Here is a 144179-nt window from a genome sequence, read left to right as displayed (position 1 = left end):
ATTTTTTATTGTAACTAATACTTGAAAAGTATCTTAGCAAGAAACAGCCAATGATAATAAAAAAATCCTTCTCAAGATATTACACTGAAGAAGTTTTAGTAACTGCACTGAACAGTCTGGGAAAAATCTGCGGAAAGCAGATATGTGCAGCAAGCTTTCTAGGCCTGTACTTCATTATCGGAAAATGGCATTTAATAGGTAGGCAGTCTCTAAGACGATTTTGTTTGGCCTTGGCAAGATGCCTGTACTTATCACACTGAGCAATAATGGCTAATTTTTCACTCATCTTAACCATCTCTACCCATTTTTTCCTTTTTAAAAATTATAAATTCTTTGGGGAAATGGCTATCTTTTATATTTTTTTTATTCTGGTTATGATTAGACAGGGGCACTGGTATTAATGGACTTTTTTTTGTTTACATGCTTAATTGCAAAATTAGCTTGCTTCCTGTCAAAGATATCATTGCTATGGTCCTTCTGCACTTCTTTAGACAACTTTTCAGAGTGTACCAGTACTTGTAAATTTGCTATATGGAACTATTCTGTACTTTAATTGATAATGCTGCTTATAAAGTAGCTATTATGGTTTTATAATTGTCATATGCTCTTCTGGCCTGTCATCTGAAAGGCCTTATAATTAATAATACATATAATAGGTCATACTATGGAATCACTGTTGTGCTTTCATGACCTTTGTGGTACATGATCAAAAACTGTACAGTGTTGTTTTAAGTTGGTGAAGAATTGATGAGGCTGGTTGAAAAAAATCAAGAGGTGGGCCCCTTGCTTATCTTACACCTGGCTCGAGCAGGGCCTCACAACTGAAAGATGTCTGGAGTGGAGACCTCACAGCCCAATGCTATTTCAGTGAGGCACAGAAGAGTACCCACATCTCTTTATCAGCCAATAGCCACACTCCCTTCACCATGGAAAACAAGCCTTGTTATAAATTTGGTTTGTTAAGGAGATAAGGATGCACACAGAGATTATCTGGCAAAGGTCAGACAGATTTTACTGTTGCCTCAGTACATGGAAGAGGACCCAAGTGTTTATTCTACCTTTTTTGTCAACTATAAATTCTGACTGAATGTAACCGAGAACCTCATTAAGACCTATTTGCATATTAACTTGCACACCCCTTTGGATGAAAATGAGGGACAATATGGTTCATGTAATGCATGTATGACCAAAGTCACCATACCCCATCTATAAAGCGAGATTGTTCCATCATATTTGGATGGGCCAAAATTAATAGTATAAAAGGGGGGCTTACGGGCAGAAAGGGCTGGAGGGGAAAAACACCTCTCCCTGCTTAGTATCAGGTGGTGGACTGTCTCATCTCCTCCCCTAAAGGGATGCTTTTAAGTGAACTTTGCACTTCCAGCTGCATTGGAGTAGACCCAAGAATATTCATATATATATATATATATATATATATATATATAAGATCTCTATTACTGTACTTTCTGTCGTGAGTCATATTAACAATCTAGTTAGTGCATTTATCATTGGCAATCCTGAATCTGATTTCCCGTGCTTCAATAAATCGTACTATTTACGAATCTGGATTGTGCAAATCCTTATTGAATATGATCATATTTATAGTATTGGATTGGTAAACTGCACTATTTCTGTATCTGTGCTCATGCAAGTTCTTCCTTTGAACTCAACCAGACTTATAGTGCTGCATTGGCTATTATCAGAAATTAAGCCCAGCCCACACCTGTAGCTGTGGGTTAGGGATTTAACCCTTTTGGAGTGGCGGAAATAAGACACACAGCTACATGGTCCCTCTCAAGACAGGAAAGATATATTTTATTGAGAGCACGATTCATACTTATAGGATGTTCTGCAGAGCTAAGACAAGACAGTAGCTCATTGGATAATTGAGAAAATGCCTCTGGGACAGCACTTCAGAATGAGTCCCACAGTCGGCACCAGGTGTTAATCTAATGTTATTAATTCCATTCTATTTTGACCAAATTATCATCCTGGGAGAAAGTCTCCCTACCAGAGCTGAACAAGCTATCAGCCTGGGAATGGATCTGTGAGAGAACCAGGAGAAACTCCAGCCTGGGAATGATTTTCCTGGCTGTAATTTTCCTAGGTCTCTAACAGTGTCTCCTCATACACCCAGCCCCTCTGATCTCTGAGGACCAAATGGAATGCAAGGGAATTTATTTTCCACTAAATTCCTCTACCCTTAGCACAACCACCTGGCACAAATTGAAGGAAAGGAGGAGAAATCTTAATGACAGTATCTATAAGGGCATTTGTCGTGCAGCATATTTCCCACTCTCTATGTGTTTGCAGGTATCCCTTCATGCTATAGTTTTGATAATGGCCTTGCAGAGATCAGGAGCTATATCAGATGTCTTGGAAGTAGGCATATAGAAATGAATACTTCTTAAGAAATAAATATTTATGGAGAGAAGTGGAGGCCTGATGTGATAGAAAAAATCTAGCAAATAAGTGAGTTTTGCAAATGGAACACCATGAGAATAAAATAATCAACTGAAATTAACATACAAGACTCTGGTTAGATCCTACTAATCAATTAATGATGTCCTCTTACTGCAACTCTGAGATTAGTTATGCTATTCCTGTAAAGCAAATAAAATCTTTATTTTCTTTTCTCCTTCTCCCTCCACTCCCCCCATCCACAGCAAAGATGATGCTTCTGAGGTTAAAAGTATAAAAAAGCACTTATATCTTAGTTATTCAATATCAAGCTATTCTGTCGATAAATAGTAGACTCCAGTTTTCCAAGATTCCCAGCCCTTCCTGCTCCCTCAAGGTCTAGTACAAAGCCTCCTGCTTCAGGCACATAGATTCTGATTCATTTATGTAGGGTGTTAAAAGAAAAAGAGTTTGTTTCCTTGTGAACACAGAAGGTTGCATAAACCTGCAAAGTGATTTGCTATTTATTCCTTGCATGTCGAGTTAAATGGTTGTAGAATTATGATTGCAATTATATGACTTGTAGATGCTGGTGTTGATACCACTATGCATACTACTGATACAAAGCCAGCTTGGTTCTGCAAAAGGGATCATGAAAAAATAAGCTTTGGTGGAGAATAGCCACAGCTACCTAATTAATGGTGAGCAGGACATTAGAGAACCTTACTAGTTGGCACAGTCCAAAGATCACCTTTGTTTAGGATGAAGAACATTCACCTGCCTACTGGACAGTAAATGTTTGTGGCTTGACACCACTGTCACAACCATAGCCAAAGACAGCTCAAAACTGTTCAGTGATGTAATATGAGGAAAGGTTGGAAAACTCATAGGCAGAATTGTCCTGGGAGATGGAAATTATTTAGATGTGAATGACAATTGAGCGTTACACACACTATTCTGATTAAAATCATTCACGGAATCATAGAATATTTTATGTTAGAAAGTACCTCTGGAGGCCATGCTGTCGAGCCCTGTGCTCAGAGCAGTGCAGTTAGATAAGGCTGCTCATGGCCATGTTCAACTAAGCTTTGACTAGCTCCATGGAGGGAGATGCTAGTACCTTTCTGGGAAATCTGTTCCAGTATTCACTCATTCTCATAGTAAAAGAAAGTATATTAAAAAATACCCCTGTATATATAATCAAAATTTCCTATGTTCCAGTTTGTGTCCACTGCCTCCTATCCTATCACTCATGTACAACTAACTGAAACAAAACACCATATACATATGTGTTGGATGACATCTGTATGTGCAGAATACTGTGGTCATGCAATGTTTCTTCTCTGGGGAAGTCACAAATAAGGTATACTTCTCTTGGGAGCATAGCAGTATGTGGCTGTGGTGCAGCTATGTGAGGACTTAGATGCACTATTTGACGGTATCTAGCATAGTCGGATCAGTTGTTGCACTGGCAAAGGATGGAGAGCTAGGTGATGGATGTTCTCTATGTAGGTCTTGTTTACATAGCACGTCACACAGCCCAACGTACTGGTGTTTGTGGACCACTTGTTGTAGGGTGATGAGAGCAGGAAATGGTAGCACAAGCTGTGCAACCTGGTACCAGATATAGGGGTTTACTATTCCACACATTCTAACAGATCTGTTACAAGGAGTGCTGTAGTGGTTTTGATTCTCTAATTTGAATTTTTTGGTTAATGCACTAATTATTGTCATGGGTTTAGTGTTGGCTAAATTGCTAGTGCACTTACTAGAATTATTTGCTCATTTCTTGTTGTGAGATAGGATTAGGAGGAAGACAAATTAAGCTCAAACTTTAAAGGGTACAAAGAAAAATTTTATTACTAGAAATTATAAGAAAAAATAATAATAATCAGAATAAAACTGTCAGAAAACTTCTCCTCCCCCCACAACTTTTCTTTCTCACTGACAACATGTTGGGGGTTGAATGCTTCCCTTTTCTTTCTGTGGAATTTCTCCCATTGTTATGCTAAGTAGTTGTGGCTACACCTTAAAAAGACAGATAATGTTCTCTCGTAGGGGGGTGGGTGGAGGGGGAGGGGGGGGAACCGGAAAAGGAAAGGTGGGACGGGGGTCTGGAGCGGGGGACTCTCTCTCTCGCTTGGCTTGTGGAGTGGGAGGACAGCCCGGGCTCCGATCTGGCATCTCCCCCTGCCATCCCAGCACTGAGATCCATGCTCCCTGCCGTTGGACATCGCTCTGCTGCTCTCCCATCTCACCCTACTATCTCCGGACACTCTGCAGAGCACCACGACCGACACCGTGAGGGGGGAGTCACTTTCCTATCCCTCTCACCCCTGGGCCGCCGCCATCACCCAGCCCACTTCAACTGCGCGGGACCTGCCCTGCCCCCACAGCACCGGTAACAGCACAGGGAGACGGCCTGCGGCCAGAAGGGACTGGAGCGGAGCTAGACTGTTTCTGTTGCCAATTTTTATAGCTGTTGTTGTTTTTCTGCTTTGTTAGATACCAGTAAAGAACTGTTATTCTTATCCCCATATCTCCTGCCTGAAGGTGTCTGAATTGGACCTAAAATAATTAAAAGGGAGGGGGGTTGCACTCTGCATCCCAGAAAAGGGGCTCCTGCCTTTCCTTAGACCATACTTGTCTTTCAAACCAAGACACTGCATGATTTAAAGGGAATTAACAAAGGATATACACCCAGTTGTAGCAAACCCCTACACTCTTTTGACCACACTGACAAACAAATTAGGGTGGTTTACCATGTTAGACCTTAACAATGCCTTTTTCTGCATTCCTGTGCATAGGAGCAGTCAAGAACTTTTTGCTTTTTAGTGGGCGAATTCTGAAACAGGGAGAAGAAACCAACTTATCTGGACAGTTCTACCCCACAGTTTCCAGAACAGTCCAACAATATTCAGAAACCAGCTAGCACGAGGAATTGTAGGACTGGAGAAGATAAGAACCAGTGAGGGTTGTTCTTCAATATGCAGATGGTATCCTGATGGCAACCGAAATCCAAAATAACTGCATCCATCTCACTGTCTGTTGAAATTTTTGGGACTAAGTGGGTACAGAGTCTCAAAAGAAAAGACGCAGGTTGCCAGGGAAGAAATAGTCTATTTGGGGCTTGAGATTTTCCATAGACATCAAAAATTCAGCAGAGATCAAAAAGACACCGTCTGTCATCTCCCAGAGCCCCACACTACAAGAGATGCAAGCCTTCCTGGGAATGGTAGGTTGCTGTTGCTCATGGATACCAAAATATGGAGTACTGGTAAAACCTCTGTACGGAGCCCTTAAAGCAGCTGAAAAGGGAACCATCATGTGGACAGAGAGTACAAGGGCTGCATTTAAACAGGTGAAACATTCCTTGATGTCAGCTCCAGCATTGGGACTGCCAGACATAACTAAGTATTTTGAACTCTTTACATATGAGCAACTGAATGTTGCTCTGGGGGTACTGGTGCAGCACCTTGGAGACCAGTGAAGGGCTGTGGCCTACTTTTCAAAACAGCTAGACAATGTTAGCCAAGGGTGGCCTGGGTGTTTGAAAGCTCTGGTGGCTACTGTCGCCCTGATACAGTTGGCCAGTAAATTCACCTTTGGGCACCACATTGCCTTGTATGTTCCTCATGCAGATCTAATTGTACTTGAAGAAAAGGGGGAACATTGGCTGTCCCTTAGCAGAATGCTTAAATATCAGTCTGTATTGTTGAAACAGGATGATGTTACCCTAAAAAACACGTCATAAGCCCTGAAATGTTTTTTCATCCACATTAATTGACAATGTGCCTGAATGTGAATGTTTACAGAAAATAGAAGAGGCCTATTCCAGCAGACCAGATCTGAAGGACATGCCTCTAGAGAATCCAGATTGGGAACTGTATACAGATGGATGCAGCTTCATCAGAGATGGTAAGTGAATGACAGGTTAAGTAGTGACAACCACAGATAAGGTAATCAAAGTGAAGGCCTTGTGATCAGATGTATCATCACAAAAAGCTCAACTGATTGTATTGAAAAGAGCTCCAGAAGTGAGAGAAGGAAAGAAGGTAAATATATGGACTGACTCTAAATATGCCTTTAGCGTTGTCCATGTCCATGGAGTCATCTGGAAGGAGAGAGACCTACTAACCGTTCAAGATAATGAAATCAAACATGTGGAACAGATCCTCGCACTCCTACAGAGTATTTGGAAGCCTATAGAGGTAGCTATTTTGCATTGCAGAGGTCATAAAAAAGGGAAAACATCTCTCGAACTGGGAAATTGCTTTGCTGACAAAACAGCAAAAGGGGTTGCAGGAAAAGGCATTCTTGCAGTGGAAACACAGAAAGAAATAGATTTGTCAGGGTTTACACCAAAATATGATCAGAGAGACCACAAGTTAATTAAGTTCCTTAAGGCTGAAGTCCAACAAAACAGGTGGGATGTCACCCCAGGGGGATAGGTTGTAGTCTCGCCCCTGCTCCTTCAGGAAATAGCTCAGTGAGAGCATGAGAGTACCCCCTGGGGAAGAGAAAATCTTTTGAAACACCTGAGGAAGGTAGTAATAGAAAGCGAAATGACTGATGTTGTACAATCTATAATAAGCAAATGTGAAATCTGCTGTAGAAAAAAACCCAACATGAGCAAAAGAGTTGTGTTAGGAATAACAAAGGCAGCTCTCCCTGAAGATTATAGGCAAATAGATTTTCCTGAGTTACCATGCAAAGAAGGATACAGGTATGTATTGTTGGTTGACACCTTCAGGAGATGGTCTGAAGCTTATCCCTGTTGCACTAACACAAAAAAGGAAGTGGTAGAAGTTTTGCTCAATCATGTAATTCCAAGGTTTGGGGTTCCTTTGGAGTTGTCATCAGATAAGGGGATCACACTTTGTTGCAGCTCTAGTGGAGGAAGTTAGTCACATTTTGGTCATTGTTTGGGATCTGTAAATTCCCTACATATCCCAGACGTGTCATAAGGCTGAACGTGTGAATGGAACCCTTAAAAACCAGAGTAGTAAAATTTTTCAAGAAACATCCATGACATGGGTTCAGGCCTTGCCTATAGCCTTTCTGAGAATCCACATACAACCACGGCAGAGAGACAACATAAGTCCTTATGAAATATTGCATGGCAGGCCATATCAAATTGTGTATATTACAGGATAAATTCGTATATGAGGGGGGAAATTGACTTAAAGAGGTATTTAATGGCTTTAAGTTCCACTTTGAAGGAGCTCCAAAGATTCATCATGTTATCCAGACCAATAGGACTGGACAATCCTGCCCATCTGTTCCAGCATGGAGACTGGATCTATGTTTGTTGGGGGTTAGGATTTCTCACATATATGTTGCTAGGAGACAATAACCACTGGATGCTTAAGAGAGACAAAAGAAGTGGCCACTGCTCAGGGGAGGGCAGCTGGCTACCCTCTCTTTATACCTGGAGGTTTCTCTGGGAAGGGCAGAGATACCGCTAGAATTGGGCTGGGGAAAAGGGGTTCGGTGCAGCTCTTACCTCTCTCTCTCAGCTTCTGAGGACAGTTGACCTTGTTATAAACGAGAGACAAAAGTCTCGATATTCAGTAAAATTTTGGATTGCTTTATTTGATATAGAAAGAGCAAGCAGCGCGCTGGGGAACGCGAGGGGTCACCGCCCACTCCACACTCCACCGAACCTTGGTTTGCAGCCTCTTCTTATACTGTGGGTTCTCAATACTTTTGGGGTTTTTTTTCTTTTTGCTGTCATAATTTTGCTAGGTAAGCAGTGGTGGTTGAATAAACATCCTTACACAAATTCACAAAGCCTTTGGGTGATAATCAGTCACAGATAGCCATCTGGTCCTTGTAGATGACCACCAGAGAAGTCCTGGAAGTCTGGTCCTTGAGATAGGCAGCATTGATCAGACAAAGGCAGGAAGGGTTTTTTTTTTTGGAAGTTCGATTTTGCAAGCTGGCAGCCGATACAACTTGTTTAAAAAAACATAACATAATGTAATGTAACATAATACAACATAATATAACATAACAAGGTGATTTTAAACAGAATTATTTAATCATATAATTTCCTTTATCTAGTGTCCATGCTTCACTTTAGAGCTTAGTATTCTGGTTTATGCAAATCCCAATGCTATTGTGATTAACACGAATCTTTTATCAATTGTCACAACCTGCTCCTTGGGGGGAGGCAGGGGGAATTCGTTGCCACCACGGAGTCCAACCTGGTCCTGCTTCTTCTGCTATGGGGTGAGCTTTAGCTTGTGAGAGCAGCCACTGAACTGGGACCTTATTAACACCCTACCTCACTAAAAAAGGACTTTCACCATCTGATCGGGTGCCTCAGGGGAAAACCCCAGGATCCTCAAGCCCCCTCCCCATCCAAGGGAGTGCCTCTCTCTCTCAGCCATGTTCAGGAGCCGAGTCACGATTGCCCAGCCCCCGCTGTTTTCTCTGCCACTGCTCCGAGGTTTCTTTTCTACCCTGTAACTCGCACCCCTTGCCTGCCCGGATGCCCCACAATTCCAGCTACAGCTGCTGAGTTTCTGGTACATCTCATCTACCACTCTGGGACTTTGCTCATCCCTGCCTTCCCAGCTTGCTACTCCGAGGTCCCTGCTAAAGGTCCTTTTGCTATCCAAAGCAGGATCGGCTGCCCTGGTGGTCCGTAAAGGAAGTCCCTTCTCCATCTCTTTTTGTCGGCTGCATCCGCCATTGTCCATGTGGAGAAAAGATGGCCGGACTCACTCCACAGTGCCCTCTGCATCTGAGGGGGAGTCATTGCACCTGCCCTGCCTACCAGGAGCTTGCCAGCACCCCTGCCGGCTGCAACTCTAACTACACCAAAGGAGAAAGGGAGTAAAGAGTGGGAAGAGACTGATTGTGTTTTCTGATCTTGTTTGTTGTTGTTATCGTTGTTGTTGTTTGTTTGCCTTGTTATACATACACTAGTAAAGAACTGTTAGTCTTTTTTCTCATATCTTTGACTGAAAGCCCCTTGACTTCAAAGTCATAATAATTTGGAGGGAAGGGGGACATATTCTCCATTCCAAGGGAGGCTTCTGCTTTCCTTAGCAGACACCTGTCTTTCAAACCAAGACAATGTTAAATGGTGGGACAGTGACCTCTTGTAAGCTAAGTGGAGAGGACCGTTCCAAGTCCTGCTGACTACCTTCACCAAAGTCAATGTCCCTGGCAAGGGACCATGGATTCACTATGCCAGAGTTAAAAAGGTTTCTGCTCCTGAAACCACTGGGAAAACAGACACTGATACAAATCAGGCTGATGAGATTTAAATTGTTATTTTCTGCCTGTTATCTGCATAGTTGGTAACCATCACTCAGGTTTGGTCCCAAAATTTGCATGTGACCTTAGTCCAAAATGTATACAAAGCTCTTAATAAGAAGAACTGTTGGATTTGTACTCAGTTGTCAACCATGGATGGCAATGGTAACTGGCCACTGATTGGTGTTTTAATGAAAGCAAACCATTCTGAAAAGTGGGAACGAGTCAATAAGGCCTATCTTTCCAGAATCCTGAGTGGCTAAATTGATCTGGAAAATTATATGGTTCACTGCAGAACAGTAAATTTCACAGTGTCCCAGTTTGAAAGACAGGTATGTGCTAGGGAAAAGCAGGGCCCACCCTTGAAATAGAGAAAGTAAAATCCTCTCCCTCTGAATTAGTATATTTTTGAAATTAAGGGGGCTCTCAGACAAAGATATAGGGATAGGAATACCAGTTTCTTACTAGTATGTATAACAAGGCAAACAAAACAACCACTATGGAATTAATAACAAAAAGAACAGGAACCCAGTAACAGTCCTCTCAGCCACAGGAACTTTCCCCTTTGGTGCAGTTAGTCACAGCTGACAGAGAGTGCTGGCAGGCTTCTGGTGGACAGGGCAGATGCGACAATTCCTGTGCAGCTGCAGGGGCTCTGGGGTGATGGCGACTGTGTCCAAGATGGGAAGGGATGGAAAAGAGAGGTTTTGTTTATGAACTCTGGAGCAGTGTCGGTTCCGGTGCTCCAGCAGGATATTTGGAAACAGTAAGTTGAAGCCAGAAGGTACCCTAACAGGGCAGGGATGCAGGGTTCAGCAACAGAAGAAGAGGCAGTTTCCAGCATTGGGATGGCGGTGGTAGCAGTGACCTTCCTTCTCTGAAGTCAAGAGTGAGAAAGCTAGAAACTGCCTCCCTTACTCTCCTTCTACTTGCTTCTAATCTCGTGGTATCCCCTCTCTCTGAGAGAAAACTGCCAAAAACCCCTTCCGCCCATCTCAAGGACCTAGCCATCAGTGCTTCTTAGCATGTCAATGAGAAAAAATTCCATAGGCAAAGAGGAAAGGTAAAACCAACCCCCAACATTATCCACCTCGATTTTTTTCACATAACAACGTTACATCAAATTTAAACTTTTAAATTATATGCATACATGCATTAATTTAATTATGTACATATATACATGCAGATACGATACAGACACAGTGTCATGGATAGTTGTTGGAGGTTGAATTAAGCCCTTTTCTTTCAGTGGAATTTTCTCCCATTGTTATGCTAAGTAATTGTGGCTACACCTTAAAACGACAGATAATGTTCTCTCGTAGGGGGGTAGCTGGAGGGGGAGGGGGGGGGAACCGGAAAAGGAAAGGTGGGACGGGGGGGGGGTCTGGAGCTGGGCTCTCTCTCTCTCGCTTGGCTCGTGGAGTGGGAAGACAACCTGGGCTCTGCTCTGGCATCTTCCCCTGCCATCCCAGCACTGAGATCCACGCTCCCTGCCTTTGGACATCGCTCTGCTGCTCTCCTAGCTCACCCTACTACCTCTGGACACTCTGCTGAGCACCACGACCGACACCGTGAGGGGGGAGTAACTTTTCCCATCCCCTCTCACCCCTGGGCCGCGGCCGCCATCACTCCAGCCCTCTTCAACTGCGCGGGACCTGCCCTGCCCCCACAGCACCGGTAACAGCACAGGGAGACGGCCTGCGGCCAGAAGGGACTGGAGCGGAGCTAGACTGTTTCTGTTGCCAATTTTTATAGCTGTTGTTGTTTTTCTGCTTTGTTAGATACCAGTAAAGAACTGTTATTCTTATCCCCATATCTCCTGCCTGAAGGTGTCTGAATTGGACCTAAAATAATTAAAAGGGAGGGGGGTTGCACTCTGCATCCCAGAAAAGGGGCTCCTGCCTTTCCTTAGACCATACCTGTCTTTCAAACCAAGACAATAGTTTACTCTAAAACAAGGTTTCCTTGAGGTATGCATCGGGTTTCTCCTTTTGCATCACCCATCAGGTGCAACCTGGTTTCTGAGCGAAGACAACCCCATGGATGGGATTGTCTTTGCTGGAGGCAGAACTAACCCAGTTTTTTTTCTAGCATACTTTTCCTGTGTACTACTGGAACCTTATTTCCATCTGCTGTTTCGAAGGGCTCAGATTGGGCAGGGCCTGCTCAGTTAGTGGAACCTCCTGTGTTCACTAACCATGTGGCCTTTGGTAAATTAGTTTCCCAGTTCTTGAAAGTCCCCCTACCCAGTGCCTTCAAGGTTGTTTTAGGCAGGCTATTGCACTGTTTAATTTTCACTGCCACTGGTGTATGGTAAGGAATATGGCACACCTACACAATGCCATGTTTTCTAGCCTAGGTGTTTATAAGGCTGTTCTTGAAATGAGTCCCATTGTCTGACTCAATTCTCTCAAGGTGTAAGGGTTGGTCAGAAGTTACCCTCGATTTTGCCTCCTGACTGTCGCAACGAGACCTCGAGGACGCCTACACAGGCTGACTCTGAACAATGGTTTCCTGGCCTGGCCAAGATGGATGCTTGCCGAGTGACTGTGTGCCGGTGTATTGTGTTCACTGGACTGTGTTGTTGTGGCACCAACCAGAGGTTGTGTTGTGCCAACTGGAGGTTGTGTCGTACCAACTGAGGACTGCTTGATGGCACCTGTCTCCTGCAGCACCACACAATGGCCCATAAATCTTCCCACCTCTTTGCGGGAGGCCACTCACTTTGGAGAAGGACTATAAAAGAGCGACCCTCTGGAGAAGACCCCTGAGATCTCCGCACAGACGAAGACTCGTCTATCGGATGACCCGTGAGGACGCCCGTCTCGTCTGTTGGTAGCTATTTTCCCATCCCCTTCTTTTCTTCCTCTCTCTCTATACTTTGTTTCCTATACCTCTCCCCTCTATCGTAACTGAATTGTTGGCATTTGATGAAATGCATTGCTGTTGTTGAATAAACTGGTTTTCTGCTGTTGAATAAACTGATTTTGTCCCCTGCATTTTGCCTGTTTGCACCTTTGAGATCTAAAGAACCATCACGACCCCCGCTCTGCATTAATAGCGGATAGTGACATTAAATTGGCGTCACGGCCAGGATATTTTGGCAGAGAGAAGGGATGCAAGGTTGTGTGTAGTCTGTATCAGGGGAAGGAAGTCTTACTCCAGCCACACCTAGCTGGCCACCTTGAAGGGGTGAGCCTGTCTAGAAAGCAAGGGGGGTTTTTCAGAATTCCCACAGACTGCAGACACCTTGGTGTGGAGCATCCCCAGACTCGCTTGAGGGCTCTGTCATCAGAATTTCACAAAAGATCTACTGGTGCTAAAGGTGGGACACTGTTGTTGTTGTTGTTTTATGATGTTTGACTACTTGTTGTAGTGAAGAGACAACCTGGTGTTTTGTAACTAAGGAGTACCTCCCAAGTAGTTTGGTCTCTTCACCCGCACAGAGAAGCGAAGGGGGACACACAGCGAAAGCTGTTTCGTTGTGTGTGGTAACTTAAGCAATAGACCTCCCTGTTGTGGTTTTTACTTATCCCTTCACAAAATGACTGAGAATTCCACTGCAACAGATAAAGCTGCATTTTATGCTCCATTAGCTAAGTATAGCTCCAGACCGTCCCAAGGTGGGGAGGAATGGGCGAAAAATAATTGGTTTAATTTAGAAAATGTGATGGATAGAATATGTTCTTTGCAACATGAATCAAAGTTCAAACTGGGCAAAAATAAAACCATACTCTGATCAGTTTTGGGAGCTTGTCTTGTAGCTGCCATAGAAACTCACTCTAAGCGAGGAAGTGAGGAAAGTACAACTATAGATTCTTTACAAAATCTTGTTCAAATTTTGTAAAAACAATTAGATCAAGAAAGGAATGAGAACCGTTTGTTGCGAGATGAAAATCATTTGTTACAGGCTGCCCTAAGAGAAGAACGTGCCAAAAATTGAAAGCAGAATGAAACACCCACAGAAACAGAGGAGAAGGAAATTGTTCACATTCATCAAATTTATCCCCAAAAGGAGTTAACTATAATGAAAGATCTTGGGGAACAGTGCTGCCAGAAATTGAGACCTGTGGTTAAAACACAATATACTTATCTTGGTCCTGATGATTTTGAACCAAACATATCTACAAAAGAAATCCCATATTCTGCTACTGAATTGGCAAAACTGAAAAAGTAATATGGGCGACTCCCTCATGAGACAGAGACTGAATATGTATTTCGAGTGTCTCTTACTAGGGGAGATCAAATTAAATTATCAGAAAGAGAAACTGGTGGGTATTGGGGACATGGATATCGCCGCGGCGGCACCAGTGGGAAGGAGCAGGTGAGCGCTGGTGCCGCAACCTTCCAGAGAAGCGACTTTAGAGAGATGTCCTGGTGGTTACAGGCATGTTCCCGCTCTTGGAAGGAGAGTGATTTCAGTTCTCTTGTGTGAGCCCGGCTTCTGCCAACAGTGGAGAGAGGGACGGGAGCCATGTGTGGTGATCCAAGGCGGAGTTTATTCCTTCTCAAAGGGTCCAGGGACGAAATGGCTCAAAGGGGCAGAGGGAGCGGGGTTGATATAGGAGAGCCAGGGTTCGGGGTAGAACAACTAATGAATCATCTGAGGGCACAGAGGCTAGGGGGAAGGGGGAAGGACCAATAGGCTACAAACATTTTACCTGAAACAGGCATGCTAGGGGAAACATTATAACCATTATGAGAAGGGAGTGCATAAGGGCATTCCCTCCATGGGAGAGAGGCAGGCTCTTTCTCTGTGGGGCTTTCAGCCTCCACACATGGGGTTTTCTTAACAACCGGAAATAGGAGCTACCCATGGTCCTTGACCCAATGTGCAGCTTTTTGGGCCGGGGGGCTTAACCCCTTGGAAAGGGGAGACCCTGTCACTTTAGCCGGTACTCCCAACCAACTTTTGGAAAACATTTACAAAGCTGCTTGCCTGCAAATGATACATGAGAGAAAACTGACTACTACTTATGAATCACCTATGCAATTACCTGTAATGCCTGAAATCATGACCCCTTTAATTCGTGGTCTCTCAGAAACACTCAAATCTACCGCAATTCTTCTTCAAAAAACTATCGCATCCATGACACCTGTAGAAAGATTAGATGGAGTTCTTGGGAACTCACGTGAGCGATCTGGTTCCGTGGACTCTTTCTCTCCCTATGAAACCCCTTCTAGACGGACTCCAGAGTCTCCTGCTAATAACCGTAAAATTTGGACATCGAGTGAAGTTCCAGAAGAGCTGCTGAATTACAGCAGGAAATATGGACCTATAAAAGTTCCAGAGGAAAAATTGGAGAAAACTAAAGGTATTAGACACATTGTTTCTCCTAGTGATAAGCCAGAAAAGGGGAAACAGAACACTCCCCATCAATATTGGTGGTCGTTAGGGTAAAATAAACAAATTCCTAAAGATGTTATGGATGATTTACCACTTGACAAATTGATAAAGATTGTTTTAAATTGGCACTGCCCTAAGTTCATTACATCAAACTCCCCTACTGTCCAGCCTAGTGCACCCCCTCCTCCACCGGTTGTGGCCAGTGAGACAAACTTAACCCCTCCACAGGTTCTGGGCAGTGAGCCAAATCAATCTCCTCCACAGGTTCTGAGAGCTGAGTCAAAGTTTTCTCCTTCTCAGCTTTTGGGAGTGGAGATGAAACAGCTTCAGAAGCAGGGAAACTAGAAACTCCATCTCTCGTGGGTGAGCAGAGGGATGGGGGGGGGGATTGGTTATTCATTAGAGCACTCACCAAAAATCCTAATACTGGGGACCTCCTGATAACACCAATAGTTGGTCCTAAAAGGGCACCTGTCACCTTTGTGGTAGACACTGGAGCCCAAATTTCTGCATTAACAAGAAAAGCTGCCCAGAAATGTGGAATTGTTCCAACAAGGAGACAATGCTTTGTTCTCAATGCCTTAGGAACCACAAAAGCTATGGATATAGCTTTGATAAAAATCTTACTACCTGGAGAGGAGAATTTGTTACTTATTAAAATTGTAATTGGAGATATTCCAAATGATTTATTAGGAATGGATGTCCTTGCCAGGAGACAGTGGGAAGACGAAGAGGGTCATCTCTGGTCTTTTGGCACACCACGTTTTAATATTAATCTGCTCCAAACTGCACCCTCCTTACCTTTTAGTAAAATTACTAATGTGAAACAATACCCACTTCCCACTGGTGCCAAAGAAGGAATCAAGCCAGTTATTCAGGACTTGAGAGATCAGGGAGTAATAATTGACACATTCTCCTTTTAACTCTCCAGTGTGGCCAGTCCGTAAACCTAACGGAAAGTGGAGGCTGACAGTAGATTTTCGCAGACTAAATGCAAACACAGATCCTCTCACAGCAGCTGTCCCAAATTTAGCTGAACTGATAACTTCAATTCAGGAGAAGGCTCATACAATCATGGCAACTATAGATGTCAAAGATATGTTCTTTATGATACCTATATAGCCAGAGGGCATGGACCGTTTTGCCTTCACATTGTGTCTTGGTTTAATTTAATTTCTTCAAAAAATGTCTCGATTTAATTTTGTTTCCTGGCCAATGCACCAAATAATGTCTTAGTTTTGATTTGCCAATTTAAATATACTCATTTTTCTGTTGTGAGACAGAACCAGGAGCAAAAAAGCAAGGCAGGCCTAAAACTTAAGAGAGTATGAAAAAGGAAATTTATTAACTACACAAACAAAGGGGGGGGAACAAATTCAGAATAAGATTTTTTCAGACCACTCCTTCCTTCCCTCTCCCAACTTTCATAACAACAAAACAAACATACAACAACTACTTCAGTCAGTTCCCAACTTAGTCTTTTTCAGTTCACTTCTGGAGAGAGAAGCCTCCTCTTCTTGAAGCTGTAGAGATTTTTCTCACAAGAAGGAAGAAAACAGTCCTCTCGTGGTTTTATTTTCATGATTTGCATCCGCCCGGACCTTGCAGTTGTGACACTCCTCCCAACTCCACAGCCTTTCCAAAGCTGTAGATGTGGGCCATGTCGAATTCATGGGGTATTACTTTTAAGAATGAAATGTTCCACAGCAAAGGTTCTCTTCATTTCTTTTCTCTCTGTTCATGCTTCATCTTCAGAAAACCGAGATCCCCTTCTTTCCTCGGGGCAAAAGATTCTCAACACAGGTGCTTTTTGGTCAAATCATCTATCAAATGAAACATCTCCAACCCCCCCCATGTCTTTCTCCATGGTTTATAGGAATATTCAGTACATCAGTTCATCCCTACAGTCTTACAAAAGGATTTTCAGCCATCTTGACAGCATCTCCTCATTCTCCTTCCATTTAAAAAACTTGGCTCTTGCTTCACTGACTTCAGAAATCTTCTTATTCCCTTTCATATTCAAAGGAAAGTTGGAGGTTTTGCAAATCTTATCTGAGCACTAAAGAATTAAAGTTTAACACAACTACAAGAGTTGGGCCAGGCTCAGGCCGTGCTGGGTGGCTGGGGGCTGCTGAGGTGTCAATCAGCCTTTCTGGGGCTTGCTGCAGTCCCACATTGGCCATGGCCACTCCTGCTTCCAGACAGGGCCCGGCTGCCTCCCCCAGGCCGCTTGGGGGCTGGGCAGGCCTGGCCCTTCTGACAGCAACGGGAACCGGCACACACACACCCCCCCCCCCCCCCCCGCAAGAGCCGCAGGCCCATGGAGGAGAAAGCTGTGGAGGTCTTATCAAGAAGCCTCTCCTCCTCTCGGCCATCGGGTCTCCCAGTTTTCAAACGAGGCCCAAGTGGCCTCCTGAGCCTCCCCCCCGCATAGGGGAGGAAGCTCAGGTTTGTGTTACCTGCTCAGCCACCGGAAAGACAAAGAGACTCAGTTCCGGATTACCTCCTTTGAAATGTGTCTTCACGGAGCGAACTAACTTTCTTCCATTGGCTGTTGAAGTTGTCCCAACCTCCACAGAGGAAGCTCCCTTAGAGAGAACTTCTCTCTGAGTTTCTTCTTCCCAAGTCAACCCATCACACATGGGAAGGACAGCAATACACCTTCACTAGGTTTCCTCAAGGGTATAAACATTCGCCCACTTCGGCCCACCATGCTTTAGCACAGAAATTAGAAAAGATACCCAAACCTGACAATGTAGCTGTCTATTAATACACTGATGATATTCTGGTGGGAGGGGATGAAATAGAAGTAGTGGGGGATACCCAACAGAAAATAATCTCTCATCTGGAAAGCCTTGACTTACAAATTCCCCCAGAGAAAATTCAAAAACCTTCTCAGGACGTGAAGTTTTTGGGAATTTGGTGGAAAGGAGGTATGAAATGTATTCCACCTGATACTCTAACCTCCTTGGATCAAATTAAAATGCCTGGATCCAGGAAAGAGCTTCAACAAGCTCTGGGATTATTAGTGTTTTGGAGAAAACACATCCCTGATTTTTCCATTATTGCTAGACCTCTTTATGACTTGCTGAGGAAAGGGGTAAAATGGGATTGGACTCCTTCTCAGGAGGAAGGACTACAATTGCTGATTTTTGAAGCAACTGCACATCAAGCTCTAAGCCCTATTCATCCCACAGATCCTTTCCAGGTAGAATGGGGATTTGCAACCTCGGGGTTGTCAGTGAACATATGGAAACGTGGCCCAGAAGGCCCTACAAGGCCTGTTGGTTTCTATTCCCATGGTTTTAAAGATGCTGAAAAACTGAGAACTTGGCTAGCAGCCATGACAAACCTGCCTCAGTAATTAAAGTGGCCCCTCCTTTCTCCCCGAACAATCAGCAAATTCTTTGTTTACTGATGCCTCTCCTAAATGAGAGGGAAAGGTGTGGAGATACAGGACAGTAGCTCTTCATACTTCATCTGGTGAACGAATTATTACTGAGGGAGAAGGCAGTGCTCAGGTTGATGAGCTGATAGCTATTTGGAGTGTTTTCCAGCGTGGGGCACAGAATACCTCTCTTGTTTGTATTTACACTGACTCCTATGCTGTGTTTAAAGGATGTACAGACTGGCTTCCTTTCTGGCAGCAAAATTATTGGGAAGTCAACAGAATCCCAGTATGGCAAAAGGAAAAATGGCAAGAAATTCTAAATATAGCAAGTCAAGGGAATTTTGCCGTGAGGTGGATGGCTTCTCATCAGACAGATGTAAATTTAGCTGGTGAGTGGAACAATGCAGCTGATGAGTTAGCAAGACTAAGTTCCCTGAAAAAGGAACAAATTACAGAGGACTGGGAGCACATGTTAGAATGGCTGCATATAAAAAGAGAAAACACAGGTGTGAAAGATTTGTACAAAGAAGCCCTTGCTCATTGCAGGCCTGTCACCAGAGAAATGTGTAAAACCTTGTTGGGGGAAGAATTGTTCCCTTTTCTTTCTGTGGAATTTCTCCCATTGTTATGCTAAGTAGTTGTGGCAACACCTTAGTAGCTATAGTGTTCTCTCGCAGGGGGGTGGGGGGAGGGGGGAGACCAGAAAAGGAAAAGGTGGGAGAGGGGTCTGGGGGGGTTCTAGCTCTCGCTTGGCTCACAGAGTGAAAGGACGATGGCCAGTGCTCAGATCCAGCATCTCCACTGCCATCCCAGCGCCGAGATCCATGCTCCCTGCCACAGGACATCGCTCTGCTGCTTTCCCACATCATCCTACTAGTTCCGGACACTTTGCCAAGCACCATGACCGACACAGTGAGGGGGGAGTCGCTCCCCCATCCCTCTCACCCCTGGGCCACTGCCTCCATCACCCAGCCTTCTTCAACCACGTGGGACCTGCCCTGCCCACAGCACCAGTAACTGAGCACAGGGAGAGGGAGCCTGTGGCCAAAAGGGACTGGAACTGAGCTATAGTGTTCTGTTTTGTTGTCAATTTTTATAGCTGTTGTTGATTCTGCTATTTTGCCTTGTTATACTACAGTAAAGAACTGTTATTCCTATCCCCATATCACCTGCCTGACAGACTCTGATTTGAAACTAAAATAATTAGAAGGGGGGGGGAGGGGGGTTGCACTCTGCATCTCAGGAAAGGGTTTCTCGCCTTTCCTTAGAAAAATACCTGTCTTTCAAACCAAGACAGATTTTGGCACCCAGGACGTGGGGCATTGCCTGAGGGCATTGAGAGAGGGGTAGAAAAGGGAATAACAGTTATTGAATTACCCAAGCTTGTGGCAGGTGACACTATGCTGTCCAGCTTACCCTGGATTGGCCTCCATGTGGTCACTGCTATATCTCTCCCATTTGCAAGCCCTTTTTTAAACATGAGTTTCATAACCAAGGTTACTGTGGCTATTATCCGGTTCATTTTGTGGGTTGATCAATTGAGGAATTCATGGATTTTTAATTTTCTCTGGAAGATGGCCACATGGATTCAGAGCTATCACACTCTAAGTGTGTGTTTCTGGGGCTACTTCAATAATGGCACTTACTGTGAGGAAGTGGCAGCAAGTGAAATCTTCTCCCAACCCATCACATGGTTTTTGAAGTTCACCCCACCAGTCTTCAAGGGGTTCAAATTCGCTCTAAATGCTAATGACATTATACTGTGGCTAGTGTTGCTTATATCCTTGTTAAACCTGTTCTATCTAACATTCAAAGATAAGGGGAGATTGACTTGGATAACAACCCTGATACCTACCCCAGGAAATAGTGATGCTGCCTCAAAGCCTGATCCTGTCCAAGAGACTGGGAATGTCAACCCAGAGCCTGACCCTGTTCCAGAGACTAGGGATATTACACCAGAGTTTGACCCTGCCCCACAGCCCACCTCGGAAAGGAAACACCCAGAATGGGTGGGGGTGCTAGCAAAGGAGATACGTGAGATGGGCCAGATGCTGAAGGAGTACCTCTCCCCAGCTGGTGAGAAACCCTCCCCCTGCCTTAAAGAGGGAGACTCTGATGGTGCAGCAGTGGGACCCACAGACATTACATCTGTCCAGGTTCCAGCTGAACTGCAAGGGCACTCAGCAGCAGCAGTTGCCCCTGTGGAAACTAGGAAGTCTAAGATGAAAACAAGGCACCTAGATAATAAGGGTCAGGAAAGGAGCCCCTCACAACCAGCAGGGGAGCCAGAAGTTGAGATCATCACTGAGTCCCTGTCATACGAGAGTCTCCGTAACCTGTGAAAATAAATTGTACGACGGGGCCGTCAGCCTTTTACAACCTGGTTACTGCGGGTGTGGGACCTTATGGGTGCAGGTGTGCAACTGAATGGTACTGAGGCAAGGAATTTGGGAGCCTTGACCCAGGACTCAGGTGTGGACCAGGTATTTGTAAGGGAGACAGGTCTTCTTTCCCTCTGGGAGCGACTTTTAATGAGTGTGAGAGAGAGGTTTGCCCACAGGGAGAGAATGCAGGAGCACCACCATAGAATGCGTTGGAATACCCTTGAGGAAGGGATCTGACATCTGAGAGAAGTGGCAATACTGGAGGTGCTCTTTAGGAGGGATGGAGAGCATGACAATGACCCTGACAAGGTCAGGTGCACAGGGCAGATGTTGTGGAATCTGGCAAACCTGGGCCCATCTCAATATACCCCCTATATTGCAATGATTAATGCTGATACCAACCAAGTGACAGTGGGTTCTGTTGCCAACAGGCTCAGGAATTTTCAGAGTATGATGGCTGGCCCAATGCAGGCTCATGTCTCTGCTGTGGTTAAGGACCTCGAAGAGGAAATGAAGGAGATAAGGGAAGAGGTGAGGAAGATCAGTGCAGCACCAGTGCGAGTCATGGACCCCAAAAGTAGAGCCCAACGCCCCCCAGCTAGGGAGAGACGGTATACCCCATGTGCTGACCTGTACTTTTTTCTACGTGAGCACGAGGAAGACATGAGAAGGTGGGATGGGAAACCCACTTCTGTACTGGCAGCATGCGTGTGCCATCTCAGGGAAGAAAACACTAACAGAGGGAACACCACTAAAGTGAAATTAGCCTCAACCTCCCATGACCAAGGTGCAGGGTATTACAGAAGGGAGGATGATCTGTCAGATCCCCTTGAAGGAACCTCCAGTATGCATGCCCAGGAGAGAAATAATAACCAGGGCTAGAGGGGCCCTGCCTCTAGCCAGGGAGAGGCAAAGGAAAACCGGGTCTTTTGGACGGTGTGGATCCGATGGCCTGGCACATCAGAGCCACAGGAACACAGAGCATTGGTTGACACTGGTTCACAGTGTACATTAATACCATCGGAACACGTCGGGGAAGAAGCTATTTCAATTGCCGGGGTTATGGGGGGATCTCAGGAATTGACTTTGCTGGAGGCTGAGGTGAGCCTGACTGGGAAAGAGTGGCAGAAACATCCAATTGCGACTGGCCCAGAGGCACCATGTATTCCAGGCATAGACTTCCTCAGGAACGACTATTACAAAGTCCCAAAGGGACTCAGGTGGGCTTTTGGAATAGCTGCTGTGGTGGCAGAGGGCATTAAGCAGTTGAACACCCTGCCTGGGCTGTCAGAAAACCCATCTGCAGTGGGACTCCTCAGAGTGAAAGGGCAACAGGTGCCAATTGCTACCTCGACAGTGCACCGCCGGCAGTACCGGACAAATCGAGATGCCGTGATCTGCATCCACAAGATGATCCGTGAGCTGGAGAGCCAAGGGGTGGTCAGCAAAACCCACTCGCCCTTCAACAGCCCCATCTGGCCTGTGGGTAAATCTGAACGAGAATAGAGATTGACCATGGACTATCGTGCATTGAATGAAATGACTCCACCACTGAGCTCTGCTGTGCCGGACATGCTGGAACTCCAGAACGAAGTGGAGTCCAAGGCAGCCAAGTGGTATGCCACCATTGACATCGCCAATGCATTTTTCTCCATTCCTCTGGCAGTAGAGTGCAGGCCTCAGTTTGCTTTCACATGGAGGGGTGTGCAGTACACCTGGAACCGACTGCCCCAGAGGTGGAAACACAGTCCCACCATCTGTGATGGACTGATCCAGGCTACACTGGAGAAGGGTGTATCTCCAGAACATCTGCAGTACATTGAAGACATCATTGTGTGGGGGCACACGGCAATGGAGGTATTTCAGAAAGGAGAAAAGATCATTCAGATTCTGCTGGGAGCTGGCTTCACCATTAAAAAGAGCAAAGTCAAAGGGCCTGCCCAAGAGATCCAGTACCTGGGAGTAAAGTGGCAAGATGGACGGTGCCAGATTCCCAGTGGGGTCATCAATAAGATCACTGCAATGTCTCCACCAACCAGCAACAAGGAAACACAAGATTTCCTAGGTGCCATAGGCTTTTGGAGGATGCACATTCCTGAGTACAGCCAGATTGTGATCCCTCTTTACCTGGTCACCCACAAGAAGAACGATTTCCACTGGGGCCCTGAGCAGCAGCAAGCCTTTGCCCAGATCAAGCAGGAGATTGCTCTTGCGATAGCCCTTGGCCCAGTCAGGATGGGACCAGATGTGAAGAACGTGCTCTACTCTACAGCCGGGAACCATGGTCTGTCCTGGAGTCTTTGGCAGAAGGTGCCTGGTGAGATGCAAGGCCGACCACTGGGACTCTGGAGTCGAAGCTATAGAGGGTCTGAGGCCAACTATACTCCAACGGAGAGGGAGATCTTGGCCACCTATGAACGGGTTCAAGCTGCCTCAGAAGTGGTTGGCATGGAAACACAACTCCTCCTGGCACCCCGACTGCCAGTGCTGGGGTGGATGTTTAAAAGAAAGGTTCCCTCAACCCACCATGCCACTGACGCCACATGGAGCAAGTGGATTGCCCTCATCACACAGTATGCCCATGTTGGAAACCCGAATTGCCCTGGAATTTTGGAGATAATTACCAACTGGCCAGAAGGGGAAGACTTTGGTCTTGCCGACAAAGAGGAACAGGAACAAGTGACCCGGGCCGAAGAAGCCCCACCGTATAACCAACTGCCAGCAGATGAAACATGCTATGCTCTTTTCACTGATGGTACCTGTTGCATCGTGGGGATGAACCAGAAGTGGAAAGCAGCCGTATGGAGCCACCCAAGACAGGTTGCACAAGCTACCGAAGGAGAAGGTGGATTGAGTCAACTTGCTGAACTCAAAGCTTTTCAGCTGGCCCTGGACATTGCTGAAAAAGAGTAGTGGCCAAAACTCTACCTTTACACTAATTCATAGATGGTAGCCAATGCTCTGTGGAGTTGGCTGGAAAAGTGGAATAAGGCTAACTGGCAACATAGGGGTATACTAATCTGGGCTGCCCATGAATGGAAAGACATTGCCACCGGGGTAGAGAAGCTGCCTATGAAAGTCCGTCACATAGATGCCCATGTCCCCAAGAGTCGGGCTAATGAGGAACACCGACACAATGAGCAGGTAGATCAGGCGGCACAGATAGAAATGTCGAAGATAGATTTAGATTGGCAGCACAAAGAATAGTTTTTCCTGGCTCGATGGGCCCATGATGCCTTAGGCCACCAGGGCAGAGATGCTGCCTATAAGTGGGCACAAGACCGAGGGGTGGATCTAACCATGGACAGTATCTCTCAAGTTATCCATGAATGTGAGACGTGCGCTGCCATCAAACAGGCCAAACGGGTGAAACCCCTCTGGTATGAGGGACGATAGTCCAAATATAGGTATGGAGAGGCCTGGCAGATTGACTACATCACACTGCCTCAAACCCGCCAGGGCAAGCACTATGTACTGACTATGGTGGAAGCCACCACTGGATGGTTGGAAACCTACCCTGTGCCTCATGCCACTGCTCAAAACACCATCCTGGGCCTGGAAAAACAAGTTCTTTGGAGGCATGGTACCCCTGAGAGAATTGAGTCAGACAACGGGACTCATTTCAAGAACAGCCTTATAAACACCTGGGCTAGAGAACATGGCATTGAGTGGGTGTACCATATCCCCTACCATGCACCAGCTGCAGGGAAAGTTGAACGGTGCAATGGCCTGCTTAAAACCACCTTGAAGGCACTGGGTGGTGGAACTTTCAAGAACTGGGAGATTAATCTACCAAAGGCCACATGGTTAGTGAACACCTGAGGTTCCACTAACCGAGCAGGCCCTGCCCAATCTGAGCCCTTGGGAATATCAGATGGAGATAAGGTTCCAGTGGTACACATGAGAGGTATGCTAGGAAAAACTGTTTGGGTGAATTCTGCCTCCAGCAAAGACAATCCCATCCATGGGGTTGTATTCGCTCAGGGACTGGGTTGTACCTGGTGGGTGATGCAAAAGGATAGAGAGACCAGATGCATACCCCAAGGAGACCTTGTTTTTGGGTGAAATACCTACAGTACTGTGCCTATATCTCTAACTGCATGTATGTATATTATGTAATGGTTTAATTTAATATAGCATATTATTATGGAAAAAATTCAGGGGTGGATAATGTTGAGAGTTGAATTGTTCCCTTTTCTTTCTGTGGAATTTCTCCCATTGTTATGCTAAGTATTTGTGGCAACACCTTCTTAGCTATAGTGTTCTCTTGAAGGGAGGTGAGGGGATGGGGGGAGACTGGAAAAGGAAAAGGTGGGAGACGGGTCTGGGAGGGGGGGCTCTCGCTCTCACTTGGCTAGTGGAGTGAAAAGAAAACGGCCAGTGCTTGGATCCAGCATGTCCCCTGCCATCCCACCGCTGAGATCCACACTCCCTGCCATTGGACATCGCTCTGCTTCTTTCCCACGTCATCCTACTACCTCTGGACACTCTGCCGAGCACCACCACCGACAGTGAGGGGGGAGTCGCTCCTCCATCCCTCTCACCCCTGGGCCGCTGCCGCCATCACTCCAGCACTCTTCGACTGCGCAGGACCTGCCCTGCCCACAGCACCGGTAACTGAGCACAGGGAAAAGGAGCTTGTGTCCAAAAAGGACTGGGACTGAGCTATACTGTTCTGTTTTGCTGTCAATTTTTATAGCTGTTGTTTGTTTCTGCTATTTTGCCTTGTTAGATATCAGTACAAAATTGTTATTCCTATCCCCATATCTCCTGCCTGACAGCCTCTGATTTAAAACTAAAATAATTAGAAGGGAGGAGGTTGCACTCTGCATCTCAAGAAAAGGGTTCTTGCCTTTCCTTAGAAAAATACCTGTCTTTCAAACCAAGACAAACATGCATATCAGCTTGTGAGCAATGCCACAGATGACTAGAAAGGCATCCTTTGGAAGATGACCCTTTGCACTTAAGGAAAGGTAAAGGCTTATGGGAAGCATGGCAGGTCGATTATATTCGTCCCTTTAAGAAGTCTGGCGGTAAACATTTTGTGCTGGTAGGAGTGGAAATAATATCAGGGTTCGTTCAAGCTGAAGCCTTTAATAGAGCTACAGGAAAAAACACTGTTAAGGCATTGCAAAAATGATTTGGAACTTTCCCAAAACCACAGGAGATTCAATTTGATAATGGGTCTCACTTTACTGCTAAAGTAGTACAGGAATGGGCAAGGGAGGACGGAATAAAGTGGACATTTCACACCCCCTATTACCCCCAAGCCAACGGGATTGTAGAAAGGACTAATGGTCTCCTAAAGTGAGTCCTAAAACCACATGAGGCAAGTTGGGATCTTTGATTATGGCAAGCTGTAAAAGGTATAAATGACAGATGGGGGGGGGGGGGGGGGGTAAATGGGTGTCCGAAAATAACTGCTTTTTGTCCAAAAGTCCCAAGCATCATTCCTGCACTACGGGGACCTAATGATCCTAAAAATCCATCCCATTACCCTGGGCAACCTGTTTTAGTAAACGTCCCTACTGTAGGAGAAGTACCACTAGTGCTAAAAACCCCTTTGAATAAATATGCATGGGTAGCCACCAATGCTCTGGGAAAGGAGCATCGGATAAGTAACCATTGGATTGTTCCATCATTTTGACCTCCTGCCTCTTGTGTTTGCTTTTCACAGAAGAATAACGAGGGGCATGAGAAATGGATAAACCATGATAACCTTTTTGATACTTCTCTGTATCCTACCACAACACCATGGCCAAAACTCAGCTGAGTGGCGGTGGTCTGAGGCTTCCATCAGGTACACCAGTGCTCTAGGGCCCTACCCCAGGGATCGTCGCCCAAACCTTGTGACCGTAGTACCATTCAAGTGACTGGGGTTGGGACAAAAAGGACTGAGCTAGGGTACTAACGGGAACAATTGGTGAAGAAATTAAGGTAGGATGCAGAAAAGTGGAAAAATCCCTTCATGAGAAAGCTACTACCATTGCAATCACCGGGAATTTCTTAAAATCAGATATAACTAGTAGCTTGCACCCTAACATCACGGCGAGCGTCTGCCCCACAACAGTATGGACATGTAAAAAACAAGTCCCCCAAATACTGTGTTGTCGCCAGAGAAAGGTTGGTAACTATGCCTTGGACCCTGATGCCAACAACATCGAAGTTACAAAGCTTTGCGTGGATGAATTTACTGACTGTTGGCATAACTTTACTTTAACCAGACCAACCTATGTAACATGTTCCTGGCAGAATGACACAGCAGATGAGTCCAGCTTGAAAGGCCTAACCTATAGGTTCAAAATAAATGCTGTAGAAAAACCAACACTGACTGCAGTAATTATATACCATGGTGTAAGCACCCCCCTAGTGTTGGATGACAAAAACAATGTTTTTCCTCCTTTTGTGGTGACACAAGTTGATGATGTCGCAATAACTTGTAAATTAGTGGCTGGATCCCTCATCGAACCTGCATACAGTTATGGCATAGGACCTCATGGCCGTACCTCATATTGTAGAATCCAAAATCAAGATTGTTGGTTAAACTTAACTGCTGTACTGAATCATTAAAAAAAAACCAAACGGTATAATCACGGACAAAAACCCTCTAACTAATTAAAGTTACAAAGCGGTATGTTTATTCACTGGCGGGTGGCACGGGAGTCACCTCCGAAAGGCGTGACCACCCCGAACAAGGTTCTTTGCCCTCTATTTATTCCCCAAGATCTTACATACAATACATATGCATAACCCCAGCACCTCCCATCCCCATCCCATATTAAAATGAGCCCATTAGTCCTTCACGCGTGCACAGCTCTTCTCTTGAATTGGGTCAGTGGTCTTGAAATGGGTCAGTGGTCTCGAAGGATGAAGTCAGGAGAGTCTTCATCAGGTCTCAGTGACCCTCTGGTACGATCCAAGGCCCCGTGCTTCATGGTTAGCAGTTTACTTATTTTACGTTCTTCTGTACGTAAATTTATAATAGCAGATAATTATACCAATTAGCTCTAGCCTAAGCATCTAGTAATTATTAACCTACCATTTACCTACCTAACTTACATCTTGGTCATGGAAACTATTTCTACTCTTAGCAAAAATCTTAACTTTTTAAAACCATGATTCAGTACAATTTTCCTATAAAATCATGTGTGGCAAAAAAAATACAAAATAATGGGGGGAACATGATGTTAATATTGTAACACCTACCGCCCAACCACCGGTTGTGTTGAGTCCTACGATTTTTCAAATTGGACCATATGTAATTAGAAAAACTGGCTAACAACAAATATTGTTTAACCCAGCATGGTCTCTTAAACAGATCAAATTGTTGATGCAAAATAATGTCTCCGAAGTTCAGCCAGCTTGTTCACCTTTTTTGCAGACTTCTTTTGAGGGGTGGGCAACCTGGTTGCCAAAACAGAATCCTTCTAAGAAACGAATGGCAAGAGACATAACTGGTGTTGTGGGAACAGAATTGGGAATTTTGAATAGCATCAATTCAGAAGTACTAATGAATAAATTGTCTATCACAGCTGGAGACGTAACCAAATTACAACAGCCCCTGCAATCATCCTTAACATCTTTGGGAACCCAACAATGGTTGTTATCAAACATATTGCCAAATTGGGAAAAGGTAAATGTAAATGACCACAAATTGATAATCGATGCACTTGGTGCTACTCAAAATAACATTTCTCTGGCTCTCAGCTGTATCCAGGCCCAGTTGTGGATGCAGTCGGTTGCTGCTTCAATTATAAGAGAAGGTGAAGAAGGCACTTTTCCCACTGAAATTCGAAAAATAATCTGGGACAGTGCCACCGATTTTGAAAGAATTCCAGTCCTGGTGGAACTTAGTAACTTTTACCTATGACCCCAGCACAAACACAGCCACAGCCTTTGTACTGACTATACGTAATGCTTCAGTGCATTCAATATTCCCCATCATTGCATTAGGGTTGAACCATGATGGAGCTTTTCTCTGTCCTTTCGAGCATAGGGAATGGGCCCGTCAAATTGGTGAGAAATGGCAAACTGTCAATTTGGAAACTTGCATTGTCCAGGAACAACAAGGGTTTATCTGTGAAAGTAATGCAATTAGAGCTCAAGACATGTGTTTGGACACAGAACAGAATGTTTGTAATTTTGAAATTCATCCAAACGAAATTGCTGAAACAGTACTCGTATATGTAGGCAATGGATGTGCATGCTTTAGAACTGCTTGTGATAGTGTCTGTATAGAAAATTTGGTAGTGGATACTAAAAATCATTCTAATCTTTGTGTTTGTAATTTTACCAGAATTGCAGGGTGTGATTTTTGCTATGTAGCTCCAGTTACTTCTTACCATCTTTTGCAGTCAAATTACACACTGATCCACCATCTATTGCCCACTCCAATTGGAATGAACCTCTCTCTGGTGAAGGAATTGTTGCTCCACCAATATCTGATAGAAATTTTGGAGAGGATCAAGAAAAACGGACAAAAAACCTTAATAGCTGTTCATCACAATGTGGAAACAATACATGGTGTTTTGGAAAGAGTAAAGACAGATGCCGAACACAGGTGGAGGGATACCCTATTTGGGTGGTCACCTACTGCTACAGATGTCCTGAAAAAATTGTGTCATCCCATCATTGTTCTCTTGATTTTGGTTTTAATTGGTTTTGTTTTATCAGCAATCCTATACATTATGAATTGGAGAATGATGAAACAGTTAACACAATTGGCATCTGTGATAGATATACCCAAATCGGTCACTGTTGACATCCCTAAAGTTATTGACACAAGACGAACTACACAGGTATTTAAAAATAAGATAAACTGTGATATTGACTGAAATGGCTTTTTTTTTTTTTTTTGATTGTGTGGTATTTTTCGGAATCAAAATCAGTTACTTATTCTTTTGTAACTGAAAAATTGAAAAATGTGCTTATTTCTTTGTAATCAAAATCGAATGTATATTTTAATTGAGAATTGATTATTCATTTTGTTTTGTTTTATCTCTTTCTCTCTCCTTTTCTTTTTCCTCTCCCTTATTCTTTTCTACTTTGTCTGACTCTCTCTGTTTTCCTGGATATGCTACCAACTTGGACGAGTCCTGAAGACCTCGCAACATGTCTACAAAGGAGCGCTCTTGACGACGATCATGAGTCAGGGGGTGGTATAAGGGTCGGTCCAAAGTTTCCCTCATTTTTTGCCTCTTGACAGTCACAAGGAGACCTCGTGGACCCCCACCCAGGTTGACTCCGAACAATGATTTCCTGGCCTGGCCAAGATGGATGCTTGTCAAATGACTGTGTGCTGGTGTATTGTGTTCACTGGACTGTGCTGTTGTGGCACCAACCGGAAATTGTGCTGTACCAACGGGAGACTGCATGTACTGCACAACCGCACCTATCTCCCGCAGCACCACACAATGGTCCATAAATCTTCCCACTTTTTGGCCACAGGCCACTCGCTTTGGAGAAGGACTATAAAAGAGCGACCCTCTGGAAAAGACCCTTGAGTAGTCCCCATGGATGAAGACCCATCTATTGACTGGCCCATGATGACTTCTGTCTCGTCTCGTTGGTAGCTATTTTCCCATCCCCTTCTTTTTCTCTCTCTATACTTTGTTTCCTATATCTCTCCCCACTATTGCAACTGAGTTGTTGTCATTTGTCCTAGGGTGACATTATGGTGTTTGTATCTCCAATCGTGTATTCTGTTTATGCTTGGTATTATATCCTGTGCTTTCAGGACTGACTCTGAAAGTGAAGGTTTGTTTTGTCTTGTTATCAGCCGGCTCACCTCCCCCATGGTCTGTGTTTAGGAGAGGCTGGCTGGTTTTGCTGGCTTGCTTGCTTGCTTGCTTGCATGCCTGCTTGCTTGCTCACTCGCTTCTGCCTCTTTTGCTTTGCTTTGCTTTGCTTTGCCCTTGCTTTTGCTTATTAGTTAGTTCAGCTAGGCAGTCCAACTTTTTCCCTGGACTGTTTTCTTTCCACCCCCTCTCCCTTTCCTGGATACCATCTGAACCTGTTCCGGACAGGTACCTGGGAAACACCAAGAAACACCGGGAGTCTGCATTCTGTGATCTGCAGCAGTCATTCCCCAGCTCCGGAGACTGATAACTGGGCGACCACTCGCCGGAGAGACTCTCTGAGTTTGTCATCCCTTCAGAACAATGAGAGGTTTTTTGTCAGCTGGTGGTGGTTTTTTTTGTGCTGGGGAGTGTTTTGCTTGTTAAATAAACAGGTTTTTTTCCACTCTTCTCAGAGGAAATTCTTCCCGAACCCGGTGGTGGGGGGGAGGAGTCGTGGGGGTTTTCTGTCTGGGGGCTCCTTCCAGAGGTTTTCCCCCAAAATTTGCCCTAAACCAGGACAGCATTTAATAAAAATGCATTGCTGTTGTTGAATAAACTGATTTTGTCCCCTACATTTTGCCTGTTTGCACCTCTGAGATCAAACGAACAATCACGACCCCCGCTCTGTATTAACAGTGGATCGTGGCACCTTCCCAGACAGAGGGTCTGGCAAAGGACTGTCTTCTAAGGGGGTCTTTTGGCAGGTCTCCTAGTGTAGCCTTGGAAAGGGGTTTTAACCCTTTAAGTGTGGTGGAAATAAGATGCACAGTTACATGGTTGTTTTTCATGATAGAAAGAAAGAGACAAGTTTATTCAGAAACACACTTGGTTTTATAGCATGACTCGCAATTCCAAGAGTAGAGAAAAGATGATTTGTTCAGAAAGAAGACACCCCATTCCCAGGGCCTGGTTATGCACCACAACAGGTGGTCATAATGTCCTAGGGTGACATTATGGTGTTTGTATCTCCAATCGTGTATTCTGTTTATGCTTGGTATTATGTCCTGTGCTTTCAGGACTGACTCTGAAAGTGAAGGTTTGTTTTGTCTTGTTATCAGCCGGCTCACCTCCCCCATGGTCTGTGTTTAGGAGAGGCTGGCTGGTTTGGCTTGCCTGCTTGCTTGCTTGCTTGCCTGCTTGCTTGCCTGCTTGCTCGCTTCTGCCTCTTTTTCTTTCCTTCGCTTTGCCCTTGCTTTTTGCTTATTAGTTAGTTCAGCTAGGCAGTCCAACTTTTTCCCTGGACTGTTTTCTCTTCCACCCCGTTCCCTCCCTCTCCTGGATACAACCTGAACCTGTTCCAGACGGGGACCTGGGAAACACCAAGAAACACCGGGAGTCTGCATTCTGTGACCTGCAGCAGTCATTCCCCAGCGCCAGAGACTGATAACTGGGCAACCACTCACTGGAGAGACTTTCTGAGTTTGTCATCCCTTCAGAATGGTGAAAGAGTTTTTTTGTCAGCTGGTGGTGGGTTTTTTTTGTGCTGGGGAGTGGTTTCGCTTGTTAAATAAACAGGTTTTTTTCCACTCTTCTCAGAGGAATTTTTTCCCGAACCCGGTGGTGGGGGGGAGGAGTTGTGGGGTTTGCTTTCTGGGGGCTCCTTCCAGAAGCTTTCCCCCAAAATCTGCCCTAAACCAGGACATCTATCTTTGTTATTAATTCCTTTTTATTTTGACCAAATTAGCACCCTGGGAGAAATTCTCCCTAGCCTTGAGCTGGACCAGCTTATTTGCTGGGAACAGAGCTGAATAGTTCCAGCCTGGAATATTTTTCAGGCTGCAATTTTCTTACTTTCTCAATATGTGTCCCTATATCCTAGCTGCCGGATACACCTCAGCAAGCCGTGGCCGTGGCTACAAGTGATCAGCTCTCAGTGATTTCAGATCAGTGATTTCAGCTCTGCTTGCAAGGTTACCCCAGTCCGACTCAGGGACAGAGACAGGAGCGTCGTATGGAGTTTCCACAGATTCCTTTATTATCCAGCAGCTCTGTGAAGGGAGTCGGGGCGACAGCTCCCTAAAGAACTGGGGGAAAAACTGGGGTTTTTATGGGGGAAAGCAAGGGTGGTACCAAGGGGGAAAGACCAATGGGTTACAAAGGATTAACATGGGTACTAGGGCATGGTGGGATCACTGAAGCCTTTGGGGGATAGCTCACCATGGTAAGAAAAGATGTGCCAACCTAAGGAGCATCCTTCCAGGAGGGTATAGATAAGCTAATCACAGGGACATTCCACTCAAAGACATTCCTCCAGGGCAAGGCTGAGGGCAAAGCCGTGGTATGCCCATGGGCCTCCACAACTCCTCCTTCTAAATTTACTAAAAAGGCCTCCCCAACAGCTCTTTTGAAGCAATGAAAAAGGCATGAAAACAAAAGTAACACAATCAGAATTACAATAAAAATCCACAAAACACCCTTAATCAAAGATGAAACCCATCCCATTAATCCCCAATTTCTGAAAAGTTCATGAACCCAGTCTGGGTAGTATTCCACTTTTATGTCCTTTACTTGTTCCTTCAGTTTCTGCATGTTTGCATGGATGGATTTTACGTGCAGAAAGGTTGAAGCAGCACATTCCTTTAAAGTCCTAGCAACCATGTCAGTGGGAAAGCAGAAGGAAGTCTATTGCTCCTCGATTTTTGTAGGAATGCATGTCTGTTAGTCTCCTCATCCCTTTTCATGGCCTGTCTTGGTATTTAATAGGAACTCTGGGAAAAAGGATTGGTAGCTGTGTAGTAAAGGTAGGGAGAAGCATGGCTGCTAGAGGAAGATCATGGAGGGGAAAGGGAGGTAGGAATTTGAGGGAACATAAAGGGGTAATAGGATCTGGGGAGATCCCAAAAGGAATTTGACTTATTTAATGGATGGAAAATGGGGAAAGTGGGAGGGAGGCAGGGAGGCAATAAGGGTTGGAGGAAGGCACCTGAAGGAGTGTGACATCCATTTGAGAGGTCCTGCAAATACAGGAGGGGGCTTCTGGTTGCAGGACGGCTGGCCAGTGTTTTGTACTGTCCCTGCTTTCAGGCTGCCACTGAGGCTTGATGGCTGTTGGCTTTGGGCTCCATCTCTCTAGTAGTTGTGTGGAGAATCTCTAGGACGTGGGTAGTAGTTGCGGTTTGGTGCATGTTTGCTACCTTGCACTGGAACTCCACCAGGTCCTGTGACGTTAACTGCTTGGGGGCCGTTTTTTCCTGTACTATATCAAATTCCACAGTGTCTCCAGCTCCTACACTGCAGAGATATTTCTTGGGGTTATTCTTCTTTATAGCAGTCTGATGGACAAACACATCTTCCTTGATATCATTTTGGGTGATGAAACCCTATCTATTTTTCACATTGAACCATTTCACTGTCCCCAGAATTTTCATGGCAATGACCTTTTTACTTTTGCCAGTGAGTTTGTGTACATGGCTGTGCTGGCAAGGTTGGATGTGTTGGTGGTGGTAAGATTGTTGCTGGCTGTGGTGCTGCTGCTGCTGTTGCAGGCAGGAGGCGGAGGGCAAAATGGCTTTTGATTTGCTGTCTGAGCCCGGGGCTTCACCACCCTCCACTAGGAGTTTCCCAAGCACTGCTGGTACCGCTGCTGTCTCTGGGGCCTTTGGTAGCTGGTGCGAGGGTCCTGGGTAGGTGATTTTTCTGGACAGTCCTTTATAAAGTGTCCAAATTCCCCATAGTTGAAACAGCAGGCATTATCTTTGGCAGCCACCACTGCAAATGCACTGGAGACTCCTTCTGCAATGCCCTTAGCAACTACTTGAGCAACAGTGTTTTCAGTGGAGGAATAGTGTGTACAACTTTCCACCATCTGTTCTATGGTGGGTTCTCTGTCCAGGGGTAAAGCCCTTAGGATAGTCTTACATTGTTCATTAGCATTTGCCATAGCAAGTTTACCCAAAAGTTCCTTTCGTCCCCCTGGACTCTCTATTTGTTTTTCCAGGGCACCCTTTAATTTGTCCACAAATTTAATAAAACTCTCATCTACCCCTTGTTTGATAGTGGCAAAATGCTGTGTAGGAACAGAGTCATCAGGGGTAAGAAGCAGTGATGTTTTTGCTGCAATAGCTATGTCTTGTAATGCAGCTTCAGGTAAAGTGTTGGCCTGGTCTAGGGGTTGTTGAAGCTGACCTACTCCAGCTAATTTCTCTGTGAGGTTAGTCTTCCGGGTGCTCTCAGCACCTGATTGTTGGGTTGTTTTCTTCAATGAGCCAAGAAGCTAATAGTTGCTATAAGGTTGTTTATTGTAGAAGCACATTAGTCTTAAAGGCAAAAGCAAAGTAAAGCAAATAGCAAAAGCAAAAGGCAATGGCAAAAAACAATGGCAAAATGCAGTGGCAAAATGGACATGGCGTAAAGCCATGGCATAGAGCACCAGCTCTCCCTGATGCATGTTCTTTTATAGAAACTTCCCAACAAGCTAAGACACAAACTCAGACCACCACTTTTTAACATATTAGAATTCTATTTTTTTAGCACACCAGGCTACATATAAACTATGTACATGGCTTATCTTGTTCTAACTGAAAAATGTAAGCAATATTCTTAACTATAACTTTATTATGTCTAAGACTATGTTCTTGGAGCCTCCACTGAACCCCTAGTATTTAAGACTATGTTTTTCAACCTTCACTAGAACTCGAACTTCTACACTGGTATCTAAGACCTTTTACTTACTAAAAGCACTTAAAACCTATTCTACTTACTTACTTACTTACTTGCTTACTTATACTAAAATCTAAACTTTCACCTCTGCCTTATGTGTGAGTGGCTTAACATACTTTAATCCATTCAAAGGTTTTAATTCAATTCCTGCACTCTGATTTCTCTCTGAAGAATTCAGAGAGACTCCTGACTTGCTGAGTCCAGCATCTCTCCCTCTTCTTAAAACTATAAAGATTTCCTTAACAGACTTATTAATTATTTGTCAAAAGCATCAGAGAAAACAGGGTACCATGATTAGCACCACTACTATAATAACTAAAATGTACAAACCTATTTTAAAAAGTTTTTTTGCCCATGATGTTAAATCCAATCCATCAAACAAACCATCCAACCTCAATCATTTTGTGACTTATATCATCTGCGGGCTACTTGGTCTATTTTCTCTTTTTGGATGGCTTTCTGGTAGCAGAGAAGGCTATCCTTCTCATCAAGGTTTGGCATGGCATGTGTCCCCACGGCTCAACACCTACTGGGTTGCATCTAGCAGCGGAGCGAAACATTTTCTTGGTGGCAAACACAGAAGCTAACCCAGTCTTGCCCTTGATTATTTCAGGAGGGTCTTGGCCAGCCCTGCTCCTTCCACCGGGTTATTAAAGCAAAACTTCACTTATTGCATTCAGTAGCAAGTGGCTATCGTGGCAAAGCACACACAAATTTGCATTAACAATATAACTAACAATACAAATAACAATAGAAATCACAAATAACATTAACAATATAACTACAGGGATAGCTAAACAAATGAAAAATAGTTTTTTCTGGGGTTGTGTCAGACAGACATATGACATTTAAACTTAATACATTAACTAAAGTTACTTAAGCATTTTTAAGTTGGCTAATTGGCAAATCTGTACTAATAATAGTAAACAAAGCAAAGAAGTAAAAGCATAACATAAAATCAAAACCCATATTTCCCTTAAACTATTACATAACAAAATTCTACAATGCTGCTGATTCCCCCTCTTTAAAAAAAAAAAAAAAAACAACCCAAAGTTCACAATTTTCTACAGGTAAAACAGGAGATGTCAGGTGCAAGTAGAAATCTTTGGTAGTTCACATCTGTGTGCCCACTTCTTTACTGAGGAGTGGTCAGCACTTTCTTGCACTCGATAAGGTTTCACGTTCTTTGCTGGAATCTACCTGTAAGAATACAAACAAACTCTTCGCTCCAAATTATTAGAAGAAATGGACTTTCAACAATATACATAGTAAAACTTGAAACAATCAGGGATAATTTAGATATAACAACCAACAATATTTTAAATATTTTAATATAGACATTCATTTATAAAATTAGATAATCATCAATTTTTCAAACACTATGTCATCACCCTAGAGTCTGCAAACAGCTGACAAGCCTTGATTCAATGAGGAATTCGATGATCAGCTCTGATAATGAGTATTAAATTCACTCTAAAATTAGCTTCAGCTGTTATATTGATAGGGTCAAATTGCCAAGTCAAAACGACTGGAGTATTATTTTGATGCAGAAAACACATGGGTTTACACTGTTTCCCTTCCAGGTAGAATTAAGGCCTGGCCACTGCCAAAATTCTAATTGGAAGAGAACTCCCTAACATCTTTTTTCAAAAAATAAGACTCTTAAGAACAAAGGTTACAATGAAACAATTCAGGGTGAAAGACAAACTAAACCCCTTCAGCAGCTTGTTCTCTCCAAAGTTTTCACTCAGGATAGAGATGTTTAGAACAAGGCAGGCTGTTGGAATACTACTGTAATAACAACTGGAGAAAACCATAAGACTAGAAGTTCAGAAGAGACTTCCAATGAGTTTTGCTTGGATCTCCACAGATACAGGACCCAATTGGATTCCAGCAAAGAACGTGAAACCTTATCGAGTGCAAGAAAGCGCTGATCACTCCTCAGTAAAGAAGTGGGCACACAGATGTGAACTACCAGAGATTTCTACTTTCACCTGACGTCTCGTGTTTTACCTGTAGAAAATTGTGAACTTTGGGTTCATTCAACTGGGAACATTCAAGAGAGCAACACAATCTGGGAAAGGAGAAGGGAACGTGAAGGACATGTTTCTATCCTAAAATATTTTTCTGTGCGAGACATCTCTCCGTGGCTCTAGTCCTTGCGAGGCTGTAATTTGTGCCGTGGTACTTCAAGCTTAAAAGCGGTGTGCAACGAGCACGGCGATTTGGTGGCTCTTTGCAGGTGACAAGAGAAGGAGCACTGTCCCTTGAATGCGGTACAAACACAAGTTTCAGAGAGAAGCTTAATGTGTAGGCGCAGTTCTCTTATGCGAGATGTAGCCGAGAAGCTGTTCCGTCTCAATTTAGACAACAAGAAAGGCAGAATGGCATGGTATAGAGGGTTTAGGAGAAAAGTGCACATCCCGGACATGTTTCAGCAGAAGCAAAACCTAGGAGCAGACTGTTCTGTGCTAGATGTAGACAACGGTTCGCCTCCGGGAGAATGGAAGGGCAGCTGGACACAAACGGAGGGGAAGGCAGCCGCAGAGCACTGTGTTCGTCTTTGCAGCATACTGGATGTGAGTGGCAAGTCGTAAGGGGGCAGTCGAACGAGAGCTACCTTTGCTGTTAGCTATTCCTCTTGCAGCCTCCCTGGAAAATATTGCACTTGTTGTTAGGCTCCGAGATGAGGGGAAGACATTGGTAGCTGCAGTGGACAAAGAAAGGATGCAGTGACTGGGTGAGCTTGATGCGATTTATGAGGGCAAAGCAGAAGGTGCTGCCCTGCACTGAGTTTTACTTCCAGAGAGTCTTGCTAGGACAGCAGCTGTCGAAAGGTAGCAACTCAACTGTGAGAGTACATAATGGTGACGGCACGCTGTGGAGGCTGAAAGCCCAGCAGAGAAAGAGCCTGCCTCTCTCCCATGGAGGGAATGCCCTTATGCACTCCCTCCTCATAATGGTTATAATGTTTCCCCTAGAATGCCTGTTTCATGAAAAATGTTTGTAACCTATTGGTCCTTCCCCCTTTTTACTGCCCCTGTGCCCTCAGATGATTCATTAGTTGTTCTACCCCGAACCCTGGCTCTCCCATATCAACCCTGCTCCCTCTGCCCCTTCGAGCCATTTCGTCCCTGGACCCTTCGAGAAGGAATAAACTCTGCCTTGGATCACCACACGTGGCTCCCATCCCTCTCTCCACCGTCGGCAGAAGTGGAGCTCACACAAGAGAGCTGAAATCACTCTCCTCCTGAGAGCAGGAACGTGCCTGTAACCACCAGGACGTCTTTCTATGGAAGGTCGCGGCACCAGCGTGTGCCCCGCGCCCACCGGCACTTTCCCGCTGGTGCCACGCCGCTCCGCCACTCAGCCACCACGATAACTGGCGCCCGAAGACAGGGACCTCTGTGAAAGAGTTCCTGGAGAAGCATCTCCTGCAGCATCAGCTGCAGGACACAAGCTGCTTTTCGGGATGGCCAGCTCCCCGAGGATAGCTCTCCACGTTCTAGTGGAAGCCGTCTGAGGGGCGACTGGGACCTTCTACGGAACATCTCTGGAGACCAGTCGACAGCCCGACGACCTCCCCAGCAGCTTTTCTGTTAACCCAGTGGGCTTTGGTTAGCCCGAAGAAAAGAGTGAGTTAAGAAATACCGAGGTCTTCTTCCTTTAGTTTTTTCTTTTACTGCTGGATGGGAGATTGGAGTTTTGAGGATGGGCAATTTGATCAGTCGTGCTAAGCTCAGCCCTCCTCAAAAGGACATTTATTACCAAGTTGTGAACACCCTTTTTCTTAAGTTATCAAAAGGGGAACTTAAAAGATTTTTTCTTTGGGTCTTCAAACATTTTCCTAATCTGGTCATTTGGGTCCTTTTTGGGCTTTCAGTTGCAAAGTTCTTTCCTTTGTCTCGTATATCAGGCACTTTGGGTCCCTCGTTAAAAACCCCCTCTCCTCTTTCCTCCCCCTACGCTCCCAAACCCCTTTCCCTGTCTGAGGGATGATCAGCAGGTGGTTGTAGCAATGATGCACAGGGCTGCTTCTGACTCCCTGACACCTCCCGATCCTCTCTCTCCCCCTGCTAGGGCAGCACTGGCCATGCCGCTCTGGATTTTCCCCCCAACCTCCGACCTGTGCCCTTGTACCCAGTTTCATCCCTTGTTTCACAAAATGGTGCAGGTAATGCAGCCAGCCCGGCCATTTTGCCTCCCTCATACCCCAGTTTTCCCGCCGTACCACCTCAGAACGGCTGCTTTCCCATGCCCTCCATCGCGCCCGGCTCCTCCCCCTCCCCTGCGTCGATGGGTGTAACTGCGTCGGGACTCTCCCCCTCCATCGGGAATCCTGTCCCTACCGCGAACCCCACCCACTCCCCCTCCGGTTCCCATAACACCGGGACCAGAAGTGGCCCTGCCGGGGACCAGAAGGAGGCCATCTTGGCTTCCACTGCTACTCACCATCTAGCATCTCCGGCTCGCCCAAAAAAGCCTCGCCATGCAATCAGGTGTTCTGCATCCTCTTCAGAGGATGAGAGCAGCGACTCCTCAGACTCGGATTCCCACTTCCAGTCCAAGGATCTCTGGGCAAAAATCCATAGGGAGGCTACACGGGATGGACACTGGGATTTGGCAAATAAAATCACAGTCTTCCCAATTATCTACAAGTGGGGGAGGAGGGCAACATCACCTCCACTATGGGAGCCCCTCCCCTATGGGGAGCTTAAAGAACTGTGTAAGGCTTCCAAGGAGCATGGCCGGGCCTCACATTACTTTAAAAATCTTTTGGAAGCCACCTTCTCTGCCCATGTTTTGGCTCCCCATGACATCAGAAATATTATAAACTGCCTCCTTTCCCCAGCTGAATTCATGCTGTGGGAAAGACAATGGAAGAGGCATTTAAAAACCTTATCAAACACCTATTCAAAGGATGTAAACAAACCAAATTTGTCAATGAAACAATTGGCTAGAGAAGGGGACTTCCGAAAGCCCACTAACCAAGCCAAATTACTACCTGAAACGACACTACAAGATATTGCCACTGCAGCAAAAACAGCCTTACTCCTCACCCCTAACAATTCCCTCCCTACACAAAACTTTGCCAGTATTTAGCAGGAGGCAAAAAAGTCTTTAATGGAATTTGTTAATAAATTGAAAATTGCACTCGAAAAACAAATTAAAAGTTCTGAGAGACAAAAAGAAGTGTTAAAAACAATTGCCATGGCAAATGCCAACCCCAAGTACAGAGCAATCATAAAGTCTCTACCTCTAGACTCTGAGCCCACCATTGAACAGATGATTGAAGCCTGCACAAAACATGCCTCCACTGAAAACACCGTGGTGCAGGCAATAGCAAAGGGAATTGCAGATGGGGTGGCAGAAGCTTTTGCAGTGATTGCCGCAAAAGACAATCAAAAATGCTTTTACTACAAGAAACTTGGTCACCTTTTAAAAACTGACCTGAGAAGGAAACAATTCAGGACCGCCGTCCGTGGCCCCCAGAACAAGCGTGCTGCCAGCCACAAGCCACGCCACCGGCAGCAGTGTGATCTGTGCTGCCATTGCCAGTACACTGCCTCACCTGCATGCCAGCTATGCTGCCCTCACACCTGTGCTGCTGAAGGGAAAAGCAAAAAAAGGCACCCGCTGCAGAGCCCTGGGCACTCAACCCCACCGGTGCACACTGCACCATGGGCATGGTACCACCCGTCCTGCTCAGGCTCCAATCCTGCCACTTCCTGCCCACAACAATGCCACAACCAACAACAACCTTACCAACACCAGCACGTCCAACAAAACAGCCATAAATGCAAACTCACTGACAAAAGTAAAGTCATTGCCACAAAAGTTTTGGGAACTGTTAAATGGTTCAATGTAAAAAATAAATACTGATTCATCACCTGAAATGATACCAAGGAAGACGTGTTTATCCATCAAACTGCAATTAAGAAAAATAACTCCAAGAAATACCTCCGCAGTCTAGGAAATGGAAAGACTGTTGAATTTGATATAATGCAAAGAAAAAAAGGCCCCCAAGCAGCCAATATTAGAAGACCCAGTGAAGTCCCAGTGCAAAGCAGCAAACATGCGCCGAACTACCCACACCCTAGAAAATGCTGTCCCCCACACAGCAACCAAAAAAATGAAACCCAAAGCCAACAGCCATCAAGCCGCAACAGCAACCCAAAAGGAAAAACAACACAAAACACCAACCAACCCTCCTGCAAGCAAAAGCCCTTTCTTGTAATTCCAAAACCTCCCAAATTAATAAGTCACACCCCTTTAAATGCCTTCTCTCAATCCGTATTGCCTCCCTACCTCCCTTCCAATTTCCCCTTTTTCCACCCACAAAATAAGTCAAAGTCCTTTCAAAATTTCCCCAAATCCTATTATCCTTTCTTTGTATTCCCCCAAATTCCTACCTCCCTTTCCTTTCCATAGTCTCCCTTCCACAGCCATTCTTCTCCCTACCTTTGCTACCCAGCTACCAATCCCTTTTCCCAAAATTTCTTAATACAAAAGGGGGGGATGATACAACGGGAGAAAGAGAAGAAAGTCTTCTAAGGGTTAGAACAACCTTTTTCTTCAAAATGAACGATTTTTACTTGGAGTTCCAGCAGGTACACCACCCCCACTCTGCCTTGTGCAGATCATTCACAGCCGACCCCACTGCTGACAGCCACCAGAGTACCGGTCTGTGCTGAGGTGTCCTTCTCCTGGCTCAGTTTCCTGATGGGCCATGCCAGGAAGGCTTCGCCTCCTTTCTACCAGCTCCAGGATGCTCCAGAAAGACCTGTTTGGACAATGGGGACATAAAGGATGGGGGTTTTCTATAGTTAGAAGCATTCTATGGACTTTTGTTATCCTTGTGTTACTTATGTTCTCCTGCTTCACGCGTTACCTCAACAGGGCAGTCGGAGAGGCCTTTTTAATAAATAAAGAGAGGGGAGCTGTGGAGGCTGAAATCCACGCAGAGAAAGAGCCTGCCTCTCTCCCATGGAGGGAATGCCCTTATGCACTCCCTCCTTATAATGGTTATAATGTTTCCCCTAGCATGCCTGTTTCATGTGAAATATTTGTAACCTATTGGTCCTTCCCCCTTTGTACCGCCCCTGTGCCCTCAGATGATTCGTTAGTTGCAGGAGGCAAAAGAAAGAGGAGCGCCCTCTCAAATGTGGTGCAAACACAAGTTTCAGAGCCAAGCTCTGGGCAAGCTTGATGTGTAGGTGCAGTTCTGTTATGCGAGATGTAGCCGAGAAGCTGTTCCGTCTCACTTCCAATGACAAGAGAGGCACAATGGCATGGTACACAGGGTTGAGAAGAAAAGTGCACGTCCTGGGAGTGTTTGGGCAGAAGCAATGCTTTAGGAGAGCTTCGCTGCCAGCACAATGCTCTGTATGTGAAGTAGATGACAATTTGCCTCGGGGAAAATGACAGCATGATGGGACACAAAATGCAAAGAACAAAGCCTGCTTTTGGACATCGCTCTGCTGCTCTCCCATCTCACCCTACTATCTCCGGACACTCTGCTGAGCACCACGACCGACACCGTGAAGGGGGGAGTCACTTTCCCATCCCTCTCACCCCCTGGGCCTCCGCCGCCATCACTCCAGCCCTCTTCAACTGCGCAGGACCTGCCCTGCCCCCACAGCACCGGTAACTGAGCGCAGGGAGACGGCCTGCGGCCAGAAGGGACTGGAGCGAAGCTAGACTGTTCTGTTCTGTTGCCAATTTTTATACCTGTTGTTTTCTGCCTTGTTAGATACCAGTAAAGAACTGTTATTCTTATCCCCATATCTCCTGCCTGAAGGCGTCTGAATTGGACCTAAAATAATTAAAAGGGAGGGGGGGTTGCACTCTGCATCGCAGAAAAGGGGCTCCTGCCTTTCCTTAGACCATACTTGTCTTTCAAACCGAGACAGGTGCCTAAGAAAGCTTGGGTCTCCTTCTTGTTGGTTGGTGGGGACATAGCTGTGATTTTGTTGATGACATCAGTAGGAATCTGACACTGTCCATCTTGCCACTTCACTCCCAGGAACTGGATCTCTCAGGCAGGTCCCTTAACTTTACTCTTCTTGATGGCAAAGCCAGCTTCCAGGAGGATTTGGATGATTTTCTGTCCATTCTCAAACACTTCTGCTGCTGTGTTCCCCCACACAATGATATCATCAATATATTGCAAATGTTCTGGAGCCTCACCTTTTTCTAGTGTAGTCTGGATCAGTCCATGGTAGATGGTAGGACTGTGCTTCCACCCCTGGGGCAGTCGGTTCCGGTGTACGGCACTCCCCTCCATGTAAAGGCGAACTGAGGCCTGCATTCTGCTGCCAGAGGAATGGAGAAAAATGCATTGGTGATATCGATAGTGGCGTACCGCTTGGCTGCCTTGGACTCCAGCTCATACTGCAGTTCCAGCATGTCTGGCACAGCAGCACTCAGTGGTGGAGTCACTTCATTCAATACACAGTAGTCCACTGTCAATCTCCATTCTCCTTCAGATTTACGCACAGGCCAGATGGGGCTGTTGAAGGGTGAGTGGGTTTTGCTGACCACCCCTTGGCTCTCCAGCTCTCAGATCATCTTATGGATGGGAACCACAGCATCTCGAGTTGTTCTGTATTGTCAGCGATGCACTGTTGAAGTGGCAATTGGTACCTTTTCTCTTCTCCCTTCAGAAGTCCTACTCTAGTTGGATTCTCGGACAGTCCAGGCAAGGTGTTCAATTGTGGATGCCCTCTGTCACCACAGCTGCTATCCCAAATACCCTCCTGAATCCTTTTGGGTCTTTAAAATACCCCCTTCGGAGGTAATCTATGCCCAAAATGCATGGGGCTTCTGGGCCAGTCACAATAGGATGTTTTTTCCATTCATGTCCAGTCAAGCTCACATCAGCTTCCACCAAGGTAAAGTCCTGTGATCCACCTGTCACGCCAGCGATAGAGACAGATTCTGCCCCCACATATCTTGCTGGGACTAATGTGCATTGTGCACCAGTATCAACCAAAGCTTTATACTTTTTTGGTTCCCATGTGCCAGGGCAACGAATCCACACAGTCCAGAAAACACAATTTTCCCTCGCCTCTTCCTGGCTAGAGGCAGGGCCCCTCTAGGCCTGTTTATCCTTCTTTCCTTGAGCATATGTCTTAGAGGTTCCTTCAAGGGGATCAGACATATCATCATCATCATCATCATCATACTTGGCAGCTTCCTCTTTGAGTCTTGCCTTCCTTCAATTCACGCACCCGTTGTGCCAGACAAGCAGTAGATTTTCCATCCCATCTCCTCATGTTTTCTCCGCAATCACGTAGGAAGAACCACAGCTCAGCTCCTCTCCCCATCAGGGGAACGTCTGCGTTGGATACCAGGGCCTCTAATTTGTACTGCTGAGATTTGGAGAAGGTCCTCTTTAATCTCCTCCCTGAGTCTCTTAGGATTCTCCTCTATCTTGTCTTCTAATTTCTGCAGACATGTTTCCACATCTGCAATTCTGGCATGTGTTGGGCCATGCACGGCATCTGCATATGCTCAGAGCTTCTTCGCCATATCGAGCACGGTCTCCTCCCTGTCATCCCTCTTCATTATTGCTAAAGCAGAAGCATATTCATGGGGCCCAAGCCGCATAAGTTTTCGCCACATCACAGATGTACATGGTACCCAGTCTGGATTCCTAGTTGTTATGTCATGTGAGAATATAATCTCTGCCACTGCCATTTCTCTCAGGCGTTGGATCCCTTGTTCTATCGTCTTCCAGTGGGTCTGCTGCATATAAAGATCGTCTGCACACAGGTATCTTTGTGCGACACTGTGCAGGACCTGTGCCCAGAGGCTGTGAGGGTTAGGCCCCCTCATCATTCCTTGGTCAATGGCAGGATCATGTGACAGGGATCCCAAATGCCTGGCTTCAGTGCCGTCCAGAATTGTAGCCTCGCCTGCAGCATCCCAAAGACGGACCAACCAACTAATTATAGACTCATCAGGTCGTCGGGTGTAATCCTTTCTTAGGCCACGGAGGTCCTTTAGGGAAAAGGACTCAATATTGGCCTCTGATCTTGTACCAGTTGCTTTGACTCCTGGTTTTATGTCAGGAGGTGTTGAGGGTCCTTCTCCTGCATCATCGTCATCATCGTCATCCACTGGTCAATCGGTCTTGTCTGTGCATTTTCCGCTTCTCGTGCTAGTAGCAACAGCCACTGGTTGAGACTTACTGACTGGTTTAGCTGCTGGCTTAGGCTCACTGTCTGGTGTAGTTGCTGGCCTCGAGCCTGGGGTGTTGGCTGCAGCCTGAGTGACTGGGACAGTGGCTGATTTATCTGCCTGTTCCCCTTCCTCTGTCTGCTGCCCTACAGTATCTAGCAGGGTACGATAAGCATATGCCAGGGCCCAGCTCACTGCAATGATCTTTTTCTCCTTAGAATTATCATGGCACTTCTCTTTCAGGTACTTTGCCACCTCAGCTGGGTTCTGAATTTCTTCACATGGAAAATCCCAGGATGTAGGGTCAGAAAATTCCTTTTAGATTTGGCCCATATCCTCACATTTCCCACACCACTCAGGATTTCTCACGCCTGGCTCTACTCTGGGGTCAGGGGTCTCATCAGTCTCTCTAGAAATCTCAGCTCTCATTCTAGAGAAACTGCAGACTGTATAGAGAAAGCTTACCAGATTAAACACCAGAAAGATGGTCTCTTTAACATTCAGGGGAAACTGAACATTCTCTAATAAGGATGTAACAAATTCAGAGGAGAAGAAGGAAAAAAAAGGCTGGAAAGCCTTATCCCCTGCTTCTCCTCTAACAAACTGGGTGCACAACCATAACCATGAACCATACATTCCTGGAACAGACTCCAGCACCTTTATAAACCTCCTGCAGGCCACCTCTAAGTTTAAGTTTTCTGTTCTGTTCTGCTTGGATGTGCTTTTCCGTTCTGCTTGGGTGATGAAGACAAAACAGTCCGATTCTACCTAGGGACTCAAGGACATTATCTTTAAACTTCAAGCCCTAAGCATAAACAACGTGAAAAGAGGAGGGCGGACACACAAGCAAGCAGGAGGATGAAACTTCCCTATTTGAGACTATTAATTGGACAGTTGACTCCTGCATGCAAATGGACTGAAACCTATAAAGGTGTGAGAACTCGTGACCAACCCCTCCTTTCCTTCCATCTTGGAGCCATCCGGGCAAGGGGCCACGACTGTGGCACTTGTATTGCTGGGGTGTGGCTTTTGTAGGCCTTTCGTGGGCCTCACAATAAATACCCATTTGCTCCCCTTAACTCTGTGTGCAACCTCTGTTCCAGCTCCTCAAGGCATCACAACCAAGCCCAGCCCGATGGATATTCTGGTCAGTGCCACTCTGCTGCAGAAACTACGTATTAGGGACAATACCAGAGCTATTTCTGGATAAGAAAATAAACCTAGGGACCAGAGAGGTATTAAGACCTCAAAAAACCCTAGGGACCAGAAACACATGCAGGCCTCCACCCCAAAAGACATGAATTCAAACAACATAGCCAATAATTACTCTATACCAACACAAAGTAATTTGAACCAAATTATTATTAGAACAGGGTTTTTTTCCACTTTCTCAAGCCCCACGTTGGGCGCCAAATTATTTGTCCTGGTTTAGGGCAAATTTGGGGGAAAACCTCCGGAAGGAGCCCCCAGAGAGCAAACCCCCACGATTCCTCCCCCCCCTCCCTTTCCTAGATACCATCGGAACCTGTTCCAGACGGGGATCTGGGAAACGCCAGAAGTCTGCATTCTGTGACCTGCTGCAGTCATTCCCCAGTGCTGGAGACTGATAACTGGGCGACCACTCCCTGGAGAGACTTTGAGTTTGTCATCCCTTCAGAACGGTGAACGAGTTTTTTTGTCAGCTGGTGTTGGTTTTTTTGTGCTGGGGAGTGTTTTGCTTGTTAAATAAACAGGTTTTTTCCACTCCTCTATGAGGAAATTCTTCCCAAACCGGGTGGTGGGGGGGGGGAGGAGTCATAGGGGTTTGCTGTCTGGGGGCTTCTTCCCGAGGTTTTCCCCCAAATTTGCCCTAAACCAGGACAGTCTTCCATTTAGAGTCTCAGCATGTATCATGGTTACAGAGGTGAGAAATGGCATACAAAAGCACTGGTCTGCAAATTTACTTCTTAAAACAAGATATTCCATGGTCCATCTCAGGCTGCATTGTGTTGCTGTGTTGGCCATGTTAGTCACGTGATATTACTTTCAGCCAAATAGTTTTTATCAGCTAATTAAAATCCTGAGCTACTTATTATGGGAAGAGAATGATAGTATGTTTATTTGGGTTTGGTTTTTTCCCATGAGTAATTCAAGACAGAAAAGTAAAAATAAAAATTCACAAAAGCATTTGTTGGGAGGATGATGGGGTGGTACAACCGTGACATGAATATTTTTAAGGTTAAATGCATTGATAAATTTCCTTGCTGCCTTGTCAATTTCAAAATACTAAACATTTCTTTAGCAGTAACAATTCATGCATTTGCAGTAAATTTTAATAATTTAAATGTCCTACTGACACAAGACCTTGACTTTGCAGGATCAAGATTAGTCTCTCTTATCATCCCTGATATCCTTGTATATCTTGTTATTAAAGAAGATTGTTTATTAATATCCAGATTCTGTTTTGGTCTTTGCTTTTAAAACTAAAAAAAGAAAAAAGAAAAAAAAAGAAGTCATGTACAGAAACTGTTATTTTATCTCTCATTTATTCAATAATAATTTTGAAGGACTGACAGACAAATTGACTTTAGGGAAGAGTTTTCAGAAATCTAGAGACTATTAAGTTCATTTTAATAATGTCATAGCAAACAGTGTATATGTTGTTGCCTGTTAATGGATGTAAAACTTTTTCCACTGACAAAAATTCATGGATAAGGCTTTAAAGCTTTCATTTTTTTAAGAAAAGTTAGGTCAAAGTATTGATGTTCTAAACACTGTGGGTTTCAGTCTGAAATTAACAACTTGTTTCTGTCTTTTTAAATAGAGGCAATCAAATTCTAAGCTAATTAGATATGGGAAAACCATAAATTACATCACAGGTTAGGGGGAATAATTGGCTAGGAAGGAAATGGAATTCAGAATTTGCAAAAAACCCAAAGTAAGCTGATGTCACATGCAGAGATTCCTTTGGGTTCCAAATCCTTTCATTTGTGTTTTTGTGGGCTTTTTTGAAGGCGGTGTACAGTTGAAGCCATGATTTACCTGCGGTGAGACCTGCTCTGCTGTAAAAGCATTATTTTCTCAGTGAGCATGGACAGCTGTTACAGTGTCGTCTTTTAAGATTCCCTACACTCCACTTATGGTGGCAAAAGCAGTGCCTTGGCTGTAATCATAAAACTGTAATATTTCATTGCTTTGACATCATGTAGGATGCTTTGTCCATCTGCTGTGGTCAGCATTAAGTAACAGATTCTAGGAAGAGTCTAGCAAACAATCACCTTGCTCCTTCTCTTGCATTTATTCATCACTGCTAGGCTTCTATACAGACAGTCTGTTTATGATTCAACAATTCAATGGGACATCAAGTAAATAGCAAAGCAAAACTAACTAACAAAAGCACTAAAGGGCTAGAGATTAGCTTGGATCAAAACAGGTATTCTCCTAGCATTGTTTCCAAAAAAGTCAGCATGTGAAACAGAAGGCACAATGTAGTTTGTGCCTTATTTTGGGCATGCCTGGAATAAGGAAATTCTGATTTCACATATGGCAAAAGAAATGTTGACGTTTGAATGAGATTGTTCATACCCCAGAAAAGGTTGCTTTGAAAGGTTGTGGAACTCCTGTTAGGAAACATGGCTTTACAAGTCCTTTCCACCAGGAGACAACAACTGCAGAACATCTGGGTGTGCCAGTATTGAGAGTACCAGCAAAAATCAAACTGGAGAAATTAGTGAACAATGGCAGTGGCCGGGGGGAGAACAAGTGGGGTGCTGGCTGTGGGACCAGGGGAGTCCTGACTGATTTAGGAGGAGTGTGATGGTCTGTGCCAGCAAGCGGAGTAGTGCTGTGGCCTTGGGACACTGTGAATACTGGAATTCAGTGGGGTCAATGGGCAGGCTGAGTGTCTGAGCTGCTGGAGGGACCCAGGTTGCCCACATGTAAACATCCAGTCTCACTCTTCCCAGCCACAGAAAGGAGCAGGATGTGGCTGCTGGCGATGCCTGTCACGTATATGTAGTGTATATGTGTGCTGTCCCAGCCTGCTGGGAACACTTCTTCTTTGTGACTGCTTGGGCTGAGGGAGAGAAAGCAGTGGTAGTTTCTCAGGTTTCGAGTTTGCTTGAGTTTTCTCAGGCTGTTTCTGGAGCCACCCAGAATTCTCTTCCTTTAAGCATTTCAATTCCTGGTAATTTTCAAAATTCAAACAGACACAGCCCTAAGCAAGTTGATCTGACTTCAGAGCTATTCTTACGCTGAGCTGATGGATGATCTGATCTCCTGAGATGTCTTCCATCTCAGTTTATTACCTGGTTCTTGTGAAAATAAGGATCTTTTGGCCTGGAGAAGAGAGGTTTCTGGAGAGACAGTATTGTGGCCTTTGAATATGTAAAGAGGGTATAAGACAAATGCAGAAAGACTTTTTATGAAGGTTTGCAGAGACAGGACAAGGGGCCATGCTTTCAAACTGAGACTAGGTTTAGATTGGCTAAAAGGAAAAATTTTTCTACAATGAAGCTGGTGGGACACTCAAACGGGTGTTACAGAGAAGTTGTGGATGCCCCATCATTCAAAGTGCTTGTAGCTTCCCCCGAGACTTCACCCTCGTTCCGACTAGCTCACATGTTAGGAAGAAGCCTCTGGGATCTGCTACATGGACGTGAATAAAAGATAACAAAAGAGGCTCTTTCCTCCCTGGGGGGAATCTGAGGTTTATTTCTTGTGGTCTTCCAGGAGCGAAAAGAGGGCGAGGTCAGGGGACATAGGTCTTTTCTAGGGTCTGTAAGGGGGCAGGAAGAAATTGGATCTTGGCCAACTAGGCATGGACAGAGGGGAGAGGGACCAGACCACAGGACAGTACAGGGGTCATGGAATCTACCATTTTCAATACATCTAGTCAGTTACAACAGGTGGATAAGGAGTCTGCTGGATGGTCGCACTCAGAGTTGCAGTCAACAGTTCAGTGTTCAAGTAGGAGAGCAATAACAAGTGGTGTTCCTCAGGGGTCAGTACTGGAACCGGGGACTGTTCAACATCTTTGTTGGTGACATGGATAGTGGGACCGAGAGTATCCCTTGCAAGTTTGCCGATAACGCTGAGCTGTGTGGCTCGGTGGACACACAGGAGGGAAGGGATGGCATTCAGTGGGACCTGGACAGGCTTGAGAGATGGCCCTATGTGAACCTCATGAAGTTCAACAAGGCCAAGTGCAAGGTCCTGCACCTGGGTCAGGGCAATCCCAAGCCACAAGTACAGGCTGGGTGGAGAATGGATAGAATGCAGCTCTGGGGAGAAATACTTTGGGGTGTTGGTGAACAAGAAGCTCAACATGTCTCAGTAATGTGCACTTGCAGCCCAGAAAGCCAACAGTGTTCTGGGCTGTATTGAAAGCAGATCACAGGAGATGATTGTTCCCCTCTAAGCTACTCTGGTGAGGCCCCATCTGGAGTGCTGTGTACAGTTTCTGGGGCCCCCAACATAAGAAAGACATGGACCTATTGGAACGAGTCCAGAGGAAGCCACTAAGTTGATCACAGGGCTGGAACACCTCTGCTATGAAGACAGGCTGAGAGAGTTGGGGCTTCTCAGCCTGGAGAAGGCTCCAAGGAAACCTTATTGCAGCCTTCCAGTATCTAAAGGGGGCCTACAGGAAGGCTGGAGAGGGACTTTTTTGGTAAGGATATGCAGTGATAGGACAAGGGGAATGGCTTTAATCTCAAAGAGAATACATTTAGACTGCATATTAGGAAGGAATTCTTTACTGTAAGAGGGGTGAGGCACTGGAACTGGTTGCCTAGAAGTTGTGATTTCCCCATCCCTGCAAGTGTTCAAAGCAAGGTTGGATGGGGCTCTGAGCGACCTGGTCTAGTGAAAGGTGTCCCTGCCCATGGAGCTAGATGATCTTTAAGGTCCCTTCCAACAAAGGTGTTGAGGGTTGGGTCTCTCAGTGGAATTTTCCCCTTTGTAATGTTGAGAGGTTTGCGGGCTACACCCTGGCAGGGGTGGCTGGTGATGAGGGCGGGGGGGGCGGGCGAAACTGGAGGAACACCGAGAGATCGGGGGGAGTCAGCTGCGCTCTCTCGCTCGTCTGGCTCGGAGAAGGACGGTCGCTAGAAACTACTCTCTGCCATCCCGACGCGGAGGAGCTGCCTTCCTTGGCTGTGAGATCCCGCAACCTCCCTGCTCGGATGCTCTCTCTCTCCCGCATCTCCTGCCGACTTCAGACGTCTTTTTGGAGCATCGGGATCCTTGAGCAGCATCTCCCCTCTGCCCTTCCCATCTGGGACACAGACGCCATTCACCACAGCGCCTCTCCAGCCACGTGGGATCACCGCATGTCCTCACTGCTCACCGAGAGCTGGCAGGCAGCGCCAGAACAGTAACTGCACCACAGAGGAAAGTGTCCACACCCGAGAGAACTGTTTACTGGGTTTTCTGCTCTGTTGTTGTTTATCTCGCAGTTATTGTTGTGTTTTGTTTCCTTTGTTATATATATATATATATATCAGTAAAGAACTGTTATTCCTACCCCCAATATCTCCGCCTGAGAGCCCTTTAATTTCAAAATCAGAGTAAAGTGAAGGGAGGAGGGTTTATACTCTCTTTTTTCAAAAAGAGGTCCCTGTCTCTTTTAGCAAATACCTGTCTTTCAAACCAAGACAGTAGGCCATTCTATGATTGTATGATTCTATGATTAATATTAGTAAATAAATACAGAATATCCTATTTTTAACAATTGTCTTGAATGTACAGGAATTGCTATTGAAGAAATAAGATTATATTAGTATTTATCACACACAAAGAAATTTTTTTGTATGTTCTTTAAGGCTTAAAGATAAAATAATCATTAATTTAGTATTTCATTGCTTTAATATATGTACAGTACATCAATGGATGGTTGTAGTACAGGTATTGGTTCTTATCTATGAAGCATGGACTGCCAATCTACTGACAGGGAGGAGATATGCTCTAGATAATGAGTGTATTCCATATACTGAATGCATTCCATGAGCTAATATAGTACATGGGGTAAATAAATTAATGCACAATTATAGATAGAATGTTGGGAGGCGATAAATGTGCTTTATGTGTTCATGTGGTTGAGACAATGACAGTTTTTCAGACCATAGGCATTGGAGAAAAGCCAAGTAGGAACTAGTATGACTTACATTGTACTTTTTTAGCATTGTGTTTTTGTTTTAGAGGAGCTGAAAGTAGTTTCTGATCTGTCTCGGTATTATGCAGTGGTTGGTTTGGTACTACTGTCTTTTATGGGGTGTGGATGGTGGTTGAGTTTTTTGTCTTTGATGTTCTTGATGGTTTATTTAGGTGGGATGTTAGCAGTCTTTTTTTATTCTGTGTATCTGGCAGCTGAGCCTTCTCCTGAGGCTTGAGGGGATTGAACTGTAGATTGACATGGTGTAGGGTTTATCTTGGTGTTTCTTGTAGGCATAGTTGTTGGGTGTTTTTTTGAGTTTTGAAAGTTTGAGTGGTTACTGGTAGATAGTGATTAAATGTTTTCTTTTGAGTTGGATTTTAGTGGTGTTGTCATGTTTTATTCTTATTGGGTGGAAATGTTTTTGATAGCCAGGTGGAGGTTGTTACTGACTTTGTTGTGTTAGAACTTGTATTGGTTGTCCCTTAGGGCAAATAAGGCAGTTGTTTTCTGTGGACTACAATGATCTTTTTCTATAGTATTTCTGTTTCTCATTCATCATTCATGGGACCAGGAGCCAGACGTCCATGTGTTTGTGGTGCAAATAACTGGAACTACTGTGGTATGTGAGTGAGTATGTGAGTATTTGCAAAGATCAAGCCAGACTAGCCTGTGAGTATGTGAAGTGGTCTGAGAGTAGGCAGGGGGAAAGTGTGTCTAAAAGTATGACCATGGGAGGGGATGAATATTAGGACCAGGGAGTTCCAGACAGATGCTAGGGGGATAGGGGTGGGGGTTAGTTTGTGTGTCTCTATCAATGAAACCTGCTGGGAGGAAGGGGCTATGTCTAAGGGCAAGACCATGAGGGGCTTGACTACCAGGGAATCAGGGGAGCCCCAGACAGGTCTGTGTGTATGTGCATGTGTATGCATGCAAGATGGTCTGTACCAACAACTGGAGTAGGACTGTAGCCTCTGGGGCTCATATACCCAGGTGGCAGCAACTGAGGACAATGAGTTCCAGAGGGAGCTTAACTCAAAGTTTCACAGCAATTATAATGACCAAAAGCTGTTAAAGACATTAGCTTTATGTCTCACATTGTCAGGAAAATTAATCCACAAACACCAGAGGTTTATGTCCAAAAAGGAGACAGAGGAGTCCTTTTTGCTTTATTCGAATAAAGGGAGAGGCCATGGGACATTCCCCTGGGATCTCCCAAATTTTTGGAGGACGCAGCCTCCTTTTTATCCTATTTTCCCGGCCGCATTTCCCTCTCTCTTTCCCCATTGGCTTAGGTACTTGAGAGGCACAGACTTCCCAGAACGCCTGATACCTGAAATTCCCCTCTAATGTATAACCCTCCCTTTAAATTTTTAATTCTTATAGAATTCATACTTTTTCCCCGTTGCTTCTTTCATCTTTAGATATCCAATTTCATTTATCAGCAGCCCTACAGTTTGTTTGTAAAGGCAAATATCTTTTTCCATTCATCAATCAGTGGAATCCATCCCGTTGTTTCTTTTATCTCTCTGTGCTAGTCTTATCTACAAGCAGATCCACAGCTCATTTGTAAAGACAAATTCGACATTCCTCTCAACATGAAAGACATTGTTTAAAGCAGTAGAACTGATAGGCTATAGAGACCACCCTTACGGTTTATTATACATATTTGCTATCTTCCTTATCACCAGAACACTTTACTACCACTGCAAGACATTCTAGATTCAAACTACCCCTCTTGGCTTTGTGGGATATGACAAAATCTCAGGATTTAAAAATGGGCTGTTATAATATTTCAACAAAAGATTGAAGTAAATTGCTATCTTCATGTTTATTTTTGCAGTACCTTGAAGGAAAACAAATTTAGTTCCTCCTTGTTTGAGGAGCAACTGAGTAGGGGGTCTGGCAGCCACCCAAGGTCAACCCACCACATTTCCACATTGTACATATATGCATATATATATATATACACTCACTAATAGAACTCCATCCTGAAGAAGTTATAGGAGGAAGTCAGCAGGCTGCACAGCATCAGAGAGGATGAGAGACAGACAGACAGACAGTATCTTCTCAGAGATACAACAGCTTCCAGAGGCCCAGTCTCCAGGTGGAATGGACACACAAGCACTTTATCCCTAGCAGAATGGTAAGCCCAACCTCTGGGAAAGGCAGAGAAGGGAAGCTGGTGACTTCTAGTAGAAGGATTCTGCTCCATCTAAGGGCTTACAACTACAAAATAGGTTAACTGTCCTCAAAGCTGAGGAGGAGCTGGATGTACTTTTAAGCAAAGCACCTGGACCAACTGACCCTGAACCATGCAAGACCACCAGGAGGAAGTGGTGAAAGATAGTAATGGGCAACTCCCTGCCATAGATGACAGAGGTGTTGGAAGTCATATCACTTTCCTAATTATTTTTTTCTAATTAATAATTTAAATTATTTTTAATTAATTGTTTTAATCATATGTAGTGTATTAATCATAAGCAGTTAAGCGGTATAATTTTCCACTTTAGCCAACATGCAGCTGTTTTTTTTTTCAGACTGTTATTGTTAGAGTTTATTAGGTCATTGAAACTTAAAGTTTTGCTAAACTAACCCTGATAAGCTTAAATGAACAAAGCCAGAGGGAGTTAAAGGCTGTGTTTACTGTTAGATATGTACTGTTATTAGATACTTATCCATTGTTAGATATTTATTTACGATTAGATATTTATCTGTAGTTGGTTACTTACTATTGTTAGATATTTATCTGTTATTAAATACCTATTATTAGTAGATAGTTAGAATAGAGACTTGACAAGGTAAAGGCCTTGTCAAGCCCCAAAAGGGGGAAATGATGCCTTGGGTTTTAGCTTTTATATTTTTCAGATTCTCTGCTGCTTGATGTGTAACTCTGAAACTTCATATTAGGAGTTAGTAAGTTCTCTTCACAGGGTAGTTAGACAAAGCAATCCATTCCCAGCTAGAGAATCAAGGACAACCAGTACCCAAAAAGCATAAACAACAGTGAAGGAAAGGGGGCAAGCCAGGGGGTTGAGACTTCATAACCTGGGGCTTTGGTCGGACAATTAACCCCAATATGTAGATGAACTAAAACTTATAAAAGTGTAAAAACTCGTGACCGGGATCCATCTTGGATTTAATTTGGGTGTAGCCCCAGCCAGGCTCTTGTACTGCCCAAGGTGTATCCTTTCAATAAATACCTATTTTATTCCTTTTGCTCTGCTTAGTCTCTGTTCCTGGTCAGCCTTTCCAGGCATCAGTTTGACTCCTGGAATCCAGAATTTATAGCCCTCCAAAGACATGTTGGAGTAACCAGGAGATAAAGAGACTAACAAAGAGATTTCAGCCTGAGTGCTGGAAAAACCCTGTCTGGGAAAAAGATGATAAAAAGACTGAAAAATGTGAACTAGAAGCACGAGAAGCAATAAATTAGTAACCAATAGAGAATAGAATAGTAATTAACGAGGAGAAGTATGTAATTTAGAACCAATTAACATTAATTTATTTGTTTAAAATGTATAAATAACTGACAAGTTTTGAAAGTGATGTGCGTGGCTGGAGCTATCCTCTATGCACCCTGGCTGGAAATAAAGTAATGCCTACTCCCTAATACTAAAAAAATAGCATTAAAGAGTTTCATTTATCCTAATGTTTTCAGCAACAGAGGCTCTGATCTGCTGACCTGACCTATTGTCTAAAGAAGTTTCTTGCTTGTTGAGAGCCTGGATCTAGGTTGTTGTGGAGACAATTATTTATTCTCTACTTCCCATCAGCAGGTGATGTCCAGCTGCTTCCTGGGAAGTAGGGCCTTTGTACCTGTAGCACTTACTCCAGAAGACAAATGCCTTAACAACAAATGCCTCCCTCCCCACCTCCTTTTTATTTTTTTTGTTGCTGAGCAGACATCATATGGTATGGTATATCTATTTAGGCAGCTGGGGTCCGCTGTCCTGGCTATGTCCCCTCCTTGTGGGTTTTTACTCTGGTGCTCTGGGCATAATTTGTTGGGTTGTGGTTATTTTCTTTAAAGAGTTGAGTAGCTAATAGTTGCTATAAAGTTGTTTATTGCAAAGGCACATCAGTCTTAAAAAGGCAAAGAGTCACAAGCGTTAAAGTCCATGCTACAGTTTTGGTATAGAGTCCTAAATAGAAGTAAAGTCCTAATTAGAAGTAGAAGCTGCTCCTGCCAAGGTCCCGGGAAGCTGACGTTGCTGCCGCAGCTCCTATCTTCTTCTTGGGTGATGATAATGGCGGTGAGGAGAGAAGCGAGAAAGCAGGAACAAAAGCAAAAGGCAGAGCGAAGCGAATCTCTCCCCCCTATGCATAGATTCTTATATACAAACTTCCTAACAAGCTAAAGACACGAACTTGAACTACTTCTTCTTAACCTATTAGAATTCTAGTTTCTTAGCATGCCAGGTTACGTATAAACTATGCATATGGTTTATCTTGTTCTATCTAAAAATGTAAGCAATATTCTTACTATAGCTTTATTATGTCTAAAACTATGTTCCTGGAGCCTCCACGGAAACACTACTGTCTAGGACTATGTTTTTCAGCCTTCACTGGAACTTGCTGATTTCTCTCTGAGTTCTTCAGAGAGACCTCTGTTTTTTCAGACTCCAACATCTCCCCCTCCTCTTTTGAGTCATATAGATTTTCTTAATAACTTTATTAATCATTTGTCAAATGTATTGGAGGAAACAAAGCACTATGATTAGCACTATTATTATGATGACTAAAATATATAAACCTATTTTTAAAAAACTTTTTTACTCATGATGTTAAATTTCATTTATTAAACAAACTATTTAACTTTATTTTGTGACTCATATTACTTGCAGGCTACTTGGCCTATTTTTTTCTTTTGGATGGCCCTCTTGTAGCAGAGAAGGCTATTCTTTTTATTAAGGTTTGGCATGGCATGTGTTTCTACTGTTCAATGTCTACTGGGTTGTATCCAGCAGCGGAGCTAAAAATCTTCTTGGTGACAAACACAGAGGCTAACTTAGTTTTGTCCTTAATTATTTCAGGAGGGTCTTGGCTAGCCTTGGTTTTTTTACTTGGTTATTAAAGCAAAATTGCACTTAGTTCATTTAGTAACAAGTGGCTATTATGGCAAAGTACACACAGTTTTGTATTAACAATATAACTACAAGGATAGCTAAACAAGTGAAAAAAAATTTTCTGGGGTTGTGTTAGACAGACATGGTATTTAAACTTAATACATTAACTAAAGTTACTTAAGCATTTACTTTAAGTTGGTTAATTGGCAAATCGGTACTACTGAAAGCAAACAAAGCAAAAGCGTAACACATAATTGAACCTCATATTTTTCTTAAGCTATTATCTAACAAAAAATTCTACAATACTAATGATTTTTACACTTAAAACCTAAAGTTTACCATTTTCTGCAGGTAAAACATAAGATGTCAGATACAAGTTGGAGTTTTTGCGCAATTCACTTTTGTGTGTCTGCCTTTTACTTATAGAATGATTAGTGTTTTCTTACATTAGGGTTACATGTTTTTTGCTGGAATTCACCTGCAAAAATACAAATCAACTCTTCACTCTAAATTATTAGAGGAAATGGACCTTTAACAATATACGTAGTAAAACTAGAAACTTACAATCAGGGATAATTTAGATACAACAATTAACAATATTTTAAATGATAAACATACATTTATAAAATTAGATAATTATTAATCTTTAAAATACTATGTCATTACTCTAGAGTCTGCAAACAGCTGACCAGCCTTGATTTAATGAGGAATTAGATGACGATTGCTAGAAGACTAGCAATTCAGAAGAGACTTTCAATGACTTTAAAACTGTTTTAAAATTAAATATGGAAAGTAAATTTGAGCTCCTGAGAGAGACCTCTGTTTTTTCAGACTCCAACACCTCCTAACTTCTTTCCCACCCCCAGCCTACTGGCATTTGAGAGGAGCGTGATGGTAGTGGCTGGAAACACAGTCTCCATGCTGTAGGAGCACTGCTCAGCAATAGCCAAAACATTGGTGTGTTATCAACACCTTTCTAGTGACAAATAAAAAGCACAGCACTGTGGGGGTGCTATGTGGAAAGTGAACTCCATCCTAGATAAACCCATTTACAAGTACATACTCTAATTAATATTTTGTTACAGTGCTCTGCACTTTTATATGGATCCTCTGTTGAACTCAGCATCCTTTAAAATACTGATAAAGTGTGAATTATCCCAAATCCTGAGACCTAAATGCTGTTACTTTAAAATGGCAGCATCATACTCACTGTTTTTTAATATCCCTATTCACGTGAAAATCAGTAACGTGAACTCAACTAATTCATACTTATGCACAGTTTTTCCCTTATATCATGACTACATACTGCAGAAGCTCTTTTTTTACCAAAATAACTTATGCTAAATAAAATTACGGTATTATTTAAACCTCAAGAAAGTCGCGTGAAAATAAAATTTTCTAAAAAAGTCTTACTTTACATTACTGGATTTCATAATTTCCAATACAATTCCTTTTATCCTGTTTTAAAGGAAATTTGAGGCGGGTTGAGCACTGGCCAAATACCAATGCACCCACTAAAATTATTTACTCATTTCTGCTGGGAGATAAGGATTAGGAGAGCAAAGCAGGCTCAAAATTTTAAAGAAAGCTTTATTAACAGAACTAAAAGGAGACTAATAAGAACCAGAATAAACCTTCAGAACACTTCTCCCCCCCACCTCTTCTCTCCTTTCCCACTGAGAATGTAAAGACACAAAATCTGGAACTTTCAGTCAGCTTACCACCTCTAAAATAGTTTTTCTTTAATTCAGTTAGGGAGAGGAGTCTCTCCAACCATACCATGGAGACTTCTCCACAAGAAACTTGTGAGTCAGGCAGGAACGTTGAGTGGCTCCTTATAAGAATGCTGAGCAGGTGAGTTTCTTGCACTTGTGAGTCACTCAGGAAGGGGGTGGGGCTTCCTTACTCCTTGAGTGGCTGCTTATAAGAGGCCTCTGGGGAGCCTCGCAACTCGGAGTGGGCAAGCAGGGGCGTGGCGTGGCGTGGCGTGGCGTGGCGTGGCGTGGCGTGGCGTGGCGTGGCGTGGCGTGGCGTGGCGTGGCGTGGCGTGGCGTGGCGTGGCGTGGCGTGGCGTGGCGTGGCGTGGCGTGGCGTGGCGTGGCGTGGCGTGGCGTGGCAGTTTGTGTAGGCAGGGTAAGGAGGCTGGTTGCAGGTTTTCTTGCTAGTAAGATTTGCTGTGTATTGTCTGCAGTGTTTCTGTTGGCTGGTTGGTTTTAGGGTTTCTGTTAGTAATGGTTTTTACATGATCAAAAACTGCGGTTAGTACAAGTGTATGTAACTGAGTGGAACCCTCAAAAAAGGATGTGTCTGTACAGGCCCACACCTGTCTAGAGTGTTTGAGCTTATCAGTGGTTTCAGGGGGCGTTGTGGAGGAATTCTGCCTGTGGTGTGAACAGGTGAATGATCTCCTTTCACTGGTAGCCGAGCTTAGGGAGGAAGCTGAAAGACTAAGGAGTATCAGGAAAAGTGAAATAGATTGGGTGGAGTTCAGCCCTTCCATCTTTGAGGGAGGTTCAACAAGAGTCAGAGGATTCCTATGCCTCCCACTGTCAGGCAATAGAAGGGCACCTGGTAGATGAAGGGGAGTGGAAATAGGTCCCTGCTCAGGGAGGTAATAAAAATTCCTCCTGACCCCCATCCCCTAGCCAGGTGCCACTTCAGAATAGGTATGAGGCCTTGGATCTAGAGAGACAGCCAGATGATTTAGAAGAAAATTATCTGCCTAGTGAGCCTCCCCATTATGATTCATCTGTCAGATGGATCACCACCTCTTAAATAAAAAAAAAAGAAGGGTAGTCGAAGTAGATGACTCCCTTCTGAGGAGAACAGAGGGCCCCGTACATTGACCGGATCCATCCCACAGGGAGGTCTGCTGCCTCCCTAGGGCCCGGTTATGGGATATCACTGAGAGACTTCCCAGACTGATCCAGCCCTCTGATTATTACCCACTGCCAGTACTCCAGGCTGGCAGTAATGAGATTGAAAAGAGGAGTGTCAAGGCAATTAAAAGGGACTTTAGGACACTGGGTCAAGTGGTTGATAGGACAGGGGCACAGGTAGTCTTTTCCTCAGTCCCCTTGGTGACTGAGATAAACGGTGAAAGGAATAGGAGAACTCACATCATTAACAAGTGGCTCAAGGGTTGGTGTCATCGGCAAAATTTCGGAATTTTTTATCATGGGGCAACTTTTATGGCACCTGCCCTGCCGGAACCAGATGGGAGCCATCTCTCAGTTAAGGGCAAAAAGTTTTTAGCTCATGAACTGACAGACCTTGTTGAGAGGGCTTTAACCTAGGTTTGAAGGGGGAAAGGGATACAATTGGGCTGTCTAGAAGCAGGCCCAAAGGTGGTAAGCCTGAGTTAGAGGTGAAATCAGTAGTCCAACTGAGGTGCATGTATACCAATGCACGCTGCGTGGTTAATAAACAAGAAGAGCTGGAAACCATGGTGCAAGAGCAGAGCTATGATGTAGTTGCCATCACAGAAACATGGTGGGATGACTCACACAGCTGGAGCACTGCACTGGATGGCTACAAGCTCTTCAGAAGAGACAGGAAAGGGAGAAGAGGTGGAGGGGTGGCCCTTTATATTAAGCAGGCTTTTGATGCCATAGTGCTGCCCGAAACCCCAAGTAAAACACAAACTAACAGAGTGTCAGTTTATGCGGTGCTTTATTCAGGGCCCGGGGACCTGCGGACTCGCGTCCTAAGTCAGGATCCCACTGGTTCCCTTTTTAGAGGGTTTTTTATACCCTTTTTACAAATGGTTTATGTGCAGAAGTACACATTCTTCTGTAGATACATTCACCTTGAAGATAGCATTTTGGCGTCATAAATCTTACATGGTTGCTTATCTTAGGACTATAGTGTTCTCCTCCTCAATCTCTCTCTGGCGCCACTGCCTTAGGACTATAGTGTTCTCCCCCTCAATCTCTCTCTTATGCCACTGCCCACCACCAGTACTTTATTTATGTTTATACTTTAACCTTATCACTAACGGTTCTGCATGCTCTTAGCACAGCACATTCTTAAGTTAGTTTCCCAGGGCCTACTCTGGGGACTGCAGTCTTCAAGCCTTAGCATTACTACTACTATTATGGTTTATACACTTTATATTCTAATATTCAGGATTTCTAGTCCATACGGTAACAATAGGTATTGAAAATAATGATGATGAAGTTGAATGCCTGTGGGTAAGAATTAAGGGCAAGACAAACAAGGCTGACATCCTGCTGGGAGTCTGTTATCGTCCACCCAAACAGGGAGAAGAGGTGGGCAACTTATTCTATAAGCAGCTAGATAGTGTTTCAGGATCATTAGCCTTTGTTCTTGTAGGTGACTTGAACCAGCCAGACATCTGCTGGGAACTTAATACAGCCAAAAAAAGGCAGTCCAGGAAATTTTTAGAGTGTATAGAGGAAACATTTTTGACGCAGCTGGCGAGTGAGCCCACCAGAGGAAGGACTATGTTGGATCTGTTGTTTGCAAATAGAGATGGGCTGGTGGGAGATGTGGTGGTTGGAGGCCGCTTGGGGCATAGTGATCATGAAATTATAGAGTTCTTGATATTTGAAGTCAGGGGGAACATCAGTAAGACTTTTACATTGGACTTCCAGAGGGCAGACTTTGGCCTATTTAGGAGACTTATTCAGAGAGTTCCTTGAGAAGCAGCCCTTAAAAACAAAGGAGTTCAGGAAAGGTGGGTGTGCTTCAAAACAGAGATCTTGAGGGCACAGGAACAAACTGTCCCTGTGTGCCAAAAGGCAAGTCGATGAGGCAAACCTCCAGCCTGGATGGGCAAGGAGGTTTTGGAGAAATTTAGGAATAAAAAGAGGATGTATCATCTTTGGAAGGAGAGTCAGGTCTCTCAAGAAGGATTTAAGAGGGCTGCTAGAGCATGTAGGAAAAAGATTAGGGAGGCCAAAGCTCTGTTTGACCTAAAAATGGCGACTTCTGTAAAAGATAAAAAATGTTTTTACAAATATATTAATGGTAAAAGGAAGGGTAAGTCCAGCCTTTGTTCTTCATTGGATGAGAGAGGGAACTTAGTAACTGCAGATGAGGATAAGGTGGAAGTGCTTAATGCCTTCTTTGCCTCAGTCTTTAGTGGGAAGATGGCTTGTCCTCTGGACACCTGTCCTCATGTGTTGGTAGATGGTGTCAGGGAGCAGAATGGTCCCCCTTTTATTCAGGAGGAGGCAGTCAGAGAACTGCTGAGCAGCTTAGATGTCCATAAATCTATGGGACCAGATGGGATCCACCCCCGGGTGATGAGGGAACTGGCAGATGAGCTTGCAAAGCCACTCTCCATCATTTAGCAGCTGTCCTGGATCACTGGTGAGGTTCCAGATGATTGGAAGCTGGCCAATGTGACACCCATTCACAAAAAGGGTGGGAAGGAGGATCCTAGTAATTATAGACCAGTCAGCCTAACAGCAGTACCTGGTAAGGTAATGGAACAGTTTATACTGTGTGCCATCACAGAACTTAGAGGATGGCCAGGGTATCAGACCCAGCCAGCATGGGTTTAGGAGGGGTAGGTCATGTTTGACCAACCTGATCTCTTGTTATGACCAAGTGACCTACCTGGTGGATGCTGGCAAGGCTGTGGATGTTGTGTACCTGGACTTCAGCAAGGTCTTTGACACTGTCTCCCATAGCATACTCCTAGAAAAGCTGGCAGCCTGTGGCTTGGACAGGAACACTCTTTGCTGGTTTAAGAAATGGTTGGATGGCCAGGTCCAGAGAGTGGTGGTGAACGATGCTGCATTCCAGCTGGCGACCAGTCACTAGTGGTGTCCCTCAGGGGTCTGTGCTGGGGCCAGTTATGTTCAATATTTCTATTGATGACATGGATGATGGTGTTGAGTCTTTCATTAGTAAATTTGGAGACGACACTAAGCTAGGGGCATGTGTCAATCTGTTGGAAGGTAGAAGGGCTCTGCAGGAAGACCTGGAGAGGTTGGATGGATGGGCAGAGTCCAATAAGATAAAGTTTAATAAGTCCAAGTGCCGAGACCTGCATTTTGGCCACAATAACTCACTGCAGCATTATAGGCTGGGGACGGTGTGGCTGGGCAGTGCCCAGGCAGAAAGGAACCTGGGGGTACTGGTTGGCAGCCAACTGAACGTGAGCCAGCAGTGTGCCCTGGTGGCCAAGAAGGCCAACGGCATTCTGGCCTTTATCAGGAATAGTGTGGCCAGCAGAAGCAGGGACCATTCTTCCCCTCTACTCAGCACTGGTGAGGCCGCACCTTGAGTACTGTGTCCAGTTCTGGGCCCCTCAGTTTAGGAAGGACGTTGAGACACTTGAGCGTGTCCAGAGGAGAGCAACAAGGCTGGTGAGGGGCTTGGAACACAACAAGCCCTATGAGGAACGACTGAGGGAGCTGGGGTTGTTTAGCCTAGAGAAAAGGAGACTCAGGGGTGACCTTATCACTCTCTACAACTTCCTGAAAGGTGGTTGTATTCAGGTGGGAGTTGGTCTCTTTCACCAGGCAGCATCTAACAGACCGAGAGGACACAGTCTCAAGCTGCATCAAGGGAAAATTAGGTTGGATATTAGGAAAACGTTTTTCACCTCAAGAGTGATAAAGTACTGGAATGATCTGCTGGGGGGGTGGTGGAGTCACCATCCCTGGATGTGTTTAAAAAACGACTGGATGTGGCACTCGGTGCCATGGTCTAGTTAAGGTGTTAAGGCATTAGTTGGACTCGATGATCTTGAAGGTCTCTTCCAATCTAGTCATTCTGTGAATTATTTGGTTATTTTTCTAAGCTGTTCAACCCAGTGGTCAGAGGCTGGCCTCATTGTCTGCAGAACTGTGCAGACACAAATTTAATGGTAACTGAGGCCCAAAAACTGCCAAGGGGAGGATATCTGATTTTTAGTTTCACATCAGGTTAAAGCTTTGTTAACTGAAAGAGCCTCTAAATGGATGACCAGTGCTCAGTTATTACAGTATGAATCTTGTTTAATCAAACAGGAGGATTTAGAATTGAAAAGTGGGGAAGGGTTTAACCCAGCCTCCTGTCTGAATGGCCCTGAAGAGAGGGGCCAGGAAGAAACCTATGACTGCATTCAGGTGATAGATCTCCAGACCCGGCTAGGGAATACTTACCAGACACTTCCTGACCTGAGGGAGAAAATGTGTTTATTGATGGGTCTTCAAGGGTGGTAGAAGGGAAGCGATTCACAGGATACAATATCATTAATGGAAGGGAGTTAAAGGGAGAGGTTGCCGCCCACATGGTCAGCTCAAAAGGTGGAACTGTATGCACTTGTGAGAGCCTGTGAATTATACCGGGACAAAATAGTGAATGTTTTTACTGATTCTAAATATGCATTGCGATGATATATGCATTTGGAAAATTATGGGAAGAAAGAGGTTTATTAACCTGCAGGGGAAAAACATTAGCTTGTGAGAGCCTAATTACTGGCGTGTTGGAGGTGGTGGTTTTACCAAAAGAGGTAGAAATAAGAGCTGTTAAGGGACATCAGGCAAGGTACTCAGAAGAGACAATAAGTAATCAATTGGCCAATGGAGATGTTCAGAAAGCAGCACTTCTGCCAGAGGTGTCTGGCATCTGCCCTTTGCTCCCTGTGGCTCTGCCATTTACAGGGGGAGGAAGTGGTGATGCTGGTGCTGTCTTCCACCAGAAGAGCTTGAGATAATTAAAAAGAGTGGAGCAGAAGAAAGAGGGGATAATTGGGAGGGATGATAAACAGTGGATACCAAAAGCTCTGGCCTTACAGTTACTAAAACAACTCCATGAAGGAAGTCATTGCGGCTCTAGAGGACTGGCAGAAGCCTTCCTCAAAATGTATGTTGCTGTGGGTCTTTTTTTGTTGTAGCAAAATGAGCTACTAAGGGATGCCTGGCTAAAGTTAATAGCCAGACTACAAAGGAGATGGCAAGGCAGGGAAATGACCTTGGGCTATATGTCCTTTCCAAGGATGTCGAGTGTATTTTGCTGAGATGCCCTGGGCAAGAGGGCTTAGATATCCTCTGGTACTGGTATGCCGGATGGCAGCGTGGCCAGAAAAGTTTATAGTAGCTTCAGCAACTATTTGATCAGTTAACAAATGAAGTTGTGAAGGCAGTAAACTTGGACAGGGGACCTCATTTTACAAGGAGATCCTTCAAGGGATTATGGCTGCACTGAGAATTCAATGGGACCTCCATACCCCCTGGCACCCTGAAAATTCAGGTCAAGTAGAAAGGATGAATAGAAGAATAAAGAAACATCCTTTGAAGCTAGTGACAGAAACTAAAACGCCATGAGTATGGCTTTTGCCATTAGCTTTGGCAAGAATAAGAGCCAAACCCGAGGGAATATACGATTGTTCCTCTTTGAATTGTTTGGAATTCTTACCCTGCTAATTTTGATTGCAGTGGGGAGGTAAACATGTATATTTAAACCAGTATGTGGCCAGGATACTGTGTCTTGTGAAATCTCTGACAAGGAAGCTCAGCTGGCACAGACCCTGCCTTTGGACTTTGCTGTTCATGACATCAAACCAGAGAATTTAGTCCTGGTTAAGGAGTGGAAAGAAGCACCACTGGTGGCGAAGTGACATGGACCTTTACAAGTGTTACTGACCACAAAACCAGCCGTCAAGACAGCTGAACACGGGTGGACCCATTACACTCAGGTCAAGGTCTCTGAGGCCCCGGAGATTTGGACATCTGAGCTCGAAGGATGGGAAGCCACGACTGACATTCTGCAGGAGTGGATCAAAGCAGTAGCCAGTGCGACGACATCGGGGGGAGCCTAGTGTGCCTACCCACAGACTGTCTACTGAAATAGTCTGTATAGACATCCCTCCTCTGGGATCTCCAGTCACTGGGGGCTAATCCTTGCTGTCACTGTTTTCTTTATGTTAAGTTGTTTCTGTGCCTTTAGTCACCACAGGTGGTGGGGAAGACGGCATGAGAATTAGATTAGGAAATTAGATTATCTATTAGCAGAAGAAGGGGTAGTGTGTGGAAAATAAATTACTCTAACTGCTGGTTGCAAATAGATGACAATGGAATAGTGTTGAAAGAAATAACCAAGGGAATAACAAAGTTATCTCATGTACCAGTCCAAAGGTAGAATAGATGAGAACAGGTGTCCTGCACATATCCACTATGTGCAATTTGGTTCTTGAGCAAAGACAATCTCACAAATGAGTTTGTCTGTACTTGAGGCAGAATTGATCCAAAATAGTTTTTTTAAACAAACTTTTGACATGTATTACTGGGACTTTGTTTCTGTTTACTGTATGCAAGGACTCAGACTGGGAAGGGTTTGTTCGGTTGGTGGAGCCTTGGGTGTTAACAAACTAGGTGGGTTTTGCTAGATGCTGCTTTTACTTTTTGAAAGATTTTTTACTTAATGTTTTCAAGGTGGTTTTTAACAGTTCATTGTACCTTTTTACTTTGCCTGCAGCTGGTGCATGGTAGGGAATATGGGACACCTACTTAATGCTCTGTTTTTTAGCTCAGGTGTTGATAAGGCTGTTCTTGAAATATGTCCCATTGTTTGACTTAATTTTTTTAGGGGTACCATGCCTTTAAAGGACTTGCTTTTCAAGGCCTAGGATGGTGTTCTGGGCAGTGGCGTGAGGCACAGGATAGGTCTAACGATCTGGTGGTGGCTTTTACTATTGTGAGCACGCAGCGCTTACCTTGACAAGTTGGGACAGTATGATGTAGTCAATCGGTCAGGCCTTCGTATACTTATATTTGGACCACTGCGTCCCATACCACAGAGGCTTCGCCCGCTTGGCTTGCTTGATGGCAGCACATGTCTCACAGTTATAGATAACCTGATGTCTTAGTGATGCCTTGAGGAGCTGGAACAGAGGCTACACACAAAGTTAAGGAGAATAAAATGGGTATTTATTGTGAGGCCTACGAAAGGCCTACAAAAGCCACACCCTACCTAGCAATATAAGTGCCACAGTCGTGGCCCCTGCCTGGATGGCTCCAAGATGGAAGGAAAGGACAGGTTGGTCACAAAATCTTACACTTTTATAGGTTCTGGTTAATTTGCATGAACCCACCCTCCACCTTTCCACATAGTTTGTGCTTAGGGCCTGAAGTTTGGAGAAACTGTCCTTGAGTTCTTAACTAGAATAGGACTGTTTTGTCTTCATAACCCTAGCACATCAGAAAAGCACATCCAAGGAGAATAGGAAAACTTAAAACTAAAGGCATCAATACAATACAGGATGTGACCAAAACTATGTATTCTATCACCATCTGTTGAAACCAGGTGGAGCAGTGATCCTTATCTTTGTAGGAGATATTCTCTGCTAATGGGCCATCTGTGAAAACCAGGTAGGGCAGTCATCTATTCCACAACCCATCCTTCCTCCATGAAGATATCATCTGTTAATGGGCCTGTCTTTGTTTTGAGTTGCCAATTTAAATAAACTTTTTTGTTGTTGTTGTGAGACAGAACCAGGAGCAAAAGAGCAAGGCAGGCCTAAAACTTGAGAGAGTATAAAAAAATTTATTAACTACACAAACAAAGAGAAAGGGAAAAAAATTTAGAATAAGATTTTTCAGATCACTCCTTCCCTCCCTCTCCCAGTCTTCATAACAACAAAACAAACATAGAACAAATACTTCGGTCAGTCCCTAATTTAGTCTTTCTCAGGTCACTTCTGGAGACAGAAGCCTCTTCTTGTTGAAGCTGTAGAGATTTTTCCCACAAGAAAGAAGAAGACAGTTCTCTTGTGGTTTTATCTTTCACGATTTGCATCTGCCCGAGAACCTGCAACCGTGATGCTCCTCCCAACTCCACAGCTGCCCCAAAGCTGTAGATGTGGGCCATGTTTGTCTCATGGGGTATTACTTTTAAGAATGAAATGTTCGACAGCAAAGGTTCTCTCTGTCTTCTTTCTCTCTGCTCAGGCTTCATTTTCAGAAAATTAAAATCCCCTTCTTTTCTCAGGGCAGACATTCTTAACACAGGTGCTCTTTGATCAAATTATCCATTAAATGGAACATTTCCATCCCCCCATGCCTCTTTCCATGGTTTATAGGAATATTCAGTGCATCAGTTCATCCCTACAATTTTACAAAAAGATTTTCAGCCATTTCAGCATCTTCTCATTCTCCTTCCATCTCAAAAACTTAGCTCTTACGTCACTGACTTCAGAAATGTTCTTATTCCCTTTCATATTCAAAGGAAAGGCTGGAGGCTTTGCAAATCTAATCTGAGCACTAAAGAGTTAAAGTTTAACACAACTACAAAAGTTGGGCCAGGCTCAGGCCGTGCTGGGGGGGGGCAGCTGAGGTGTTAATCAGCCTTTCTGGGGCTGGGCTGCAGCCCCACAGTGCTCATGGCCACCCGGGCAGGCCCGGCCCATCCGACAGCAGCAAGAGTCGGCCTCCCCCCCACGCCAGAGCCACAGGCCCGTGGAGGAGGAAGCTGTGAAAGTCTTATTACACAACTTTTTCTCCCCCGGCCATCGGGTCCCCTCCTTGGCAAACGGGGCCCAAGCGGTCTCCTGAGCCTCCCCCCCCGCATGGGGGAGGGGGAAGCTTGGGTCGATGTTACCTGCTCAGCCGCTGGAAAGACAAAGAGACTCAGTTCCGGATTACTTCCTTCAAATTGTGTGTTCACAGAGCGAACTAACTTTTTCTAATTGTCTGTTGCAGGTGTCCCAACCCCCACAGAGGAAATTCTCTTAGAGAAAACCTCTCTCTGACTTTCTTCTTCCCAAGGCAACCTATCACAGGGCCATTAAGTCCCACTGAATAACTGATAAAATTACATCATCCCATTGGGAGATGCTCCAGCCAGGGGCAGGAGCCAAGCCTTTGCTACTGTCTTGGGGTGACTGTATGATGCCTATATCCCCAAATCGTCTGTTCTGTTGGTGTTGAATATTAAATTCTGCAACTTTAAGACTGGTTCCAGGAGTGAAGGGGGGGGAGAAGAAGTGCAGAGTTTGTTATCAGAGACTTCACTGGCTCCCCCGCATTCCTGCACTCGGACTGTGTTCTTTGTGGTGGACAGTGAGAAAGAGCTCTCCTTTGCTCTTGGTTAGTTTTCTGGCTAGCTGAGGCAGAGAAGCCCCCTGGACTGTTTTGTTTTGTTTTGTTTTTCTGTTTTCCTGGAACTGTTTGAACCTGCTCTGGACTGAAAACAAACCCAGAAGAACACCGGGAACTCACACCTGTGGTCCACCAGGCCTGGCCTGGGCTGCAGCATTCCCCAGCACAGGAGGGACTGAGAACAGACTGAGTGAGCTGGGAAGCCCATGGGAAGAAGTCTTCTAAATCTGTCATCTCTTCAGAATGGCGAGAGGTTTTGCTGTTTGATATTGTTCATTGTTGTGCTGGGAAGTGTGTTGCCTGTTGAATAAACAGTTTTCTTTTTTTTTCCACTTCTCTCCAATTTTTTCTCTTTTTTTTCCAGAGGGACCTCATTCAGAGATTTCCTCCCAAATTTGTCCTAAACCAGGACAGATAGTTTTGGCGCCCAAACGCGGGGCTCGAGAAAGTGGAAAAAAAAACTGTTCTGATTGCATTTTGGTTATACTTACTCTGTATTGGGGTAAAGCAGTCAGTAACCATGTTGTTTGAAGTCATAATTTATGTTGTGTCTGTCGGGGTAGAGGCCTTTATGGGTCTCAGGTCTCTAGGCTTTTTTGAGGTTTTAATACCTTTCTGGTCTCTGGGCTTATTTTCTTATCCGGAGATAGCTCCAGTAGTGTCCCTAACATGTAGTTTTTTCAGTAGTGGAGCACGAATTAGAATAGCTATTGTGCTGGGCTCAGTGATAATGATTTATAGAAAATTTATAAAGCTACTAGAGTTTGTTCCAGATGTTTATGGTTTCTTCATCCTACCCTGCATCCCAGTTCAAATAGCATGGTTTAGGGGTTTATTAGTAATTGCACCCAGTTTGTTAGAGGAGAAGCAGGGGATGAGGCTTTTCAGCCTTTACTTTCTTTTTTCTCCCTTGAATCTGTTAAGTCATTTTTTGAGGATGTTCAGTTTCCCGTGAATGTCAAGGATACCACCTTCCTCGTATTTCATCTGGTAAGCTTCCTCTACACAGTCTGCAGCCTCTCTAGAATGAAGGCTGAGATGTCCAGAGGAGCTGATGGGACCCCTGCCCCAGGAGTAGGCCCAGGTGTGGAAAATTCTGAGTGGTGTGGGGAATGGGAGAGAATGGGTCGAACCCTAAAGAAATTTTCTGATCCCCCAGCCTGGGAATTTTCATATGAACAAATTCAGAACCCAGATGAGGTGGGGAAATATCTGGAAGAGAAGTGCCATGATGATTCTAATGATAATAAGATCATTGCAATAAGCTAGGCCCTGGCATATGCTTATCGCACACTGCTGAATACTGTAGGGCAGCAGAAAGAGGCAGAGGGGCAGGGAGATAAATCAGCCAATACCCCAGTCACTCAAGTTGTAGCTAAACCAGATAGTAAACTTAAGCCACTGGCAGTTGCTGCAGGAAGAAAGCACACCAGCAAAACTGATTGGCCAGTGGACGATGATGATGAGGGGGAAGGACCCTCAAGGCAGGCTTCCGATACAAAATCAGAAGTCAGAGCAAGTGACACGGGATCAGAAGCCAATATTGAGTCCTTATCTCTGAAAGACCTTCGTGGCCTGAGAAAGGATTACACCCGACGACCTGATGAATCTATAATTAGTTGGTTAGTCCGTCTCTGGGATGCTGCAGGCGAGGCTACAATTCTGGATTGCACTGAAGCCAGGCATTTGGGATCCCTGTCACATGATCCGGTTATTGACCAAGGAATGATGAGGGGGGCTAACCCTCAGAGTCTCTGGGCACGGGTCCTGGAAAGTGTGGCACAAAGATACCTGTGTGCAGACAATCTCTATATGCAGCAAACCCAATGGAAGATCATAGAACAAGGGATTCAGTGCTTGAGAGAAATGGCAGTGGCGGAGATCGTTTTTTCAGATGACCTAACAACTAGAAATCCGGACTTGGTACCATGTACATCTGTGATGTGGCGAAAACTTGTATGGCTTGGGCTCCATGACTACACTTCTGCTTTAGCAATAATGAAATGGGATGACAGGGAGGAGACTGTGCTCCATAAGGCGAAGAAGCTCCGAGCATATGCAGATGCCGTGCATGGCCCAACACATGCCAGAATTGCAGCTGTGGAAACATGTCTGCAGAAATTAGAAGACAAGATAGAGGAGAATAATAAGAGACTCAGGGAGGTGATTAAAGAGGACCTTCTCCAAATCTCGGCTATATGGATCAAAGGTTCTGGCCCCAAAGGTAAACGTTCCCCTGATGGGGAGAGAAGACCCTTCTCACGAGCTGAACTGTGGTCTTTGCTGCGTGATTCTGGAGAAAACATGAAGAAGTGGGATGGAAAACCTACTGCTGCTCTGGTAAAACGGGTGCTTGAATTGCAGGACAGCGAGATGCAGAGAGGGAGTTCCACCAAAAGGGAAGCAGCTCCAGTTGCCCGTAGCCAAACTGCCAGGTACGATGATGATGATGATGATGATGATGATGATGATGATGATGATGATGATGATGATGATGATGATGACATGTCCGATCCCCTTGAAGGAACCTCCAAGACATATGCTCAAGGAAAGAAGAATAACCAGGCTTAGAGGGGCCCTGCCTCTAGCCAGCTAGAGGCTAGGAAAAACCGTTTTTTTTGGACTGTGTGGATCCGTTGGCCTGGCACATCTGAACCACAAAAGTATAAAGCTTTGGTTGATACTGGTGCACAGTGCACATTAGTCCCATCAAGATATGTGGGGACAGAATCTGTTTCTATTGCTGGTATAACAGGAGGATCAAAGGATTTTACTTTGGTGGAAGCGGAGGTGAGCCTGACTAGAAATGAATGGAAGAAACACCCTATTGTGACTGGCCCAGAGTCCCCGCGCATTTTGGGCATAGACTTCCTCCAAAATGGGTATTTCAGAGATCCAAAGTGACTCAGGTGGGCTTTTGGAATAGCTGCTGTAGAGGCAGAGGGCATTAAGCGATTGAACACCTTGCCAGGACTATCAGAAAACCCATCTGCTGTAGGACTCCTGAAGGTGAAGGAGGAACAAGTGCTAATTGCCACCTCGACAGTGCACCGCCAGCAGTACCGGACAAATCGAGATGCCGTGATCTGCATCCACAAGATAATCCGTGAGCTGGAGAGCCAAGGGGTGGTCAGCAAAACCCACTCACCCTTCAACAGCCCCATCTGGCCTGTGCATAAATCTGAAGGAGAATGGAGATTGACTGTGGATTATCGGGCATTGAATGAAGTGACTCCACCGCTGAGCGTTGTTGTGCCGGACAAGCTGGAACTGCAGTATGAGCTGGAGTCCAAGGTAGCCAAGTGGTACGCCACCATTGACATCGCCAATGCATTTTTCTCCATTCCTCTGGCAGCAGAGTGCAGGCCTCAGTTTGCTTTCACCTGGAGGGGTGTGCAGTAAACCTGGAACCGACTGCCCCAGGGGTGGAAACACAGCCCCACCATTTGCCATGGACTCATCTAGGCTGCACTAGAAAAGGGTGAGGCTCCAGATCATCTGTTGTACATCGATTATATCATCGTGTGAGGGAACGCAGCAGCAGTATTTGAGAAAGGAGAGAAAATCATCCAGATTCTCCTGAAAGCTGGTTTTGCCATCAAGAAAAGCAAAGTCAAAGGACCTGCCTGAGAGATCCAGTTCCTGGGAGTGAAGTGGCAAGCTGGATGGTGCCAGATTCCCACTGAGATCATCAATAAGATCACTGCAATGTCTCCACCAACCAGCAACAAGGAAACACAAGATTTCCTAGGTGCCATAGGTTTTTGGAGAATGCACATTCCTGTTTACAGCCAGATTGTGATCCCTCTTTACCTGGTCACCCACAAGAAGAACGATTTCCACTGGGGCCCTGAGCAGCAGCAAGCCTTTGCCCAGATCAAGCAGGAGATTGCTCATGCAGTAGCCCTTGGCCCAGTCAAGACGGGACCAAAGGTGAAGAACGTGCTCTGCTCTACTGCCGGGAACCATGGTCTGTCCTGGATCCTGTGGCAGAAGGTGCCTGGTGAGACTCGAGGGCGACCTCTGGGCTTCTGGAGTCGAAGTTACAGAGGGTCTGAGGCCAACTACAGTCCAACAGAGAAGGAGATCTTGGCCGCCTATGAATGGGTTCAAGCTGCCTCAGAGGTGATTGGCACAGAAACACAACTCCTCCTGGCACCCCGACTGCCAGTGCTGGGGTGGATGTTCAAAGCAAAGGTTCCTTCTACCCACCATGCCACTGATGCCACATGGAGCAAATGGATTGCCCTCATCACGCAACGCGCCCGTATCGGAAACCTGAATCACCCTGGGATTTTGGAGCTAATTACCAACTGGCTGGAACGGGAAAACTTTGGTCTTGCCGACAAAGAGGAACAGGAACAAGTGACCCGGGCCGAAGAAGCCCCACCATATAACCAACTGCCAGCAGATGAAACACGCTATGCTCTTTTCACCGATGGTTCCGGTCGCATCGTGGGGATGAACCAGAAGTGGAAAGCAGCCGTATGAAGCCCCACATGACAGGTTGCACAAGCTACCAAAGGAGAAGGTGGATCAAGTCAACTTGCTGAACTCAAAGCTGTTCAGCTGGCCCTGGACATTGCTGAAAGAGAGAAGTGGCCAAAGCTCTACCTTTACACTGATTCATGGATGGTAGCCAATGCTCTGTGGGGTTGGCTGGAAAGGTGGAAAAAGGCTAACTGGCAACGTAGGGGAAAAGCAATTTCGGCTGCTGACGAGTGGAAGGACATTGCCACTCGGGTACAAAGGCTACCTGTGAAAGTCCGTCATGTAGATGCCCATGTCCCCAAAAGTAGAGATAATGAGGAGCATCAAAACAACAAGCAGGTAGATCAGGCAGCATAGATAGAGGTGTCAAAGACAGACTTAGACTGGCAGCACAAGGGAGAGTTGTTCCTGGCTCGGTGGGCCCATGATGCCTTAGGCCACCAGGGCAGAGATGTTACCTATAAGTGGGCATGAGACCGAGGGGTGGATCTAACCATGGACAGTATTTCTCAAGTTATCCATGACTGTGAGACATGTGCTGCCATCAAGCAGGCCAAGCGGGTGAAACCCCTCAGGTATGGGGGACGATGGTCCAAATATAATTATGGAGAGGCCTGGCAGATTGACTACATCACACTGCCCCAGACACGCCAAGGTAAGCGCTATGTACTGACCATGGTGGAAGCCACCACTGGATGGTTGGAGACCTACCCTGTGCCTCACGCCACTGCTCGGAACACCATCTTGGGCCTTGAGAAACAAGTTTTGTGGAGGCATGGTACCCCTGAGAGGATTGAGTCAGACAATGGGACTCATTTCAAGAATAACCTTATCAGCACCTGGGCTAAAGAACATGGTATCGAGTGGGTGTACCATATCCCCTACCATGCACCAGCTGCAGGGAAGGTGGAGAGGTACAATGGACTGTTAAAAACCACTTTGAAAGCATTGGGTGGGGGATCTTTTAAGAATTGGGAGCAGCATTTAGCAAAGGCCACTTGGTTAGTTAATACCCGAGGTTCCACAAATCGAGCAGGCCCTGCCCACTCTGAGTCCTTGCATACAGTAGATGAAGTCCCAATGATGCATGCCAGAGGTTTGTTAGGGAAGAGAGTTTGGATCAAGTCTGCCTCGAATACAGACAAACCCATTCATGGGATTGTTTTTGCTCAAGGACCAGGTTGCACATGGTGGATAATGCAGAAGGATGGGACAACGCGATGTGCACCTCAGGGAGATCTAATTGTTGGGTGAGAACCATATGTAAATATTAGTACTGAATATCACTGTCATTGTCTGTCTATAGCTGTATCTTGTATATATATATGTGTGTATGATGTATGTTTTTATAGAATTAGAGTATGTATCAGATATGGTAGTAAGCTGACAATATGGGGATAAGGGGTAGAATGTCTTGGGGTGACTGTATGATGCCTATATCCCCAAATCGTCTGTTCTGTTGGTGTTGAATATTAAATTCTGCAGCTTTAAGACTGGTTCCAGGAGTGAATGGGCAGGGGGGGGAAGAAGAAGTGCAGAGTTTGTTATCAGAGACTTCACTGGCTCCCCCGCATTCCTTCTCACAGACTGTGTTGTCTACGGTGGACAGCGAGAGAGAGCTCTCCTTTGCTCTTGGTTAGTTTTCTGGCTAGCTGAGGCAGAGAAGCCCCCTGGATTGGTTTTTTTTTTTCTTTTTCTGTTTTCCTGGAACTGTTTGAACCTGCTCTGAACTGAAAACAAACCCAGAAGAGCACTGGGAACTCACACCTGTGGCCCACCAGGCCTGGCCTGGGCCGCAGCATTCCCCAGCACAGGAGGGACTGAGAGCAGACTGAGTGAGCCGGGCAGCCCATGGGAAGAAGTCTTCTAAATCTGTCATCTCTTCAGAACGGCGATAGGTTTTGCTGTTTGATATTGTTCATTGTTGTGCTGGGAGGTGTGTTGCTTGTTGAATAAACAGTTTTCTTTTTTTTTTCCATTTCTCTCCATTTTTTTTTCTTTTTTTTACAGAGGGACCTCATTCAGAGCTTTCTGTTGGAGTCAGTAAGTCAGCAGTTTCTCTGATTTCTTCAGAGAGAGATCAGAATGCAGGGATTGATTTGAAACCTTTAGATGGATTGAAGTATATTAGGGCTCTCACTTATAAGGCAGAGGTGAAGATTTAGATTGTAACACGAGAGAGAGAAAATAAGTAAGTAAATGGAATAAGTTTTAAGTGCTTTTCGTGAGTAAAATGTCTTAGATGCCTGAGAAGTAGTACATGTTCTAGTGAAGGTTGAAAAACATGCTAGTGTTTCCTTAGAGGCTCCAAGAACCTAGCTTCAGACATAACAGAGTTAAGAATATTGTTACATTTTTCAGTTAGAACAAGATAGGCCATGAACGTAGTCTATACGTAGCCTGGCGTGCTAAGAAACTAGAATTCTAATAGGTTAAGAAGTAGTGGTCTGAGTCTGTGTCTTAGCTAGTTGGAAAGTTTCTATAAAAGAACATGCATCAGGGAGAGCTGGGGCTCTATGCCATGGCTTTATGCCATGTGCATTTTGCCATTGCATTTTGCCACTGCAGCTTTGCCATTGCTTTTAGCCATTGCTTTTAGCCATTGCTTTGCCTTGCTTTGTATTTGCTTTTGAGACTGATGTGCTTCTACAATAAATAACTTTACAGCAACTATTAGCCGCTTCGCTTTTTAAACAAAAGAAGAATAGGCCCGACAGTGTGGGAGCATAGGAGGCACCCGGTTTTCCCCGAAACCTCACAGGTTTCCTCCCAAATTTGTCCTAAACCAGGACAGCTACCTAGATAAAAACTGAGATTTGGAACACCAAGGCAGCCTTTTTCCACTGGATCCCAGAGGAAAAACTGGACCTTTCCACATCATCGCTGGACCTTCGGAGGAAAACTGCACCCTTCTACAGGACTACTGCTTCAATTGAACCACATCTGTCACTCCAGGAGGAGTGCAGCCACCATTTAATCAGACTGCTACCAACACTCTGACTGATGGGATGTCAGGTTGTATTCTGACTCTGTCTGGTTTTTTGGGTTTGTTCTCTGTAATACTGTATTTCTATTTTAATTTTCCTAGTAAAGAACTGTTATTCCAATTCTCATATCTTTGCCTGAAAGCCCCTTAATTTCAAAATTATAATAATTTAGAGGGAGGGGGTTTACATTCTCCATTTTAAAAAGAGGCTCCTGCCTTTCTTGGCAAACACCTGTCTTTCAAACCAAGACACCTGAGAAATACTGTCCATGGTTAGATCTACCCCTCGGTCTCCTATCCACTTATAGCTGGCATCTCTGCCCTGATGACCTGAGGCATCATGGGCCCATTGAGCTAGGAACAACTTTTTTTTGTGTTGCTAATCTAAGTCTATCTTTGACAGCTTTATCTGTACAGCCTGATTTACCTTCTTGTTGTTTTGGTGCTCTTCATTAGCTTTACTCTTGGGGACATGGGCATTTACATGACGGACTTTTACAGGTAGCTTCTTTACCCAAGTGGCAATGTTTTTCTACTTGTCAGTAGCTCAGATTGGTTTTTCTTTACACTGCAAATTATCCTTTTTTCACTTTTCCAGGTAACCCCACAAAGCATTGGCTATTATTCATGAATTAGTATGGAGGTAGAGATTTGGCTACTTTTTTCTTTTAGCAATGTTCAGGGCTAGTTGGACGGCTTTGAGTTTTGCAAGTTGATTTGATCCACTTTCTTCTTCAGTAGCTTGTGCAACTTGACGGGTGGGGCTCCTTATGGCTGTTTTCCACTTCCGGTTCATCCTCACAATGCGGCAGGAACTGTCAGTGAAAAGAGCGTAGTGTGTTTCATTTGCTGGTAGTCAGTTGTATGGTGGGGCTTTTTTAGCACGTGCCACTCGTTTTTGTTATTCTTTGTTAGCGAGACTAAAGTTTTTACCTTTGTGTTAATTTGTAATTATTTCCAAAATCTTAGGGCAATTTAATTTTTTTAATATGGGAGTGCTGCCTGATGAGGGCAATCTATTTGCTTTATATGGTGGTGTGGTGGGTAGAGGGAAATTGCTGCAATCCCCTAAGTGTGAATAGTGAGAAAATCCCTGCTGCTCCTCAGGGAAGAAGTAAAACTTGTTTTTTTCAAAGATGAAGAGAGCTTTTGTTTGAACTGTTATAATCCTTAAAGTGTGCCTCATAACTTGATATGGTCCTCAATAATAGTTATGGGAAAAACTGTTAGTTGAGGAAAGGGATTTTTGCATAGTGATCAGAATTCCATTCTCCTGGGCTGATGATCACTGTGACATCAAGGCCACGAGAAAACTGTTTCTTATGGAGAAATCTCCATAAACGGAAGAGGGGAGTCTCCTCTCCCAAGTGAATTGGTGAAAGACTATTTTAAAGATGGTAAACTGAGTTATTTTCTGTACGTTTTCAGTGTGAAAGAAGTGTGTGGGGGGAGGAAAAGTGGTCTAAAGTTTTATTCTAAGGGTTTTTTTCCTATAGTTTTTAGTAATAAATTTCTCTTTGTACCATTTAAAGTTGAGCCTGATTTGCCTTCCTCTTAATCCTATCTCACAGCAAAAAAATTTCAAATTGGTAAACCAAAACCACTACAAGGGGCATGGAGTCCCAGGTGGTATTCCCAAACCTTTTGGTGAGGGGAAAGGGTATAAGGAGGAAGCCACTGTTGGAGGTTAGAATTTTACTTTTTTTCCCCTTTCTCTCAGGGAATTTTGTCTATCTGTTGCCTAAGAGATGATAACGATGGCACTTAAGAGAGACAAAAGATGTAGCCAAGGAGGAGCTGGCTGCACTCTCTTAGCTGAGGGGCTTTCTCTTGGGAAGGGCAGAGATACCAAAAGATTTTGGCTGGAGGTTGAGGGGCTAGGCTTGGCTCCTCGCTCTCGGGACCGGGGAGGATATGGCACTGTTGCTACTGTGGGGAGAATTCGCTGCCACTGCAGAATTCTATTTTCACTGCTTCTTCCTTACCGTGAGTGAGCCTTTGCTCCTAAGAGTGGCCATTGAACTGGTACCTTATTAACACCTGACCTCACTGGGAAGACCCCTGCACCATCTACTCAGGTGCCCCAGGGCAAAACCCGGGACCCTGAGCCCCTCCCCCCCCAGCTGTTTGCAGGAGCCTGGCTGCCGCTGCCCAGTCCCCACTGTCTTCTGCCGCTGCTTCAGGTTTTTCGCTACACTTTAACCCCGTGCCTGACAGGACACCTTGTGGCTGCTGCTACAGCTGCAGAGTTTTTGCTACATTTTGTTTGCCACCCCGGGGTGTGCCCACCTCTGCCGTTCCAGTCACTGCTCCTTGGTTCCTGCTACAGCCCATTTCGCCATCCGGAGGAGCACCGTGACCGGCTGCCCCTGTGGATTTGTAAAGGAAGCCCCTTTTCTATCTCTTCTGCTGGCTTGCCTGCCATTACACACGTGCCGAGAGGCGAGTGAGCTCACTCCACAGCCGCCCCTGCAGCTGCGGGGCAATCATTGCAGCTGCCCTGCCTCACCGGGAGCCAACAGCGCCCCTGCCAGCTGTGACCGTGACTACACCAAAGGGGAAAGTGCTTGACAGCCAAGAGAAGACTGTTGTTGGGTCTCTGTTTTTTTCCTGTTTGTTGTTGCCACTGTTGTTTGTTTGCCTTGTTATATACATATATTATAGTAAAGAACTGTTATTCCTTTTCCCATATCTTTACCTGACAGCCCCATAATTTCAACGTTATTATAATTTGGGGGGAAGGGGGTCATATCTTCCATTCCAAAGGAGGTTCTCACCTTCCTTGGCAGACATCTGTCTTTCAAACCAAGACAGGCACTGATACAGCATGTAAACAATTGGCTGAGGAGCTTGTCTAAGCAACAGGCTTTTGGTTTCTATGACCATAGGACCCTGTTTGAGGATGAAGGTGTGCTTGGGAAATAAGGGCTTCACCTCATCAAGTGGGGAAAAGATATCTTTGCCAGTAGGATGGCTGTGGTTACTGTGCTAAAAAGAGAGACAAAGGACAGTAACACATATGGACCTCTTTATGGAAAAAAAGGCCAACTTTATTGTACGGACAGCCTGTATTTAAATTATGTTACGAGCAGCTAGGACAGGACAGTAGCTCATTGGACAACTGGGAAAAACATCCCTGGGACAGTACCTCAGGATGTATTCCATGGGAAAGACACTAGGTGTTAATCTTTATTATGAATTCCACTTTGTTTTTCACCATATTATCACCTTGGGAGACTTCCTCCCTAACTGAAGCTGTAGTCAGCCTGTGAGCCTGGGAATGGACTTGAAAGCCAGGAGAAATCCAGGCCTGAAAAAGAATTTCCAAGCTATAATTCCCTAGCTCTCTAAATGTGTGTGTCTACAGATGGCTTACCTAGTAAGGAGAAATTTAAACTACGAAAATAGGTGAGGAAGTAACCAGCAATCCTGTAAAGGAATGATAGACAGGGTTGAGAGCAAAATGCCTGGAGTGACAGACTGAAAGGGAATGCAACATAAAGAAATTAGGACTTAAAAAGGGTTGCCTCTAACAGTTGCATGTAAACAAGGAAGTGCCTGCAAGTCACCATTATGGTCAAGAAAACTCTAACAGATTCTTTCTGGGAAGTCAGCATGCTGGGGTGTTTAGACAGGATAGTAGATTGTTTCTTCTAGGCTGTTGGACAAGATGATCTTTTGAAGTCACTTCCAACCTGGGCTATTCTATGATTCAGTGTTTGAAAAATGCCAGGAGGCACGTTGTCCTGGGGTACAATGCAAAAATGTGTATTCTATCACCATCTGTTAAAATGTGGGAGGGGTGGTGATCCTTATCTCTGTGGGAGATATCCTCTGCTGATGTGCCATCTGATAAGATGGGGGGATGATCATCCTTATCTATTCACAACCCATCCTTCCTCCAGAAGATATATTCCGTTAATGGGCCATTAAGTCCTATTGTGTGACTGATAAGATTACATCACCCCATTGGGAGATGCCCCAACCAGGGGCAGGAGCCAAGCCTTTCCTACCTAGATAAAAAAACTGGGGTTTGGGACCCGAGGGCAGACCTTTCTACTGGATCCCAGAGGAAAGCCGGACCTTTTTCCACATCATTGCTGGATCTTCGGAGGAAAACTGCACCTTCTACAGGAGCACTGCTTCAACAGAACCACATCTGTCATCCAGGAGGACTGCAGCCACCATTTATACGGACTGCTACCAACACCCTGACTGACAGGGTGTCAGGTTGTATTTCTGACTGTGTTGGTGGTTGCTTCTTTTATATTATTGCATGTATTTTATTTTTTTCTCTTTTCTCCTATTAAATTGTATTACTGACTTGGAGTCTCGCACTGGTTTTACTTTCAAACCAACACATTAATTGGCGCCCAACGTGGGGCACGAAGGGTACTGAGAAAAGTCAGTATTACAATTTTGTTTTCACCATGATTCTCAACATGCTTACATGGGTTTTATATCTTGCTCTCTATATTTTTCCACACATGGGGAACTATCTGCCAGCTGTAATGCTCCTGTGTAGACCAGGATATGGTATAAAAATTGCTTTACTGGCCTATTATGTCTACTGCATGATAACCTCTGAAGCAATGAACATAATCCGGAATATATACTCGACTTTGTTTGCTTGTCCTAGTCTAGGTTGCTACATCCGGGGTTTTAACAATCACACCCAGCCCTTGGGGGGAGGGGTAAAGGATGATTTTTTCCAATCTTTCCGGCCTGATACAGTAGTTTTTGGAAATGTTGAGTTCCCGCTGGATGCTAAGGACAGCATAATATTGTTGTTAGTTCTGCTTTGTCTCCTCTGCACAGCCTTTACAGCCTACAACATGCTTAGAAACAGAACACTACATGGCGTATTGATGCGTATTCTTGAGGAAGAGGAAAAAAGAAACAAATCAACTTCGTCCACGACTGCACAGAATGTCACAAAGAAGAGAAGAACCAAACAAAAAGCAACAGTGCCCGTGTCTATGCAGACTGCCACAAAGGAGGAAAAAGCCAAAAGCAAAGCAACAGTGTCCGTGTCTATGCAGTCTGCCACAGAGGAGAAAAAAGACAGAAGCACCATCAGCATCTCCACACAAACGATCACTGAGCCAGAACAGCCTAGACCAGTAGCAGTTGCGCCCGTTCAGAAGAAGAAATCAAAGAGCAAATCAGTTCGCATAGTGACTGACGAGGACGTGGCAGGACCTTCGCACCCAGCAGAAGTGACAGAGCCAGAAATCATCACTCGCTCTCTATCCCTGGGTGAGCTGCGTGACCTGCGGAGGGAATTCACCCGCCAGACAAATGAGTCCATCTTGACCTGGCTGCTCCGCATCTGGGACGCTGCAGCCAATGACACCATTCTGGATGGATGTGAGGCCAGGCAACTGGGATCTCTGTCCCGGGATGTGGTCATTGACCAGGGGATTGGGAGAACCCAAGAAACTCTCAGCCTCTGGCGGCGACTGCTGACAAGTGTGAAGGACAGATACCTTTGTAAAGAAGATCTTCAGGTGCACCAAGGAAAATGGAGCACAATAGAACAAGGTATCCGATGCCTGAGGGAATTGGCCGTGCTGGAGATCATTTTCTCAGAAGATGAGAGATTTCCTAAGAGCCCAGACTGTGTCCGGTGCACGTCACAGATGTGGTTGAGATTTGCACGACTTGGACCAGACATGTATTCCCGTTACCTGGCAACGCTGCAGTGGAGGGAAGGTGAGGACATGGTAGGCGTCTTGGCCAATAAACTAAGAATTTATGAGGACACTGTCACAGCCCCATTTCGTACCCATGTCTCATCCGTGGAAACACGGCTGGTGGAGCAAGTCCGAAGCCTGATTGAAGAGGGCCATCAGAAACTAAAAAAAGAACTTAAGGAAAACAACTACCAGATCTCTCCTGAACCAACAAGAGTTTCTGCCATTAGGAGCCGGCGTTCCTCAGGCAGGGAGAGAGGACACACTCCACGAGGTAACCTCTGGTTTTTCCTTCAGGAGCATGGAGAAGACATGAGGAAGTGGGATGGAAAACCCACCTCCTCCTTAGCAGCCCGGGTACGTGAGCTGAAAAGAGGGACACCTACCCCAAGAAGTTCATCTAGAGTCAATGCTGCTCCAGTCTCTCGTGTACAGAACTCCAGACAGTATCAGAATGATGATATTACTGATCCTCTTGAAGGAACCTCAAGAACCTATTTAGAGGGAGAGAGCAACGTGTACCAGGATCAGGAATAGAGGAGCCCTGCCTCTAGCCAGGTAGAGGAGAGGGATAATCGGATCTATTGGACTGTGTGGATCCGATGGCCTGGCACATCCGACCCACAAAAACATAAGGCTTTGGTTGACACCGGCGCCCAGTGTACTCTGATGCCATCAAAGTATGTAGGAGAAGAATCCATCTCTATTTCTGGGGTAACAGGAGGATCCCAGCAGCTGACTGTAGTGGAGGCCGAAGTGAGTTTAACTGGGAACAGGTGGCAGAAACACCCCATCGTGACTGGCCCAGAGGCCCCATGCATCCTTGGCATAGACTATCTTAGAAATGGATACTTCAAAGACCCAAAAGGATATCGCTGGGCTTTCGGGATAGCTGCTGTAGAGACAGACGGCATTAGAAAACTGAGCACCTTGCCTGGTCTTGCAGATGACCCCTCTGCTGTGGGACTACTGAGAGTTGAAGGGCAACAGGTACCAATCGCCAGAACAACAGTACACCGCCGGCAATACCGTACTGACAGAGACTCAGTGATTCCCATCCATGAAATGATCCGTAAACTGGAGAGCCAAGGGGTGGTCAGCAAAACCCACTCACCCTTCAACAGCCCCATCTGGCCTGTACGTAAATCTGAAGGAGAATGGAGATTGACCGTAGACTATCGTGCATGGAATGAGGTGACTCCACCGCTGAGCGCTGCTGTGCCAGACATGCTGGAACTCCAGTACGAGCTGGAGTCCAAGGCAGCAAAGTGGTATGCCACTATCGATATCGCCAATGCATTTTTCTCCATTCCTCTGGCAGCAGAATGCAGGCCTCAGTTTGCTTTCACCTGGAGGGGCGTGCAGTACACCTGGAATCGTCTGCCCCAGGGGTGGAAGCACAGTCCCACCATCTGTCATGGACTGATCCAGGCTGCACTGGAGAAGGGTGAGGCCCCCGAACATCTACAGTATATCGATGACATCATTGTATGGGGCAGCACAGCAGGGGAAGTCTTCGAGAAAGGAGAGAAGATTATCCAGATTCTGCTGAAAGATGGTTTTGCCATTAAGTGAAGTAAAGTTAAGGGACCAGCTCAGGAAATTCAGTTTCTAGGAGTCAAGTGGCAAGATGGACGTCGTCAGATCGCAACAGAGGTAATTAATAAGATCACCGCTATGTCTCCACCTACCAACAAGAAGGAAACACAAGCTTTCCTAGGTGCCATAGGCTTTTGGAGAATGCACATTCCTGAGTACAGTCAGATTGTGAGCCCTCTCTACCTGGTTACCCGCAAGAAGAACGATTTCCACTGGGGCCCTGAGCAGCAGCAAGCCTTCGCCCAGATCAAGCAAGAGATTGCTCATGCAGTAACCCTTGGCCCAGTCAGGACGGGACCAGATGTGAAGAACGTGCTCTACTCTGCAGCCGGGAACCATGGTTTGTCTTGGAGCCTGTGGCAGAAGGTGCCTGGTAAGACTTGGGGTCAACCACTGGGATTCTGGAGCAGAAGCTACAAAGGATCTGAAGCCAACTACACTCCCACAGAGAAGGAGATCTTGGCCGCCGATGAAGGAGTTCAAGCTGCCTCAGAGGTGATTGGCACAGAAACACAACTCCTCCTGGCACCCCGACTACCAGTCCTGGGCTGGATGTTCAAGGGAAAGGTGCCTTCCACACATCACGCCACTGACACCACATGGAGCAAGTGGATTGCCCTCATCACTCAGCGTGCCCGTATTGGGAATCCAAATCGCCCTGGGATTCTGGAAATAATTACAAACTGGCCTGAAGGTGAGACTTTTGGATTGTCTTCTGAAGAAGAAGAGGAGCAAGTGGCACGTGCTGAGGAAGCCCCACCATATAATGAGCTACCGGAGACCGAAAGACGATATGCCCTCTTCACTGATGGTTCCTGCCGAATTGTAGGCACTAACCGGAAATGGAAAGCTGCAGTATGGAGCCCCACATGACAGGTTGCACAAGCTACCGAGGGACAAGGTGGATCGAGTCAGGTCGCAGAGCTAAAAGCCATCCAGTTGGCTTTGGATATTGCTGAACGAGAGAAGTGGCCAAGGCTCTATCTCTACACTGACTCATGGATGGTAGCTAATGCTCTGTGAGGTTGGCTGGATCGCTGGAAAAAGGCCAACTGGCAACGCAGAGGGAAACCCATATGGGCAGCTAAGATTTGGCAGGACATTGCTGCCCGAATAGAGAAACTGACCATAAAGGTTCGACACGTGGATGCACACGTACCCAAAAGCCGGGCTAATAAAGAACATCACAACAACGAGCAGGTGGACCGAGCTGCCAAAGTGAAAGTATCACAGGTGGATCTAGACTGGCAGCACAAGGGAGAATCATTCCTAGCTCGTTGGGCCCATGATGCCTCTGGTCATCAGGGGAGAGATGCGACGTACCGATGGGCCCGTGACCGAGGGGTGGACCTTACCATGGACAGCATCTCACAGGTCATCCACGACTGCAAGACCTGTGCCGCAATCAAACAGGCCAAGCGGGTGAAGCCTCTGTGGCACGGTGGATGATGGTCAAAGTACAGGTATGGGGAAGCCTGGCAAATTGACTACATCACCCTTCCCCAAACCCACCAGGGCAAGCGCAACGTACTGACCATGGTGGAAGCAACTACAGGATGGTTGGAAACCTACCCTGTGCCTCATTCCACTGCCTGGAACACCATCTTGGGCCTAGAAAAACAAGTCCTTTGGAGGCATGGTACCCCTGAGAGAATTGAATCATACAACGGAACCCATTTCAAGAACGGCCTTATCAACACCTGGGCCAAAGAACATGGTATTGAATGGATATATCATATCCCTTACCACGCGCCAGCGGCCGGGAAAGTTGAACGGTCTAATGGACTCCTTAAGACTACTTTGAAAGCACCAGGTGGTGGAACCTTCAGAAATTGGGAAATGAACTTGGCCAAAGCCACCTGGATGGTTAACACCCGAGGGTCCATCAATCGAGCCGGTCCTGCCCACTCTGAACCCCTGCACACAGTGGATGGGGACAAGGTCCCTGTGGCACACATGAAAGGTATTTTAGGAAAGACTGTTTGGATTAATCCCACCACAGGCAAAGGCAAACCGATCTGTGGGATTGTTTTTGCTCAAGGACCTGGTTGCACTTGGTGGGTAATGCAGAAAGATGGGGAAACCCTTTGTGTACAGCAAGGAGACCTAATTTTTAGTGAGAACTATATGTAAGGTTTCAATTTGTATCATATATCTGTAACAGGGTATTGGTTTGAGTATGATGTAGAAGGTAATAGAATAAGGGGTGGATTATGTCCTGGGGTACAATGCAAAAATGTGTATTCTATCACCATCTGTTAAAATGTGGGAGGGGTGGTGATCCTTATCTCTGTGGGAGATATCCCCTGCTGATGTGCCATCTGATAAGATCAGAGGGATGGTCATCGTTATCTTTTCACAACCCATCCTTCCTCCAGAAGACATATTCTGTTAATGGGCCATTAAGTCCTATTGTGTGACTGATAAGATTACATCATCCCATTGGGAGATGCTCCAGCCAGGGGCAGGAGCCAAACATTTCCTACCTAGATAAAAACTGAGATTTGGAACACCAAGACAGTCCTTTCCACTCGATCCCCGAGGAAAGTCGGACCTTTTTCCACATCATCGCTGGATCTTCGGAGGAAAACTGCACCTTCTACAGGAGCACAGGTTCAACTGAACCACATCTGTCATCCAGGACTGCAGCCAGCATTTATACGGACTGCTACCAACACCCTGACTGACAGGGTGTCAGGTTGTATTTCTGACTTTGTTGGTGGTTTTTCTTTTATATTACTGCATGTATTTTATTTTTTCTCTTTTCTCCGATAAAATTGTATTATTGACTTGGAGTCTCGCACTGGTTTTACTTTCAAACCAACACAACCCCAAACCTCGCTCCCTGGGATCCCCCAAAATTCCACAAATTCTTCCCCAAAATCAACTTGGGACCCCTCAAAACTCACCTGGATCTCCCCAAACCTCCCCCCCCCCCCCCAATTCACCTGGGAACCCCCAAATCCCCAGAATTCTACCCAAAATTCACCTGGGACCCTAAAAACCTTTAAATTCGCTCCATAATGACCGGCACCTTTACACACTCCATTTTCCTACAAAAGGATCTAGAGCCCTGGGTGCTTCATATACAAACTAAACAGAAAAAACCTTTCTATTCATTCTCAGCAAAAAGAATTCCTATTCCTCCTTCTTTTTGACAAAAAGGCCCTCACTTTCAAACTTATTCTCTTGCTCACTTACCTGCATAATGCTTAGTCCCTGTTCTGCATGCTCATTTTCTTCACTTTTACAAGGAATCCTCTCCTCATCTTCTTCTTCCCCTGCTTCTTCCATTTCCTGTGCCTAGATCACCTGTTTCACAGTTAGATTTGTTTCTCCAGCTGATTTTTGACAACTGTCCCTATCTTGTGGCACCACTCGCTCAAGAGAGGTGATTGTCCTGCTCTGCTGTGGGCTGGGACTGCGCTCTCTTCAAGCCCTGGGGGCAATTTTAGATGCCACACCTTCAGAAAGACCTCAGGCTATTGGAGAAATGTCCAAAGGAAGGACATAGAGACCATGGAGGGGCTGGAGGGGAAGCCATACAAAGAGTGGCTGAGGGCATTTGGTTCAGCTGCAGAGAGGACACTGAGCTCACACCTCACTTGGCACCTCTCAGCTCCTCTCAAGGGCAGCACAGGGACAGCTTTACTCTCTGCTCTCTGCGACAAGGGACAGGAGCCAAGGCAATGCCAGGAGCTGTGTCAGGGGACGATTAGGCTGGCTATCAGGGAAAGGTTTTTTCCCTCAGAGGCTGGTCAGGCACTGAATAGGTTCTCCAGGCAATGGGCACAGCCCCAAGGCTGCCAGAGATCCAGGAGCTTTTGGCCAATGCTCTCAGGGATGCAGAGGGTGGGACTGTTGGAGTGTCTGTGCAGGGCCAGGAGTTGGACTTTGACGATCCCTAGGGGTCCCTTCCGACTCAGGAAACTCTTACCATTTTCCCCTCTTTCCTCTCTTTGCACAATGCTCTCACCTTACTGTTCCACCGTATGTTCCAGTTCTGAAACCTCCGCTACTTCTTTCCAGTTCAAGCACAGTTCTACTGGTTACAATCCAAAGATATACAGATTGAAAAACAACCAAAAAGAAACACCTGTTTGGAATGTCGTGGTCTTATTTGGATCTCGAACTATGAAGTCGATTGTGCCTTGCAAGTTCTAAAAGCTAAACAACAACAAAAAACACCCACCACACCGTTTTAACATAGGGATTTGCTTTCTTCTAAGAAATCCATATCCCTTCTCAAAATGGATCTATTTCAGTAAGAGATCATCTTGAATAGATCACTTACTATCTAAAGAACCTGGAACACTCAAATCCGTAATGATAAGCCTGTTACCTTGTCGTTTTCTGTTCCAAAGGCAAATGAATTTGCTCAAGTGCCGTTTGTAACAAGGAGAGTTCAAAGTGTGGCTCTGAGAAATGTTTTGGTTTCCCTCTCCTATCTCTATCAAAAGCACTTTCTTCAATGGCTGAAACAATACTTGATATAGTCTGAATTTTAAAGGTCATGAAAATTTTCTCAAAAGTGAAAAATTAATATAGCAGTCAGGTTTTAAACCAACAGGAATTTTTGTTGTACCTTTTTGAAGATTTCCTTCACACTAAAATGCTGGCTGATGGATACCTAGAAGAAATTAATTCCCACAAAATGCTTCTGGGTAAGCCATTACGTCATCCATTACAATTTGCTTCAGTGTCCCGTTCCTGTCCAATTGAAGGTCCCTGTTTAAGAGACTCAAGTTGGGAGGGAAATAAAATTAAATATGACTACAGTGCCTTTAAATCTAAATCGAACTTCCTGATCAATCTCATAAAACCTTTAGGCTAAATGTTGCCATTGATCTGTTTCTACTGAACACAATCACGTCCTGGCTTGTTACAGGTTAATTCATTACAAAGAAAGAAATGCACAGAAGTTAAAATATTTCCAAAGAAGCATTTGACATCCTTCCTTTTGGATGGGGAACCATTCCAACACTGTTGGCGGCCTAGTAGGAGCTCTGGCTCTGCAGCCTGTCTATAGAAAACTACCTTAGTTATGTTAAAGGTCTGTTCAAGGTTACCGTGTCTTTGGCGTGACTATAGGAGAAAAACAAAATCATAAATTTTCTCGTTGAGATAAGCAAGAACAAAGGAAAAGACATCTGGGGAAGCAAGATCCTGTTTAGTTGACATACCATGTCCACTTCAAAGAGTATCTTACGCAATAACTAGACTGTAGAAAGATAGATCTTAGATGAACCAATAGAATTACTATTAACATATATACGTCTTTTGTGTAACCAATCGTACTCTTTGTAACAAACTCTAAGTAACCACTGAAAACGTATAAAAATCATCTCTTTGTTAAAAATAAAGACTCTGATCTTTGCATTCATATTGAGTGCGTGTTATTGATTCCTGTTCTCCAGCATGAAAACCCCAGCATCTTGGTGACCCCGACGTGATGATCCGAAGGGGCCAGACTGCTTAACAGTTGGACTTTTATGTGGAGGGTCTCTGTGCGTGCCACCTATGGGAACGTTGACTTCCCGCAGCGGTTGTGACCTGACTTCCGAGAGAGGCACGAGTGGCCACTGTCGACCAGTGAGTTGGAGCCTTAGACGGCTGTAAAAAATTTGCGGGATGGGAAACACGGTATCAGCTATTGATAAGGCTACTGTTGATGCCTTAATGAAACTTGCCCAAAAGTAAGGAGAGACTGTTGATCGGTCTTCGCTCGTGAATTTGCTGTATTGGGCTAAACATGGTGTTTTTTTAAAAGACTCTACCGATGTTTTTAAAGAGACTACTTGGCAAGAAGTCGGGGCAGATTTGTGGGAAGCTATACAAGCTGGGAATAAGGAGGTAAAATCCTTAGCTCCTACGTACTGGCAGCTGCGCATGTTAATTGAACAAATGGGTGCTGAAATTGAGCTGGAACTCACAGCACAGACCATGGTCACTGCCGTAGCTGGTAAACTCACCCAAGAGTCTGCTACTGTCCCACCCGCGTACGTGTCAGCCCCTGCGGCCCATGGCCCCTATGATGATTTAATACCACCCTGGGACCCTACCGATGATCATAATGTGCCTTCCTTTGCACCCCCGGAACCTACGGCACCCTCTGCGCCCTCGGTACCTACGGCACCCCCAGTAACAATGAGCGTAGCGCCCGCTAATCCCACTAATACTGACCCCGTGTTACATCTGCCCTCACCTCCCACTTTCGACCCAGCGACTGTGCCTCTTCCCGAAGAAACAGGAATGGACACGGACGATTTACAGTCCACACTGCAAAAGCAGACCGAAACCATGCTTGAACTGTTAGGTGAAATGAAGCGGCTTGATAAGGGTTCCAAAAGTAAAACGATTCGGGAAGCATATAAAAAGGCCCATAACGCCATTCTCTCCGGCCTCAAAACTTTAGAGGAAAATTCTTGTTCTGCACCAAATGCTTCTACATCTCAACGCCGACAGAACATTATCAATTTGGTTAAGGCGGGGGAGTGGGATATGCCTACTGCAAATCAATTTCTAACATCTAAAGGTTTACCCCCAATAATGCTTTCTGAAATTGAAAACACAAATGTTTCTCATTCTACAGAAAAGGAAGGGACGGGATTGTTAACTACCTTTAATGACTCTTTTCAGCGTTGGTGGAACAAAGGAGGGGAGGGAGGCTCGGGAGGCTCCGGAGGCTTGGGAGGCTCGCGAGGCTCAGGGAAAGGTCCTGACAAAACTTCCATCCCCAAAGACCCTTCTTTTGACATGAATAAGAGGTGGAAAGGAGTGGTAACAAATGCTGAGTTGACGGGAGATTTTCAGTTTGTCTCAGCTCCGGTGGTGCGAGGAACTGGTGGTAATAATGCTTGGCAGCCCTTAGACTGGCAAATGATAGCAAGGGTTCAAAAATCTGTAATGGACTACGGTGTTGATAATCGCTTGGTAAGGCGGCAAGTAGAAGCATTGCTAAAATATCAAGAACTCGTCCCTGCCGACCTTAAGGCTATGTTTGAGCTTATACTAGGACCTACTAGTTATATGTTATTTTTAGCAAAGTGGCAACAAAGATTGGAGCTTAAACAATTAGATAATGTCAATTTGCCGCAAGGTGATCCTCTACGCTTTGCCACGCTAGATATGCTTATGGGAAATGGTCAATTCATCGATCCACAAAGACAGGCAATGTTAGGGGCTCGCATTTTAGCTCAAAGCAAATCTGCTGCTTTAGAAGCTTTTAACAACTTGCCCCAAGTAGGTAAGCCTGGACAACCTTATTTACATATTCAGCAAAAGGAAGATGAATCCTTTTTGTCTTTTGTGGACAGGATTAAAGAAGGAGTAGAGGTAGCACCAGATGTCCCTCCTGATATGAAAGATACTTTAGTAAAAGAAATAGCTATGCAAAATGCAAATGCCACCTGCAAGCGATTATTAGCAGCATTACCAGCTCGTATGACAATAATACAAATGATTGAACAATGTTCACGAGCCCCTTTAGAAATTGAAAAGGACAAAGCTCGAATTCATGCTGCTGCTTTAGCTGCAGCCATTACTCAAGCACACAAGCAAGGGAACGGGGACAAAGGCCCTCCCAATACATGCTATAATTGCGGTCATACCGGACATATTAGAAAGCATTGTCCTTCAAGTTTGGCAAAACAACAACAAAATAACAGTATGAACCTCACATCTACATCATTTGTCGGCACTTGCCGCCGATGTGAAAAGTTTGGCCACAAGGCAAATGAATGCCGATCCAAATTTAAAAAGGATGGGACACCGTTGGCGGGAAACGAGATGAGCTGCAAGGGGGGGGGGGCGGAGAACAAAAAGAACCCCTCAGTAGCCATGGCTGTCTCTACAACATGCTCCCCGCCACAAAAAGGAGCGCTAGAGTCTATTTGGTAACTAGAGACTCCGTGACTATTTTTGATGATTCTGTTACCGTCATCGATAGTACTACCAAAGGTCCACTAGGTGACGGTATGGCCGCATTATTGCTAGGGAGATCGTTGGCCACTTTAGACAGCATTTTCGTTTTACCTGGTGTAATTGATGCTGATTATAGTGGTATTATCAGAATAGTAGTGAAAGTCTTTTCCCCACCAATGTTCATTCCACAAGGTAGTGTAATTGCTCAACTTGTTCCTTTTCTTCCCCAGGTTCCAACAGCTACTAATTCACAAAGATCTGGTGGTTTTGGTAGTACTGGACCCTTAATTGCCTTTGCTCAAGTCATGACTAGTGATAGACCGACCCGGCAAGTAACCGTAAAATTGTATTCTGATAATATCGATGATTCCAAAATGCTTGAACATTCAATGATGCTAGACACTGGGTCATACGTCACCATAATACCACTAATTGCTTGGCCTCAGCAGTGGCCCACTACACTCTTAAATGAGCAAATCTTAGGAGTTGCTGGAACCACCCGTACTTTACAAAGTTAGGAATTCGTAGAAATTACTGATAAAGAGGGAAACAAGGCTGTAGTAAAACCTTATGTACTAGACACTCCTCTTTGGATCCTTGGTAGAGACATGCTTAGTCAATGGAATGTCATTTTAACCAACCAACATTTTCAGGGGCGGCCACTGAGCCGATAGGTGCTCGACCCACTATACAACTAACATGGAAATCTGACCAACCAGTATGGGTGGCTCAGTGGCCCATCACTAAAGATAAATTAGAGCATCTCCATTCATTAGTACAAGAACAATTAGCCTTTGGTCATTTACAACCTTCTATGAGTCCCTGGAATACCCCCGTTTTTGTTATACAAAAAAAGTCGGGAAAATGGAGATTTTTACATGACTTAAGGGCAGTCAATAATCAAATGCACTCTAGGAATTCTGCAACCAGGTTTGCCATCGCCAGCTGGTTTACCAAAAAACTATCACCTGTTTATTATTGATATCAAAGATTGCTTTTTTAGCATTCTGTTGCACCCTGAAGATACCAAACGATTTGCATTTAGTGTGCCCTCCATTAATCACAGTGCACCTATGAAAAGATATGAGTGGGTGGTACTCCCTCAAGGTATGAAAAATAGTCCTACAATTTGTCAATGGTTTGTAGACCAAGCCTTACATCAATGGAGACTTAATAATCCAAATTTTCTAACATATCATTATATGGATGACATTTTAGTCGCAAGTGAATTTCCATTACCCCACTTAAAACAAAAGGAATTATTGCTAGAATTAGAAAAGTGGGGATTGAAAGTGGCAGAAAAAAAGGTGCAATTCTCCGACCCTTGGTCTTACTTGGGCTTTAAAATAACACAAGCTCACTTTGTGCCTCAAAAGGTAACTTTACATGCAAATATTGAAACAGTCAATGATGTGCAAAAGCTTCTAGGAGACATTCAAAGCATACGTGCATGGGCAGGTATTTCAAATCAAGACTTAGATCCTTTAAGAAAATTGTTACAAGGTTCAAAGGACATTAATGATAAAAGGTGACGTTTCTTCCACCCGCTGCCCACCTCACCTGGGCTACCGGCTAGCTCCGGGAAGCCTACGTCGGTGAGTGGCCCCTCCCCGGCACCACTCTGGGAGCCGCAGAAGGGGTGTAGCAACAGCTACGCCTGGGCGAGTCGTCAGGGAGGGATAAAGAGTCGCAGGAGAGACCTTTTACGGTTCTGGGGGAAGGGATTTATTGAAGGAAAAGGTAACAAGTCCGGAGGTTAGGAGGGGGAACCGCAAAAGGCAGTTAGAATGGGTTCTACACAGGCCTAAGTACGGGGGAGGAGCAAGGGGAAGGCACAAAACTCTGGCCAATAACGGTTAACGGGGGGAGGTACAGAGGGTGGGGAAAGGGGTACATTGAGCCAATAAGGTAAACCGAGGGTGGGGATACATACAATATAACCAATCATGAATACAAGAGGGAATGCTTGACACAGAAACTTCTAGAACAAAGGGAGGGGCTACAAAGGATTGACATCCCGTGGGGCAGGGTTTAGGGTGAAGGACGGGGAAGGTTCCAGATAAAGGGGAGGGGTTTAGGATGACTGACTAGGACAAGGGCGGGAAAGGGAAAAACCATTATGCACTTAACTTAGGGGAAAGAAACTTGGATGAACCATCAACACAGAAGGAAAATTAACATTAAACAACATAACACATCAAAAAGGGAATTAACCCAAGAAGGGAAACAAGCACTACAAATAATTGCTAAAAAGTTGCATTGTACAACTGCTTTTAGGTTTGATCCTACCATACCAATAAACCTTTATATCATTAACTACCCTGCTGAACAAATTGCTATAATTGGGCAGGAATCATTCAAGACTTTCTTCTTATTGGAATGGGTGTTTTTAGCATGTAGCCCCACTTCCTCTGTTACAAGACATATTGATCATTTAGGATCCTTAATTCTGAAAGCACGCCAACGAGTGCGTACTGTTTTTGGAGTTGATGCATCTTCTCTTTATGTGCCCGTAAATAATTTGTCTCTTTGCACTGAATGGCAATCACTATTGTATACATTTGCTACAGCCACTATTGGCTTAGAACTTGACAATCATTATCCGTCACATGCCTTGTTTTCCACTAACCTCCCACTAAAAGGTCAAACATTGCGAAACTCTAAGCCAATTCCCAATGCGATCACTGTTTTTACTGATGCCAGTGGAAGGACCAAAAGGTTCGGATATGCAATATGGAAAAATGGCAACTGGGATGTCGTAGTTTACCAACATCCGGAAGGATCAGTACAATTACTTGAACTCAAGGCTGTAACCTTAGCTTTTCAACACTTTGACTTTCAAGAAATTAATCTCGTTAGCGATTCCTTGTATGTTGCCTCTATCTTGGAAAGAATTGAGGACGCATTAATAGGTCGAATCTCAAACTCCTTAATTTATCATGAACTCGTTCTTCTAGTAAATGTAATTAATATCAGGCACCATGCCTTTTTCTCAACACATATCCACAGCCATCTCAATCTACCAGGGTTTTTATCAGAAGGAAACGCCAAAATTGACCAAATCGTATCCTCACCAGCCATTGGACTCAGTAATTTTGACCTTGCCGTTGCCTCTCATGCCTTTTTTCACCAGTCAGCATTAAGCCTACAGAAGGAATTCCATCTAACAAAACGAGAGGCACGAGGTATCATAGCATGTTGTCCTGATTGTGCAAAACTACCCCCAATCCAGTTACAAGGAGTGAACCCTCGTGGTCTCCACCCTAGAACATTGTTTCAATCAGATGTCACAATCGTGCCATCATTTGGACGCTTTAAACATGTACATGTCACTGTTGATACCTGTAGCAGACTAGTATGGGCAACGCCTATGATAAACGCCAAAAGTAAGGCAACCTGCAGACACTGGTTAGAAGCTTTTGCAGTGCTTGGTGTCCCACAACAAATAAAAACAGATAACGGTCCTAATTATGTTAGTTCTACTTCACGTGAGTTCCTACGTAGATGGAACATTACCCATGTCACAGGAGTACCTCACAATAGTACTGGGCAAGCTATTGTAGAACGCAAACATCAAGACCTTAAACGCCTTTTCTCTGCTTTACAAAGGGAGGGGAATGTCACCCTCTCTCCACAAGAAATCGTAGCAAAAACATTGTATGTCCACAATTGGAAAATGTGGATGGAACGCCCTGAGCTAAAAACCCAAAGGTTGCCCATTACACTGCATTTTTGCAAGGATGAATCTTTGACTGTTCATAAGATACAAGTATTTGTATGGGAACCCCAATCACAACAATGGACTGGTCCCCACCAATTATTGACATGGGGACGGGGTTATGCTTGTGTATTAACAGGTGCTAAACCTAATTGGATCCCAGCCAAGTGGGTCAAGCCTTGGATATCAAAGATTGAGGAAACTGGAGAAGACACGGAGCCAAATTCAACGGTGGACGAATAGAGTGCAAGATCATCCCGATCCTAATCATTATTCTCAAGGAACCAATAAGAACACACCCTAATATCCCAGACTTTCCAGATGTGATTGATTTGCGTAGACTAGTACAGAAATATCTTAGGTCTAGAATACAAGAAGTATTATTTCCTCGTTGCGGTTGTGTAGTATGGAAATTAGGAACTTTCTTATGTGGAAATTGTAAAAGGGAGTATAACTCCAGTGATATTTATACTTGCTTTTTGGGATGTAATGAATGTCAGGAACGCCAATCAGTAAGACCTTTAGAATCACTTAGAAAGTGGTTAAAACTGCCTGACTTAACTGTTAGTGAAGCTATAAGCCTATTTGAATCAATAGAAGAAAGGAATTTAGCATTGTATGCGTGGTATATTTTAAATTATACAAAGCTAGTTGAGACTGCTTGGTGTACTATTATTATATCTAGCCAATATACTGTTGCCTGCAAAATCCATAGCAATAATGATGCTAATTAAGCTACTAACACTATGTTTGACTCTTACCCAGTGCTTTTCGCAATCAATCAACCTCCCTCAAGAGAACTTCTGGATCGCTTGGGCCAGCAAAACTGGTAACACAAATTTTTGTTTACATCTTAGTGCAGCCACTGACCCATTTAAAACTTGCCTCATTGGGTCACTGGTACAACCACAAGAAATCACTATAGCCCCCCCCTATCAATTGCTCAGAAGTAAAAACAACAGTCACTGCCTGGCAAAAATATTCAAATCTCTAAATACAACCCTGCCATGGGATCCTCAAGAGTTAAATTTACTAGACAGCCAAAAAGCAAATCACTCCGGATGTGTGTATTTTGGGCAGACTAGTTGGAACATTAACGAATCTAAAAAACAAGTCTGGCTAACCCCTCGTAAGTTTTACAATAGTAGTGAACATTGTGGATCATCCCCCTATGGGTGGGGTTCAGGTCATATTCACTTAGACATTTCTAAGCCCCTTTCCCTACCTCAAGGTCTATATTTAATCTGTGGAGATAGAGCCTGGCAAGGAATACCTAGCGTGCTGGACAGCTAAACAGGCCAATGTCACTACACAAGTTCTGTCCCAAATGGCTCAAGATATGAGTAGTCTCCGACAAGCTATTCTTCAAAACAGAGCAGCTATTGATTACCTTTTGTTGGCCCAAAGTAAAGACTGTGAAGATTTTGAAGGAATGTGTTGTTTTAACTTGTCCGATCATAGTGATTCAATCCATCAGCAGCTAGAATGGCTTCAAGATCACGCTAAGAAGATTACTGTCAATCACAACCCCCTTGATGACGGGTTAATGTCTTTTGAGATTTCTGCATGGGTAAAAGATATCCTTAAGATAGGAATTATTATTGTACTAATTGTAGTAACTGTGTTATGGATGGGACCTTGCATCATCCAGTGTTATTCCTTTCAAATTCGACGTATGGCCAATGCTATTTTTGAAAAGAAAGGGGGAGATGTTGGCGGCCTAGTAGGAGCTCTGGCTCTGCAGCCTGTCTATAGAAAACTACCTTAGTTATGTTAAAGGTCTGTTCAAGGTTACCGTGTCCTTGGCGTGACTATAGGAGAAAAACAAAATCATAAATTTTCTCGTTGAGATAAGCAAGAACAAAGGAAAAGACATCTGGGGAAGCAAGATCCTGTTTAGTTGACATACCATGTCCACTTCAAAGAGTATCTTACGCAATAACTAGACTGTAGAAAGATAGATCTTAGATGAACCAATAGAATTACTATTAACATATATACGTCTTTTGTGTAACCAATCGTACTCTTTGTAACAAACTCTAAGTAACCACTGAAAACGTATAAAAATCATCTCTTTGTTAAAAATAAAGACTCTGATCTTTGCATTCATATTGAGTGCGTGTTATTGATTCCTGTTCTCCAGCATGAAGACCCCAGCAAACACTGCTAACATAAGAGGTCGAATTACTGCCTTCCATGTTAGTTGTGCACTGTGCTCAGCGGAGCCTTTCTGGTTTATTGCCTTTGACTTGGACATAAAGCTGAGTCTTGATTCAAGAAAAATCAATACTCACACTTGTTTTCATTTACACGGACATTGGCTTGGTCTCCGAAACAAAGAGAATGATGGGGAATTTATGTAGGTGTTCAGATAGGTAACATTCTCTTTCCGCAACCTGGCATTGTATTTTCACTTGGCCTGTTACCTCTGGCTTTGTTTTAACGGCTCAAATTATTAGGAAGAGTATCAAACCTCCAGCTCTAACCACAGTCCCACTGCGAGGTGTGTGAAGGTATGTGCATCTGCCCCTCAGGTCCATACTGCTCTTCTAATGTGCCTCAGATCGAGCAGGCATGAAAGACCTCCTGGGTGTGCGAACAGTGCTGCTTCCTCTATGGCTTCAGAGCTGCTGCTAAGATCTTCAGGAAGGAGAGCGGTATTGTACCAATTTTTAGATGATTTTTAAAGTTGGAAGTGCTTGGCTATCTTAAACGTCTGAGTTCCTAGAACTTTGAATGAGATCAAATCTATGAGTGAAGAGATGATGGTGCAGACCAACTTCTGATTCCGGTGATCCAAGAATCTGCACTACTCCTTTTACCTTCTGAATAAGGCATGGATGTGATGGTATGCACAGTAATACTGATGTGCTATGGGTTTTGAATGATAGCAGTCTTCCTTTGTCCCATTCCTAAACCGTGGGCATTATTTGCCTTAACCTTGTTCACTAGGGACATTATTCTAAATTCTTACATGAAGTGAAAAGCACTCTTTTTCCATACCTTCACACAACAGCATTAAAACAAGGCCTAAGTAGTACAACCAATGTTCAAAGATGCTCTACCTTTTAAGTTGACGATACAAAATTCATACCTTGTTCTAATTTGATCTCAAGAAGAAAGGGTGTTCTCCAAATACTCCTTCAGCTCTTCCTCACAGCTCACCATTTTCCTTTTATCTAAAATTGTATCCAGATCACTTTCATCATCTAAGGCCACATTAAAAAGCTAGTAAAAATGGTTTTGTAGATACTAAAATCTCCCCCACTATTTAGGATTCAAGGAAGTTAATTATGCACATATATTCTACACCCAGAAGAGAAAGCTACCTCAGCAAAACTCATCGCCTATGAAAATCTTCCTAGATAATGAACACCTCTGACACTGCCACCCCAAGTTGCTTGTTGAAACAATGAGAACCTCACATCCAATCAGACTCTAGACCTGCACAAGATCTCCTAATAGCAACTTGCAGCCACTTTCTACAGAAAGCAGCAGTGATCTCTATCACTGTTGCCATACCAAGAATAAGACAGGACTGTCCATTCAGCGTGAATCAAGCAGTTAGCAAAAATGCACCTGACAGAATGAAACTGAAGAGTAGAAATTCCCATCTAAAAGTCAAAGATTACATTTTTAATTTTATAGCAGGTATTTTGAATTTCAGAGGGCTCTTTGCATTAAGAAGTCCTGTCTTTATAGCACACCCTTGTTTTAATGTTTCTACCTGCATTATGGCCATTTAGCTGTCTCCTTAAAATCACTCCAAAGAAAAAGATTCAAGTGAACAAGTTCTTTCTAAACTGCTGGAAGGTGAAATGAATGAGTAAGAGAATATGTAACATGGTAAAAGGCTGCCTGGAATTTTATGACTGGTATCCAACATGGCATCTTCGATCTGGAGAGTAATAATAATCATTCTCCAAGTAAACTGCTAAGAATGCGGATTATCAAAACTTCTGTTTATTCTGGCACCATAAAGCACCAAATCACATTCTATAATTTATCCCTTTAGAACCAACTGCCCGACTTTTTTTATGTATAGAAAAGATTGGAAGACATTTGGGAGATCATTTCCAGCTATTCCTAAAGTCTGATCTTAAGCAGACTGGACCATACGTCATTCATCGCTATCATATGTATTTCATATAGAAATGTTCATAAAAATACAATCTATTTATATTACAAATAATAAACACAAGAATTATGAACACTTCCACATGAAACTCCTCCACACCAAACTGTTTCTTTGGAGTGTTTTGTGACACTATGGACCTCGTTTTAAGGTGACATCAATAGCCTACCACGCAGAAGGCATTGTAGGTGGGAGCACAGGAAGAAACGACTAATCCCAAGGAGTGATGGAAACATATGTCATCAAATAAAAGAAATGTACATCCATGTGCTCCATTTCTTCTTCAAACCTACTTTTTAGTTTCTCAGTCATCTGAAGCATGTTGGAGTGCACAACTTCAGCATCTTCTGCTGTGCAAATGTTCATATCCAACAGGGTCATCTGAAGGAAAAGAAGAATAAATTATTGACATGCACAGAAGAAATACTGTGTGGCTTTCAGAGAGCCTGGCTAAACGTTGTGTTTCTTTTCTTGTCATGGACAGATATAGATTCAGCCTCCTACATGCCATATTAGATTAGTAAACAATACCATCTGGTTGGACATAAAGGGAGAAAGTGAGGCAGAGGTGGAATTTCTTTCCCAAGATAAGACAGATTTAGCACAAGGGCTGAGGCTCCTTGCATCTTCCACATTCACGTAGGACAGCACTCCATTACCGGCATTTGTTAAGGCTTTTCCACATTTCAAGTACAAATACCAACTACTACTGTGAAACCAAAGGGATGGCTTACTTTTTGAACAGAGTAAGGTGGAGTTTAAAAAGGAATTCCACTTGCATCCTCAGACGCATTTTACTCGAATGACACATTGGACCACGGCTATCACAGCCAAAAGCTGTGGCACTGAACTTGAACATCTGCCCTTCCTCCTGACTTTTGCCCTCGACCAGCTCATACTGGACGCTCATTTTCTCCACGCACTCCACATTAGGGCTGTCTGAATGCTATGGAACAGACCACAGTCAAAATTCCCATCTTTCATAGTGCAGTGTGACATGGAAACATGACAGAGGCCACGTGCTGAATCTCAGCACACGGAACAGATCCCAGCAGTGCCTACAGACCTTTGCCTACAGACACCAGACACTACCAGCCAAAGAAATCAAGACATTTTCATACACAGCTCTTTATCATTATGCTTCAAAGTAGCAAGTTGCTTACAATCGCTACCAACTTCTTTGCTACCATACAGGCTACAAACATACCAACAGGATGTGCTCTGGAGCAAGAGAAGGCAGACACAGAGAGGGAAGGCATGCTGCAAGGACACAGAGAAAGGAAGTATCTCCAATACTTCCCCTCTTCTTCTCATACTTCCCCTCTTCTTCTCCAAGAGTTAAAAAGGAGAATTTTTGTATGATTGAGAAGGGATCCATGTCAAAATTAACTTTTGATTTCCCCCAGATTCATTCTAACCAAGCCAGTTCCTGCTAGATCTCACCATGCACAGGTGTTTGTACTGGCCAAAGGAAAGCCATGCCACAGGCAGCTTCTTTGGCTGTTGCTGCCACCTCCAAGCAACTGAGAAGGTATGTGGGAACACACGGAACAAAGAATAGAGCAAACATGCACTCTCAAAGAAACTGTCTGCCTCATCGTTGCCAGGGAGAAAAGAAAATATTGCTTGAATTCCAGAATGTTCCTAGGATTTCCCGACCTACCTAGACTTTTGTTTCAATTCTCCAGAGTTCTGCACCATTCGTTTCCATCAGATTTGGCACGTGTTGGAGGCAACAAGGTGCTATCAAAGTAGGAAACAAGAGTCAGGTATCCTAAAATACAAACCAGTCAGTACTTCAAAGATAAAATTATGAATCCGAATATCCATACTACTGGGCTTTCTTTTATTAACAGCCATCTTGGCAATGATAATAAACCTGAGATTGTTGTTGTTCAAGGCCAACTGTTTACTGCCTGATAAGGAACTAACTGTCATCTACCTTGTTCCTACATCCACCGTAAAAAGCCCCCCTGTAAAGATCGGAATGCATTGCACCCACACCAATGTGTCTTGTGTTCAGGATGGATATTCAAACGTAGCAACGTTATATTTCTATCCAGACTCCTCTCTTAATTTATTACGCAAATGAAATCCCACGCCATGGAGAACAAATGCCTTGACAAAAGCACCAACTTCTAGCTCTCCACCCATCTTTGCCCATTTCTACTATGTTTCAAGACTTACTTCTGCTGTCCTCCATTTTTAGAGCTTGAGCTCCACCTATTAAGTGTAGCTGGGGCACTGAAAATCAAGAATGCATTTTCTCCATTCAAAAGAGCCGTACAGAAATAGATGTAGTCCCTGCCTTATTGCTGCATTTAGCAATCACACAATGACAGGAAGCAAAGTGCATTTTGTAGCCAAGTCCTTCATTAACTCCAGCAACAATTGTTTTCCTTTATGCTATACCCTCTTTTGCCATACCCGATATATTGCAAAACCTTCACTCTCTGTTCACTGAGTACCATCTGCTCCTTTATCAGCTTTTCCATTTCCATATTCACAGTTGGGGGATTCTGTATTTCTTCACTTGCCATAAATTCTCTGCAGGATGGAAAGTAGATATGTAGAATGGAATCACATGATATATGTGATATCATACGTGATATCACGTAGAAAGAAAAAATGATCAAGTATTACTTAGATAGAAACCAAAAGTGAACACTAGCCACTTTATGTTGCTCATTGTGCAAAAGAAGACTGCCAAATTTTTGACCTGAAACTCTGAACTACTCGCTTCTTTTGCATGTGCTTCCAGTCCTTGACTCCCGATTGCCATTTCACTTGATGACATTTTTCTTTCTCAAGCTCTGATTTCATTCGATTCAAGAGTAGTTTGGCAGTTGCCCTCTCATTATCCAGCAGTGCTCTCTTTACATTCTGTGTATTAAAAAATAAAACCAGAAGTAGAAGCAGCATACAACATGCAAAAACAAACAAAACATTGTCTCTTCTACAGAAAATGAGGGGAGAAAAGAACACAAATGATAACCAATACCCTGCCAAGTAGAAATTTCTTCTATATTTCAGTGATTGATAGGCAGAAAAAATGAATTTCATTTGGGGAAAGAAAGACATTCTAGGAATATTCAGACTGCTATCTTGCCCCAGGTAAAACATTTACCTTGGCCTCAGGGTTAATGAGCTTGTGAACATCAGCTGCCAAGAAGAAGGACATTTCCTCCAGTTTCACAGAATACTTGGTCAGTACATCTGCTATCTGTGCAATCAAAGAATACAGAGAAGCAACAACAATGAAAAGTAGAACTCAAATATCAATTTCCCAAGTTAAAATCTACATGAACAAGACAATTTTTCCATTCAAGTGAATTCCATTTAATTAATTCCTTAACTACATAAGTATCATTCTCACATTCAAGAATAGAATTCAAAGAATCGACGTTGCTTCTTCCGAGACATTGAAGCCTCAGTAGATGGCAACTTCAAATCTATTAGGACGGCATGAAAGCAATACCTGCTACATTTAGTACATGTAAACTACAAAGACATCTAGAACAGCTCTAAAAGATGAACAAACCCATGAACTTTGAAGGAGACGCTAGCAAGAAATGCGGAAATAGGCTTTGTCTGCTAAGGGCTTTTCCCAAAAGCTTGGGCACTCCTTGGCATCACTGAGAGTCTCTGTCTCATTATTCAGGAGCTGGCTTAGGGTAAAAAAGGATGCATGCAATCACTTCATTCCTGTTCATGACATAAACTTACTGCATCATCACGGAAGCCATTTACTTGGAAATATAGCCTAAAAAATAGGTGTCAGACTGGGTACATATCTAGATTGCTAAGAGCAAAACCAATTTGTTTTTAACCAGAAAGCCATACAATATGCCTGCCATGACAAATATTAGTCTACTAGCCCTGCGCTTCAACGGGCAGTGAGCAGTTCATTACACCAAATTTACATTTGGCAAGGAGACAGTCTATTTATTACAAGCCCCTAATTCTAGAACCAAGAATTCAGGAGTTGCTCATTCCCAATGAAAATCTGTCCATTTCATACCTTTGGGGTTTTATGCTTCTGTTCTTTACCTGTCTTGAGTGTGGCTTTCTTCTGAAGTCACTGATGGGTGTTTTTCCAACACATTTCTGCTGATTACACGGTAATTGCATGGCATCAGCAGACATCTCTGCATGTCTCTTTAAAGTATGCTTTTTACTCTTCCTAGAGGACCTTGTCTTCTTCTTTCCTTCACCCAAAAGGTGGGCTAAGTGAGCCTTCAAAGAACCATCATCTCAACAATTAGAATTCTTTCAAACCTACTGAATGGAGAACAGCCACAAAAAAAAATTTAAAATAAAACCTAGCACGCGAAAGACAGCAGAAGAGAAAGGTAAAATAATGAATCCTACATGCCACATGCATAACTCTCTTCATTCGAGGCTATTTTCAAAATGAGAAAACAAAAAAAAATCATCTTTTCCTCAGAGAGGAAAAGTGGAGTAACTGGATTGTGTTGCCTTGCTTACAGTTACCAGAAAAGTCAACAGCAGAGTTGAAAACTCCTGAAGCTGGCTAACTACACCTCTAAATGTTTTACTACTGTGTTATGATTCTGTCTTCAGTTAATAGAACCTGATATACAACAAAGAGATGGGAGCACATGGAGATGCATTGGAGAGCCTATGCTGGAGGTAACACATTCAATTTCTACTCAAACAAATCCAAATTAGAAATGTTGAAAATGACCTGGGGCCATTTCAACAGCCAGCAAACTGACTAACACAACCAACCTTTGGCTTTTATTCAATCCTTTGCTTGTTTTACCTGGGCCTTGAAGATCTGTCTGCAGCCTTCCTCTCTGCAAATATATCACAATCGTCCTATTGAGAACCCATGGCTCATCACAGCAGCTTGGCGAGGCCGGATTCCAGAAGAACTGGCAACTACAAGCTAGGAGCCAAGAGATACAACACTTCACTTGGAAAAGGTCCTTCCATGAATCCCAGAATCCCAGAATGGTTTGGACTGGAAGCAACCTTAGAGATGATAGATTCTCTTCTTCCCACATCCTGACATGGGCAGGGACACTTTTCCACTAGTCCAGGTTGCTCCATGTCCGCTCCAGCCTGGCCCTGGACACTTCCTGCCATGGGGCTCCCACACAGCCTCTTTGAGCAACATGTGCCAGGCCTCAGCACCCACACAAGGAAGAATTATTTTGCAATATCCCATCTACCCCAGCCCTCTGGCAGTTTGGAGCTATTCCCCCTTGTCCTGAGAGTCCAGATCCTTTTGCAAAGTCCCTCCCCAGCTATCTTGGAGCCCCAGCAGGCACTGCAAGGGGCTCTAATGTCTCCCTGGAGCCTTCTGTTCTCCACATTGGACACCCTCAGCTGTCCCAGTCTGTCCTAGAGCAGAGGAGCACCAGCTTTCAAAGCAGCGTAGCAGCCTCCTACCCGTGAAACTCGACGCCACTGCTGGTCTTCCGGGCCCTACGGATATCGCTTCCGGTGTCGCTTGGGGTCACTCCCGGCTCTCTCCCTGCCCCCCATGGGGCCCTCAGGTGATGCAGCTCGGACGCCACTCCTGCCGCTGTCATACCAACGCCTAGGGCGTGCAGCTTTGTTCTCAGAGCTCCGTGCAACATTCTGCCTTTCTCACAGTTCGAATGGAAAACGAAAGCTATTTGCCTACACCCTTCACAGAGATCTGTTGCCAGGACGAGGTCTTTTGTTCGGATCTTGCACCCACCGCGAGGAAGCTGCTATTAGCACCGCATTGCAGGGGCGCTTCTCGCTCCTTTAATACGTGCTCAGTGCTCCCCATATTCGCTGCTAGCTCCACGGTTCTTCTCAGCTGCAAGTAGCAGCGTTCACAGTACATAGAGCTTCTCATGAACTGAGGACCTGGAGGGACATATCGCACAGGAAAATGTGGTAGGAGAGTGACGTGTACTACATCATCCCTAATCGTCATCCAGTTTGTGCTTCTGCTGCTTCTGCTTGTAGAAATCGCTCCTTGAAAGACGAGCAAGAGCATCTTTCTGGGTGCATTGCACTGAGTGAGAGCTCGCTAGGGACTTTGCACTCGGAGCCAAGGCAACAGGGCGTGCTTTCCACCAGAACTGAGGACAAGCTCTTGGGCAGAACTGAAACTGACCGCTGGAGTTCAGACCTTTCTGGAAGGCAGAGGCGAAGAACGAAGCCACAGAGCACCGGGCTTGTGAGCGCCTTGCAGCGAAGGGGACACGAACACTCAAAGAGCTCCTTCACAGCCGCTTTCATTTCCCAGTGCTCTTGCTGCTTGGAAAAGTAGCACACAGCCTTTGCACGCCATGGCAAAAGCTGGGAAAGTGCCCTTCCTCACACCTTTGCTGTGGTGTACTCCATGCAGCTAGAGCGAAGTGAGAAGGATGCGAGGAAGAAGAAGGCGTTCTTAAAGTAGCCCTCTGTCAAGCAGCCCTGAAAGGGCGCATAACGCATGGCATCTCGCTTCCCTCCATTCTACATACTCGCAGCTCCCTTTGCAACCTTGCAAAAGTTGCTTCCAGAGTAGAGGGGGCCAGATTGAAGAGGCAGTGCCTAGGTTCACCTTCTACTTATTGCGCGTAAGCCACGTCCAGCTCCTCACTGCACTCTGTATTTCCCTTCTCCGCGGCATTTCCCGTTGTGCTCTCTGCAACTTGGCGCCTCGAAGTGACCGCCAATGTGTCCACAGCCTGCTGCAAGTGGAACCAAGGAGCAACACAAGCAGCAGTGCTTCAGCTTGCTCCTTCCGACTGCTAAGGGCACTTGGGAAGGCAAGCGAGAGGCAGCCACCTTCCTCTCCTAGTAGCCTGTAACGTGGTGCACACAAGCACGGTACTTGTGTGGCTTCATTCACGGCCCTCCCCCATGCCTGGTGCCGCTTTCACGATCCACTCTTAATACAGAGCAGGGGTCATGATGGTTCTTTTGATCTTAAAGGTGCAAACAGGTAAAGTGCAGGGGAAAAAATCAGTTTATTCAACAGCAGAAAATCAGTATATTCAACAACAGCAATGCATTTCATCAAATGCCAACAAGTCAGTTACGGTAAGGGGGAGAGGTATAGGAAACAAAGTATAGGGAGACGGGAAGGAAAGAAAGGGATGGGAAAATAGCTTCCAACAGACGAGACGGGCGTCCTCACGGGTCATCTGATAGACGAGTCTTCATCCGTGGGGAGATCTCAAAGGGCCTTTCTCAGAGAGTCGCTCTTTTATAGTCCTTCTCCAAAGCGAGTGGCCTCTGGCCAAGAGGTGGGAAGATTTATGGACCATTGTGTGGTGCTGCAGGAGACAGGTGTGGTCAAGCACTCCTCAGTTGGTGGTACAACAGAAACTCTGGTTGGTGCCATGACAGCACAGTCCAGTGAACACAATACAACAGCACACAGTCACGGGCATCCACCTTGGCCGGGCCAGGAAACCATTGTTCAGAGTCAGCCTGGGTGGGGGTCCTCGAGGTCTCCTTGCGACAGTCGGGAGGCAAAATCGAGGGGAACTTCGGACCGACCCTTACACAACCCCGTGACTCACGATCGTCGTCAAGAGCACCCCTTTGTACAGTCGTGGTGGAGTCTTCAGTTGTGGTGTCTTCAGGACTCGTCCAAGTTGGTAGCATATCCTGGAAAACAGAGACAGGAAAGTAGGAAAAAGATAAGGGACAGGATAAGGAAAAGGAGAAAAAAGGAAAACAAAACAGATCAATTATATTCAATTTTTGATTACTAACAATCTTAAACAATTTGTTCAATTCTTTAATTTTTCAATTTTTTGATTAGAAATAAATCAAATTTTTAAAGCAAAATTTTGATTAAACAATTTTAATTGCAATTTGAAGATAATCAATTCTAGTTAAAAATCATATTTTATCCTATTTAAAATCTTGTGTCAATAACCCTAGGGATGCCAACAGTAACCGATCTGGATACATTAGTCACAGATGCCAATTGTGCTAACCGTTTCATTATTCTCCAACTCATAATGTATAGGATTGCTGATAAAACAAAACCAATTAAAACCAAAATCAAGAGAACAATGGTGGGATGTCACAATTTGTTCAGGACACCTGTAGCAGTAGGTGACCACCCAAATAGAGTATCCCACCACCTGTGTTCATCATCTGTCTTTACCCTTTCCAAAACACGATGTATTTTTTCCACATTGTGATGAACAGCTATTAGAGTTTTCTGTCCGTTTTTCTTGATCTTCTCCAAAATTTCGATCAAATCTTGGTGGAGCAACAATTGCTTCACCAGAGACAGGTTCATTCCAATTGGAGTGGGCAATAGATGGTGGATCAGTGTGTAATTTGACTGCAAAAGATGGTGAGAAGTAACTGGGGCTACATAGGAAAAATCACATCCTGAAATCCTAGTAAAGTTACAGACACAAAAGTTTGAATGATTCTTAGTATTCATTACCAAATTTTCTATGAAAACACTATCACAAGCAGTTCTAAAGCATGCACATCCATTGCCTACATATACCAGTACTGTTTCAGGAATCTCGTTTGGATGAATTTCAAAATTGCAAACGTTCTGTTCTGTGTCCAAGCAGATATCTTGAGCTCTAGTTGCATTACTTTCACGGATAAAGCCTTGTTGTTCCTGGACAATGCAAGTTTCCAAATTGACAGTTTGCCACCTACCACCAATTTGACGGGCCCATTCCCTATGCTCGAAAGGATAGAGAATAGCTCCGTCATGGTTCAACCCTAATGCAATGATGGGGAATATTGAATGCACTGAAGCATTACGTATAGTCAGTACAAAGGCTGTGGCTGTGTTTGTGCTGGGATCATAGGTAAAATTTACTAAGTTCCACCAGGACTGGAATTCTTTTTCAAAATCAGTGGCACTGTCCCAGACTATCTTTCGAATTTCAGTGGGAAAAGTGCCTTCCTCACCTTCTCTTATAATTAAAGCAGCAACCGACTGCATCCACAACTGGGCCTGGATACAACTGAGAGCCAAAGAGATGTTATTTTGAGTAGCACCAAGTGCATCGATTATCAATTTGTGGTCATTTACATTTACCTTTCCCAACTTGGTAATATGTTTGATAACAACCACTGTTGAGTCCCCAAAGCTTTTAAGGTTGTTTGCAGGGGCCGTTGTAATTTGGTTACATCTCCAGCTGTGGTAGCCAATTTATTCATTAGTACTTCTGAATCAATGCTATTCAAAATTCCCAATCCTGTTCCCACAACAACGGTCATGTCTCTTGCCATTCGTATTTTGGAAGGATTCCGTTTCCGCAACCAGGTTGTCCATCCCTCAAAAGAAGTCTGTAGAAAGGGTGAACAAGCTGGCTGAACTTCTGAGACATTATTTTGCATCAGCAATTTGATTTGTTTGAGAGACCATGCCGGATTAAACAATATTTGTTGTTGGCCAGTTTTTCTAATTACGTATGGCCCAAATTGAAAAATCGTAGGGCTCAGCTCAACCGGTGTTTGGTTGGTAGGTGTTACAACATTAACATCAAGTTCCCCCCAGTATTTTGTATTGTTTTCTCCACACATGACTTTATAGGAAAATTGTATAGCAGTTAAATTTAGCCAACAGTCTTGATTTTGGGTTCTACAATATAAAGTCCGGCCATGGGGTCCTATGCCATAACTGTATGCAGGTTCGGTGAGGGATCCAGCCACTAATTTACAAGTTACTGCGACGTCATCACCTTGCGTCACCACGAAAGGAGGGAAAACCTTGTTTTTGTCATCCAACACTAAGGGGGTGCTTACACCATGGTATGCAACTACTGTGGTCAGTGTGGGTTTTTCTATGGCATTTATTTTGAACCTATAGGTCAGACCTTTCAAGCTGGACTCATCTGTTGTGTTATTCTGCCAGGAGCATGTTACATAGGCTGGTCTGGTTAAAGTTATGCCAACAGTCAGTAAGTTCATCCGCACAAAGCTTTGTAACTTTGACGTTGTTGGCGTCAGGGTCCAAGGTATAGTTACCAACCTTCCTTTGGCCACAGCACAGTATTAGGGGGACTTGCTTTTTACATGTCCATACTGTCGTGGGGCAGAGACTCGCCGTGATGTTAGGGTGCAAGCTACTAGTTATATCTGATTTTAAGTAATTCCCGGCGATTGCAATGGTAGTGGCTTTCTCATGAAGGGATTTCTCCACTTTTCTGCATCCTACCTTGATTTCTTCACCAATTGTTCCTATTAGTACCCTAGCCCAGTCCTTTTTGTCCCAACCCCAGTCACTTGAAGGGTATACCTCAGAATCGTGCAGTACTACGGTCGCAAGGCTTGGGTGACGATCTCTGGGGTAGGGTCCTAAAGCACTGGTATATCTGATGGAAGCTTCAGACCACGGCCACTCGGCCGAGTTTTGGCCATGGTGTTGTGGTAGGATACAGAGAAGTATCAAAAAGGTGATCATGGTTTGTCCGGTTCCCATGTCCCTCGGCGTTCTTCTGTGAAAAGTAAACACAACAGAGTCTGCCACCAAGAGGCAGGAGATCAAAATGATGGAACAATCCAACGGGTCCTTATCCGATGCTCCTTTCCCAGAGCATTGGTGGCTACCCATGCATATTTATTCAGAGGAATTTTTAGTACCAGTGGTACTTCTCCTACAGTAGGGACGTTTACTAAAACAGGTTGCCCAGGGTAATGGGCTGGATTTTTAGGATCATTAGGTCCCTGTAGTGCAGGAATGATGCTTGGGGCTTTTGGACAAAAAGCAGTTATTTTGGGACACCCGTTTACCCCCCATCTATCATTTATACCTTTTACAGCTTGCCATAATCGAAGATCCCAACTTCCCTCATGTGGTTTTAGGAGTCGCTTCAGAAGACCATTTGTCCTTTCTACAATCCCGTTGGCTTGAGGGTAATAGGGGGTGTGAAAAGTCCACTTTATTCCTTCCTCCCTTGCCCATTCCTGTACTACTTTAGCAGTAAAGTGAGACCCATTATCAGATTGAATCTCCTGTGGCTTTGGAGAAGTTCCAAACCATTCTTGTAATGCCTTAACAGTGTTTTCTCCTGTAGCTCTGTTAAAGGCTTCAGCTTGAGCTAACCCTGATATTATTTCCACTCCTACCAGCACGAAATGTTTACCACCAGACTTCTTAAAGGGACCGATATAATCTACCTGCCACGCGTCCCATAAGCCTTTACCTTTCCTTAAGTGCAAAGGGTCATCTTCCAAAGGATGCCTTTCTAGTCGTCTGCGGCATTGTTCACAAGCTGATATGCATGTTTTACACATTTCCCTGGTGACAGGCCAGCCACGAGCAAGGGTTTCTTTGTACAAATCTTTCGCACTTGTATGTTGTCTTTTTATATGCAGCCATTCTAGCAGGTGCTCCCAATCCTCTGTAATTTGTTCCTTTTTCAGGGGACTTAGTCTTGCTAACTCATCAGCAGCATTATTCCACTCACCAGCTAAATTTCCATCTGTCTGATGAGAAGCCACCCACCCCACAGCAGAGTTTCCTTGATTGGCTATATCTAGAATTTCTTGCCATTTTTCCTTATGCCATACTGGGATCCTGTTAACTTCCCAATCATTTTGCTGCCAGAAAGGAAGCCACTCTGTACATCCTTTAAACACAGCATAGGAGTCAGTGTAAATACAAACAAGAGAGGTATTATGTACCTCATGCTTGAAAACACTCCATACAGCAATCAGCTCACCAACCTGAGCACTGCCTTCTCCCTCAGTAATAATTCGTTCACCAGATGAAGTATGGAGAGCTACTGCCCTGTATTTCCACACCTTTCCTTCTCGCCTAGCAGAAGCATCAGTAAACCAAGAATTCACTGATTGTTCAGGGGAGAAAGGAGGGGCCACTTTAATTACTGAGGCAGGTTTATCGTGGCTTCTAGCCAAGTTCTCAGTTTCTTGTATAGCCAGATTTTTTACAGCTCCTTCTGTTACAGAGAAGATGTTAGAGTAATGTTCTATCTGGGCATACCACTTCCTAACTGAGGATCTCTGGGCCACCCCGTCAGGGGGAGGGGTCCCGCTGGTGACTGTTTTAATAACTTTAAAAGGGCCTCTTAATACAATTGGTTGCTGACGTGTAATTTTCTCCACTTCTATGAGAGCTTTGCTGACAACAAAAAGCCCCTTTTCCCAGGTAGTGTATCTTTTTTCAGCATCTTTAAAACCACGAGAAAAAAAAAACCAACAGGCCTTGTAGGGCCTTCTGGGCCTCGTTGCCATATGTGCACTGACAACCCCGAGGTGGCAAATCCCCATTCTACCTGGAAAGGATCTGTGGGATGAATAGGGCCTAGAGCTTGATGTGCAGTTGCTTCAAAAATCAGCAGTTGTAATGCTTCCTCCTGAGAAGGAGTCCAATCCCATTTTACCTTTTTCCTCAGCAAGTCATAAAGAGGTCTAGCAATAATTGAAAAATCAGGGATGTGTTTTCTCCAAAACACTAATAATCCCAGAGCTTGTTGAAGCTCTTTCCTGGATCCAGGCATTTTAATTTGATCTAGGGAGGTTAGGGTATCAGGTGGAATGCATGTCATACCTCCTTTCCACCAAATCCCCAAAAACTTCACCTCCTGAGAAGGTTTCTGAATTTTCTCTGGGGGAATTTGTAAGTCAAGGCTTTCCAGATGAGAGATTATTTTCCGTTGGCTATCCCCCACTACTTCTATTTCATCTCCCCCCACCAGAATATCATCAATGTATTGATAGACAGCTACATTGTCAGGTTTGGGTATCTTTTCTAATTCCTGTGCTAAAGCATGGTGGGCTAGAGTAGGGGAGTGTTTGTGCCCTTGAGGAAGCCTAGTGAAGGTGTATTGCTGTCCTTCCCACGTGAAGGCAAAACAGTCCATGTCCTCTGGCTGTATAGGTATCATAAAGAACATGTCTTTGACATCTATAGTTGCCATGATTGTATGAGTCTTCTCCTGAATTGAAGTTATAAGTTCAGCTAAATTTGGGACAGCTGCTGTGAGAGGATCTGTGTTTGCATTTAGTCTGCGAAAATCTACTGTCAGCCTCCCCTTTCCGTTAGGTTTACGGACTGGCCAAACTGGAGAGTTAAAGGGAGAATGAGTGTCAATTATCACTCCCTGATCTCTCAGGTCCTGAATAACTGGCTTGATTCCTTCTTTGGCACCAGTGGGAAGTGGGTATTGTTTCACATTAGTAATTTTACTGAAAGGTAAGGAAGGTGCGGATTGAAGCAGATTAATATTAAAACGTGGTGTGCCAAAGGACCAGAGACAACCCTCCTCATCTTCCCACTGTCTTCCAGCAAGGACATCCATTCCCAATAAATCCTTTGGAATATCTCCAATTACAATTTTGATAAGTAACAAATTCTCCTCTCCAGGTAGTAAGATTTTTATCAGAGCTATATCCATAGCTTCTGTGGTCCCCAAGGCATTGAGAACAAAGCATTGTCTCCTTGTTGGAACAACTCCACATTTCTGAACAGCTTTTCTTGTTAGTGCAGAAATTTGGGCTCCAGTGTCAACCACAAAGGTAACAGGTGACCTTTTAGGGCCAACCATTGCTGTTATCAGGAGGTCCCCAGTGTTAGGATTTCTGGTGAGCGTTCTAATAAATAACCAGTTCCCCCCTGCCATGCCTCTGCCCACCCACAAGATACAGGGTTTCTAGTTTCCCTGCTTCTGAAGCCGTTTCAGTTCCATTCCCAAAAACTGAGAAGGAGGAAACTCTGACTCAGCTCTCAGAACCTGTGGAGGAGATTGATTTGGCTCACTGCCCAGAATCTGTGGAGGGGTTAAGTTTGACTCACTGACCACAACCGGTGGAGGAGGAGGTGCACTAGGCTGGACAGTAGGAGAGTTTGATGTAAGGATCTTAGGGCAATGCCAATTCACAACAATTTTTATCAACTTGTCAAGTGGTAAGCCATCCATAACATCTTTAGGAATTTGTTTCTTTAACCCCAACGACAACCAGTACTGACGGGGAGTATTCAATTTCCCCTTTTCTGGCTTATCACTAGGAGAAGCAATGTGTCTAACACCTTTAGTTTTCTCCACTTTATCCTCTGGGACTTTTATGGGTCCATATTTCCTGCTGTAATTCAACAATTCCTCTGCAACTTCGCTCCATGTCCAAACTTTACGGTTATTGTCAGGAGATTCTGGAGTCCATCTAGAGGGGGATTCATAGGGAGGGAAAGAGTCCATGGAACCAGATCGCTCACGTGAGTTTCCAAGAAATCCATCTAATCTTTCTACAGGTGTCATGGATGAGATAATTTTTTGAAGGAGAATTGCGGTAGATTTGAGTGTTTCTGGGAGACCATGAATTAAAGGGGTCATGATTTCAGGCATTACAGGCAATTGCATAGGTGATTCATAGGTGGTAGTCAGTTTTCTCTCATGTATCATTTGCAGGCAAGCAGCTTTGTGAATGTTTTCCAAAAGTTGGTCGGGAGTACCAACTAAAGCTATAGGGTCTCCCCTTTCCAGGGGGTTAAGCCCCCCGGCCCAAAAAGCTGCACGTTGGGTCAAGGACCATGGGTAGCTCTTATCTCCGGTTGTTAAGAAGACCCCATGTCCCCAATACCCACTAGCTTCACTTTCTGATAATTTAATCTCCTCTCCCCCAGTAAGAGACACTCGAAATACATATTCAGTCTCTGTTTCATGAGGGAGTCGCCCATATTCCTTTGTCAGTTTTGCTAATTCAGTGGCAGAATATGGGATTTCTTTGTAGAAATGTTTAGTTCAAAATCATCAGGATCAAGATAAGTATATTGTGTTTTAATCATAGGTCTCAACTTTGGACAGCAGTGTTCCCCAAGATTTTTCATTATAGTTAACTCCTTTTGGAGATAAATTTGATTAATGTGAACAATCTCCTTCTCTTCTGTTTCTGCGTGTGTTTCATTCTGCTTTACTTTTTTGGTACTTTCTTCTCTTAGGGCAGCCTGTAGCAAATGATTTTCATCTCGCAACAAACAGTTCTCATTCCTTTCTTGATCTAATTGTTTTTGCAGAATTTGAACAAGATTTTGCAAAGAATCTATAATTGTACTTTCTTCACTAACTCACTTAGAGCGAGTTTCTATGGCTGCCGTAAGACAAGCTCCCAAAACTGAGCAGAGTATGGTTTTATTTTTGTCCAGTTTGAACTTTGATTCATGTTGTAAAGAATATATTCTATCAGTCACATTCTCCAGATTAAACCAATTACTGTTGGCCCATTCCTCCCCACCTTGGGACGGTCTGGCGCTATACTTAGCTAATAGAGCATAAAATGCAGCTTTAACTGCTATGGTGGAATTCTCAGTCATTTTGTGAAGGGATAAGTAAAAACCACAACAGGGAGGTCTATTGCTTAAGTTACCATACACAGCGAAACAGCTTTCGCTGTGTGCCCCCCTTCACTTCCCTGTGCAGGTGAAGAGACCAAACTACTTGGGAGGCACTCCTTAGTTACAAAACACCAGGTTGTCTCTTCAGTACAGCAAGTATCAAAAACATCATAAAAAACAACAACGTGTTCTACATTGTCCCTTCTCGTCATCCAGTTTGTGCTTCTGCTGCTTCTGCTGTTAGGAATCGCTCCTTGAAAGACGAGCGAGAGCGTCTTTCTGGGTGCATTGCACTGAGTGAGAGCTCGCTAGGGACTTTGCACTCGGAGCCAAGGCAACAGGGCGTGCATGCGTGCAGAACTGAGGACAAGCTGTTGGGCAGAGCTGAAACTGAGCGCTGGAGTTCAGCTCTGTCCAGAAGGCAGAAGGCAAAGGACGAAGCCGCTTCCCAGTGCCGTGCAGCAAAGAGCACATGAGCAGTCAAAGAGCCCCTTCACAATCGCTTTCACTTCTCAGTGCTCTTGCTGCTTGGAAAAGTAGCACACAGCCGTTGCACGCCAGTGCCCTTCCTCACACCTTCGCTGTGGTGTACTCCATTGTTGGGGGTTGAATGCTTCCCTTTTCTTTCTCCGGAATTTCTCCCCTTGTTATGCTAAGTGGCTGCATCCTGAGGTAATGTTCTCTCGCAGGGAGGTGAGTGGAGGGAGGGGGGGGTGAAACGGGAAAAAGGGAAGTCGGGACTGGGTCGGGAGCGGGCTGGAAAACTCTCTCTCGTTTGGCTCGTGGAGGGAGGGGATGCCCCGTGCTCCGATCTGGCATCTCCCCTGCCACCCCAGCGCTGAGATCCATGCTCCCTGCCGTTGGACATCGCTCTGCTGCTCTCCCACCTCACCCTACTACCTCCGGAGACTCTGCCGACCACCACGACCGACACCGTGAGGGGGGGAGTCACTTTCCCCATCCCTCTCACCCGTGGGCCGCTGTCGCTGTCACTCCAGCCCTCTTCAACTGCGCGGGACCAGCCCTGCTCCCACAGCACCGGTAACTGAGCACAGGGAGACGGCCTGCGGCCAAAAGGGACTGGAACTGAGTCATACTGTTCGGTTCTGTTGTCAATTTTTATAGCTGTTGTTGTTTTCTGCCTTGTTAGATATCAGTAAAGAACTGTTGTTCTTATCCCCACATCTCCTGCCTGAAGGCCCCTGATTTGGACCTGAAATAATTAAAAGGGAGGGGCGTTGCACTCTGCATCGCAGGAAAGGGGCTCTTGCTTTTCCTTAGACCATACCTGACTTTCAAACCAAGACAGATTTTGGTGCCCGGAACGTGAGGCATTGCCTGAGGGCATTGAGAGAGGGTTAGAAAAGGTTGTGGTAGGTGACACCATGCTGTCCAGCTTACCCTGGATTGGCTTCCATGTGGTCACTGCTGTATCTCTCCCATTTGCAAGGCCTTTTTTAAACATGAGTCTCATAACCAAGGTTACTGTGGCTATTATCCGGTTCATTTTGTGGGTTGATCAGTTGAGGAATTCATGGATTTTTCATTTTCTCTGGAAGATGGCCACATGGATACAGAGCTATCGCACTCTAAGTGTGTGTTTCTGGGGCTACTTCAATAATGGTACTTACTGTGAGGAAGTGGCAGCAGGTGAAATTTTCTCCCAACCCATCACACAGTTTTTGAAGTTCACCCCACCAGTCTTCAAGGGCTTCAAATCTGCTTTAAATGCTAATGAAGGCAAAGAAGGAAGACAAAGGGCACCGGGCTTGCGAGGACAGTGCAGCGAAGAGAACATGAGCAGCCAAAGAGCTCCTTCATAATCGCTTTCACTTCTCAGTGCTCCTGCTGCTTGGAAAAGTAGTACACAGCCGTTGCAAGCCAAGGGAAAAGCTGGCGCAGTGCCGTTCCTCACTCCTCTGTGGTGTACTCCATGCAGCTAGAGCGAAGCGAGAAGGACGCGAGGAAGAAGAAGGCGTTCTTAAAGTAGCCCCCTGTCAGCAGCCCTGAAAGGGCGCATAACTCACGGCGTCTCACTGCCCTCCATTCTACATACTCGCAGCTCCCTTTGCCGACTTGCAAAAGTGGCTGCCAGAACTGAGGGGGCCAGATTGAAGAGGCAGTGCCTAGGTTCACCTTCTACTTATTGCACGTAAGCCATGTGCAGCTCCTCCTTGCAGTCTGTATTTCCCTTCTCGGCGACATTTACCGTGGTTCTCTCTGCGACTCGGAGCCTAGAAGTGACCACCAATGTGTCCACAGCCTGCTGCAAGTGGAGCCAAGGAGCAGCACAAGCAGCAGTGCTTCAGCTTGCTCCTTCCGACTGCTAAGGGCACTTGGGAAGGCAAGCGAGAGGCAGCCACCTTCCTCTCCTAGTAGCCTGTAACGTGCTGCACACAAGCACGGTACTTGTGCTGCTTCGTTCACGGCCCTCATCCATGCCTGGCGCCGCTTTCACTCCCCGGCGGCCAGAAGCCTCTGAAGCGGCTCCACGCAGGCAGCAGTGTGCCGGCAGCCTAGCACTCGAGAACGCTGCTTCTGCCCAGGTCTGCTAATTGCGTGCACCTTTGTTCTCAGAGCTCCGTGCCACAGTCTGCCTCTCTCGCAGTTCAAATGGAAAACGAAAGCATTTCGCCTACGCCCTTCACAGAGATCTGTTGCCAGGATGAGAAGGTCTTGTGGCAGGAACTCGCCCCCGCCGCGAGGAAGCTGCTATTAGCACGGCATTGCAGGGGCACTTCTCTCTACTTGACTACGTGCTCAGCGCTCTCCGAATTCGCTGCTAGCTCCACCGTCCTTCTCAGCTGCAAATAGCAGCGCTCACAGTACATAAAGCTTCGCAAGGACCAAAGTCCTAGAGGGACATATTGCACACGAAAATGTGCCAGGGCAGAGACGTTCTACACTGAGTAGAGACAGAGACAGACAGAGAGTTCTACACTGCCCCTTTTCGTCAACCGTCTTGTGCTCTGGGTGCCTCTGCTGTGACAAAGCGTTCCTTGAATGACGGGCGAGAGCGCCTCTCCAGGCATATTGTACTGAGTGAGAGCTCCCTAGGGACTTTTGGGTGTAAAACTTTTTCCACCTCCAAAAATACATGGGTAAGTCCTAAAAGTTTTGGTTTTATTAAGAATAGTTACGTCCAAATATTGCTGTTCCAAACACCCTTGGTTTCAGTCTGAAATTAACTGCTTCTTTCTGTGTTTTTGCATAGTGGCAATCTAATTCCAAGGTATCTACATGTGTTGGAAATCCATAAATTACATCTCAGATTAGGTGGGATATTTGGCTCGGAAGAAAAAGGAATTGAGAATTTGGAAAGAATCCAAAGTGCGCTGATGCCAACATCTGAGATTCCCTTGGGTTCCAAATCCTTTCATTTCTGTTTTTGTGGGCTTTTTTGAAGGCGGTGTGTGCTGTGCTGTAAAAGCATTATTTTCTCAGTGAGCATGGACAACAGTAACAGTGTAGTCTTTTAAGATTACCTGCACTCCACTTATGGTGGCAAAAGCAGTGCCTTGACTGTAATCATAAAAGTGATTACAGTTTCATTGCTTTGACATCATGTAGGATGCTTCCTCCATCTGCTGTGGTCAGCATTAAGTAACAGACTTCTCAGTTTCTAGGAAGAGTCCAGCAGACAATCGCCTTGCTCCTTCTCTTGCATTTATTCATCACTGCTATGCTGCTATACAGACAGTCTGTTTATGATTCAAGAATTCAATGGGACATCAAGTAAATAGCAAAGCAAAACTAACTAGCGAAAGCACTATGAGGGCCAGAGATTAGCTTGGATCAAAACAGGTATTCTCCTAGCATTGTTTACAAACAAGTCAGCATGTGAAACAGAAGGCACCATCTGGTTTGCGCCTTGTTTTGGGCATGCCCGGAAGAAGGACATTCTGATTTCACATATGGGAAAAGAAATGTTGACATTTGAATGAGATTGTTCATACCCCAGAAAAGGTTGCTTTGAAAGGTTGTGGAAGTCCTGTTAGGAAACATGGCTTTACAAGTCCTTTCCACCCGGAGACAACAGCTGCAGAACATCTGGGTGTGCCAGTGTTGAGAGCACCAGCAAAGATCAAAGTGGAGAAGTTGGTGAACAATGGCAGTGGCCTGGGGGAGAGCAAGTGGGGTGCTGGCTGTGGGACGAGGGGAGTCCTGACTGATTTAGGAGGCATGTGATGGTCTGTGCCAGCAAGCGGAGTAGTGCTGTGGCCTTGGGACACTGCGAATACTGGAATTCAGTGGGGTCACTGAGCAGGCTGAGTGTCTGAGCTCCTGGAGGGACCCAGTTTGCTCACATGTAAACATCCAGTCTCACTCTTGCCAGCCACAGAAAGGAGCAGGATGTGGCTGCTGGCGATGCCTGTCATGTATATGTAGTGTATATGTGTGCTATCCCAGCCTGCTGGGAACACTTCTTCTTTGTGACTGCTTGGGCTGAGGGAGAGAAAGCAGTGGTAGTTTCAGAGGTTTCGAGTTTGCTCGAGTTTATCAGGCTGTTTCTGGAGCCACCCAGAGTTCTCTTCCTTGAAGCATTTCAATTCCTGGTAATTTTCAAAATTCAAACAGACACAGCCCTAAGCTAGTTGATCTGACTTCAGAGCTATTCTTACACTGAGCTGTTGGATGATCTGATCTCCTGAGATGTCTTCCATCTCAGTTTATGAACTGGTTCTTGTGAAAAGTAGGATCTTTTAGCCTGGAGAAGAGAGGTTTCTGGAGAGACAGTATGGTGGCCATTGAAAATTTAAAGAGGGTATAAGACAAATGGAGAAAGACTTTTTAGGAAGGTTTGCAGAGACAGGACAAGGGGCCATGCTTTCAAACTGAGACTAGGTTTAGATAGGCTAAAAGGAAAACCTTTTCTACAATGAAGCTGGTGAGACACTCAAACGGGTGTTCCCGAGAAGTTGTGGATGCCCCATCATTGAGAGTGCTCCTTATCAGTTTGGCTAGTCTAGAACAATTTCATCTACTGTAAGATCTTCCTGGCAAGGAAGTTGGACTAGATGATCTTTAATCACAGACTGTTGTATGATTCCATGAAAGACAGAATGCAATAAAGTTCATATTTCAGATTTTGGCGCAGACATATTTATTATTTCTCACTTATTATCAGCGTCTTTTGTATCATCTGAGCTTTTTAAAAGCTCTAGTAAAAGCACTTTCAAAGATCTTTTCCACAGGCTTTCCCATAGATCATTTTCTGAAGGAGTTAACAGACATCGGAAAAGCTCTTTGATATCATATGGAACCACTTCGTTTGAGGTAAAGGTGGCTCTCATCATGCCTTTAAAGATTTCACTATTTCTACTAAATTCTCTCTGTACTTTATAAATTTCCTTTTTTTTTCTTGATAGGACAAAGGTTGTTAACGTCTTCTACCATTCCTCTTACCAAGATAAACTACAGGAGCAACTGATGGTATATACTCTTTTCCCTGGTGTTGACTTTCAGGGCTGCCCACCCCCCCCCCCCCCCCCCCCCACCACGGGGACACCATCCGTCCCTCAGGGGCTGTGAGCTGATCCCTCCCCACCCCCACCCCCACCGGCACTGAACTCAGCAGGGGCTCCACTGCCCTCCCCCACCCCGCAGCAGCTTGGAGGGAAGGAATGTGAAACCGGAGCGGGGGAGGGGTGGTGGCATCCAGGGTTGCAACAGCTGTGGGCGGGGTCGCTGGGTGCCGTGTAGGGCTGGGTCTTGGAGGGGGGAGGGGACAGTGGAGCCGAGGGCGGGGATGGGTTATGGGAGGGGACAGGCTTAGGGGCAGGGACCGGAGGGTGAAGGGGGTTGTGGGATGAAGGAGGAGACACGTGGCTGCCACCATATGGGACCCCCCCTAAGGGCTGTATCGCATGGCCAGAGCTATCTGGGACCCCGACACCTTCTGCTGTAACCACCTGGCCGTTGCCCAGAGGGGAAGGGAACAAGGAAGGAGTGCTGACAATTTTTGAAAAATTATCAGAACTGGGGCACTGGGGAGGACCCAGGGACTCAGAGCAGCCACAGCAGTGCTGGGAGCCCTGCACCCCCCAGGGAGACCCGTGGGTCCCCTCCAGGTCCGGGTTATAGGGTTTTTGGGAAAGGGAAGGTGAGTCTGAACCGTTTTGCTGCTGCTGTCTGTTGTTGTCTGTCTGAATTAAAAGTTTCCGAATTTGTAAAAAATTCGGGAGGAATACAGAAGCTCTTTTATCTCCATTTTCCACTTTTAAAGTTAATAAATCCCCTATTCCATCCCAAAATGAAATCGAATTTATATTTTGCAATTCAAGGTCAGATTTTTCAACAGACAGCCAGCTGGCAAAACGGGCTAACTTTTTCTTAGATATTAAAACATTTCCTGAACTTAATATCTCCCTGAGTTGGTTTCTTATACTCTTTTGTAAGGCAGATTGCTGTAAGCCCATGATGTTTAGCAATTTGCCACTATATCTACCCCACTACTGTTGAAAACACAGGTAGAGAGTTAGTTGTTAAACCGTGCCAGGTACACTATGGTTTTCAGGCTTTACTGGATGCCGACCCGATGTTGATTTCGTTAATTTAGCCTGCGCCGCTATAGGGACCGACCCCGCAGCAAAAACCCACAAAAACCGCAAAAAACCGCAAAAAAACCTCCGTGCCACCGCTTTGAAATCGATCAAAGCTTCCTGCCTGCTGCCGTGCCTGGGTCATTGCGTCCAGCCACCACCAGTCCGCACGGCACACCACGTGGTCGCGGGCACACCGAGCCGTCGCGCAGGGCACGCACACGCCCGTGCCGTGTCTCACCTTGAGAGCGGCGCCACGCCAGCAAAATGCCACCGGTGAGACCCCCACGCGGAGCTCCAGGAACTCACCCGCCGCGAAAGGAGGCTTCCACTCACCTTTTTTTTTCTTGCAGGCAGAGGCATCTGAGTAACTGTAGTGGGTCTACGTCCAGAACCGACCTGCCTGGGCTTCTGACAGGCTCCCGATTCATGCTTAAAAGTCTTCGAACTGCACAAAATGCAGCTAAAAAAAATTTAAGCTAGTTGATCAGCTCCAAGGCTTCTTGAATCCCGAAAATAGGAGTCACAGCCGAAAGTGGGGTGCTCTGTAGAGACCATTCACGTTGGGTGCCAACTGAGGCATTTTCTCGGCCCTAAAATGGGGTTCTTCGCCTTTCCTCCGGTCTAGCTCAGGTGTTAGGGTGATGGCTCGCGGGGCCCTTGCCTCATGGACGTAAATGAGATAACAAAAGAGGCTCTTTTCCCTGATGAAGTTAGAGGGTTTATTTCTCGTGAGTAGCGAGGAAAAGAGGGAGCAAGAGAAAAAGAGGGAAAAAGAGACAGAGGTCAGGGGGCACAGAACTTTTCTAGGGTCTGCAAAGGGTGGCGGGGAGAAACTGGATCCCAGCCAGCCCTGTATGGCCAGGAGGGGAGAGGGACCAAGCTACAGGGCATAGCAGAGTTCACGGAATGTACCATTTACAATTCATCTAGGAAATGCAACAGTCTTTCCTACCTGCTCGATCAGAGGCACATTAGAAGAGCAGTATGGACCTGAGGGGCAGATGCACATACCTTCACAGACTTCGCAGTGGGACTGTGGTTAGAGCTGGAGGTTTGATATTCTTCCTAATAATTTGAGCTGTTAAAACAAAGCTGGAGGTAACAGACCAAGTGAAAATACAATGCCAGATTGCGGAAAGGTAATGTTACCTATCTGAACACCTACATAAATTCCCCATCATTCTCTTTGTTTAGGAGACCAAGCCAATGTCCTTGTAAATGAAAACAAGTGTGAATATTGATTTTTCTTGAATCAAGACTCAGCTTTATGTCCAAGTCAAAGGCAAATAAACCAGAAAGGCTCCGCTGAGCCGAGTGCAGAACTAACATGGAAGACAGTAATTTGACCTCTTATGTAAGCAGTGTTGGAATGGTTCCCCATCCAAAAGGATGGATGTCAAATGCTTCTTTGGAAATATTTTAACTTCTGTGCATTTCTTTCTTTGTAATGAACTAATCTCTAACAAGCCAGGATGTGATTGTGTTCAGTAGAAACAGATCAATGGCAACATTTAGCCTAAAGGTATTACGAGTTTGATCGGGAAGTTCGATTTAGATTTAAAGGCACTGTAGTCATATTTAATTTTATTTCTTTCCGTACTTGAGTCTCTTAAACAGGGACCTTCAATTGGACAGGAACGGGACACTGAAGCAAATTGTAATGGATGACGTAATGGCTTACCCAGAAGCATTTTGTGGGAATTGATTTCTTCTAGGTATCCATCAGCCAGCATTTTAGTGTGAAGGAAATCTTCAAACAGGTAAAACAAAAATTCCCGTTGTTTTAAAACCTGACTGCTATATTAATTTTTCACTTTTGAGAAAATTTTCATGACCTTTAAAATTCAGACTATATCAAGTATTGTTTCAGCCATTGAAGAAAGTGCTTTTGATACAGATTGAGAGGGAAACCAAAACATTTCTCAGAGCCCCACTTTGAACTCTGTCCTTGTTACAAACGGCACTTGAGCAAATTCATTTGCCTTTGGAACAGAAAACGACAAGGTAACAGGCTTATCATTACGGATTTGAGTGTTCCAGGTTCTTTAGATAGTAAGTGATCTATTCAAGATGATCTCTTACTGAAAGAGATCCATTTTGAGAAGGGATATGGATTTCTTAGAAGAAAGCAAATCCCTATGTTAAAATGGTGTGGTGGGTGTTTTTTGGTGTTGTTTTGCTTTTAGAACTTGCAAGGCACAATCGACTTCATAGGTCGAGATCCAAATACGACCACGACATTCCAAACAGGTGTTTCTTTTTGGTTGTTTTTCAATCGGTATATCTTTGGATTGTAACCAGTAGAACTGTGCTTGAACTGGAAAGAAGTAGCTGAGGTTTCAGAAGTGGAACATACGGTGGAACGGTAAGCTGAGAGCATTGTGCAAGGAGAGGAAAGAGGGGAAAATGGTAAGAGTTTCCTGAGTCGGAAGGGACCCCTGGGGATCGTCAAAGTCCAACTCCTGGCCCTGCACAGACACTTCAACAGTCCCACCCTCTGCATCCCTGAGAGCATTGGCCAAAAGCTCCTGGATCTCTGGCAGCCTTGGGGCTGTGCCCATTGCCTGGAGAACGTATTCAGTGCCTGACCAGCCTCTGAGGAAAAAAGCCTTTCCCTGATAGCCATCCTAATCGTCCCCTGACACAGCTCCTGGCATTCCCTTGGCTCCTGTCCCTGGTCGCAGAGATCAGGGAGCAAAGCTGTCCCTGTGCTGCCCTTGAGAGGAGCTGAGAGGTCCCAAGTGAGGTGTGAGCTCAGTGTCCTCTCTGCAGCTGAACCAAATGCTCTCAGCCACTCTTTGTATGGCTTCCCCTCCAGCCCCTTTGCTGCCCGAAACCCCAAGTAAAACACAAACTAACAGAGTGTCAGTTTATGCGGTGCTTTATTCAGGGCCCGGGGACCTGCGGACTCGCGTCCCAAGTCAGGATCCCACTGGTTCCCTTTTTAGAGGGTTTTTTATACCCTTTTTACAAATGGTTTATGTGCAGAAGTACACATTCTTCTATAGGTACATTCACCTTGAAGATAGCATTTTGCGTCATAAGTCTTACATGGTTGCTTATCTTAGGACTATAGTGTTCTCCTCCTCAATCTCTCTCTGGCGCCACTGCCTTAGGACTATAGTGTTCTCCCCCTCAATCTCTCTCTTACGCCACTGCCCACCACCCGTACTTCATTTATGTTTATACTTTAACCTTATCACTAACGGTTCTGCATGCTCTCAGCACAGCACATTCCTAAGTTAGTTTCCCAGGGCCTACTCTGGGAACTGCAGTCTTCAAGCCTTAGCATTACTACTACTATTATGGTTTATACACTTTATATTCTAATATTCAGGATTTCTAGTCCATACGGTAACAACTCCCCCCTTTTGAGCATTCTTCAGAGTCTTCTGCAAGGATGCTCAATTCTTCCAAGTGATAGTTTCTAGATATGATGGTGGAGGGTTGTTTCAGGAAGTTGGTTGAATCACTTCTTTTCGAGTCAGGGCCTTCATGATTTGCCGTGTGTGTGTTCCTTCTTTAGCAATTATTCCTAAAAGACATCTATACATAATCACAATTACTACAATGATTATTACAATCATTATTCTATTTTGAATAATTGAGGGTAACCAACCAGAGACCTGGATTCCCAAAGAACTGAATAAAGCTCCAACCCAATTATGTTCTGCATCCTTTTGTACTTCATGTATGTTTAGTTCAATTCGCTCCAATTGACCTATATCCTTTTCTACTTCCTTCGTGACATTTGGGATATGTACACAACAGTGATCATCCCTTCCTTGTAAATATCCACAAACTCCGTGTTCCTTTAATAAGAGCAGATCTAATGCCATTCTATTCTGGATTGTCATCCTGGTTGTGGCTTGTAATTGTAGATTAAGATCTATAAATCCCTTTTTTGTTACTGCTGCCAATCTTTCTGTCTGCTCTAGTAATTTATATAACATTTCCCGGTTTCTATATGTAGATACAGGTGCAAATAAAGATTCAAGCATCCAACCGAATTTTACACTTTCCCCTGGCTCGTGCCATTTATTCTCTAGATTTACTGCTTCGACTGTCTCAGGGCTTAATCCTCTTTTCGTCCTTTTCTCTTGGTCTTCCTTGGTTAATTTGGACTGTTTCCAAAATGGACATAAGGTTGGTATCCCTAACGTTATTTGAGTAATCGGACCACCTATCGGTAAATGTGTAGTCCATTGGCCATGTCCCATTACCCAGACTGAATTTCCAGGACTTCGTACTGTGGTTGATTGACAATCTTTCCGAGCTCCTTTTAATTCTCCCCTTATTGTATGGTTGTATCTCTGACATTCACATCCCCATTTCAACAACACCCGGACGGGTACTAATCCAATTTGGGATTCTGGGGTATCACAGGTTATGACTTTACAACAGTTCCAACCTGATATTTGGGCTAGTCTGTTGTGGTGCACTGTTTCAACTTCGAGGGCCCCTGGATGTTCCTGTTTTCTTGACCACTCGATACACCAGTGTATTGATCCGATATAACTATAGGGTTCCAGTAGGCTAGGACCCCAAATTGCTTTCCATTGCTCCCACTCTTCTTTCCCTTCTTGACACACTATCTCATGATAATAATCTACTACAGGTTTTCTCCTTTTCTGATTTACTTCAAATGTGCACCACCCAACATTTTTGTATTGACCTATTTCAGTGAATACAGAATTTGGTAATTTTAAACATTCCGATCTTTGCCCTGGGGTTGACCATCGTCTTCCATAGGTATAAACCTCTTCTACTATTCTAGTGCGATTTCGTAGCTCTCTGTGGCATTTCCTCGTTCCATTTACTATTTTGGGGGGCATTTCTCCTAATGGGATGATTCCCCACGGTATAGGGTCACTTGCTGCCTTTGGCAAGGGCAAACACGCTGTTATCGCTGTTACATTTTGCATTTTCCCAAAATCCCTAATTAATCCCACTACCAAATTCTCTTGCCCCAATTCCTGTTTCACATTTTCCATTTCTTTTGCTTGTTGGACCGTTCTAGTTTCTCTCATCCTGCAAAGATTCCCTAATTTGAGAGTGCAATTGATTCTCAATGAAGGACCATCCCACATGTCAATTCTCATACTTGTGGGTGTTACTTGTATTGGATAAGAATGCCCTTCTGTCTTAAAACCCTCCGCCAAAATTTTTACATCTAAGTTCCCATAATCGAAGCTTTCCCTGATCCATACCATGCATGAAAATTGACCAACCTGAGCTTTTTGCAAGTGTGAGATCATTAGGGTAGTATTACCTTTCTGCTGTTTCATATCCCAAATTGTCACAATCCCTTCTGAAAATACCTTATTTGTAGTGATCAATTTCCATTTCGTCTTTACTTCATCGAATCCAGCTCCCTGGTCATCAGAAAACAAACAGGTTAGATTTACATTTGCCCCTTGTGGTACAATCACTGTTGGTTTAGGACCAGTAACTTTAACAAAGGCATCTCCGATACGAGCAATGCTCAACATTAACATCGCAATCAAGGCCTTGCCCTGAATACCAGTTTTGTGTCGGTTAAAGGTTGGACTTCCCATTGTGACGGGACTTTCTTGATTCGGGTGTAGTGTATCCAATTGTCGATCCCTTGGACCTTTACGGCTGTGTATGTAGTCGTAATCACTTGTCGGGGACCGTCCCATGTTTCTTTTAGTGGTTCCACATTCCAGTTTTTTATGTAGACTTGGTCTCCAGGCTGTATATCGTGGACGGGATTCTCCAGAGGCAAAGGTCGATTCCACTGCAACGCCCCCCGTAGTGCTGTAAGAGTCTTATTGAGAGACAAAATGTAATTTACCAGTACCTGATCTCCCACCACATTCGGGTCCCCTCTGTAAGTTGCAGCATGATAGGGTTTGCCGTATAAAATTTCATACGGACTTACTCCTACCTTGTCTCTAGGTTTGATCCTGACCCTTAACAGAGCTAAAGGTAATGCTTGAGGCCATTGTATCTTTGCTTCTTGGCAGATTTTCTTAATTTGGCCTTTTAGTGTCTGATTCATCTTTTCTACTTGTCCACTAGACTGAGGTCTCCAAGGTGTATGGAGATTCCATGTTATCCCAAGTACCTTAGCCACTTCTTGCACTATTCCTGCCACAAAATGAGGTCCCCTATCTGAGGACATCCCTAGTGGGATTCCAAACCTAGGGATGATCTCTCGAAGTAAAGTTTTAATCACTTCTTTTGCTTGGTTTGTTCTACATGGGAATGCCTCTGGCCAGCCTGAGAAGGTACATACATAGACTAAAACATACTTATACCCCTGTGCTTTTGGTAATTCTGAAAAATCTATCTGCCAATAATCTCCTGGCTGTGGGCCTATTTGCAATTTTCCCATTTGCACTTGCCTACGTGTCATTGGGTTGTTCTTAATACAAACTGGACACATTGCATTGATCCTTTTGGCCATTGTTAATATCTGATTGGAGATTATTTCTTGTTTTAGAAATTGCACTAAAGTTTCTGCTCCCCAATGGCATTTGTTATGTTCAATTTCTAATATCATTTTCATTATTTTTGTTGGCAATATCACTTGTCCTACGGCAGTTACATACCATCCGGCTGCATTCTTCTTAGCTTGTACTATCCGTGCTAATTTTTCGTCTTCTGGTAGGTATACTGGTACTTCGTCCATAAAAGCTTCCGCAGGGTTGGTACGTGCTGGTAGCAACGCCATTTGGGTCCATACCTCGCGAGCAGCCTGTCTGGCTGCTCTGTCAGCCAGACGATTTCCCTGGAATGCTCTTTCTTCTCCCTGCTGGTGTCCTTTTACATGCATTACTGCTACCGCCTGGGGCTTATGTACTGCTTCCAGTAGTTGCACAATTTGTTCTCAGTGTTTAATTGACGAACCCTGTGAATTTAATAGTCCTCTCTCCTTCCATAATGCCCCATGTACATGTATTACCCCAAATGCATATTTAGAATCAGTCCAAATATTTACTCTTTTCCCTTGACTCAATTCCAAGGCTCGGATGAGGGCTTGGATTTCAGCTTTTTGTGCTGATGTTCCGGGAGCCAAGGCTCTGGCTTCTATAACCTGTCTTAGAGTTACCACTGCATACCCGGCGTACCTGGTTCCATTTTCCACGAAACTAGATCCATCGGTATACAGCTCCCATTCAGGTTCGTCTAAGGGCTCATCCTTTAGATCCTTGCGGGTAGCGTATACCTGTTCGATGGTCTCCACACAGTCGTGTACCAGGTTGCCTTCTTCTTGGGTGGCTCTAAGAAATTCGGCTGGATTGAGATGGTTAGTTACCTTCATTTCAACATCATCATGTTCTCTAAGGATTGCCTGGTATTGCAGCATACGGCTAGAGGAGAGCCAATGCCCCCCTTTTTGTTCCAAAACTGCTATTACCATATGTGGGACAAACACTTCCATTTTCTGCCCCATAGTTAGTTTTCTAGCTTCTTGTATCAGAAGCACTGTTGCAGCAACAGCTCTAAGGCAGCCAGGCCATCCAGCGCTTACTGGATCCAGTTGTTTTGAGAAGTACCCCACCGGGCGCTTCCATGTTCCCAATTTTTGTGTCAGCACCCCAATCCCCAGTCTTTGCCTCTCATTTACATATAGTTGAAAGGGTTTTGTGAGATCTGGCAACCCTAATGCAGGTGCCTCTTTTAGAGCTTGCTTCAAGTTCTGAAATGCCTTTTCTTGTATTTTATTCCATTTAAATTCAGAATTCTTGACTGCCTCATACAGAGGTTTTGCTTTTAGTCCAAATTCTGGAATCCACAACCGGCACCACCCTGCCATTCCTAAAAAGGACCTTAACTCTTGTGGATTTCGAGGTGTCGGTATAGCACATATTGCCTGGATCTGGTTCACCCCTAATTTCCAAACTCCTTGTGATATCTCGCATCCCAAATAAATGACTTGTGTTCTTACCAGCTGGGCCTTTTCTTTTGACACTCGGTATCCAGCTTGTCCGAGCATGTTGAGGAGTTCAATGCTGAGTCTTCGACAGACGTCTTCTTCTGTTGAGGCTAGAAAAATATCATCTACGTACTGTCCATACGGCAACACCTTCATGGTCTCTATGTCCCTCCTTTGGACATTTCTCCAATTGCCTGAGGTCTTTCTGACGTTGTGGCATCCAAAATTGCCCCCAGGGCTTGAAGAGAGCGCAGTCCCAGCCCAGAGCAGAGCAGGACAATCACCTCTCTCGAGCGTGCGGTGCCACAGGATAGGGACAGTTGTCAAAAATCATCTGGAGAAACAAATCTAACAGAGAAACAGGTGATCTAGGCACAGGAAATGGAAGAAGCAGAGGAAGAAGAAGATGAGGAGAGGATTCCTTATAAAAGTGAAGAAAATGAGCATGCAGAACAGGGACTAAGCATTATGAAGGTAAGTGAGCAAGAGAATAAGTTTGAAAGTGAAGGCACTTTTGTCCAAAAGAAGTAGATATAGGAAGTCTTTTTGCTGAGAAGGAATAGAAAGGTTTTTTCCGTTTAGTTTGTATATGAAGCACCCAGGGCTCTGAATCATGTTTTTAAAAAGTTAAGATTTTTGCTAAGAGTAGAAGTAGTTTCCATGACCAAGATGTAAGTTAGGTAGTGTCCTGGTTTTGGGCAAATATGGGGGAAAACCTCCAGAAGGAGCCCCCAGACAGCAAACCCCACGACTCCTCCCCCCCACCACCGGGTTCGGGAAGAATTTCCTCAGAGAAGAGTGGGAGAAAAAACCTGTTTATTTAACAAGCAAGACACTCCCCAGCACAGGGAAAAAGACAACACCAGCTGACAAAAAAACTCTTTCACCGTTCTGAAGGGATGACAAGTTCAGTCTCTCTGGCGAGTGGTCGCTCAGTTATCAGTCTCCCGTGCTGGGGATGACTGCTGCAGGTGACAAACTGTAGACTCCCGGTGTTTCTTGGGGTTTCCCAGGTCCCCGTCCAGAACAGGTTCAGATGGTATCCAGGAGAGGGAGGGAACGGGGTGGAAGAGAAAACAGTCCAGGGAAAAAGTTGGACTGCCTAGCTGAATTAACTAATAAGCAAAAAGCAAGGGCAAAGTGAAGGAAAGAAAAAGAGGCAGAAGCGAGCAAGCAGGCAAGCATGCAGGCAAGCAAGCATGCAAGCAAGCAGGCAACAAGCAAGCAAGCAAGCAAGCAAGCCGAGCTAAAACCTCTCCTAAACATAGACCATGGGGGAGGTGAGCCGGCTGATAACAAGACAAAACAAAGCTTCACTCTCAGAGTCAGTCCTGGAAGCACAGGACAATACCAAACATAATCAGGACACACGATTGGAGATACAAACACCATAACATCACCCTAGGACAGTTTTAAAGAGCGATGTGTTCTTTCAACAATTGCTTGATCCGTGGAAGAATGAGCGATACCTAAAACATGTCGAACACCCCAATCCATCAAAAAATCAGACAATCTTTTGGCCTTACATGCTGGGCCATTGTCAGTTTTTATCTCCTGAGGCACACCCAATGAAGCAAAAGCTTGCAAAAAATGTTGACACACCTGGTTAGCTGTCTCCCCTGTATGAAGGGAGGCATAAACTGCACCTGAAAAAGTGTCCACTGACACATGGATGTTTTTAAACTTCCCAAATGATGGGTACTTAGTAATATCTGTTTGCCACAATTCAAGGCTGTGTAACCCTCGTGGATTGACTGCTCCTGTGGAGACAGGAGGTTGCACCAATTGACAGTCAGGACAGGCACTTATAATTGCCTTCGCCTGATCTTTAGAAAGGTGAAAGGTCCGCACAAGTGCTTGAGCATTTTGGTGAAAGAAGACATGACTCAATTTTGCTTGCTCAAAAATGTTGGGCAAAGTATTAACAACAGCCACTGTCAGCTCATCAGCCCTAGCATTCCCTTCTGCCAGAAATCCTGGAAGTGAAGAATGAGCCCTAATATGGGAAACAAAATATGGATTAGTTCTATTTTGCAAGAGAGTATAAAGACATGCAAGGTATCGATATAAATCATCATTATTGACATCTTTTAGAATTGATCCCTCTATTCTGTTTACTATATTTGCTACATATGCAGAATCTGTGATCAAATTAAAAGGTTCTGGAAAAAGTTGAAACATTCTAACTACAGCTGCTAACTCCACAACTTGATGTGAACCTTCCACTGACTGAATATCTGACTCCCAGTCTTTAGTTTTTTCGTTTTGCCACGTAATAACTGACTTATGGGTTCTCCCTGAACCATCAGTAAACACTAATAGCTTCCAGAGGCACTCGACTTAAAATGGGCTTTTCCCTAAAATTTAATTTTGCTTGCAATAACTTGTGACTTGGGAAATGTATAGAACAAATACCCGAAAAATTTAACAACACAATCTGCAAATCCTCTGACTTTTGCAATGCCCAATCAAAATACTCTCTCCTCAAAGGCAAGTAGATTATGGTAAAATCCCGACCTGCAATGGCCATTAACCTTTCCCTGGCTCTAATTACAATCTGAGCCAACATTTCCATCGTGGTAAAAATTGTCTTGGGAGACCTAGAAGATAAAAAAACCCATTCTATTATCAACAAAGGGTCCCCTTTCAGAACGTCCCACTGAAATATCAGTCCATATAACTGTTTGTTTCCCCCCAAAATTGCAAGAAAATAAGGCAATGAAGGCACACATCGATGAGCTTGTCTAGATTGAAGGGCTTCAGTGACCTTTTCAAAGGCTTTCTGAGCTTCAGGTGTCAAAGATCTTGGAGAAGTGATGTCACAATTCCCTCTAAGCAAGTCAAAAACCGGAGCATGTTCATCATTGGTAATCCCTAAAGTAACTCTGATCCAGTTGATTTCCCCCAAAAGTTGCTGCAGATCTTGTAAGGTGTTGACCTTAGTTTGGAGCTGAATTTTCTGAGGCTTGATGGAATGCTCTGTCATTCTTCACCCTAAATACTTCCATGGTGAAACTTCTCGTATTTTTTCAGTGGAGATTTCAAGTCCTGCTTCCTGAACTGCTGCAGCAACATTATCACAAACCTCTTTTACTTCCTTTTGAGTCGAAGCTGAAATAAGTAAATCGTCCATGTAATGTAAAATCATTGCTCGAGGATGCTTTTGCCGCACAGGGGCCAAAGCCTGAGCCACAAACCATTGACATATAGTAGGAGAGTTCTTCATTCCATGTGGCAGAACCACCCAGTGGTATCTTTGCAGGGGTTCTTGTCTGTTGATACTTGCAATAGAAAAAGCAAATCGTGGAGCGTCATCTGGATGAAGTGGGATATTGAAAAAACAGTCTTTTAAGTCAATAATAACAAGAGGCCAGTCTCTCGGGATCATTGAGAGCGAAGGGAGACCCGGTTGTAGTGGTCCCATGTCTTCTATTACCTCATTGATCTTCCTGAGGTCTTGAAGCAGCCTCCAGGCACCAGATGCTTTCTTGCGAATGACAAACACTGGTGAATTCCACGGACTGTTCGTCACTCTAATGTGGCCTTTTCGTAGTTGTTCTCTAATCAGTTCTTTAAGAGCACTCAATTTCTTTTCCTCCAGAGGCCATTGACTCACCCATACAGGATTATTAGTTTTCCAGGATAATTTTGGAGTGATAAATGCTGTCATGGCTTTTCACAAAAATCCACTTCCAGCCTTGCTCCCCACTGAGACAGCAGGTCCCTTCCCCAGGCTGTGATGGGTCTTTGCACCACAAAGGGACAGATGGCCGCTGTCTTCCCCGCTGGTCCTCTGACTGTGATCACGTATTCACTTCGTTGACAAACAGTGGCCCCTCCGATACCTGTAATAGGATCTAAAGGAGTAATTAAAGTCCAGTCCTTTGGCCAAAGCAAATAAGAAATCACTGTAACATCAGCACCAGTGTCCAGGAGACCTGTAATTTCAATAGTTTTGTTATTATGAGTTAGGCTGCAAGTCAGTTTTGGTCGGTTGCGGCCTATATGTTCCACCCAAAAAACATGAGAAGCTATATTCATGTTCCCAGTTGACATCTGTTGACCTTCAACAAGCTGCTCCTCTATATTAGGTGGCAAAGCAACAGCTGTAGCTATTGGAGTTCCTGCTGGAATGGCAAGTGGAAGGCACCAGGCTTGAACTAAAACTGTCAATTCTTCATTACAATTTGCTGAAACAATAGTCAGAAAAACCACAAGTCCCAAAATACGATTCCTTTCTTTACCTAGAATTAGAAAATCTTGTCTCCTTTGTGAAGTTCCCGTCACTCCTGTAGAAACAACTGCATGACAATTCTGTAAAAAGCAGGTTAATTTGGAAGTTGCCAGCTCGAATTGTGCCCCTGGGGGTAAAAGGGGGGGATCGTTGGGTAACTGACTGGCCACCCAGGGTATGATGGGGCCGGATAATTCATGTATCCTGCCCCAGGGAAGCCTCCTGGCTGCTGGAAAGCCACTATTTGTTTCGGCACGCGGTGGGGCGCGCTCACTCTCCCGTTTCTCGTCAACAGATTCCCTTCAATATCATATTTAGAACGGCATTGGCTAGCTTGATGCTTCCCCTTTCTGCATCTTGGGCAATGACCAGTTGACTTTAAGGTCTCTGCTGGCTCTGGGCAATTCTTTATCAAATGTCCTGATTTTCCACATCTATGACATGATCCTTTAGAAGCACCATCTTTCTGAAACTTATTATTTTGCAAAAGTGCTGAACTAAGATTATCAAGAGCCTTTGCAAGGTAATCATTTGTTAAGGCTTTTTCTCGGCCCAAAACAGGGTCTTTCACCCTCCTCCGGTCTAGCTCAAGTGTTAGGGTGAAATTCCCCTGGGCCCTAGCCACAGAGACGTAGTTAAGATATCAAAAGAGGCTCTTTCCCCTGATAAAGTTACAGGTTTATTTCTCGTGGGTAGTGAGTGAAAAGGGAAGGGAAAAGAGCGGGGGAAGAGAGAGAAAAGAGGGGGAAGGACGGGGTAAAAGCGTGGGGGAAAAGAGCAGGGGAAGAGAGAAAAGACGGGGTAAAAAAGAGTGCGGGATAAGAGAGAAAAGACGGGGTAAGAGAGAGGGTAAGAGCACGGGGGAAGACCCCTTGGGGGAAAAAGAGGGGGAGGCCAGGGGGTCCTGACCTTTTCTAGGGTCTGGAAAGGGGGGGCGGGGAGAAATTGGATCCCAGCCAGCTCTGTGTGGCCAGGAGGGGAGAGGGACCAAGATACAGGGCACAGCAGGGGTCACGGGATGTACCATTTACAATGTATCTAGGAAACGCAACAATCATTATTCTCTTTTTTTCCCCAATCTTCTCTCCCATAGTATCTGCTTGAAGAGTAGCTATATGTTGGGGAGTACCAATCTTACTGCAAGCCTCTAGCATCCGTGAGAGATCGGGGTTAGAATCTGGCAGGCTTTGAATAACTTTTTTTACACTCACTATTAGCATTCATGAAAGCAAGAGTTTGAAGCATCAGTGTACGGATTCTATCATCTTCACATTGCCTGTCCAGGGCCTGTGATAGGCGGTCAACAAATGTTGCATAGGGTTCTGTTGGCCCTTGTTTAATTTGCACAAAATCTCCCTCTGGGGTCCCCGCTGGCTGAGTCAGAAGCAAGGCTTTGCAGGCAGCCCTCTTAATATCATTGAGCACTGCTCTAGGCAAATCTACTGCCTGGTCTTCAGTTCTATCATGTGGGGCTTCTCCTGCTAAATCTGCCAGTGTAAACTGAGCATTGGGACCCCCAGCATATCCTTCAATTAATTGATTTAAAAACCTTTTCCACCTTCTTTCCCACAAAATTAATTGTGATTCCGTCAACAATGCTCCAGCAATACAACGGCAATCATGCGGTGTCAAATCCACACTGTTAAACATTCCTCTCAATAATTGCCTAAAATATGGTGAGCCCAATCCATCCTCCTTCAATACCTTCCTCAGCTCCTTAACATCTTGATGATCTATTGGTTCCCATCTAGGGTTCACTCCTCCTCTGCCATATCTAACAGGCAGAGCTAATAACGGTTCAGTAGCTAAAAGAAAATCTTTCTCTTTAATTGCTTGGTGCCTCATTGCTGTCCAATTTACAGAAACATGCTGTGGAGTCTTTGACTGAGAATCCTCAGGCTTAAAAACAGACGAACTTCTTTCCCCATTTGAGTTTTCTGGCTTTGATGTTGGAACCTCTGATCTCCCTGGAACGGGACAATCAACTCCTCTCTTTTTCTCAGCAGCCCACTGATCTTCCCTCTCACCCTCAATCACGCCGTCCTGCCCCTCCTCCCTCCAATTCCCCCTCTTCTTTGCCAACTCTGCCTCATCTATGGATAGAGAAGGAGGGTTGTCCCATGCAGGCACAGAAACCGCAGCACCGCGGCTACGCGGGGGGGGGGAAGGGGGGATCCCGATCTCCCGATCACATTGCCGGTCCGGCTGGGGGCGGGGACCGGCAACTCCGCCTCCGTAGGTGCACAATGAACACAGCAATGCGGGGGCGGTTGGGGACCCGCAGGCGCAGATGATGCGACGGCTGCCCGACGCAAAGGACTGACGTCATGAGGCAGCACTTGTTCGAAAACTTCCGCGCGGTCCCGATAAGTATGCAGAGATGGAAAACCCCCCGAACGCGCTCCCGAATCCAAACTCGCGGCATAAGGTATGAAAGCCGACTGAGTCATTTGTGGAAAAGGCCCGTAAAATGCAGCAAAGCCGGCATCGTCCCGGTGCAAGGTAGAAAAAAACGGCGGCGCAGCTACCGTTAAAGGAAGCGGCCCGCACGGCAGGTACCTAGCACCGGCAGCCATGCTGTAAAAATCGCGACGTGCTTCCAGCGCAGCCAAAACTGGCGCTGCCGCTCGACTCAACCGCGGAGGGGAGGGAAACTGACAATCACCCGAATCCCCTACACCGGAACCCGGTAGAGGACCCGCAGCTCTTTCGCCCTCGAAACTACGTTCGGGGGCCGGTGGGACAGAACCAGGTCCCGCACTCGCAAAACAGGGCTCACTGTGTAACAATCGTGGCGGCGAGACCCCGAGATCGCGTTCAGGGCCATCCTCCCTAGCTGCAGGAGACCGCGGTGGGGTGGCTGCCCGAGATCGCGGTGGGGGGGGCTCGGTTCCAGAATTTCCCTCAAAGGCTCACAACGGCATCACAGAAGGGAGAGAGGAAACCTCTGTATCGACAAGATTATGCATTAACAGAGAATCACTAACATACTTCCAAGTTGGTAACAGCGACGGGGCTGTCTTATCACCTCGAGTAACATCTTCAAAAAGCTTAACTCCTATCTGATCCCAATAAGAAGCACTTAAGGCAGAATCAAGATCTATATCAGGAAACACTATGAGCATATACTAAAAGCTCTTTCACCTTTTTTTTCAGAAACGTTAAAACCATGCTTTCTTAACAAGAATTTTAAGTAATCAAAGACATATTTCTGCTCTTTTGGCATATTATTTCGCATTTCTCTAATTCTAAATGGCATTACTCTTCACCCCAAAGCTCACCTCAATATAAGACAGGCGATGAGAAGGTCCAGACCCAGCCCCCTTCGTCCACCTTTTAGGGGTGCTTGCTCCTCTCAGCAACCGGTGGGGTGTCCAGCCTTCTTCTTGCCACACTCAAATGAGGGTTCCAGGGAGGCCCGACAGTAGATATAAAGCCTTGCAAAGCAAAGCGAAAGCATGGCACCAAACACGGGGCACCAAATGTGAGGTTTCTGGGGACCTCCGGGTGCCTCTTGTGCACCCACACTGTCGGGCTCCTTCTTCTTTTATGTAAAAAGCAAATCGGCTAATAGTAGCTGTAAAGTTATTTATTGCAGAAGCACATCAGTCTCAAATGCAGAGTCAAAGCTAACAAAGTCCATTCCAGGTTCTAGCTCAAAGTCCCAAACAGAAGCAGTAGCTCCCCGTGGTCCCAGCAGGGCCGGAGGAGCCGGGCAGCTCCTATCTTTTTCTCGGGTCTTGATTTCAGCGGCGAAAACAAAAGCAGAGCAAAAGCTGTGGCATAAAAGCAATGGCTAAAAGCAATGTCTCTTTCCAAGCCTCTTCTTTTATAGAAACTTACAAGCAAACTAAGACGGAGAATCGGAGCAGACTCGGACCACTACTTCTTAACCTATTAGAATTCTAATTTCTTAACACGCCAAGATACGTATAAATTACGTTCATGGCCTATCTTGTTCTAACTGAAAAATGTCAGCAATTTTCTTAACTCTAACTCTATTATGTCTAAAGCTAAGTTCTTGGAGCCTTGAAGAAAACACTAGCATGTTTTTCAACCTTCACTAGAACATGTACTACTTTTTAGGCATCTAAGACCTTTTGCTCAGTAAAAGCACTTAAAACTTATTCCATTTACTTACTTATTTTCTTTCTCTTATGTTATAGCTGAAGTCTACACCTCTGCCTTATAAGTAAGAGGCCTAATATACTTCAATCCATCCAAAGGATTCAACTCAATACCAGCATTGTGATCTCTCCCTGAAGGATTCAGAGAAACTCCTGACTTACAGACTCCAACAGTGCTGCACACAAGCACGGTACTTGTGCGGCTTTGTTCACCGCCCTCGCCAAGTCTGGCGCTGCTTTCACTCCCCGGCGGCCAAAAGCCGCTGAAGCGGCGCCACACAGCCAGTAGTGTGCCGGCAGCCAAGCGCTCGAGAACGCTGCTTCTGCCCAAGCCCGCCTAGGGCGTGCACCTTTGAGCTCCGTGCAACAGTCTGCCTCTCTCGCAGTTCGAATGGAAAACGAAAGCTTTTTGCCTAGGCCCTTCACAGAGATCTGTTGCCAGGGCGAGAAGGTCTTGTGGCCGGAGCTCGCCCCCGCCGCGAGGAAGCTGCTATTAGCACCGCATTGCAGGGGCACTTCTCGCTCCTTAACTCCGTGCTTAGCGCTCTCCGAATTCGCTGCCAGCTCCTCGGTCCTTCTCAGCTGCAAGTAGCAGTGATCACAGTACATAGAGCTTCGCATGGACAGAGGACTTGGAGGGACATATCGCACACGAAAATGGGTCAAGACAGAGACGTGTTCTACACTGTGCCTTTTCGTCATCCAGTTTGTGCTTCTGCTGCTTCTGCTGTTAGGAATCGCTCCTTGAAAGACGAGCGAGAGCGTCTTTCTGGGTGCATTGCACTGAGTGAGAGCTCGCTATGGGCTTTGCACTCGGAGCCAAGGCAACAGGGTGTGCTTGCCCGCAGAACTGAGGACAAGATGTTGGGCAGAGTAGACGCTGAGCGCTGGAGTTCAGCGCTGTCCAGAAGGCAGAAGGCAAAGAACGAAGCCGCTTGCGAGCGCAGTGCAGCGAAGAGCACACGAGCAGACAAAGAGTTCCTTCAGAATCGCTTTCACTTCTCAGCGCTCTTGCTGCTTGGAAAAGTGGCACACAGCCGTTGCACGCCAGGGGAAAAGCTGGGGGAATGCCGTTCCTCACACCTTCGCTGTGGTGTACTCCATTGTTGGGGGTTGAATGCTTCCCTTTTCTTTCTCTGGAATTTCTCCCCTTGTTATGCTAAGTGGCTGCATCCTGAGGTAATGTTCTCTCGTAGGGGGGTAGGTGGAGGGAGGGGGGGGTGAAACGGGAAAAGGGAAGTCGGGACTGGGTCGGGAGCGGGCTGGAAAACTCTCTCGTTTGGCTCCTGGAGGGAGAGGATCGGATCTATCAACTCCCCTGACACCCCAGCGCTGAGATCCATGCTCCCTGCCTTTGGACATCCCTCTGCTGCTCTCCCACCTCACCCTACTACCTCCGGACACTCTGCCGAGCACCACGACTGACACCGTGAGGGGGGAGTCAGTTTCCCCATCCCTCTCACCCCTGGGTCACTGCCGCCATCACTCCAGCCCTCTTCGACTGCACAGGACCTGTCCTGCCCACAACACCGGTAACTGAGGGCAGGGAGACGGCCTGTGGCCAAAAGGGACTGGAACTGAGCTATACTGTTCTGTTCTGTTGTCAATTTTTATAGCTGTTGTTGTTTTCTTGCCTTGTTAGGTATCAGTAAAGAACTGTCACCCTTATCCCCACATCTCCTGCCTGAAGGCCTCTGATTTGGACCTAAAATAATTAAAAGGGAGGGGGTTACATTCTGCATCTCAGGAAGGGGGCTCTTGCCTTTCCTTACACCATACCTGTCTTTCAAACCAAGACAGAGACTCATTGCAAAAAGGATCAGGGAGATGCCTAGGAAGAGTCTCAGGTGAATCCAGGAGACTATAGTGGAGGACTATTCAGTTTCCCAATCACTTTCCTTAAAAAACTCTACAAAACCATAATAAAAAACAAACAAACAAACCAAAAAAGCAGACCAAACAAACACACAAAAAACCCCAACCTATAATCCCCAAAGTGACAAAAAAAGCCCCAAAAAATGCCCACAAAAAACCCAACCAAAACTGAAAAAAAAACCCCAAACCCAACACATGAAAAAATCAGGGTGAAGGTTTTTAGTAACTTTAAAAATAACAAAATAAAACAAAAAAAGAAACAGAAAGTCACATTTCTAAAGGTGCTGTCCCAGCCTCTTCTCTCAGCAGGGAGGACATCCTGAAGTGGAGCCAGTTGGAAGAAAGCGGGACAGGGCAGCACCCGGGCCATTGTAACAGGACTGCCCTGTGGCTGCCCCATTGCCAAAACCTGGACACATAAATCAAACACAGGTATGCACATGTGCTTAGACACAGCAAAAATATATTTGTCTGAAAAGAATACTGGTCCATTTATATCACTGGAAAGAGCATAATGCCTCATCTCAGCTTTCTTTTCAGTCATTACAAATGTTTCAAAAATATAGGAGTGCAGAAAATGGAAATATCCAAGATGAACATGAGGACCAATAACAAACATTCCATTTTTGAAACTGCATTGGGAATCCTCTGCAGAAATTGACTCAGAGCTCTAAGATTTACAAAAAAGACCAAGAGTATTGGAGTCAATACAACACAGTGTCTGGAGACTTCAGCTGGTTGCCTTGATTTCTCAAATATGATGGAGGAAGCACCTTAGCAACTACAGCTGCCAGTTCTCTCAGGGCCCTGACATGCCTCTGGGTGGGTCCCATGGTCTTGCATGTTCAGGTTCCTCATGTGGTCTGAAATCTGACCTGCTACTATGGCTTAGAATCAAGTCCACCAGTCCAGTAACCTGAGACATGTGGAAATAGTGACTGGCAGTTAAAATTGAGACCAACTCTTGTTGAGTACCTCAGCCTTGTCCTTGTCTGTTGTCAGTAGTCTTGTCTGGCTTATGGGGGTGGGAGGGGGAATAGGGGAGTTGGGATAGGTTTCTTTTCATCTTCCTTTTCCCACTGAAATAACCGTAGGTGCCTTTATTATTCTTATTTTTGCCATGCTTTTCCAAATTCAGATTCAAGTGAGCCTTAGCTATACTGATCCCATCCTCACACATTCATGTGTTACCACTGTATTTTTCCCATGTTTTTTCTCGCTGTGTATTTTCTGCATATTACTTACTTGCATCACATCTATTAATTTTCAATAACCTTCTGGCTTTAACTTGTTTACAAAAAAAAACCTTTTTGAACCTTTTCACCTCAGAAATTCACCTGGGAAACCCAAAATCCCCAAAATTCACCCCGAAGTGCCCCCTGGGATGCCCAGCACTCACCTTTCAACTCCCAAAATTCCACAAATTCACCCCAAAATTCACTGGGGACCCGCAAATCCCAGGGCTTTACCCCAAAATCCCACCTGCAACCCCCAAAATCCCTCAAATCACCCCCAAGACCCAGTCCCCCCAACACCTCCCAAATTCACCCCAAAATGTCTCCAATCCCCCTCAAACCCTACCCAGATACCCCCAAATCCACCAAATTCACTCTAAGACCCATCTGGGATTCCCAAAAATCACCAGAATTCCCCGGAAAATCCACCTGCATCCCCCAAATTCATCCCAAAATTCTCCCACGACTCCCAAATGCTCACCTGGATACCCCAAAATCGACAGAATTCACCCCAAAATCTGCCTGGCATCCCCAAATCTCACCTGAGAACCCTAAAATTCACATGTATACCCTAAAATTCACCAAATTCCCCCCAAAATACCCCTGAGATCCCTAGAATTCCACAAATTCCCCCTAAAACTCAACTGGGACTCCCCACATTCTACACATTCACCCCTGTCCTCGGGTCCAATGCAAAAATGTGTATTCTATCACCAACTGTTAAAATATGGGAGCGGTGGTGATCCTTATCTCTGTGGGAGATCTCCTCTGCTGATGTGCCATCTGATAAGATCAGGGGGATGATCATCGTTTTCTTTTCACAACCCATCCTTCCTCCAGAAGATATATTCTGTTAATGGGCCATTAAGTCCTATTGTGTGACTGATAAGATTACATCATCCCATTGGGAGACGCTCCAGACAGGGGGAGGAGCCAAACCTTTCCTACCTAAATAAAAACTGAGATTTGGAACACCAAGGCAGTCCTTTCCACTGGATCCCAGAGGAAAGTCGGACCTTTTTCCACATCATCGCTGGATCTTCAGAGAATAACTGCACCTTCTACAGGAGCACTGCTTCAACTGAACCACATCTGTCATCCAGGAGGACTGCAGCCACCATTTATACAGACTGCTACCAACACCCTGACTGACAGGGTGTCAGGTTGTTTTTCTGACTTTGTTGGTGGTTTTTCTTTTATATTATTGCATGTATTTTATTTTTTCTCTTTTCTCCTATTAAATTGTATTACTGACTTGGAGTCTCGCACTGGTTTTACTTTCCAACCAACACATTTATTGGCGCCCAACGTAGGGCACGAAGGGTACTGAGAAAGGTCAGTATTACAATTTTGTATTCACCATGATTCTCAACTTGCTTACATGGGTTTTATATCTTCTTGTCTATATTTTTCAGCACATGGGGAACTTTCTGCCAGTTATAATGCTCCTGTGTAGACCAGGATATGGAATAAAAATTGCTTTATTGGCCTATTATGTCTATTGCATGATAACCTCTGAGGCAATGAACATAATTCGGAATACATTCTCGACTTTGTTTGCTTGTCCTAGTCTAGATTGCTGCATCCAGGGTTTCAGCAATCACACCCAGCCCTTGGGGGGAGGGGTAAAGAATGATTTTTTCCAATTTTCCGGCCTGATTCAGTAGTTTTTGGAAATGTTGAGTTCCCGCTGGATGCTAAGGACAGCATAATATTGTTGTTAGTTTTGCTTTGTCTCCTCTGCACAGCCTACAACATGCTTAGAAATAAAACACTACATGGTGTATTGCTGCATATTCTTGAGGAAGAGGAAAAAAGAAACAAATCAACTTCGTCCACGTCTGCACACAATGTCATAAAGAGGAGAAGAACCAAACACAAAGCAACAGTGTCCGTGTCTACGCAGACTGCCACAGAGGAGGAAAAAAGCCAGGGGCGCCATCAGCATCTCCGCACAAACCATCACTGCACCAGAACAGCCTAGACCAGTAGCAGTTGCCCCCGTTCAGAAGAAGAAATCAAAGAGCAAATCAGTCCGCATAGTGACTGACGAGGACGTGGCAGGACCTTCGCACCCAGCGGAAGAGACAGAGCCAGAAATCATCACTCCCTCTCTATCCTTGGGTGAGCTGCCTGACCTGCGGAGGGAATTCACCCGCCAGACAAATGAGTCCATCTTGACCTGGCTGCTCCCCATCTGGGACGCTGCAGCCAATGACACCATTCTGGATGGAAGTGAGGCCAGGCAACTGGGATCTCTGTCCAGGGATGTGGTCATTGACCAGGGGATTGGGAGAACCCAAGAAACTCTCAGCCTCTGGCAGCGACTGCTGACAAGTGTGAAGGACAGATACCTTTGTAAAGAAGATCTCCAGGTGCACCAAGGAAAATGGAGCACAATAGAACAAGGTATCCGATGCCTGAGGGAATTGGCTGTACTGGAGATCATTTTCTCAGAAGATGAGAGATTTCCTAAGAGCCCAGACTGTGTCCGGTGCACATCACAGATGTTGTTGAGATTTGCAGGGCTTGGATCAGAGATGTATTCCCGTTACCTGGCAACGCTGCAGTGGAGGGAAGGTGAGGACATGGTAGGCGTCTTGGCCAATAAACTAAGAATTGATGAGGACACTGTCACAGCCCCATTTCGTACCCATGTCTCATCCATGGAAACAAGGCTGGTGGAGCAAGTCTGAAGCTT

The 144179-nt window shown here is 45.0% G+C and overlaps 1 protein-coding gene and 1 long non-coding RNA gene across 2 annotated transcripts in view; both read left to right on the top strand.

Annotated features, from left to right (window-relative positions):
• Positions 1 to 1528, top strand: part of LOC148220198 (uncharacterized) — an 8725-nt gene extending 7197 nt beyond the window's left edge. The window contains exon 3 of the long non-coding RNA XR_015798994.1: positions 1 to 1528. This exon is cut by the window's left edge and continues 1047 nt beyond it. This is a non-coding gene — a long non-coding RNA (uncharacterized LOC148220198).
• A 38057-nt stretch (positions 1529 to 39585) lies between these two features.
• Positions 39586 to 92402, top strand: LOC148220197 (endogenous retrovirus group K member 8 Gag polyprotein-like). The gene is made up of 2 exons (XM_088155801.1): positions 39586 to 40015; positions 91213 to 92402. Exons 1-2 carry the CDS (start codon positions 39586 to 39588, stop codon positions 92400 to 92402), a joined length of 1620 nt encoding a protein of 539 aa, XP_088011927.1.
• Positions 92403 to 144179: the final 51777 nt, after the last annotated feature.

This window comes from Sturnus vulgaris, chromosome W (genome assembly GCF_052056855.1).
Source record: "Sturnus vulgaris isolate bStuVul1 chromosome W, bStuVul1.hap1, whole genome shotgun sequence".
Lineage (NCBI taxonomy): Eukaryota > Metazoa > Chordata > Aves > Passeriformes > Sturnidae > Sturnus > Sturnus vulgaris.
This window is presented reverse-complemented; position numbering and strand designations above follow the sequence as displayed.

What these genes read in the sequence shown, in the direction of transcription:
- LOC148220197 (XM_088155801.1), top strand. Translation starts at nt 39,586, where the DNA reads ATGGGTGTAACTGCGTCGGGACTCTCCCCCTCCATCGGGAATCCTGTC. An exon ending in TGGGGAGCTTAAAGAACTGT is followed by an intron (nt 40,016 to 91,212) that starts GTAAGGCTTCCA and finishes CGCGAGGCTCAG; the next exon opens with GGAAAGGTCCTGACAAAACT.